A 130,457-nucleotide genomic window follows, 5' to 3' on the forward strand; every position below is an offset into this window, starting at 1 on the left:
GATGCTTTTCTTGTGGGTCAGCATCCAAGACACGACCTCAGATTTTGTTTCCTTGTAGATGCTGACTTTGTCCTCGAAGCCGATGGTGGTAATGTGGTTCAGGTCAAAGATGAGGAACTGAATGGTGTTCAGGGCAGAGAAGATGCCCACCACGAGGCAGACCGTTCTGTCTTTCATTTTATACGTGTTTTATCACGGCATAGCTGCAGGGGGGTAAAAATAATGGAGGTCCATCACAAAATGATAGAATTAACCCTCGATAAATTCCTCCAGCCACTGATGTAAATGGGAGAGCTGAGAGGAGATTGCCATGTGGACAGGCAATGGGCCCAGGGTCCAGGGACAGGGTGTCTGGCTCCCAGCTGAGACTTAACGAGCTATAGGTGATCACGTCACCGGCAAGTGAAGGCCTCATTGGCCCAGGACACTCCTTAGGTAGTTCCCAGCTCTGTTTGAAAGGCAGCTGTGCTTTTTTTTTTTTTTTTTAATATTTTATTAATTTAACAGAGAGAAATCACAACTAGGCAGAGGCAGGCAGAGAGAGAGGAGGAAGCAGGCTCCCTGCAGAGCAGAGAGCCCGATGCGGGGCTCGATCCCAGGACCCTGGGATCATGACCTGAGCCGAAGGCAGAGGCTTTAACCCACTGAGCCACCCAGGCGCCCCGAGGCAGCTGTGCTTTAAAGTGGCAAAAAGGGTGTTCCTGTCGGTGCCAGGCTGGTGGGAATTAGAAAGCTCCTACATCTGGAACGATGAGGGAGTCAGTTCTGGGCTCTTCTCTGGGATATTTGTCTCTCTGATGTCAGGAAACTAGCATGGTTCCTTAGGGGCCTGGCATCATCCCTGCATTTTTTTTTTTTTTGCAGTAGCAATTGTTTCACTGTGATAAAATATGCATAACATAAATTTTTACCATTTAGCCCTCTCAAATGTACAGTTCAGTGGCATCAAGTACCTTCACACTGTCGGGCAACCATCCTCACCATCCATCTCCAGAGTTTTTATATATATTCCCCAAGAAAAGATCCTGTACCTATCAAATGCTGACTCCCCGTGCCCCTACCCCCAGCCCTTGTTCACCATCATTCTACCTTCTGTCTCTACAAATTTCACTACTCTCTGTCCCTCATCTATATAGTCCCTCATATATATGTCCCTCATCATATAGTATTTGTCTTTTTGTGCCCCGCTTCTTTCATTTAGCATAATGTTTTTCAAGTTCATCCCAAATAATTTTTTGAAGGATATATTTATTTGAGAGAGAGAGAGAGGATGCATAAGTGGGGGGAGGGGCAAAGGGAAAGACTCTTCAAGCAGACTCCCCATTGAGCGTGGAGCCAGATCAAGGGCTCCATCCTGTGACCCCTAATATCAGGACCTGAGCCGAACCCAACAGTAGGATGCTTAACCAAATGAGCCACCCAGGTGCCCTCAATATCCTTATACCTCATTCCCCACTATCGTGGCAACTCTGGCTAAGCGGACACCCCCACCCCTCCACTAGGCTTGTTATTTGCTCCTTGTTTAGTGACTGACTGGATTATTTTGGTAAATTATATTCTTCTCCCTTGCACCTCAACATCTCAAAGGGTGAAGCTTTTTTTTTTTTAAGTAATCTCCACACCCAGCATGGGGCTCAACTTACAGCCACGAGATCAAGAGTTGCATGCTCTCCTGACTGAGCCAGCCACGAGTCCCATGGTGCCAAGCTTCTGATGATGCTCATCAGGGAGGGGCAGCTTAGAGTGTGCCCATAGCCACTCTAGGTTGACAGCGGTTTTGGAATTTTAGAAAAGCTCTCTTCCCTCTTTCCTAATTATACCTCAGTTGTTCAGATTTAATAATTGCTAGCTGATTGCTCTATTATTTTCAGTAATGCCCTAGGGCATAAATTGCTCTATAGACTAATCCAATCAAATTCAGGCTCCTTCTAAGGAACAGTTTCAGAAGTCAATGTTTGGTATTTTTTCTGACCCCAGGAGGAGAATGTCTCCCAGCTGTTTCTTCCTCCACTTCTCTCCTGAAAACTAGCTGATACAGTTTAGCCTGTATCTTCATTGGATTACACATCTCCTACCAAGTGAGTATGCAACTCTTGATTGCAGGGCTGTTGCAGGTAGGGTTTACTTTCTTTGTTTGTTTCCATTCATTTATTTAATTGACACAGAGAGAGAGAGACAGTGGAGAAGAAACACAAGCAGGGGGAGTGGGAGAGGGAGAAGCAGGCTTTCCGCCGAGCTGGGCGCTCCACGTGGGGCTGGATCCCTGGACCTGAGTGGAAGGCAGACACTTAACGACTGAGCCACCCAGGTGCCCCAACGGGTAGAGTTTACTTTTTAAAAAATTAAAAAAAAAAAAAAAAAAGGAAGACCCAACTACATACTGACTATAGTAAGCAGACTTTATATATAAAGACAGAAATTGGCTGAAAAAAGATGGGAAAAGATATACTATGTCAACACAAATCAAAAGAATACTGGAGTGGTTGCTTTAATATCAAATAAAGAAAATTTCAGGGCAAAGAATAATCTCAGCGATAAAGAAGGTCATTCCATAATGATAGAGGGGTCAATTCATCAGAAGGCTATAACAGTTCTAAACATTTATATACCCACTGATAGAGCTTCAAAACACATGAAGCAAAAACTGATAGAGTTATAAAGAGAAATAGACAAATCCATGATTATAATCAGAGATTTCAATACATGTCTCTCAGTAATTAATAGAACAAGTAGACAGAAAATTACAAAAGATATTAAAAGACTGAACAATACCATCAACCAACTTGATCTAATTGACATTTGGAGAACACTGCACCTGACAATAGCAGAAGAAATGTTCTTTCCAGGAGCACATGGAACATTTATCAAGATAGAACATACTCTGGGCCATAAAACTGTTTTCAGTAAATTTAAAATGATTCAAACCATTGAATTGAATTGAAATTAAGTTACAAATAATTAACAGAAAACTTTCTGGAAAATCCTCAAATATTGAAACAAAGTAGCACATTTGTAAATAACCCATAGATCAAAGAAAAAATCCAAAGGAAATTAGAAAGTATTTTTTTTAAATATTTTATTTATTTATTTGACAGAGAGAGAGAGGTCACAAGTAGGCAGAGAGGCAGGCAGAGAGAGAGGGAGAAACAGGCTCCCCACTGAGCAGAGAGCCCGATATGGGGCTCGATCCCATGACCCTGAGATCATGACCTGAGCCGAAGGCAGAGGCTTAAACCACTGAGCCACCCAGGCGCCCCTAGAAAGTATTTTTAACTGACTAAAAATGAAATATAACATATCAAAATTTGTGTGAAGCCATTAAGATAGCACTTGGGGAAAATTTTATAGTACTAAATGCCTATATTAGAAAATAAGTCAGGTCTTCAATTAATGACCTCAGCTTCTACTTTAAGAAAAATGTAAAAAGAAGAACAAATTAAATTCAAAGTAAGTAGAAGAAGGAATAGAATAATGATCACAGTGGAAATCAATGAGACAGAAGACATAAGAAAGAGATAAAATCAATGAAACCAAAGCTGGTGTCATTAAAAACTTAAAGCTTCTAGTCTGACTGATCAGAAAAAGAAAAAGAGAAAAAAATTTTAATATCAGGAATGAGAGCAGTGACTTCATTGCACATTTTACAGATGTTAAAAGGATAACAAGGGGGTTGCCTGGGTAACTCGGTGGGTTAAGCCTCTGCCTTCCGCTCAGGTTGTGATCTCAGGGTCCTGGGAGAGAGCCCTGCATTGAACTGTCTGCTCAGTGGGGAGTCTGCTTCCCCCTCTCTCTCTGCCTTCCTCTCTGCCTACTTGTGATCTCTCTCTCTGTCAAATAAATAAATACAATCTTTTTAAAAAGGGATAATAAGGGAGTATTATGAACAGCTTTATGGTAATATACTTGACAACTTAGATAAAACGGGCAAATTAAAAGACACAAACTAGGGGCACCTGGGTGATTCAGTCAGTTAAGTGTCTGCCTTTGGCTCAGGTCATGATCCCAGGGTCCTGGGATGGAGTCCGGTGTTATGCTCCCTGCTCAGCATGGAGTCTGCATCTCCCTCTGCCCCTCCCCTCACTGGCGCTTTCTCTCTCTCTCTCTTTCAAATAAATTTTAAAAATCTTAAAAAAAAAAAAAAAAGACACAAACTACTAAAGCTTACTCAAGAAGAAATAGGTAACCCCAGTAATCATATATCTGTTTGTTTGTTTTTTTTAAGATTTTTTTTTTTTAATGTATTTATTTGACAGAGAGATGCAGCTAGAGAGGGAACACAAGCAGGGGGAGTGGGAGAGGTTGAGAAGTAGGCTTCCCACAGAGCAGGGATCCTGATGCAGGGCTTGATCCCAGGACTCTGGGATCATGACCCGAGCGGAAGGCAGAGGCTTTAACCCACTGAGCCACCCAGGTGCCCCATATCTGTTTGTTTTTTTTTAATTGAATTTGTAGTTTAATACTTCCCACAAAGAAAATTCCAGGTCCAGATGGCTGCACTGCTGAATCCCACCAAGCATTTAAAGAGGAAATAAATACCAATTAACTGTACATAAACTCTTAAAGAAAATTGAAAAGGAAGAAATACTCCTTTCAATGAAGCAAGCATTACTCGGATACCAGAATCTGATGAAAAGATTATAAAAAACTCAGACAAATATCCCCTATGAACATAGATTCAAAACTTCTAAACAAAATTGAAAAAAATATAATTCCACAATATATAGAAAAGAGTATACACCATGACCAAGTAGAGTTTATTCAATTCCAGGAATATTCGTGTTTGGTTTATTTTTATTTTTTAAAGTTTTTTTTAAAAATAATTTATTTATTTATTTGACAGGGAGAGAGAGATCACAAGTAGGCAGAGAGAGAGGGGGAAGCAGGCTCCCTGCTGAGCAGAGAGCCCAATGTGGGGCTCCATCCCAGGACCCTGAGATCATAACCTGGGCCTAGGGCAGACGCTTAACGACTGAGCCACCCAGACACCCCCTAAATTTTTTTTTTAAGATTTTATTTATTTATTTGACAGAGAGAGAGAGAGCACAAGCAGGGGGAGCAGCAGGGAGAGGGAGAAGCAGACTCCCCGTTGAGCAAGGAGCCTGATGCAGGACTCAATTCCAGGACCCCGGGATCATGACCTGAGCCCAAGGCAGACACTTAACCAACTGAGCCATCCAGGCACCTCTTCATGTTTAGTTTAATGTTTGAAAATCTATCAAAGTAACTTACCATATTAATCATCTCAAAAATAAAGACCATATGATCATGTCACATAGAAAAAATTTTGACAATACAAAACATTTGTTCCTGATTTTTAAAATCCTTTAGCAAACTAGTAATAGTAGGGAACTTTCTCAACTTGATATGGGACAGCTATGAAAAATCTATAGCTAACACCATAATTAATGGAGAAAGACTGAGTGCTTTCCCTCTAAAATCAGGAAGAAGACAGTAATGTCCCTTCTCAGGGTGCCTGGCTGGCTAAGTCAGTGCAAATCTTGATCTTGGCGTTGTGGGTTTGAGCCCCATGTCTGGTGCAGAAATTACTTAAAAAATAAAATCCTTAGGAGTGCCTAAGTGGCTTAGTCAGTTAAGTGTCTTGATCTCAGCTCAGGTTTTTATTTCAGTTTATTATATGTTAATTATACCTCAAGAAATCTATTAAACAAATACTTAACATAATGCCTAATGGGGTGCTGGGTGGCTTGGTCCGTTGAGCCTCTGCCTTTGGTTTGGGTCATGGTCTCAGAGTCCTAGGGTTGAGCCCCATGCTCAGTGAGGAACTTGCTTCTCCCTCTTCCTCTGCCCCTCTCCCCTTGCGCTTGCTCTCTCTCTCTCTCTGGTGCTCTCTCTTGCTCTCTCTCAAATAAGTGGAGAAAACCTTCTTAAAAATGCCTCATCTTTGAAGTAGAGATTTGCTCAATTTGTCTTCCATCCTGGCTTAAACTGCTTCCGACAGTTTCTAAAACAGAATGCAACGTGACTTTTTTGATCTATGGTTAAGTGTAGTCTTGTGCTCTCCTACATGACTGACTTATTAAGTCATCAACGGTGATTTTGTTTCTTTCACTAAACCGCAAAATCCTCAAGGTTGGGTCTTGTACCTTGTCCTTTTTTGTATCCTACCACCAAGGCCTGCACTGTGACAGACACAGAACAGTTTAAACAAATACCTTTTGGTGAACCAAGTGCATATCGCACTCTTTGACAAATCTGGGGCCAGGGGGACTCAGGACAGAAAATGAAGAATGATTTTCACTATTTTTTATTCTTTTACTTATCTGGAATATAGCATAGAGGACATAGGGAGACAGACCATGGCACAAAGCTACCCCAAGGCACCACCTGTATCCCTTGTGCCCCAGCTGTCTGAGATACAGCTACAGATTGCCTGCCCCAGGGTTGAATTAGAGAGCTGTGGGTTGAAGGCGGAGGAAGACATACACTAAGGTGAAAGGATTGCCAGCCTGCAAGTCAGCTTCATTTCATTCTCTTGCTGTCTTTATTTTGACCTCTGAGGTGGTGCAGACTGGAAAAGGAAGGAGGAACTCAAGGAGCACGTGATATAAAACAATGTCCTTTATTAAACACCCTCAATGAACAGGTGGTCCCATTTCTGATTATAATGACATTTCTCTCCACGTTTCCCCCCCCCCCCAAAAGGGGGCAGTAGGGGCTCTACAGCGGAATAGATCAGCAAAAGTGAAAGAGAGGGAGCTAGAACTACCGTCAGAACCTGGGATTCCTGCCTGAGGCGGGGAAGGGTGGGGGAGAGACAAGGGCAAACATTATCCACTATAGTGGCGGGTAAAGCTGATGATCTTTGATTTCCGTCGTAGGAACTCTCCATTGCCTGAAGAAATACGTCTGTTGTAGGAGATTATATTGCCCTGGCTTTGACCTTTATAGATAATGTGGGCATAGGAGATGACATAGAATATCCAGAAACAGTGCATGAATATACGGGACAGCAAGCCAAACCAGCGCATGACCCTGACCTCTTCAATGACGGAGCCATTGTTGGTAATGATTTGAATTACAACGTTTACAGTTTCATAGAAAATGATCCAGATAATATACATCACTAAGCCCCGGTATATTTGGGCATGGACCGAGTATAGGAGGAAGCAGCTGATGATGATGGTCATGAAAGACATGAAGAAGACAACATTGAAGGTCCAGCAGATAATGAACTTCTCTACCAGGAAGGTTGCACTGTTGGTCTTTTCCTGATGTTCAATGCAATCTTCGCTCTTTATGTACTTCTGTTCGAAGATGAGGTACATGTCAGTGGCCACAATGGTAAAGACCCCCGATAACACGGTGCCCATCTTGGCAGTCATCCCAAACCAGTGCTGCTGTTTCATGTTGAGACCTCCTGTGAAGACAAACAGGATGCAGGACAGTTCCGCTTCCTGCCGATGTGGTAAGTGATCAGGGTTTCTGCCTCCTGCCCCCAAATTCACACTGGAAAACCCATAGAGAGAGATATGTAAACCAGGAAATAACAGCTTTGGGAAGACATCAGACTCTAAAATCTCTTGGGACTGTGAGTGGGGAGGAGGGAGGATGCAGTCTGGGGCTGGGGGCAAGGAGTAGATAAATGAGAGAAGTGGTTCCCAACCTGGGCTTCTCGTTAGAATCACGGCAAGTACTCCACCCCTGATCAGTGAGAACATTCTCTGAGTTTGACCTAGAAATTGGTATTTTTCAAAACTTCCCAGTGATTTTCATAGGTAGCCAGGCTTGGAAAACCCGGAGTAGAAAAGGTGATTTAAATTATGCTCTGATCTGTTTTTATGCCAGTACCATGCTGTCTTGGTGATCACAGCTTTATAGTAAAGCTTGAAATCAGGTAATGTGATGCCGCCAGTATTATTTTTGTTTTTCGACATTTCCTTAGCAATTCAGACACATAGACCAGTGGAACAGAGTAGAGAGCCCAGATATGGACCCTCAACTCTATAGTCAAATAATCTTCGATGAAACAGGAAAAAATATACAGTGGAAAAAAGACAGTTTCTTCAATAAATGGTGCTGGGAAAACTGGACAGCGATATGTATAAGAATGAAACTCGACCATTCTCTTACACCATACACAAAGATAAACTCGAAATGGATAAAAGACCTCAACGTGAGACAGGAATCCATCAGAATCCTAGAGGAGAACATAGGCAGTAACCTCTTCGATATCAGCCACAGCAACTTCTTTCAAGATATGTCTCCAAAGGCAAAGGAAACAAAAGCGAAAATGAACTTTTGGGAATTCATCAAGATCAAAAGCTTCTGCACAGCAAAGGAAAGAGTCAACAAAACAAAGAGGCAACCCACGGAATGGGAGAAGATATTTGCAAATGACAGTACAGACAAAAGGTTGATATCCAGGATCTATAAAGAACTCCTCAAACTCAACACACACAAAACAGGTAATCATATCAAAAAATGGGCAGAAGATATGAACAGACACTTCTCCAATGAAGACATACAAATGACTATCAGACACATGAAAAAATGTTCATCATCATTAGCCATCAGGGAGATTCAAATTAAAACCACATTGAGATACCACCTGACACCAGTTAGAATGGCCAAAATTAGCAAGACAGGAAACAACATGTGTTGGAGAGGATGTGGAGAAAGGGGAACCCTCTTACACTGTTGGTGGGAATGCAAGTTGGTGCAGCCACTTTGGAGAACAGTGTGGAGATTCCTCAAGAAATTAAAAATAGAGCTTCCCTATGACCCTGCAATTGCACTACTGGGTATTTACCCCAAAGATACAGATGTAGTGAAAAGAAGGGCCATATGTACCCCAATGTTCATAGCAGCAATGGCCATGGTCACCAAACTGTGGAAAGAACCAAGATGCCCTTCAATAGATGAAGGGATAAGGAAGATGTGGTCCATATACACGATGGAGTATTATGCCTCCATCAGAAAGGATGAATACCCAACTTTTGTAGCAACATGGACGGGACTGGAAGAGATTATGCTGAGTGAAAAAAGTCAAGCAGAGAGAGTCAATTATCATATGATTTCACTTATTTGTGGAGCATAACAAATAACATGGAGGACATGGGGAGATGGAGAGAAGAAGGGAGTTGAGGGAAATTGGAAGGGGAGGTGAACCATGAGAGACTATGGACTCTGAAAAACAACCTGAGGGTTTTGAAGGGGCGGGAGGGGGGGTGGGAGGTTCGGGGAACCAGGTGGTGGGTAATAGGGAGGGCATGTATTGCATGGAGCACTGGGTGTGGTGCAAAAACAATGAATACTGTTACGCTGAAAAGAAATTTAAAAAAAAAATTATGCTCTGATCTTTCCTGGCATTGCCTTAGGCAACCAGTGCTGCCCCCTGAGGGGGAAAATTGGCAGCACTTGCCAGACCTGGAGTGCAGGTGTCTCAGGAGAAAAATCAGCAGCACAATAGCCCTGCCGGTGTGAGGAGTTGATGAAAATAGGTGGGCATCAGCCGTATTTCAGCAATCACTCCTGCACTACATATCAAAACTTAAAGAATACAAAGAAAAATATTCTTGAAGGGAAATTTACCCCTTGAGGATGGAATAGCCTAATAATAGAAAAGAAAAAGCAATAATGAGCTGTGTGTTCAGCTAAAAGATTTAAGGGGAAAAAAAAACACAACATTAGGAACAACAAAAAAAATAGGAAAAAATAGAGTGGAAATCATTGAAAATAGAAAATAGAGAGATTTCTGATTGGGTTATCGGGGCCAACCTGCTGCTTAAAACAACTAAAAATGCTGCATAAAATAGTTTTAAAATATTCTTTTAAAGATTTTATTTATTTATTTGACAGAGATCACAAGTAGGCAGAGAGGCAGGCAGAGAGAGATGGGGGAGCAGGCTCCCCACTGAGCAGAGAGCCCAATGGCGGGGCTCAATCCCAGGACCCTGGGATCATGACCTGAGCCGAAGGCAGAGGCTTTAACCCACTGAGTCATTTAGGCGCCCCTAAAATATTCTTAAAAGCACAGAAGAGCTGGCGAAGAAGGAGGTAGGAAGCTCATCTTGAGGAGACGGGGAGGGGTAGGCAAGTGTGGGAGTCAAGTTTTCTCTGAAGACATGTACCAATCTGAGCAAACTTTGCAGGTGAAGGATGAATGAAATCAAAGCTCAGGGCTCACCGAGATGGGGAGTCATGAGAAAGCTTCCTTGTATTAGTCATGGCTCCCCAAAGGGCTGTGGTGAAAGGTGAATCAGAAGTAAACCTGACCCACAGCTTTCTCTCAAGGGACTCCAAAAAAGAGAACTTAGTACAACACCAAACTTAAGGGGAGAAACTCTCCTCAGGACATTGAAACCGTAGCTAGCTTTTTTGTCCCTTTGTAGCCCAAATTATATGAAGTATTCAAAAAAGGTTATAAAGGGCACCTGGGTGGCTCTGTTGGTTAAGGGTCTGACTCTTGGTTTCTGCTCAGGGTCGTGGGATCCAGCCCCACGTGGGACTCCATGCTCAGTGCTGAGTCTGCTGGTTCCTCTCCCTTCCCCTCCCCCTCTCAAACAAATAAGTAAATTAAAATCTGGAAGAAAAAAAAAAAGCCTTTAAGTTACAAATCTAGTTTAAATTAGGCCTGAACTGGCATTATCTCTAAGTTCCTGGCAGAAGCAAACTCAAATTGTCTCTGGAGATCTGCTTTTTTGTGCTGGTCCTCTCAATGGGAAGCCTGCTTCTCCCTTCCTACTCCCCAGGATTGTGTTCCCTCTCTTGCTGTGTCTCTCTCTGTCAAATAAATAAACAAAATCTTAAAAAAAAAAAAGATTTTTTAAAAGAGATTTTATTTATTTGACAGATGGAGTGAGAGCACAAGTGGGGGAGCAGTAGAGGGAGAGAGCAGTAGAGGGAGAGGGAGAAGCAGGCTCCCTGCCTAGCAGGGACCCCCAGGTGGGGCTCAGTCCCAGGACACTGGGATTATGACCCAAGCCAAAGGCAGATGTTTAACCATCTGAGCTATCCAGGCACCCCTACTTAGCATAGTTTTTTTTTTTTTTTTTAAGTTTCCTCGATGTTGTAGCTTGTATTAGAATTCCCTTTGATCACATTTATATAAATAAAAGGTAATACTGAAAATATGTGTGGAAACAGAAAACCATAGAAAATAACCTAGCAGATTTGAAAGAGAACCAGATAGAATTCTTAGACATGAAAAACTTAAGACCTGAAATTAAAATTTTGGTGGGCATATTTGATAGCAGATTAGACACAGATGAAGTGATAATTAACCAGAAGATAGGTCAGGAGACATTATCCATACTGTAGTACAGAACGACAAAAAGGTGGAAAATACGTATGAGAAGTTAAGAGATAGGAAGAATATAATAAGATGGTCTGATGAGAGAGAGAGGGAGAGAGAATGAGGGAGAGAGAGAAAGAGAAGAAGGAGGAGGAGGAAGGGGAGGAGAAGAGGAAGAAGTAGAAGCAGAAGAAGAAGGAGGGGGAGGAGTGGGAGAGGGAGAAGGAAAAGAAAAAAGAGGAAGAAGAGAAGGAAGGAGGAAGAGGAAGGGAAAAGAGAGAATAGAGTAGCATATTTGAAGAGATAATAGCTAAGTGTGATATTGTGATTTGTTATAAGAAATACATATTTGGGATGCCTGGGTTTCAGTCGGTTAAGCATCTGACTCTTGGACTCTTGGTTTTGGCTCAGGTCATGATCTCAGGGTTGTGAGATTGAGCCCCGTGTCGGGCTCCATGCTCACTGTGGGTTCTGCTTAAGATTCTCTGTGCTCCACCCTCCCACAAAAATGATGAATAAATAAATCTTTTTTCTTTTTCTTTTTAAAGATTTTATTTATTTATTTATTTGACAGACAGAGATCACAAGTAGGCAGAGAGGCAGGCAGAGAGAGAGGAAGGGAAGCAGGCTCCCTGCTGAGCAGAGAGCCTGATGTGGGGCTTGATCCCAGGATGCTGGGATCATGACCTGAGCCGAAGGCAGAGGCTTTAACCCACTGAGCCACCCACGCGCCCCCAAATAAATAAATCTTTAAAAAAAAAAGAAATATATATTTGGTTTTCATCCCCAAACCCTTCCTTGGCACTTCCTAAGTGTTGAGAATGATAAAAGTGTCTTTTGTTCTGTTAATGAGTCTGCTGCCTCTATCCCTCTCCCCTGCTCGGGCACATGCTCTCTCTCTCTCTCTCACTTTCTCAAATAAGAAAAAAAAAAGGAAAAGAAAAGTAGTTGATAATCACATAAGTCTTTTTTATTTGTGAAATGTTCTGAAAATGATACATTATTTCTTTTTTTAAGATTTTTTATTTATTATTTATTTGACAGATAGAGATCACAAATAGGCAGAGAGGCAGGCAGAGAGAGAGGAAGGGAAGCAGGCTCACTTCCGAGCAGAGAGCCCGATGTGGGGCTCGATCCCAGGACTCCGGGATCATGACCTGAGCCTCAACAAGTATACCACTATAAGTGATTCTGATTCCATCTTTGAATATTGACATTTTAAAAAACAGATTTATTTATTTATTTGAGGGGGAGAGAGAGAGAAGAGAAAGAGAGAACAAACAGGGTGGGTGGAGGGGCAGAGGGAGAATAAAAAATTTCCAGCCGACTCCCTACTGAGTGTGGTGCCTGACACAGGGCTTGAACTCATGACCCTGATATCATGACCTGAGCTGAAATCAAGAGTCACTGACTGAGCCACACACACACACACACACACACACACACACACCCCTACATTTTTTTTTTAAAGTAGTCTCCACACCCAATGGTGCTTGAATTCATGACCATGAGATCAAGGGTCATATGCTCTTCTGACTGAGCCAACTAGGCAGCTTGAATATTAACATTTTAAATGCTTTTAAATGAAAGATATCTCCACATTAATTTTTACATGAACTTATACACTAGAAAAATAAAAATATTATTAAGATGACAAAATATTGTAAAAGAGTTTACTTTTATCCTTCTACTTCATTTTAACATTATCCTTTTTTAACTTAGATTAACATTTACAATGTTTAAAAATATTCTTCATTTTTTAGGCCTTGAACTAAACTTTTTTTTTTTAAAGATTTTATTTATTTATTTAACAGAGAGAGAGAGCGTGTGAACAAGCAGGGGGAACAGCAGGCAGAACAGGCAGAGGGAGAAGCAGGCTTCTTGATAAGCAAGGAGGACTCCATCCCAGGACCCCAGGATCATGACCTGAGCTGAAGGCAGCCACTTAGCCAACTGAGCCACCCAGGCATCCCTGAACTAAACTTTTTTTTTTTTTTTTCTGAACTAAACTTTTTTTTTTTTTAAAGATTTTATTTATTTGGTATATAGAGAGAGATCACAAGTAGATAGAGAGGCAAGTAGAGAGAGAGGGGAAAGCAGGCTCCCTGCTGAGCAGAGAGCCCCATGTGGGGCTCGATCCCAGGACCCTGAGATCATGACCTGAGCCGAAGGCAGAGGCTTAACCCACTGAGCCACTCAGGCGCCCCCTGAACTAAACTTTTAAACTTTTATCTTACTTGAGAGAGTCTTATTTGACAACCTGTGGATCAGTCTAGTTTTTTCTGAGTGGTCTTTATGTAGGGTATCAGCAAGTACATTTCTGGGGAAGCACTGCCCTCCGGGGTTCACAGGATTGGGGGAGCAAGTTAATTAGTCACATTCTGAGCTATCAAGGGTATCCTGAAAATACAAGGGAAGAAACAGATTTACAATTTGTAAGGGGAGACATCAAGGTTAAGAACAGCAAATTTTCAAGTCAAATGGTCAAAGTTCAAATCTTGAGTTTTCCATTTACTGTATATTTATTATCTCCAGGCCTCAACTTCCACATTTTTTCTTTAAAAATTCATCATTATTATTATTATTATTATTTTTTAGTAATCTCAACACCCAACGTGGAGCTTGAACTCACAATGCAGAGATCAACAGTCATATGCTCTTCCAACTGAGCCAGCCAGGCATCCCCAGCTTCTTTAAATTGGTATATTTGTTACTTTTTTTTTTAAACTCATTTTACTAGTTTGCATTAAAAAACCTAACCTAACCTTTACTAGTTTGCATAAAAATCCTTTGCATAAAAAACCTTAACACTTAATAGCCCAAGACAACCACTTATTATGCACATGAATTCTGTGGATGAACTTTGGACACAATGTGAGGTTAGCTTAACACTGTGTGTGATGAGGAATTTGGACCGGGGACATCCAGGATGACTTAACACCACTAGCAAACTTGAGGGGGCCTTTTCTGAAGACTCATTCACTCACATGTCTAGTAATTGCTGTGGGCTGTCAGTTGGGGGACTGGGTTCCCCTCCATGGGGTCTCTCCATGTGGACTCATGTAGACTTGTTTTGGTTTTTTTTAAAAGATTTTATTTATTTATCAGAGAGAAAGAGAGAGAGAGACAGAGAGACCAAAAGCAGGGGGAGCAGTAGAGGGAGAGGGAGAAGCAGGCTCATCTCTGAGCAAGGAGGACTATTGAGGACTCGATCCCAGGACCCTAGGATCATGACCTGAGCCTAAGGCAGATGCTTAACCAACTGAGCCACCCAGGTGTCCCTATATCACCTGTTCTTAACTGAGCCTTTTAAATCCCACAGCATAGCTTCTACTGCACTTTATTCTTTGGAGTCACCAAGGCTGGCCTGTATTCAAAAGAAGGGGAATTAAAACCACATTGATATACCATCTTACACCAGTCAGAATGGCAAAAAATGACAAGGCAGGAAACAACAAATGTTGGTGAGGATGTGGAAAAAGGGGAACCCTCTTACAGTGTTGGTGGGAAGGCAAGTGGTGTAGCCACTCTGGAAAACAGTGTAGAGGTTCCTCAGAAAGTTAAAAATAGAGCTACCCTATGACCCAGCAATTGCACTACTGGGCATTTACTCCAAAGATACAGATGTAGTGAAAAGAAGGGCCATTTGTACCCCAATGTTCATAGCAGTAATGTCCACAATAGCCAAACTGTGGAAAGAGCTGAGATGCCCTTCAACAGATGAATGGATAAAGAGGATGGACTATCACTCAGCTGTCAGAAAGGATGAATACCCAACTTTTGCACTGACATGGATGGAACTGGAGGAGATTATACTAAGTGAAATAAGTCAAGCAGAGAAAGTCAGTTATTCTATGGTTTCACTTATGTGTGGAACATGAGGAACAGCATGGAGGACATTAGGAGAAGGATGGGAAAAATGAAGGGGGGTAACGAGAGGAGGAGATGAACCATGAGAGACTAGGGACTCCGGGAAACAAATTGAAGGTTTTATTTATTTATTTATTTATTTATTTTTAAAAACATTTTATTTATTTGACACAGAGAGAGACAGTGAGAGAGGGAACACAATCAGTGGGAGTGGGAGAGGGAGAAGCAGGCTTCCCGCTGAGCAGGGAGCCCGATATAGGGCTCGATCCCAGGACCCCAGGATCATGACCTGAGCCAAAGGCAGACGCTTAACAACTGAGCCACCCAAGTGCCCCAAATTGAAGGTTTTTAGAGGGGAGGGGATGGGGGGATGGGTTAGCCCAGTGATGGGTATTAAGGAGGGCACATATTGCATGGAGCACTGAGTTTATACACAAACAATGAATCATGAAACACACATCAAAAACTAATGATGTACTATATGGTGACTAACATAACATAATAAAAAAATAAAGATTCATGGAACTTAAAAAAAACGTGAACAATTAAAGAAAAAGAAAGAAGGGGAATTAGATTCTGCCTCTTATGGGAGGAGTGTTAAAGAATTACCCAGGTATGGGGGATTCCAGTTATCCCAGGGCTCTTAATACCAATTCTCAGATTTGCCAGGTTGCCCAGGGAAGCAAGAATGATCATAACAAGGAAATATTCACTGGTGATCTAACATCCTTCGTCTCTCCTCCATTCCCCCACCATTCCTCTTGAATGAAACTAAGAGCTCTGTGTGCTAAGCCCATCATCAAATCAAAGTCTTTATTGGTCCACTTCTCTCTGATAGCCCAATGGAAATAACTGACAACATGAGACAAATCATTTGCAAAGCATGATTGCAAGTCTTGCAGAAAGAGGCGGGATCTTATGGGGCCATTAAAAAGGATGTAGAAAAATTGCTCAAATCCCACAAAACTAGTAGCGAATGGATGTGATAGAGTTAGACCAGTTATAACAACGAAAGAAAAAAATCTATAAGCATGTAAGGGGTACTCCAATAGAGAAAGGTTTGAGGATGAAAAAAACTGCTGTGTATTCATACAATGGTGTGTTAAGTGGTCATCAACATGAATGACCATAGCAACACATAACAATATGAATGAATCTTAGCAATGTAACATTTAGGGGGAAAAAGTACCAAGAGAAGATACACAGTCAGAAACAGCTATAAAAGGGCACCTGGGTGGCTTAGTCGGTTAGGGGTCTGCCTTCTGCTCAGGTCATGATCCCGAGGTCCTGGCAGTGCTCCCACTCTCTCTATCTCATAAATAAAAATTTTAAAAAAGATTTTATTTATTTATTTGACAGACAGAGATCACAAGTAGGCAGAGAGGCAGGCAGAGAGAGAGGGGGAAGCAGACTCCCTGTGAGCAGAGAGCTGAGCAGAGAGCCCAATGCAGGGCTTGATCCCAGGACCCTGGGATCATGACCTGGGCTGAAGGCAGAGGCTTAACCCACTGAGCCACCCAGGTGTCCCAATAAATAAAATCTTAAACAACTTTAGGTATATGTTATACACACATGCACACATACATTTTATGACAATATATATAGGTGCAATAAAACTATAAAACTGTCTAAGGAAACTATACAAGGAAAGCAGAGGAATGACAGATTTAGGATTCTAGACGATGGTCATGTCAGGCCAGGGGAGGAAGCAAAATGGTTTGGACAGACCAGGCAGTCAGATCCAAATTACTGACAAGATCCTAATTTAATTTTGGTTGGAAGATTTGAGGGTAATAATATTTATTTATTTATTTATTTATTTATTTATTTATTTATTTTAAAATATTTTATTTATTTATTTGACAGAGATCACAAGTAGGCAGAGAGGCAGGCAGAGAGAGAGGAGAAAGCAGGCTCCCCAGGACCCAGGATCATGACCTGAGCCGAAGGCAGAGGCTTTAACCCACTGAGCCGCCCAGGTGCCCCGAGGGTACTAATATTTAAAAAGTAAGTAAAAGAGTCACGGTTGAACCAATGAGGAATACATCATGAACCAAGGATTATGGTAAGTCTGTAATTATATGAGGAATGATAAAAAATACATAAATCAAGGATAATAACAGCATTTACCTCAAAGTTACTGTGGGGATTAAATGAATTAATATATTTAAAATACTTAGAACAGTGTCTGGAACATAGTAAGCTTCATAGTGTAAGTATTTTTACTATCATTGTTTTTTGCTTTATGCCAAAGGATAACTCCTTTTTACTATGGATATAAAACTAGTATTTATTAAGCAGTGTTGTAGCAGACACCATTAGCTTCGTTCCCAATATCCGTTTCCTTCTTTGCTACTAGAAGTCTGTTTTTGTTCGGGATAGCAGTGAACCTAGATACAGGCAAAATATCTGCTTTTCTAGATGCTTGTTTGTATGGGACACATTTCTAGCAAACGACATACAAGCAGAAATCCACTGGGGGGTCTAAGAAAACTTGTGCTTTTCCTGATAAAAGAGGGTAATGTGGCTGATACCACTTCTACCTACATCTTCCTCTTTCCTTTTCTTTTTATATTTCTTTTTATTAAGTAATCTCTACACCCAACTTGGGGCTCAAACTCACGACCCCAAGATCAAGAGCTGTATATTCTATAAACCAAGCCAGCCAGGTGCCCCAGTTTCCCTTTTTTTTAACTTGAATATGGTGTGATGCTTTGAGTCTCTGCAGCTTTTTTGTTACTACAAGGCAACAGGCATGAAGACAAAAGCAGGTCTGCTAGGCATATCAACACTGAAAGAAAGAATATTTTTGCATTTTATTGCTTACTCATAAAGTTGAGCATTCTTCTTAGTATTGATAAGTGATTTTAAAATCTCTGTTTAAATAAGTCTAGGAAATCTTTTTTCTTTTTTTTCTTTTTTTTTTTTTTGAAGTAGGCTCCATGCTGGGCATGGAGACCAATGTGGTGCTTGAACTCATGACCCTGAAATCAAGACCTGAGCTGAAATCAAGAGTCAGAAACTTACCTGACTGAGCCACCCAGACACCGCAAAAATCATTCTGATGAGTAGAAAATGAAAATTCAAAGTGATAAGAAAGCTTTGAGGCATAATTTAATTCACAGTGTTGTTCCCTCTAGTGGTACCTGAAATAACAGTACATCTTACAGTTGATGGGATTTTAGATTTACTCAGTGATGGTAAGAATTTTCTATTTTTGGTTCCTCTCATTGTTTGACTTCTGATCCCAGCAGAAGACATTGTTACTAGCTCCTTTCAGCTGGATCTCTTGCATTATTGGGTTGGGGGGAGGAAAATAACAGTGACAAGGAGCACCTTTATTTTTTTATTTTTATTTTTTTTCCAAAGATTTTACCTATTTATTTGACAGACAGAGGTCACAAGTAGGCAGAAAGGCAGGCAGAAAGAGAGAGGAGGAAGCAGGCTCCCCGCTGAGCAGAGAGCCAGATGTGGGGCTTGATCCCAGGACCCTGGGATCATGACCTGGGCTGAAGGCAGAGGCTTTAACCCACGGAGCCACCAGGTGCCCCAACATCTTTTTTTTTTTTTTTAAGATTTTTTAATTTATTCATTTGAGAGAGAGAGAGCACAAGCAGGGGGAGGGGCAGAAGGAGAGGAAGAAGCAGACTTCCCACTGAGCAGAGAGCCCGACAGAACTGGATCCCAGAACCCTGAGATTATGACCTGAACCAAAGGCAAATGCCTAACCAACTGAGCCACCCAGGTGCCCCTGTATTAGTTAACTCTTTCTTTGTAACTAATTACCTCAAACCCTAGAAACTCATGTTATGAGATAATACATTTGTTATCTCATAATTTCTGTGAGTCAGGGATGTGCGAGTGGCCTAGCTGGGTGGTTCTGGCTCAGGGTGTCTCCTGCATTTGTAATTCAGCTGTGGGCTGATGCCCTACTCATCTAAAGGCTCGAATGCGGGACGAGATTCCTAGTCTAAGCTGACTCTCGGGATTGCCGGCAGGAAATCTCAGTTTTCTGAGGGCTATTGGTCAGAAACCTCAATTCCTCATCTGTGGGCCTTTCTATAGGCTGTGGAGTGTCCTCGAAACATGGCAACTGGCCTCACCCAGAGCAAGTGATGACAGAGAGGGAGTGAAAGAGAGAGAGCAAAATAGAAGCCTCAATACCTTTTATCACCTAATGTCAGGAGTGACATCTATCATTTCATCTGCATTCATTTTGTTGTTGTTGTTTTGTTTTGAAACTTGCCTATTTTATTTTATTTTTTCAGTGTTCCAAGATTCATTGTTTATGCACCACACCCAGTGCTCCATGCAATACATGCCCTCCTTTTTTTTTTCTTTTAAGATTTTATTTATTTATTTGACAGACAGAGATCACAAGTAGGCAGAGAGGCAGGCAGAGAGAGAGAGAGGAGGAAGCAGGCTCCCTGCTGAGCAGAAAGTCCGATGAGGGGCTCGATCCCAGGACCCTGAGACCATGACCTGAGCAGAAGGCAGAGGCTTAACCCACTGAGCCACCCAGGCTCTCCAATACATGCCCTCCTTAATACCTACCACAGGCTCACCTAGCCCTCCCCCCAAAACCCTCAGTTTGTTTCTCAGAGTCCACAGTCTCTCATGGTTCATCTCCCCCTCCGATTTCCCCCAATTCACTTATCCTTTCCTTTTCTTTCTTTCTTTCTTTCTTTTTTTTTTTTTTAAAGATTTTATTTATTTATTTGACAGAGAGAGGTCACAAGTAGGCAGAGAGGCAGGCAGAGAGAGAGGAGGAAGCAGGCTCCCTGCAGAGCAGAGAGCCCGATGTGGGGCTTGATCCCAGGACCCTGAGATTATGACCTGAGCCGAAGGCAGCGGCTTAATCCACTGAGCCACCCAGGCGCCCCTCCTTTCCTTTTCTTAATGTCCTCCATATTATTCTTTATGCTCCACAAGTAAGTGAAACCATATGATAATTGACTCTCTCTGCTTGACTTATTTTTTATAAAGATTTTATTTATTTATTTGACAGAGAGAAATCACAAGTAGGCAGAGAGGTAGGCAGAGAGAGAGAGAGGAGGAAGCAGGCTCCCTGCCAAGCAGAGAGTCCAATGTGGGACTTGATCCCAGGACCCTGAGATCATGACATAAGCCGAAGGCAGAGAGGCTTAACCCACTGAGCCACCCAGGCGCCCTTTCTCTGCTTGACTTATTTCACTCAGCATAATCTCCTCCAGTCCACCCATGTTGATACAAATTTGGGTATTCATCCTTTCTGATGGAGGCGTAATATCCCATTGTATATATGAACCACATCCTCTTTATCCATTCATCTGTTGAAGGGCATCTTGGCTCTTTCCACAGTCTGGCGATTGTGGCCATTGCTGCTATGAACATTGGGGTACATATGGCCCTTCTTTTCACTACATCTGTATCTTTGGGGTAAATACCCAGTAGAGCAATTCCAGGGTTATAAGGTAGCTCTATTTTTAATTTCTTAAGGAATCTCCACACTGTTCTCCAAAGTGGCTGCACCACCTTGCATTCCCACCAACAGTGTGAGAGGGTTCCCCTTTCTCCACATCCTCTCCAACACTTGTTTACTGTCTTGTTAATTTTTTCAGCTGCATTCAATCTATCACACACTGGAACCCCAGAGGGAATTATGGGGAAGGGGCTCTACAAGGGTATAAATAGCAGGAGGCAGGGATTATTTTTTTAAATTTAATTTAGTTTAATTTAAGTTAAATTAACATAAGGTGTATTATTAGTTTCAGAGGTAGAGTTCAGTGATTCATCAGTTGTATAGAACACCCAATGCTCATTACAGCACGTGCCCTCCTTAATGCCCATCACCCAGTTACCCCATCCCCCACCCACTTCCCCTCCAGCAACCCTCAGTTTGTTCCCTATAGTCAAGAGTCTTCTATGGTTTGTCTCTCTCTCTGATTTCCTCTTGTTTTATTTATCACTCCCTTCCCCTGCGATCCTGTTTTGTTTCCACATATGAGTGAAGTCATATAATTGTCTTTCTCTGATTGACTATATTTTGCTTAGCATAATACCCTCTAGTTCCATCCATGTTGTTGCAAATGGTAAGATTTTGATTTTTTGATGGCTGAGTAATATTTCATTAAATAAATAGATATATCAATCACATCTTTATCCATTCATCTGTTGATGGAGATCTGGGCTCTTTCCATAGTTTGGCTATTGTGGACACTGCTGCTATAAACATTGGGGTACAGGTGCCCCTTCGGATCACTATGTTTGTATCCTTTGGGTAAATACCTAGTATTGTAATTGCTGGGTTATAGGGTAGCTCTATTTTTAACTTTATGAGGACCCTCCATACTGTTTTCCAGAGCAGCTGTACCAGCTTGTACCAGCAGTATAAGAGGGTTCCCCTTTTTCTGCATCCTTGTCAACATTTGTTGTTTCCTGACTTGTTAATTTTAGCCATTCTGACTAGTGTGAGGTGGTATCTCATTGTGGTTTTAGTTTGTATTTCCCTGGTGCCAAGTGATGTTGAACATTTTCTCATGTGTTTGTTGACCATTTGTGTGTCTTCTTTGGAGAAATGTCTGTTCACGTCTTCTGCCATTTCTTGATTGGATCATTTGTTGAGTTTGGTAAGTTCTTTGTAGATTTTTGGATACTAGCCCTTTATCTGATAAGACATTTGCAAATATCTTCTCCTATTCCTTTGGTTGTCTTTTGGTTTTGTTGACTGTTTCCTTTGCTCTACAAAAGTTTTTATCCTGATGAAGTCCCAATAGTTCATTTTTGCCTTTGTTTCTCTGGCCTTTGGAGATGTGTCTAGCAAGAAGTTGCTACAGCCGAGGTCACAGACGTTGCTGCCTTGGTTCTCCTCTAGGGTTTTGATACATTCCTGTCTCACATTTAGGTCTTTCATCCATTTTGAGTCTATTTTTGGTATGACATGAGAAAATGGTCTAGTTTCATTCTTCTACATGTGGCTGTCCAATTTTCCCCATACTCTTTGTTGAAGAGACCATCTTTTCTTCCACTGGATATTCTTTCCTGCTCTGTTGAAGATTAGTTGACCATAAAGTTGAGGGTCCACTCCTGGGTTCTCCATTCTGTTCCATTGATCTATGTGTCTGCTTTTGTGCCAGTACCATAATGTCTTGATAATTACAACTTTGTAATAGAGCTTGAGGTCTAGAATTGTGATGCCACCAGCTTTGGTTTTCTTTTTCAACATTCCTCTGGCTATATGGGGTCTTTTCTGGTTCCATACTAATTTTAGGATTATTTGTTTCAGCTCTGTGAAAAATGATGATGGTATTTTCAAAGAGATTACATTGAATGTGTAGATTGCTCTGGGTAACATAGACATCTTAACAATATTTTTTCTTCCATGAGTATAGAATGTTTTCCCATTTCTTTGTGTCTTCCTCAATTTCTTTCCTAAGTGTTCTATAGTTTTTAGGGTACAGATCCTTTACCTCTTTGGTTAGGTTTATTCCTAGGTATTTTATTGTTTTTGGTACAATTGTAAATGGGATTGAGTCCTTAATTTCTTTTCTTCAGTCTCATTGTTAGTGTATAGAAATGCAACTGATTTCTGTGCGTCGATTTTATATCCTGCCATGTTGCTGAATTCCTGTATGTGTTCTAGCAATTTCTGTGTGGAATTTTTTGGGTTTTCCACAAAGAGTATCACATCATCTGTGAAAAGTAAGAGTTTGACAACTTCTTTACTGATTTGGATGAGGAAGCAGGGATTACTTAGGGTCAACTTGGAGTGCCTGCCACAACTATGTGTGTGTGTATGTTTGAAAAGCATAAAGTTAAACCAAGACAGTAAACAATTACAAAAACACTAGATATAAACAAAATACCAAATGATTATTACTAACTCACTTTTCCACCAAAAATACATATGCATACTTGTTTTAGAACATATTTGCCATCATTTGGTGTTATTATTATTTTTTATAGTTTTATTTATTTAGATAATCTCTAAACCCAACATGAGGCTTGAAATAATGACCCCGAGATCAAGAGTCACATACTCTACTGAGTGAGCCAGCCAGGTGCCCCATAATTTGATGTTATTATTATTTTTTAATTTTTATTTCTTTTGGTATTATTATTTAAATTTTTAACTTATTCTTTCCATTCAATCTATATAGTAGGTGAAAATTCCTATTTAAAATTTTTTACTCTTCAGGTTGAATATTGTAAAAGTATTCATTAAGCATTTTTATTACTTTTTACAAGTTATGTCCTTTACCTAATACTTTCATGTATTAAGATGCTATTTTTAAAAATATGTATGAATTCTTTTTTTTTTAAGATTTTATTTATTTATTTGACAGAAATCACAAGTAGGCAGAGAGGCAGGCAGAGAGAGGAGGAAGCAGGCTCCCTGCTGAGCAGAAAGCCTGATGCAGGGCTTGATCCCAGGACCTTGAGATCATGACCCAAGCCGAAGGCAGAGCCTTTAACCCACTGAGCCACCCAGGCGCCCTGTATGAATTCTTTATATGATAAAGGTATTACTCTTTGTTAGAAAAGAAAGTACAGAGGTGGCCATGTAGGTGGTGGGTGGCTGTTGAGACCCAGCAATCTCCAGTGGTAGAGCTGCGGGAGGGGAGTTGGACCTCAAGATGCGTGTCTGGGTATCATATCTGGGGAGGAATGATGCCTCAAGGACTAAGAACCCCCCGCTTTAGCAATCTGAATTAGGCTCCTGAGTCCTCTTTCTTTGCCATTGTTAAGACTTTATTTGTTTTATTATTTATTTTAGAGAGAAAGAGAGAGGACAAGCAGGAGGAGGAAAGGGGGAGAGAGGGAGAAAGAATCTCAAGAAGACTCCATGCACGCCAAGTGCAGAGCCCAACTCAAGACTCACTCATGACCCTTAGATCATGATCTGAACTGAAACCAAGAATGAGACACTCAACCAACAGAGCCACTCAGGCTCCCCTTCCTGAATCCTCTTTTTGACTAGGCCCTGACCTTGGGCTCTGTCCTTGACCTGCTAGGTCCAGTTTTAGTAAGAATGCTGCTAAGTGAGTTGAGTAAGAATTCTCCACCCTTGGTATCTGATCAGAATACCCATAGCCTTGATGTTTTACCTTGTTAATTTTCCATGCACTGACCCCCACCCTGCTACTTAGCTCTAAGTCTCCACTCGCCCTTGTACTTAGAGTGGGGCTCCATCTCTCTCCCCTACTATAAAACCTCCACTGCAAGTGGTCGCTCTTGAATGAAGTCATCCTTACAGTCTTTCACAAGTGTTGTGAAAACTTTTTTCAACACCTCAGTGAAGTAGTCTATGTCTCACGTGGGATTAGGATCAGGAGATGGGGGGCTTCAAGGCTCCATTCTGCGGGTTTGCATGAGGTGCCTGTTGGCACCTCTCACAATGGCCACCAGTAAGAGGCTGGCCCCTATTTCTGGCACCAGGTTTTACACTTGGAATCTGAGGCATCCCCGAGAGCCAGAGGAGCCCCAGTGATATAGATTGGATTTTCTTCTAGCCTGGCAGTATCAGGCCAATTTAATTAGATTTTTTTAAAAAATGAAAATGGATGCTTTGTATATATGTGAACTGGAGTTCCTAGAGACACAGCTATATATTCTTGTAAAAAAAACTATCGATTTTTTAAAAAGCTATGGAGATAATTTATGATCTCTTCTCATTCCCTTTTCCATGGCTTTATAAACACAGAATTAATTTGTACCATAATTGAACACTCCCATGTAAGAAGCAGCCTTATTATTTTATTTTATTTTTTTTTAAAGATTTTATTTATTTATTTGACAGAGAGAAATCACAAGAGAGGCAGGCAGAGAGAGAGGAAGGGAAGCAGCTCTCCGCTGAGCAGAGAGCCCGATGTGGGACTCGATCCCAGGACCCCGAGATCATGACCTGAGCCGAAGGCAGCGGCTTAACCCACTGAGCCACCCAGGCGCCCCTTATTTTATTTTTTTAAAATAATATAAAATCTGGGGCACCTGGGTGGCTCAGTGGATTAAACCTCTGCCTTCAGCTCAGGTCGTGATCCCGGGGTCCTGGATGGAGCCCCACACTGGGTTCTCTGCTTGGGGGGGGGGGGCCTGCTTCCCCCTCCCCCTCTGCCTACCTCTCTGCCTACTTGTGATCTCTTTCTCTCTTTTTGTCAAATAAATAAATGAAATCTTTTAAAAAAATAATATAAAATTGGACTCAGCCCTCTTCCTCAAGGTGTTAGGGAAAAATTCTATCTCAATCAGGTTTTCGGTTTTTTGTTGTTGTTGTTGTTTTTTCCCATTCCCTCCTCCCTGTTCCCTGCTGGACTCACATAGAACTAGCTCTCAAGTTCACCCAAACCTGGAATCTCAGGGGAGGGCTCTGGACTTCAGGCTGGTATGGTTACTGTGGGAGGTTTGATGTTCAAGCCTCAGTGGTCCCACTGCTCATAGCCCTGAAGGCTTTGGCTTAGAGCTTAGTCCCCAGCCTGTGGACCACACAGCCAATCCATCAGACATCCCAGGGTCTGGGAGGGAGTCAAACCTAGGCCCCATGGTGGGCAGAACCAGATACCTCCCCATCCTCCCGAGGGTAGGGAAATTCCACCGGCTCCCTCTTCCTCAACTTTTCAAACTGACATCCCCTACCCACCCTCATAATCTAGGTCTCTGACTTTGAGAGCCTAGAGTTTCCAAAACACAAGTCTTTCAACGCTCCAATGGAGAAAGAGATGGGCAGCCGTCTTAAACCTACAAAGAGAAAATGCCTGTGTCATACCTAAGTAGTGAAGCAGCCAGCAAGCAAGGAAACCAGCCCCAACTCTACACGAGGTAATGCTGACAAATCACACTGCCACATACAAAGTCCTCACCGTCTGACTCCCATCCAACTTTCCAGGGGCATCTCTGAGCATTTCTTCTCATATTTAATGCATTCACTTCCTCAAATATCTTTATCCACCTGGCTCATCCCCTCTCATCTCTTAAGGTCATTTGAATCCTCAAAAAGGTGTCAGGCTGTAGGTTCTCTTGGCCTTTCTTTTATGGTCATAAGCTGACTGCTGTGGTGCCTTGCACCAGTAACCCAACCAGGACGGTGCCAGTAAGCTGTCTTTTATGTTTGTCTGTTTCACAGGAAGGAAAGCATTTCCCGGAAGCTCCTAGAAGCCTGCCCTTTATGGTTCACTGGTCAGAACTGGGTCACATGACCACCCATATTTGCCAGGGAGGCTGGGGAAGCCACCTCCTGGCAAAACTGAGGAGGATTCCCATAACTGGTTTAGCCATACCAAGATTGATGCCCAGACTGAGAACACAGGTGCCCCACCCCTCCAAAACATCAGTCCCCTTAGCAAGGAGAAGGAAGGAAATGGCTAATAAATTCTCCCATAGAGATCTTGCTCCATTAATTACTTTTCTTCTCCACCGACATGGCAGGAAACACTGCTATCTATTTGCCCCTTCTTCCACAGAAGCAGAATTTTTAGGTATGCACGTGGTTAGCCAAAATAAGTTTCCTTTTCCCAGCAGCTGAGTGTGGTCACATGACCAATTCCTAAGAATGAGTTGAAAGGGGAAGAAATAAATATTTTTTAAGCTTTTTTTTTTTTTTAAGAAATCTCTATACCCGACACGAGGCTTGACTCACAACCCTGATATCAAGAGTCACATGCTCCACGGACTGAGCCAGACACGCGTCCCAAAAAGGGGAAGAAATGAGTATAAGCACCAGATAGTAAGGAGAAAGTCACGTTTTCCCTTTCCCTCTTCCCAGTGGTTGGAACGTCGATGCAGTTGGGAGTCATCTTGGACTCCCTGGGCAAGGACATAGTGGAGCACAGAGAGAAGGATCCTGGCCTCTGAATATTTCACAAAACACAGCTACCACACTAGCTCAGTCTTTTATGCGAGAGAGAAAAAAAACTGTAAATGTCTCTTATGTTTAAAGCACCGTTATTTTGAGGCATACTTATGTCCTAATAAATACAACTGCCTCCAATCCCCTGCCTGAAAACATGTTAAAATCTCTCCCACCTCAATCTCTCCCATGACCCTATCTTCTTAATTTACATTCTGTGTTAGAGAAAGCAACAGACAGACACCAACTGTCGCCTGATTTAAGCAGAAAAGTCATAGCTCACAGATTGTGGAGAGGGCTGATTATCTATTGCCACAATAATGCCACGCAAACAACCACAGAATGCCAGTGGCTTGTTAACAATGAACAGTACTTAGTTCAAAAGTCCATGGGGCTTGGCCTATCTGGGGCTGGGCTGAGCTGGGCTCTCTCAGCTGAACTCACTGAAGTGTCTGGGGTCAACTGGTGGTTGGCTGGACAGTTCTGTTGATTTTGGCCAAGCTCATTCTCATGTCTCAGGCTCAACTGGTTGTTGGCTCATGTAGGATGGCCTCAGCTGGGATAGTTCAGGGAGACTCGGCCGAGTGCCACGTGTCTCTAAGCATCCAACAGGCTGGCCTAGACCTATTCTAATGGCCATGCTGGGGACAATAGTGACAGTGCTACAGAATGAATGTTTATAGCCCCCGGAATTCACAGGTTGAAGACTTAATGCCCAAGGTGATGGTATTAAAAGGAGGGTCCTTGGGAAGTCATTAGGTCACAAGGGTGGAGCCCTCATGAAGAAAGGAAAGAGGTCCCAGAGCAATTCTCCCTTCCTTCACCACATAAGGACACAGCAAGATGTTGGCAGGCTACAACCTGGAAGAGGGCCTTTATCAGACCCAGCGATGCTGGCAGCCTGATCTTGGACTTCCAGCCTCCGAAACTGTGAGAAATAAATTTGTTGTCTATAAGCCCCCTGTGATTTACAACCACTAGCACTTATTTTTCTCACTCATGCTTTAGGCTGCATGTTGGCGGGTTTAGTTCCAGGCTTCAGTTTGGGTTTTTGTCTGCTACACATGTCTCTTATCCTCCTTGAACCAGCAGCTCTCGGGATGGTGGTGGGAGTGCAGCAGGGTGAACAGAAAGATGGGATGCCTCTTGAGGCATACTGTCAGTTTCGCTCACATCCCATTGGCCAGAAGTCTAGCAGGGAACTGCTCCATCCACTGCAAGGTCACATAACAAGAGGGAGTAAAGAACTGATAACTGTAGTCCAGTTTACCACAACTCTTCACTGGGCTCTGTTGCCCTGAGCCATCTGGGCCTGTAAGAACGCTACAAATTGCCATATCAAATAGAGTTTTCAGAGGATGGGGAGCAGGCATGGTACCTGGTCATGCAGTGTATTTTAGGGCATGGTTAGGAGTGTGGATTTCATTCTAAGTGTAGTGAAAGCCATTTAATGGTTGGATAGGTGATAACGTGGCCTTTCTACCATGCAAATCTGGTCATGCCATGCCCCTACTTGAACTTTCAGTGAATGTCACATTGTCTCAGGGAAAGGTCCTGTAGCTCTCATAGGGCATTAGAAGTCCACCGGGATAGGTAGGCTCTTGCTCCAATGTCTACTCTCACTGCAGCCCATTCTTCGCACTCTTTATAACAATAAAGCACAAGGTAGTGCTACATAGGCTTCATTTCAGTTTGGACTCTCTCAGGAGTGATCCTGAGACAAGGACTTGGGAGCAAGTAGTTGATTTGGGAGGTGATGGAAACACCAATGGAGAAGAGGTAGGAAGCAATACAGGGAAGGAAGATAGCCCATTAAGGGAGAGCTATTAAGCCAACTACAGGAGTTTAATCCTATTAAGAAACTGGGGAACACATGCCTCAGAATTATCCTATCTGAGGGATGAAGGAGCTGGGGAATTAATACACCCACTCCTGAGAGTTGGTTGAGGGCTACTCCCAGGAGGAATTAACTCCTAGGCACTAATAGTACACCATGAGAATGGGCAGTATGTTTTTTTGTTTTGTTTTGTTTTGTTTTACAGTTTTGGGGAGCTAAAAGGAGAGACTTCGGGCAAAGAGAGCATATATAGAGAGGTTGAGGGATATAGGTGAGGCATCAACAGTGTTTCCTATGTGATTTCCCAAATGCAACTTCTCTTGTAGACTCCCTTAGGTCCGTAAATGTTTCATCCTGCCTAGGATGCTTTTCCCTCCCTCTCTACCTGCTAAACTCCTACTCATCCTTCAAGACCTTTCCCATATCCCTAAACAAAGAGGACCACATTCCACCTTATTTTCTTAGGACTTTAGTGCACACCTATATTTTTATCATTTATCAGACTGCTTTACTTAGGAGCCTGACTCTCCTACTAGATAATACATTTGTTGAGGGTGGGAGCTGTATTTTACAGTGGGGTGTTTTTTTTTTGAGGTTTTATTTATTTGACAGAGAGAAAGAGACAGCGAGAGAGGGTACACAAGGAGGGGGAGTAGGAGAGGGAGAGAGCAGGCTTCCCTCTGAGCAGGGAGCCTGATGCAGGGCTCGATCCCAGGACCCTGGGATCATGACCTGAGCTGAAGGCAGATGCTTAGCAAATGAGCCACCCAGGCACCCCCACAGTTCTTAATATAGTTTGGTGCCTGGAATATAGTAGATGCCCAATAAAAGCTAGTTGGATGGAATGACTAATTTCTATCTACAGATAGAGTCTGGCAAGGATCTGGTGGAGTGCTACATTGAACCGTGACCAACCTGAGGTTAAATAATAAGAGTTTTTGTGCTCCTTTATCATCTCCATGACATTACCCTTCCTTCATTCACCTAATATCCTTCTCTTCTCTCTCCCCATCCTGACATCAAAATCTGCTCCTTAATACTTCTTTTATAATGAAGGAGGATAAAACCAAGAGATAGGAAACCTGAGTTCCTGTTCTTCTTCGGCACTGACTGATTTGAAGGTCCTTGGGCAAGTTTCTTCCTCTAAGCTTTAGACTCCTCATTTGTAAAGTGATCTTGAATGTCCTTGCCACCTATGAAAGGGCTCTGTAAGAATATCTCTAGAAGGATGACACACAAGGAACTATCAAGAGTGAATGCTGCTGGGAAGAATGAATGGGCGTCTAAGGGTCAAGGATATGAGAGAGACCAACTTTCTCTTGATATCCTATGTTGGGTTCCTAGGTCTTTTGAAATAAGGTATCACAAATTTGGGGGCATAAAACAATACAAGTTTTTCTCTTACAGTTCTGGAGGCTGGAAGAGCAAAATTAAAGGGTTGGCAGGCCCATGCCCTCTCTGAAGATTTCAGGAGGAATCCTTCCTTGCCTCTTCTGGGTTTTGGCTGACTTCAACCTCTACTACCATAGTCATGTCACTTCCCCCTCTTCTGTCCATGTCTTCTCTCTTGTCAGGGGTTTAGGACATTGGTCATTGGATTTAGGACCCAACCAAGTAGAGGAAGATGATCTCATCTCAAAATTCTTTTTTTTTTAAGATTTTATTTATTTATTTGACAGAGAGAGATCACAAGTAGATAGAGAGGCAGGCAGAGAGAGAGAGGGGGAAGCAGGCTCCCTGCTGAGCAGAGAGCCCAATGTGGGACTCGATCCCAGGACCCCAAGATCATGACCTGAGCTGAAGGCAGCGGCTTAACCCACTGAGCCACCCAGGCGCCCTCATCTCAAAATCCTTGACCTTCTTATTTCCACAAAGACCCCTTTTCAGGGATTTGGGTGTGGACGTATATTTCAGAGGCCACCATTCAATCTACAACACCCCTATCTGCACATTTTGAATTGGCAACATGTACAAATTGAAGAAAAGAAAGATGGAAAGGAAAAAGGCAGGAAGGAAACAAGGAAGGACCCCACTGACAGAATCATAGGAGATTTTTTTCTAGGGTTCCCAATAGTTCAAATGAAGGTGGGCCACTTCTGTTATTGATCACAAGCCCACTAATTCCCAAGTCCATGATTTCTTTTCAGGAACTCCCCATTATTCCAATCGGCAAAACATTTGCTTTCAATACAAATTTCAACCCAAGAGAGTGGGGAGAAAAAGGAAAGAAGAAAAGAAGAGGATTGATGTGACTGAACAGATATTATGTGACTGAACAGAAAAATGAAATAAGAAAGGAAAAGAAGAAAGATTTATGTGACTCAACAGATTGCTATTTTTCTGCTTCCTGTTCAACCCAATTTTGAAGGGTTTGGCTTTGAACTATTTTTCTCCCCCCAGTTTTTATTTACTTTTGAAACCATGTCATAGGAAATGAAAATGAAAGTTTTACCCAAACAGGTAGAAATATAAAGTAGGACAACCACTATGAAACACAATGAAAAACTATTCTGCAAAACTGAACATATGCACGTACTCCAGACTAGCACTTCCAATCCAACATTGATATCCTAGAGAAACCCTTCCACTTGTCCACTTACTCAGGAGACATGGATAAGAGTGTTCATAGTAGCAGAGTTCACAGGAGCACAAAATATGAAGCAACTGAATGCTGATCAGTAGTAGTAGAGATAAACTGTGTCATTTATAAAACAGAATATTATACAGCAGTGAAAATGAACAAATGCTTGCTACACTCCCCAACATGAACAATAGCTAAATCTCAAAACCTGGGGTGCCTGGGTGGTCCAGTTGTTAAGCGTCTGCCTTCAGCTAGTCATTAAGTGTCTGCCTTCAGCTCAGGTCATGATCCCAGGGTCCTGGAATCGAGTCCTGCATCAGGCTCCCTGCTCAGAGTGAAGCCTGCTTCTCCCTCTCCCTCTGCTCCTGCTTATGTTCCCTCTCATGCTGTCTCTCTCTCTGTCAAATAAATAAATAAAATCTTAAAATCAATCAATCAATCTCAAAACCTTATTGCTGTCTAATAGCAGCAAGCAACAGAATAGATACAATACCATTATGATAAACAATATATTAAGTTCACAAACATAAGTGGAAAACTATAAAGAAAAGAAGAGGAGGGGCGCCTGGGTGGCTCAGGAGGTTAAGCATCTGCCTTAGGCTCAGGTTATGATCTCAGGGTCCTGGGATGGAGTCCCACATCGGGCTCTCTGCTCAGCGGGGAGCCTGCTTCCCCCTCTCTCTCTGCCTGCCTCTCTGCCTACTTGTGATCTCTGCCTCTCTGTCGAATAAGAATAAATAAATAAAATTTTTTTTTAAAAAAAGGAAAACAAGAGGACAGTACAAAATACTTCTTTCTTAAAGATTTATTTATTTATTTTAGATACCATGTGAGCAGGGGCGGGGCAGATGGAGAGGGGGAAAGCAGACTCCCCGCTGGGCCTGGAGCCTGAGTAGAAGCTTGATCACAGGACCCTGAGGTCATGACCTGAGCCAAAATCAAGAGTCCAATGCTCAAATGACTGACCCACCCAGGCACCCTGAGGCCAATACAAAATTCTGCAAAGTGGTTGTATCTGGAGTGCGGGGAATGCCCCTTCTACAGGAAGGAACACCCTCCTACACACATACACAGCAAGAGGCTTTTAAGGTACTGCCGATGTCCTATTGCATAGTGTGGGGAGTGGGTCCAGGAGTGCAAATGTTATTATTCATTGAACTGTACAGTTTTACACATTCTCTTGTGTATACACTATATTTAACATCCCATGAAAAAGGCCTACCATAGGTGAGGATAAGAAGCCAGGAAAACTCTACTCAGTCCTCTAGGTTGAATATAAATTGGAAAAACCATTTGGGAGAGCATTTTGCAACATACAGTAAAGTGGACGTTGTACATATTCTGTGATCTAGCAAGTGCCTCTCCCAAGTATTTCATAGAGACCTCAAAGCAATAGTTTTCAAACTTTCTGACAATCACCTATCATTAGGAAATACATTTGAGGGGTGCCTGGGTGGCTCAGTGGGTTGAGCCTCTGCCTTTGGCTCAGGTCATGATCTCAGGGTCCTGGGATCGAGCCCTGCATCGGGCTCTCTGCTCCGCGGGGAGCCTACTTAACCCACTCTCTCTGCCTGCCTCTCTGCCTACTTGTGATCTCTTTCTCTGTGTCAAATAAATAAATAAAATTAAAGAAAAAAAATACATTTGACATTACAATCAAGCACACACACATGCACACAAACATACATCCGTGTGTGTGTATAAAGTTGAAACAAAAATTTGTCCAAACACTGTCTATCCTTAGGTCATGCAGCACACTCTGATCTTTTCTAATCCCATCTATTGTTTTAAAAATTGAGATATAACTGACATAAAACATTGTGTAAGTTTAAGGTATAACTGTTCCTGTCTATTCTATTTCATTAAAGGTCCCAACTTGCAAATTCATTTTAACTCACTAACAGTTCACAGACTAATTTGAAAAATACCTCACTAGAGAGAATTTTGCACATGGTAAAATAATGTTAACTGAGACTGTTCAAAATTTTTAAAATTGGGGACACAATTGAGGAATATTCATAGAATGGAACTCAATATTACAGCTCAGATAAATAAACTGGAGCTCCATTTATCAACAGAATACTGAACGATTAAGCTAGTGGCTGAGGCTTATGTATGGTGTGGTACTATTTATAAAATTTCAAAACATGAAAAACATGCTTATAGATAGCCACATATACAGTAAAAATTTGCAACATATATAGAAAGCTGAACACAAAACTCAGGATTGTGGTTTCTTTTTTTTTTTTTTTTAAGATTTTATTTACTCATTTGAGAGACAGAGAGGAAGAGCACAAGCAGGGTGAAGGGCAGAAGGAGAAGCAGACTTCCCACCGAACAGGGAGCCCGATGTGGACTCAATCCCAGGACTCCAGCCTCATGACCTGAGCCAAAGGCAGATGCCCAACCAACTGAGCCACTCAGGCACCCCAGAACTGTGGTTTCTACTGGAGAGAGGGAAGAGAACAGGATCAAGGAAGGACAAAAAGGGGACTTAAATTTTATTGTAGAGGTTTTTTTTTTTAACCTTGCTCTTATATGTTATTTATTCTTTAGTCTCTCTCTCTCTCTCTTTTTTTTTAAGATTTATCTGTTTCTCCAAAAGAGAGAGAGAGAGAGAGAGAGAGAGTGCAAGTGGTGGAGAGGGACAGAGGGAGAGAAACCCAAGAAGACTCCCTGCTGAGCACAGGGCCCTGCATGGGGCTTGAGTCAGGGCTCCACGGGAGAGCTCGATCCTACAACCCTGAGACCATGACCTGAGCTGAAATTATGAGGCCAATGCTCAACCAACTGAGCTACCCAAGCACCCCTATTCTTTATTCTTTGTTGCAGGAGTTGGCAAACTACCACCCATGAGCCAAATCTGGCAGGCTTTTTTTGTATGGCCTGTGAGCTAAGAATGGTTTTTACATTTTTAAATTGTTGGGAAAAAAATTGAAAGAATAATATTTCATGTTGTGAAAGTTACATAACGTTCAAATTTTTGCATCCGCAAATAAAGTTTTGTGGGAACACATCTACAACTATTTTATTCTCATATTGTCTGTGCCTGTTTTCATGCTACAGGGCAGAGTTGAGAAGTTGCAATAGAGATTGCATGGCCAGAAAAGCCAAAAATATGTACAGCCTGGCCCTTCATAGAAAAATTTTATCTACCCCTAGCTAAGTATGCAACATACTTTTCTTCTTATGATTTTATTTATTCATTCAGAGAGAGAGCATGAGTGGGGAGAGGGGTGGAGGGAGAGGGAGAGACTCTCAAGCAGCCTTTGTGGCACACAGAAGCTGACCCAAGGCTGGATCTCATGACCCCAAGATCATGACCTGAGCCGAAAATAAGGGTCAGACTTTGACTGACTGAGCCACCCAGGTGCTTCATCGACAAATATTTCAAAACAACAAAAGATGTGGTAGCATTAAAGAAAAATTCTGGAAATAAAAGGACGTATATTTCCACTACCTACCAAAATTTCCTTCCCTTCCCCATGTTTTCTTCAGTCTTTGACAAAACCCATCTTTTCTGATTGAAACTAGGCAAAGACATTCTTGTATTCTGCTTTTTCCCTGCTGTCCATCATTTCATAAACCTTTCTGATGTGCTATGAGGTGTTCAAACTTGCACGACTTAATGACATCGCATGGTTCAGGTTTGTAAACTCCACATCCTGCTTTGTATAAGTACATGTCATATTTAAACCTTTGCATTCTTTTCATTACCCCCCCCCCCTTTCATTATTGGTCACAAGGCAAAGAACATCTTTGTCCACAGAGATTTCCCCCCTCCTTTTGGCTTTCTTAGAATAAATTCCTAGGAATGAAATTCTTAATCTTCCCTCCATCCCTCAAACTGTAACCACTCTTCCTCTCTTTACTCAATAACCTCTTGTTTCTTCCGTCTTTTGCTTATCCCTTTACCTTCTCTAATTTAACGATTTCTTTCATTTTGCTCTTTCTAGAGGTTGTCTTGCCTTTAGTTCCCAGATTGACCTCACCATCCCTTTGGTCACCCAACATAACATTCCATGGTGCACTGGAGAGTTGCTTCTTTTTTTTTTCTTTTTTAAGATTTTTGTTTATTTGAGAGAGAGTACAAGTGGAGGGGAGGGGCAGAGGGAAAGGGACAAGCAGACTTTCCACTGAGCAGGGAACCCAACATGGGGCTCAATCCTGGGCCCCCCAGATCATGATCTGAGCCAAAGGCAGAATGCTTAACCAACTGAGCCACCCAGGTGCCCCATTTGAGGTCTTCTATTGCTCACTTGTCTCAACCCTGCCTGGTAACACAGTGTCCACTCCACTCCTTTGCTGAGGTTAAAGTCTGCCAGTGATCTCTTCGTAACTAAGTCCACAGGATTTTTTATCTTCCCCAATCGCGCTCCTTTCTAATGTTCTTCAAGTCTCTCTCTCTCTCTCTCTCTCTCTCTCTCTTTTTCCCTGTACGTCTCTACTCAGAGCTTATCTCCTCCAAGGAGCTTTCTCTAAGGACTGGGATACACCCACCTCTTTTGAATTCACATGCAACCCACATGTGGCTTATTCCCTTGACTCTACATTGCCCCCAATTAGTTGTTTTGCTCCCCTTTGAATGAAGATGAAGGTAAGGAGGGAGAAGTTAAAAACTTGCAGGCAGGTAACATTGAAAGTCTTCTATTTACACTTTCAAAATAATCACACCTGGGGTACCTGGCTGACTCGGTCAGTAGAGCATGAGACTCTTAATCTTTGGGTTGTGAATTCCAGCCCTGTGTTGGGTGTAGAGATTACTCTAAAAGATAAAATTTAAAAAAATCGAAACCTTGGAATAAATTCAAAGGTCGCAGGTCATACTGTGCTAGAAATAGATCTACAAGTGAGGTCCACAAAGCAGCCGCATCAGTGCCACCTGAGGGCTTATTAGAAATGCAGAATTATAGGGGCACCTGGGTGGCTCAGTGGGTTAAAGCCTCTGCCTTCAGCTCAGGTCATGATCCCAGGGTCCTGGGATCGAGCCTCACATCGGGCTCTCTGCTCCACAGGGAGCCTGCTTTCTCCTCTCTCTCTGCCTGCCTCTCTGCCTACGTGATCTCTGTCTGTCAAATAAATAAATAAAATCTTAAAAAAAAAAAAAAGAAATGCAGAATTGTAGACTCTAGTCCAGACCTGCTGAATCAGGCTTTTAACATCATCACATGTACACTAAAGTATGAGAAGACTAGTCTAGGGAGACAGCAAGTCTCTGCACTAAGGGCTTCCATCAAAAGTGCTCCACACAAGCGCCTGGGTGGCTCTGTTGGTTAAACAACAGCCTTTGGCTCAGGTCATGATCCTGGAGTCTCAGGATCGAGTCCTGCATCAAGCTCCTTGTTTGGCAGGGAGTCTGCTTCTCCCTCTGACCCTCCCTCTTCTCATGCGCTCTCTCTCTCTCTCTCTCTCAAGTAAATAAAATCTTAAAAAATATATTTTTAAAAAGTGCTCCAGGGACCACTTGGGAGCCTCAAACCAATAATTTTCACCTCCAGTCAGGCAGTTTGCTGTGAAAGTGATTTGGCTCCTACAACTATCACCCCTTTGATGGACATCTGCTGACTAGGTGGGTGGCCTCCCTCCCTCATCATTTTAGGTACAGCTTCATTTCTCTGAAGCTAAAAGTTTGAAGAGGAAATCTTTGCCAAGATCAGAAGGTTGCTCTTCAACCAAGAGCATAGGCAAGCTTACAGAATCTTTGGTAAAGTGGACACATCCTACTAGCCATTAGAAAACATGGTTTCTATTATCTTTTTCAACAAAAAAAATTTATGAACAACAGAGAACCAAAAGACAAGAACAATTTCTATTTTTCATTCTCTTAGTACATGTTAAGTGCTTGTGCACTATGTGCCAAGTTCTAGTCTAGGTGAGAAGGGCAGAAAACAAAGCATAAAATCCCTGCCTCAGTGGAGCTTACATTTTAGGTGATGGAGATAGACAACAAAAATAGAATGGAGATGAGGGAGCAAACCATCTAGATATTTAGGGGGAGAGAATTTCATGCATAGGAAGTGGCTAATACAAAGGCCTTGAGGTGGGAATATGCTTGGAGTATTAAGGAAGCAGGGAAAAGGCCGACAATTATGGTTGGAGCAGATGAAGCAAGAAAGAGAGTGGAACCAAATCATGTAGGTCTTTGAGAAGCTTGCATTTTTATGCTGTGTGATGGAGTAATGGTACTGAGCAGAGGGATGACACAATCTGACTGACATTTTAAAAGGCTCTCTCTGGATGCTGTGTGGGGAATAGACTCTAAGGGGACAAGAGTGTAAGGAGGGAGAACTGATAGGAGGCTGCTATAAAAATGTGGTTGGTTGAGATTCTGGTGATGATAACGGTAGTGGTGAGAGAGGACCCAACAACCTCAACTTCCTTAATAAAGACTATTTAAAAATTTACCATCAGATGACTGATGAATTTTTTTGTTTGTCTGGATAAGAACCTGTCTTAGATGTAGAAAACAAAGAGTAGGAATAATAGGGCTTCTCCAGATTAAACAATGCTAACAGCATCCCCTGGGAATCCGCGTTATTTAAGATTTCACAAATGATTAGGAAAAAGGAATACTTTGAGACATTTCTAGGCACACAAATTATACTCTGCTTTCCACATGCTGAAATGTCAAGTCAATGGGGAGCATCTTCTGGAACATTTCTAAAGCGATGTGAGTAGGCTGGAAAGTGGCAGGTGACTTGCCGCATGGACAACTGTGAGGCAGCTCACGTAGGGGGAGACAATTCAGATGATTCCTTAAAGATAATGAACTCTGAACTGCCTGCCAGTTGCCACCAAAGAAAGGGATCTAGAAGTTGCTGTACACTATTTCTTCGAGATGTCAGCTCTTGTAAAGCCCAAAATGCCAGCAACAGTTCTGGCTGTTCAGATTAAAGACAAAACATCAGCTTCAACGAAAACCTCAGGAAACTTCTCCTGGAGCTCAGGGAACAGTGCTGGTCACTGCATTCTAAGAAAAAGAAGAGGCAAAGAAAGGCAGATAAAATGATTAAAAGGCTAGAGGGGCTTTTGTTTGGTGGATTAAATGCCCATAAAAGTGACTATCTGAGAGGATGAAAGTCTCTGGAAGCTTGCAACATTAATAGAAAGTGAAAACAGTCCCTTCCATACCATATCATGGTTGTAAAATTAGGGCGCAAATGAAGTTTGAAATGGGGGTAATGTCTATATAGAAAAAGGCCATTGGAGGGCATGTGTTCTCTTTTAGAAAGGGGGTCATTAGATGTTCTTCAGTAAGTGGAAGGGTCTATTGCAGCAGTAAACGAAAGCAGGGTTTGGAGGACAGCAGCCCACCTCAGCAGTTCCTTCTCATATGATCACTGTGGTATACAACCACAGAAACTCAAAAAGAGCAAAAAAAACCCAACAAAACATTCAAAGGATTCAAAATGATATATTAAATCTCATTCTGAGTCAAAGCTAGATTGAAAATAAATTCAAGGATCAGATATTTAAAAGGGACATTGAAGATGTTTGAGGATGTATCTTCAATCTCTGTGACTGGAGCCTTGGAGATACACCATGTCCTCTCAAGAAAGGTTAACTTGGTAGTCTGAATTGGATGGACAAAATAAGAACATGCCTTAACACTGTCAGTAGTATCTGGTTCTCAGAGTCAGAAAGTGGCAGTTAATGGTGAAACAGGGATTACATCATTTGAATTTTGCCCACGGCACACAAATCCTTTAATGTGATCAGTTACCAGAGGTGTGGGAGACCCTTACAAACCAACCGTTACTCACGTGTTGAACAGTTAGCAACCCCGGTCTACTGGATCAGTACTGATCTTCCTTCATAGATTTAAAAAAAAAAAAAAAAATCGGACCCTAAACGGAACGGGGAAGTGTGGGGAGGATAATAATCAGATTGTCGTTGACTGAGATCTTAAAGATGGCCTGCAACCAACACATGGGCCCTTATTTTTAGGTGAAAGATTGATGTACATAAATACATATACTGTCTCTTCCCAAAAAGTATTAGGCTCAGGAACCTCATCTCCCCCGCCCCCAACACACACGCACGCAAACCAAACAGTACCCTTTCTTCCTTCCCATAGGTCCCTTTCTTTACCTGCTTCTTCCACTCCTGGGGTTAGGGAACTTTCAGCCCCGCCTCCCTGCTTGCCCAAGCTCCGCCTTGCCGGTCCACCTGTGTGCCCAGTCCCTGACGTCACCGTTAGGCTTCAGCGGCCTGCAGGATTCCGGCTTTCTATTCGTCCGTCTGACCACGGCCGGCGCAACTCACCAATGGCAGCGGCGCTGGGTGGGAGGGTGCCCACATCCAAGATGGCGCCCCCAGGAGCTGGGAGCGGGTGACCGGCGGCGGGGAAGCGGCCTGGGTTGGCCCTCCGATTGCGGGGTCCTGGGGGCATCTTGCCGGGTACCCCCCTGGCCCGCCTACAAGGCCTTCCCCGGCCAGAGCAATGGCCGCCGAGAACAGCAAGCAGTTTTGGAAGAGGAGCGCCAAGCTGCCGGGGAGGTAAGCCCAGGACGCCGAAAGGAAGAGGAGATTGGACCAAATCCTTCCAGATCCTAAGCCTTAAATCCGGCGGCCCTGGGGCGTCAGCAACCCCGAAAGGCTGGTTTGGGGAACCTGGACTGGGGTAGCTGGGACTGCCTGGTGGCGGCGGGTCAGCTGTCGGGCAGAGGAGCGGGCAGCGAGCTTTGGGAATGACTGGCTGTGGGAGCAGACCAGGGTCTGGGGGCGGAGGGCGCTGGAGCGGCTGCCCTTAGCTGGGAGGTGGCCAGAGTCTGGGCGTAAGGGACACTGGAGTTGGGTGAGTAGCCAGTGTCGGTCCTGGATTTGGAGGGTCATCCCCAAAGCTGCCTCTCACTTTAAATAGAACTCCTTCTTGGGGGTCTCCACCATGCACAGGTGGTTGTTTGCATAAGGATGGCCCCTTCCATTGCTCCCCCAGATCAGTACGTGCAAATCTTTATCTTGGATTCCCAAAAGGTTCTGGTGGGAGCTTGGAATCGTATCCAGGGTGACGGGAAGAGTGAGGAAAATTCTCAAGCTCGACCTTACTTTATCTTGAGTTGGCCACTTCCCATTAGGAATTACTACAGAGTGACTCAAGAATGGAGGTTCTTTCTTTAGCATTTTTCGGTGGATTCGCTCAACTCCAAGTGACCTCCTACCCCCCTGCGTTGTCAAGCTCTTCTTGTGCAAATGCACGAAATTCTTTCATTCTTCAGTTGTTTAGTTGGAGAGCAGACCTTCTAAGCTGCTCACCACACTTTACCTTTTTGATGTATGTTGAGAGCTTAGCATTTGTACATCCATCAGTCCGCTGTTGGTTTATAGTTTCAGTTTATCTTGGCCAGAGCCCTGAGAAGTATAAGGAATGTGTATTTTAGTCATGAATTTAAGATTTCTGCTAGCGATAGGCTACTTGGTGATGAAATTCATGTTTGCTTGTGCCCCACATGCTACCTTTCCTAATTGATTTAGGTCTTTTCCCTCAGGGATAATCCTTTGAACGTATGTCGTTTGTGTGTGTGTGTGGTTTTGTTTTGTTTTTAGTAGCAAGACAGAAATTAAGGTCAGTGGTGGCTATATAACAGTCTTATTTTACTTAGGATTCTATTAGACATATGGAGAATGGGAATCAGCTTTTAGTAATACAGTATTAAAATAATGCAAGGGAATGCAGAAATAGCTTCAGATTAAAGTGCTGTGGAATGACAGTGTTAATATTAATGCTGAAGACTTCTATGTTTTTAGATAGGCACCACTTCCTGCCAACTGATTCCTTTTCCTTCCTGGTCTAGTGAGCTCTCTCTCCAGTCTCACAACTGCTGTTCTCTGGGGCTTTCCATGGTGAGATCATTAAATTTTGACATCCTAAGGTTGTAATCAGAATAAGAGGGAAAACTGTTAAATCAGGAAGCAGCATTTGAAATGCGGGACATGGCATGGTTGTTTGTGCCTGCTGACTGCTGGTTGTTATTAACAATATTTTGTTTTCTATATTTCCTGTTTTGGACTATAGGAAGAGCCCGCTTTTTTCGGAGTATCATTTTTGTGAGATAGGAAGAGGAGTCTTCAGTTTCTTGAAATTTCTGGCTTCCTTTTTCATTTTGAAGAGGAATATTGAGGAATAGAGGAGAAAACATTTGAGTTCAGAAAGACTTAAGTTATTACTTGGACTTTCATACCTATGTGATCAATGACAAACGACTTACTCAATTTCTCTGGGCCTCAGTTTCCTTTTCTATAAAATGAGACTAAAAATACCTTCCTCAGGGTTACTGTGAGGACCAAATTAAACATCTTATTTGTAAAGAACACCCAGGACAGTGTTTATTTAGCACATTATAGTTGCTTGATAAATACTAGTTATGAGAATTCCCGTTGTTATTAGAGCAAGTAAACATTTAAAAGAATGTTTCTCCGATCCTTACTGGGGCACTAGGTATTTATGTTCCTTGTTTATCTTGAAGCACTAAAATGTTGCCACAATTCATAACAGTTTTTAGTACCTTGCTGGTTGAAGAGAACTATTGTTTAGCTCTGTGCTTTTAGTGGGGAGCCTTAGTATCTCCTGGTTATGGGAGAAAATTAAAGTTTCTTTAGATAGAAAGTGCTTTGATTTAAGGAAAAGATTAGGGCATTTTCTCAAGGATAGAACTTGGCATTTACATTCTTTCAGTGTTGGTGAAGAAAAACTTTCTCCTGGGTGGGGAAATGACATACATGGCTGTTTCTGGGTCCATGGCAACCTAGAAGTGAAACTAGTTTTCTCTACAGATTGAAAGGTAAAAATTCAAAGTGATGGCAGTTACTTTCAGTTTCTTTGGTTGTGATCTAGCAACCTTAATGACAACAAGTAGGCATTCTATTTAGTAAGTTAGCCTAAACTTAAAAGGAATTAAACATCCTTTTAAAAAATAACAGCTTTATTGAGATATAATTCACATAACTATAAAAATGCACCCTTTCAAAGTGTACAATTCAGGGGTATTTTGTATTTTCATTTAAAGTATAGATAGTTCCAGGCAACCATCACCACCAATTTCAGTTCATTTCCATCACCCCAGAAAGAAAATCTTGTGTCCATATCCTCACCTCAGCCCCTGGCAACTAATCTTTCTGTATGTATAGACTTACCTATTCTGGACATTTGATATAAAGGGAATAATGTGAAAAGAGGCCTTTCATGATTGGCTTCTTTTATGAAGCATAATGTTTTCAAGGCTCATCTGTATTGTAGCATGCATCAGTATTTTATTCCTTTTTATGTCTAAATAATATTCCACTGTGCAACCATACCTCACTTTGTTTATCCACTCATCAGTTGATGACATTTGGGTTGTTTCCACTTTTTGGCTATTGTGAACAATGTTATGAGACTCATGTGCAGATTTTTGTTGGATGTGTGTTTTCCATTCTTTTGAGTTAACGTAGGAGTGGAATTGCTGGGTTATATGGTAACCTGATGGAATTAAACATCTTTTAAAGTTCTCTCAGTTATTCATGGGAACCTCATGTGCTTATTTATTACAGTAAGTGGTTCTTGGGTAGATGCCTAGAAAGATAGGGGACACTATATACCGTGTGGTTAAGCATGCTGGCTCTGGAAACTCACAACTAATAGATAAAAAAAGTTCTGGGGATCTCATGCACGACATAGTGATTATACTTAACAGCACTGTATTATAAACTTCAAAGTTGCTAAGAGACTGGGTCTTAATTGTTCTTACCACAAAAAAGGAATGATAATTATGTGACTTGATAGAGGTGTTAGCTAATGCTAAGATGGTAAACTTTAAAGTTACACAATATTATTTGTCAGTTATATCTCCAAAAAAAAAAAAAAAGCAAACTCTGGAACCTGACTGCCTGGGTTCAAATCCCAGTTCTGCTACTTTCTAGCTGTGTGACCCAGGGCAAGTTATGTAACCTCTCGGTGCCTTGCTCCATCTCCTTATCTGTGAAATGGGAGCAGAGTACCTACCCCATAAGGCTGTTAGGAGAGTTAATGGGATAATGCATAGAAAGTGCATACAAGGTGCTCAATAATAGTAGCTCTCATGAAAGCGATAGTTGTGATTGTTGTAGTTCCCGTTTCGTTTCTCCCCCTTGCTTTAGTTTCTGAAACTGGAATTCAAACACTTTGATCAGTGGTGTGTCTGGGGTTTCCAGTGAGTCTTGGGTTAAAAAACAAAACAAAACAAAACAAAAAACCCCCCAGAAAAACAAAGCACCACCTAATTGTTCATGAGGCAGAGGGTTCACAGAGACACAGAGAAGCCTCATGCAGGGCAGCTGTGGCTATCAGATGTTTATTATGGACAAGGAGTATGACTGCGAGCTGTGGTCCTCAAACTTCAGTGAGTTACCTGGAGGGCTTGTGGAAATGCAGATTGCCAGCCCCATATCCAGAGTTTCTGACTCAGTAGGTCTGGGGTGGGACCTGAGGCGTTGGGCTTCTAAGGAGTTCCCAGGTGATAGTGCTGCGGCTAACCTGGGGGCAGCACTTTGAGAACTACTGGGATACGAGCCCTGAATTAAATGGAAAGAAAGCTGAGTTCCCGTGTTGGAAGCTCTTGCCGTACGGATCTTGAATAATGAATGCATCTCTGCTTGACTGTCTGATAGGCATTTCACACTTAACATATCCACACAGAACTCTTGATTTCCACATCTGCACTCTCCTGCAAAGCCGTTCATTTGGTCTCACTTAATGGTGCCATGGATCACCAGGTTCCTCGGGCCAAAAATCCTAACGTTTGGCTCTTTTCTTTCCCTTCCTGCTACACCGAGTTCGAAAGCAAATCCTGTTGGCTGCTCATAATAGGCCCTGGATCTGAGTCGTTCTCACCACTTGTACCTCGGCTACATGGATCAGACTGAGTCCTCTCTTGCCTGGACTACTGCTGAAGCCTCCTGCTTCTCTTCTTGGCCCTCTGCAGACCTCTCTTTCATTTGTAATCAGAATGAACTCCAGACTCTCTAAGTCTTCTAGGCCCTTCGTGTTGGAAAGAGAGGCCAAGTTAAGGACTTTGATATTTATCCCAAGAGCAGTAGATTGCCATTAGAAGGTTGGTGGGGGCTGTGACACGATCACATTCCCCTTTATAAAAATATTCTGGCTGCCCTGGGGCGCCCGGGTGGCTCAGTCAGTTAAGCGGCTGCCTTCAACTCAGGGCATGATCCCAGAGTCTCTGGGATTGAGCCCCACGTGGGGCTCTCTGCTCAGTGGGGAACGGGCTTCTGCCTCTGCCTTACCTTCCCCACCTCCCCCCTCTTTCTCTCTCGCTTACTCTCTCAAATAAATAAAATCTACAAAAAATATAAAGTTACTAGTTTCAACTCACATCAGTGGATATTTCTCTTCGCTTTGTCACTCACAGCAGGCATGAGTAGTAGGTAGCAGTAGATGGTATGGGGGCCCTGAAGGTGGGCTTTTCTATCTTGTGCTTTGGGAAGTAGGGAGTTGCTGGCCCCATGAACATCTCAGTGTCATGAAATTATGGAATGTTAGAATTTGACTCTAAGGTCACTACAAGTAAGGAAACTGAAGCCAGAGAGGGAAAGTGACTGGCCCCAAATCACACAGTAGAACTGCAGATTTCTTGACTCTGGGTCCAGTGCTCTTTCTACTACTTCTTCTGCTTTCCCTCAGTCTCTGCTAAGATTAGGACACCTGTTGAAGCACCTCCTCTAGTCCGGGGGTGTGGGCGTTTCTAGCGAAAAGATGTAGATAAGACCTGAAATGGGAGAGACAGATGTGAGCCAAAGCCAGGCTCATTTCCCACATTCTGATTTCCAGTCCTTCTGGAAAGGGCTTCTGCATTTTCTTTTTCTTTCTTTCTTTCTTTTTTTTTTTTTTTTAAGATTTTATTTATTTGAGTGAGAGAGAGTGCACGTGCATGCGAGTCTGTGTGCATAAGCAGGAAGGAGGGGCAAAGGGAGAGGGACAAGCAGACTCCCCACCAAGCACAGAGCCCAGCATGGGGCATCCCAGGACACCGAGATCATGACCTGACCCGAAGGCAGATGCTTAACCGACTGACCAGCCAGGTGCCCCTGTTTAGGCTTCTCCTTCTTTTTAAGCAAAATGTTTATTATTTTTAAAAATTTTATTTAATCTCTACACCCTACGTGGGGCTTGAACTCATGACCCCAAGATCAAGTCACACACTCCTCTGAGCAAGCAGGGTGCCCCGAAAGTGTTTATTGTTAAAGTTAAGGAGCTCTCTTTAGCATTAAATGAAGTTGAGAAAAGTGTCTCATCACTTAAAATTAGGAGCTTGTAGATTTTCAACTAAAACCTCTGTCATTTGGTTATTTTCCATAACATGCACTCAGTGTTATTCTGCCAGCCTGTCTGGGCAAGCATGTTATATTACAACCTATTCTTAGCTTGGAAATGTTTTACTGATAAAGTAAGTGACTGGAAGGTACTAAATTATCACCGAAAGAGGGTAGAAGCCCAGCTCTGGAAGACTTCCACCAAGTGAGTGTGTGAACCCAAATCAGTTGCCAGCATGTTTGGCTTTAAATCGGATAGGTCTGTTCCTGTGTTTGCTTTCGCTCCTTTGTCAGCGCTAAACAAACACCTGTTGATTTTTCCAACCGAGGGTTTTTGCACTATTGCAACTGTGCAAACCTGCTTTGCCAATACACCCTGTGGTGTTGGTTTTATTAAGGAGAATGTCGGAGGCTGACCGGGACTTTTGCTGTTTTGTCTCTGCCGTGGCATCTGCTGTGGCATTCGTTTCTCCGCATGTGCCGTGCGCTTTCTCCAAGATGCGGGCTTTGATTCTAGTGTTGAGCTCTCGCGAGCCACTAGCCCACCAGAGCAGAGGCCTGGGGTTTGTAGAGCCCCAGTCTTCACTCACTAACTGTTGTTAATAAGTGCCTGCTGGGGTGTGTTGCCCTCTGCCAGGTGGTGAGGGGACTGCAGAAAAAGACATGGTGTCACCACTGCTCTCTAGAAGCTGAAAACCTCCTTGGCACCGTGGCTTCCCCTGGTGAGGATGCTGGGTATCATTGACTCTCTGGTTTCTCCACTACACATATGTTACTTTGTAATCAGAAAAAAACTGAAAAGTGCTGCTGGGTGAAAACACACTGTTGAGTGAGAAAAGGAAGATGTGGAAAGATAAGTAGTGCACAATCTCTTGTGTACAGTTTTAAAATGAAGCAGTATTATATGGTGTTTATGTGTATGTGAATGTGTATAAAAGCATAAAAACAGATGGGAAGGAGTTCAAACACACTTCAGGATTGTGGTTATCTCCCGGGGAGAAAGAGGAACAGGACTGGGGACTGCAATTAGGACTTCAGTGGTCTCCCCAATGCTCTATTTTCTTAAAGAAATGTGACACATGTTAACATTTGTTAAATCTGTTAAAATCTGTTAAATTTGTTAATAAAGTGCTTTCTACACTTGTGTGGAGTAAATGTTTTGTTTTGTTTAGAGGGGGCAGGGAAGGGCAGAGGGAGAGGGGGAGAGAGAATCTTAAGCAGGCTTCATGTCCAGGACAGAGCCCAAGGCAGGGCTTGATCTCACAACCTTGAGATCATGACATGAGCCAAAATCAAGAGTCAGATGATTAGGGGTGTGTGGGTGGTTCACTCTTTTGAGCATCTGCCTTTGGCTCAGGTCTTGATTCCAGGGTCCTGGGGTCGAGCCCCCCACCCTCACCCCCGGGTTGGGCTCCCTGCTCAGCAGGGAGTCTGCTTCTCCCTCTCCCCCTCTGCCTGCTTGTGCACTTTCTCAAATAAATTTTAGTGTATGTGCTGCCAAAGCAAGCACTATCTCTCAAATAAATAAAATCTTAAAACGACAACAAAAAGAGTTGGATGCTTAGCTGACTGAACCACCCAGGCACCCCTGGAGCAAATGTTTTTTAAATTTGTGTTGGAGAGACCAGTTAGCCAGTCATGAAATTAAGTAATATTTAAAGGAGTATTTAGGGATACCTGGGTGGCTCAGTCAGATGAGTGATTCTTGATCTCAGCTCAGGTCTTGATCTCAGGGTCGTGAGTTCAAGCCCAGCATTGGGCTCCATGCTGGGTGTGGCGTCTACTTTAAAAAAGAAATCACAGTTATGATTACTAGTCAAAATAAGTCATGTGTATAGTGTGGTACCATTTCTATAAAGTTTTTTTTTAAATATTTTATTAGATAGAGATAGATAACAAGAGCATAGGCTGGGGTGGGGTGGGGGGTAGGGAGAGGGAGAAGCAGACTCCCTACTGAGCAGGGAACCCAACTTGGGGCTCATTCCAGGACCCTGGGATCATGGGCTGAGCTGGACGCACACGCTTAATCGACTGAGCCACCTAGGCGCCCCTATATAAAGTTCTAAAAACCTGAAAAACAATACTGTATATTGTTTAGGGATACAAACATAGAAAATAATGTAAAAACAAAGATGAGGGTGAGAAATGGCAGATGCAATAAAGTGGTTTCCGAGGGCAGGCAGGAGGGGTGTGTAGCATTTGAACTCCATAATGTCTCTTTTTTTTTTTTTTTAAGATTTAAGACTGAATCAATTAGTAATTTTCTTTTTTTTAATTATTTATTTTATTTGACAGATAGAGATCACAAGTAGGCAGAGAGGCAGGCAGAGAGACAGAGAGGAGGAAGCAGGCTCCCTGCCGAGCAGAGAGCCCGATGTAGGGCTCCCTCCCAGGATCCTGGGATCACAACCTGAGCCGAAGGCAAAGGCTTTAACCCACTGAGCTACCTAGGCGCCCCTCATTTCTTATTTGAGTTCAACTCAGATAAGTTGAACACTAACCTGGGTGTGTCTTTTATTATGATCTAAATTGAGTTTATTTTTTAAAAAATTATTTACTTATTAAAAGCAGTATAAGCCTGGGGCACCTGGGTGGCTCAGTGGGTTAAAGCCTCTGCCTTTAGCTTTGGTCATGGTCGCAGGGTCCTGGGATAGAGCCCCACATTGGGCTCTCCGCTCAGTGGGGAGCCTGCTTCCTCCTCTCTCTCTGCCTGCCTCTCTGTCTGCTTGTGATCTCTGTCAAATAAATAAATCTTAAAAAAAAAAAGGCAGTATAAGCCCTGATTTATGTATTTTAGGGAATCAGAGAAGGCATGGGTGAGTTGAGTGCTAGGGGCTAGTGTCAGGGAAGAACTCATGGTTGGGGGATGTAGATCTGGAAGGGGCTGTTTCAGATTGGATATGATACTGAAATGGGAGAAGAGCCTGATTTAGTAGCTAAGATAAGTTTGGAAGGCAGAGTGGAGACCAGCCTGCTCTTGAGTGTGGTTTGGGAGGAGTAGCAACAGTTCAGACTGACAGGTGAATTATAAATTCCAGGAAATTGACCACCTTCATCACCAGGCTTTCAGTCTGTCTGCATTTCATCTCTGTGATCATCTTGGTTTCTCTTCTAATGTCTTGCCTCTCTTTTTTGAGATTCAATAAACTGATTAATTAAAGTGTTCCAGGTATAGATACATCATGGTTTAGTTTGAGAGTAGGTTAACAAATTCAGCTTAGGCTCTGATACCTTTGCTGAGAAAGTCTATCACTTATCTTGGCATTTCTGGCTGTGCAGCATGTTGGGGTTGACATATCTAAGAAACAGTCTACTGTGATTTTAAGATCCCCTTCCTGGGTAGTAATTAATGGCCTTTGGCCTGTAAGCCTGCACAATTAGGACTGCCTTTTTTCTGCATGGATTACTCGCAGGTGGTAATACCCTTTTAAAAGAGAATCTAAGGACCCTCTCTTTTTTTCCTGCCCATTTACCTAACCAGCCTGTTGAAACCTTCCTGTGGAGTTTATCCTCTGATCTTTATATTTTGCTACAAAGAGGCTTGTAGACTTGGCAAGCTCAAGTGTTGTCATCTTAAGAGTATTTGCAAACAGAAAATACAAATCAGTGACCCTTGTAAAAAAGTTTTTACTTTCATTCATTAGTTAACAGTTATATTAGTTTCAGGTGTACAATACAGTCATTCAACGCTTCCACACATCACCTGGCATGGGTCACATCAATGCATGCCTTAATCCCCATCATCTATTTAACTCATCCCCCGCCCCCCCACGGTAACCATCAGTTCTCTATAATTAAGAATCTTTTTTTGGTTTGTCTCTTTCTCTTTACCCCTCTTTTTTCATTTGTTTCTTAAATTCCACATATGAGTGAAGTCATACGGTGTTTTCCTCTCTCAGACTAACTTAATTTGCTCAGCATTATACTCTCTGGCTCCATCCATGTTGTTGCCAATGGCAAGATTTCATTATTTTTTATGGCTAAGTAATAATCCATGCTATATATGTACCACATCATCTTTATCCATTCATCAACTGATGGTACTTGGGTCGCTTCCATGTCTTGGCTATTATTAATAATGCTGCTGTAAACATAGAGGTGCATGTATCCTTTCGAATCAGTGTTTTTGTATTCTTTGGGTAAATACCCAGTGGTACCATTGCTGAATCATAGGGTAGTTCTATTTTTAACTTTTTTTATAAAAGTTTTTATTTATTGTTTTTAGTAATCTCTACGCCCAATGTGGAGCTTGAACTCACGACCCCAAAATCAAGAGTCTCATGCTGTTCCTACTGAGCCAGCCAGGTGCCCCTGTTAACTTTTTGAGGAAACTCCAAACCGTTTTCCAGTGGTTGCGCCAGTTTGCACCCCCAACAACAACAACCGGTGTTCCTTTTTCTATACATCCTCATCAACATCTGTTGTTTCTTGTGTTGTTGACTTTATTTCATTTTATTATTTTTATGTTTTTAAAGATTTATTTACTTATTTGAGGGGGGAAGCAGAGGGAGAGGGAGAGAGAATCTGAAACGGACTTCACACTGAGCATGGAGCCTGATGCGGGGCTCAGTCCCAGGACCCTGAGATCACAACCTGAGCTGAAACCAAGAGTCAGACGCTCAATTGACTGAGCCACCCAGGTGCCCCTTGTGTTGTTGATTGTAGTCATTTAGATTGGTAAGAGGTGATATCTCGATATCTCGTTGTAGTTTTGATTTGCATTCCCCTGATGATAAGTGATGTTGGGCATCTTTTCACGTGTCTGTTGGCCATCTGTGTGTCTTCTTTGGAGAAATGTCTGTGCCTGTCTTCTGACGATTTTTAAGTTAGATTATTTGGTTTTGGGGGTTAAGTTTTAGAACTTTTTTATATAGGGGCGCCTGGGTGGCTCAGTGGGTTAAAGCCTCTGCTTTCGGCTCAGGTCATGATCTCAGGGTCCTGGGATCAAGCCCCGCATTTGGGCTCTCTGCTCAGCAGGGAACCTGCTTCCTCCTCTCTCCCTGCCTGCTTCTCTGTGATCTCCGTCTGTCAAATAAATAAATAAAATCTTAAAAAGTTTTTTATATATCTTAGATACCAACCCATTATCAGATATGTCACTTGCAAATATCTTCTTTCATCCATATGTTGCCTTTAGTTTTCTTGATTGTTTCCTTCCCTGTGCAGAAGCTTTTTATTGTGATGAAGTCCCAATAGTGTATTTTTGCTTTTGTTTCCCTTGACTCAGGGGACATATCTAGGAAGAAGTTGCTATAGCCAATGTCAGTTCTGTGTTTTGTTCTAGGATTTTTATGGTTTCAGATCTCACATTTAGGTCTTTAATCCATCTGGAATTTATTTCTGTGTATGGTATAAGAAAGTGGTCTAGTTTCTTTCTTTTGCACATTGCCATCCGGTTTTCCCAACACTATCTGTTTGAGGAGACTGTCCTTTTCCCATTGGGTGTTCTTTCCTGCTTTGTCAAAGATTAAGTGACCATGGAATTGTTGTGGCTTTATTTCTGGGTTTTCTGTTCCACCCATCTATGCCTTTTGGGTTTCTTTGTGTTTTCATTTTTGTTTTGTTTCAGCTTTCTTTCTATAAGTCAGACTCTCCCATTATTCTTTCATCTCTCTTATTTTCTTTCTCCTTTTCCTCTGCCTACACAACTCTGTAAACTCCTTAAACATGTTTAAGTTGTATGTATTTATTTATTTTTTTTTATCTCTGTAGTAGTGTATGTAATGGTTTGTTTACAAATTACTAAACCTTTTGGAAAAGTTTGGGAAGTTAGAGATTCTTTTTTTTTTTTTTTTTTTAAAATTTTTATTTATTTCACAGAGCGAGATCACAAACAGGCAGAGAGAGAGGAGGAAGCAGGCTCCCTGCTAAGCAGAGAGCCCCATGCGGGGCTCGATCCCAGGACCCTGGGATCATGACCTGAGCCAAAGGCAGAGGCTTTAACCCACTGAGCCATCCAGGTGCCCCGGGAAGTTAGAGATTCTTAATTGCTAAAAAGGTCAGGGTTATATCCATAAAGATTGTACATAAGAACATTCTCACTGGAATCTTAGTAGAAATCCAAATGAAAATGATTGAATTGACTGCATTTTTACTTAACAGCAACTTTAGGATCACATCTGTTACGTCAAACAAAGTACTTGGTAACCTTGTTCTACTTTCTAAGTGTTGGGTAAAGAGTAAATTACCAAAGGGGAGGGAGGAGGAAAGCCAACATTTCTTGGACCCTGAGAGTGTACCAGGCAGCATTCTGATGTTTGCAAATCTACCTCATTACCTGCTACTGTTACTACCTGCCTGGAATTGGCTAAAGGGCTTTTTACCCATTGTCTCATTTAAACCTCCCAGTCCTCTTAAGATCACTTAAAAAAAATTTTTTTTTAATTTTTATTTATTTGACAGACAGAGATCACAACTAGGCAGAGAGGGTGGGGGGAAGCAGACTCCCTGCCGAACAGAGAGCACCATGTGGGTCTGGATCCCAGGACCCTGAGATCATGACCTGAGCCAAAGGCAGAGGCTTAAACCACTGAGCCACCCAGGTGTCTCCTTAAGATCGCTTTATTTATTCCTTTAAAAGGTGGTTACCTGTACATGATACTAATTCGGAAAGGCACAAAAAAGTGCTTAGTAAAAACTCATCTCTCTGCTGCCACGTCCTGTAGTCCTCCAGTTCCTCTTCCAAACCCTTGCCACTGGTGTCTTGTGTATTTGCTCAGAGATACTCTAAGCGTATGTAAGTATGCGGATATGTTTTATTGTAACGGTTTTCCATAAAAATTGTGACATGCTATGCATAGAGCTCTGCATCTTTTATTAATGTTTTAGAGTTTGTTTCATGTCAGTGGTTATAGAACAGGCCTCATCCTTTAACAGATAACACCGTAATTAACCAGTCCCCTCTTAGTAACAATCCTTTTTCTTTTAATAGGCAAGTTCGGCCCTTTTCGATTTACTGGATTAATTGATACATTTGATTGTAGTTCTGTTTTTAATATTTTCTTTAAAAGATTAATCTTGGGGCACCTGGATGGCTCAGTCGGTTAAGCGTCTGCCTTTGGCTTAGGTCATGATCCCAATCTAGCCCCACATCGGGCTCTCTGCTCAGCGGGGAGCCTGCTTCTCCCTCCCCTCTGCCTGCTGTTCTGCCTACTTGTGCTCTCTCTATCTGTCTGTCAAATAAATAAATCTTTAAAAAAAATAAATGAATGAATGAATGAATGAAAAATTTTTACCGTGGGGACTGTACTTGCTTTGGGAGGTGGGTGTGTATGTGTCTATGCTGATAATTGGGGAAATTTGTGTTTTTATTCTAGTGATTGCATCAGTAAGTATAATTTTATACCATATTTCTTGAGACATCTATTGACAGCTTACCATGATCAATGATGAAATTAGTATATTTCCTGCCCTTTCCTTCCCCTGCTTTTAGTTGATTATATTATTTCTCTTAGTTTTGTCTTATACCCTAAAACACACTTATGCCTCTATTACTTGAGCATTCAGCTTTTTAAAAATTTTTTTAATTTAAATTCAATTTAATTAACATATAGTGTATTATTAGCTTAAGAGGTGAAATTCGGTGATTCATCATTTGCATATGACATCCAGTGCTCATTACCTCACGTGCCCTCCCTCATGCCCATCACCCAGTCGCCCTATCCCCCAACCCACCTCCCTTGAGCTATCAGCTTTAAGTAGCTTTTGAGCTTTGTCAGTGAAAGCTGAGGAAATCAACATACTTATTCATCCTGTCCTATGTCTCATTTTCACCTTTGCCAATTATGTTGTTTTTACATTCTCTTTTCTAACCGTAAAGCCTCAAATTTAAGAGTTAGTCGTCAGACTAAATCTGCTCAATGCTCTGCACCAGTCCTTTTATTGTAGTTTCTCCATTTAGCTCATTGTTCATTGAAGTTTTCCTTCTAGCAGTTTCTTCAGTAAGGAGTCAAGGAAATCCTTCTTCCTGAGTTCTTACGTGTTCCAACATGTTTTTCTGTCACCTTTGTATTTGAGCAACAGTTTGGCTGGATACGGATATTGTATTCTCTAGTCACTCTTTTTTTTATTATTATTACTGTGACCTATTACATGGAACAACCATGCAGTATGTAACTTGATGAATAATCACAGAGGGGGCACCCCAGAAGCACACTTGTGTCTGTTCTCAATCACATGTCTCTCCTTCCCTCCAAAATAACCACATCCTTTTATGTCAATTGTTTCTTGCTTTATGATGTTACTACTATGGGTGCATCCCTAGAGGACAGAAATCCTTTTGTTGGTTTTTGAGGTGTATATAAGTAGAATCGTACAGTATTTACTCTTGTACTATTTGCTTGTTTTGCTCAACATGACATTTGGGAGATTCATGCACATTACGACTTGCAGCCCGACTTCGTATGTTTATGCTGCTGTATAATATTTGATGATACGAACATATTACAGTTTATTTTCTCTTGGACACTTGGCTATTTCTCGCTTTATGACAAAAGGAACTCTGATGCTATAAATAGTTTTATATATGCCTCCTGACACACACATGCATGTGTTTCTCTTAAGATACAAATTTGAGGGTAGCCCTCTCAACCTCTCTCCCTCTTTGGGAGCATTGCACTATCACTTTACCATTGTTCAATAAACCTTGTTTTGCTGCCCACCAAAAAAAAGGTATAGATTTGAGAATGAAAATACTGGGCCTCAGGGCATGCATATTTCATTCTTCCTGGATATGGCCAAAATGTTTTTGGAAGTGAGTCATATCACCTAATACCCCCACCAGCCGTGAGTGAGAGTCACTTGGGTCACCCTTCCCTTGGTATCTGGTGTTGCTTCACTGTCTTTGCTTCACTGTCCAAGTGAGCCTTTGGGGTAAGTGATGCTCCCATGTCAGATGAGAAAACAGGGTCAAAATAGTCATGTAATTTGTGCCAGTTTACAGAGGTGGTGGATGCCGGAGCTGGCATTCAAACTGTGCTCTCCCTAGCTCCAGAGCCTGTTACCTTTCCATGCTGCCTTCTTTACAGGTAGAACTTCCAGTGGTCAGGTGTGTAAGGCTCTGAGGCCCCAGTGGAAGATGAACGTTCTCCAGAGAGTTGATTGATTGATAGATTTTTTTTTTTTAAGTTTATTTAGGTAAGCAATCTGTGCATCCAATGTGGGGGTTGAATTCATGACCCTGAGATCAAGGGTCGCATGCTTTAGTGATGAGCCAGCCAGGTGCACCCTGAGACTTTTTTTTTTTTTTTTTAAGGTTACTATCCTTTGGCATGGATATGGTTGTTCTTGGAGGTAACCTGTTTTCTCAAAGTCCCTTCCGAATTTGTGACGCAGATGGTATTTACCCAACATGTTTTGCTTCCTGACAACTTGCTGCTTTCTTTTTTCTTGCTTTCAGCATCCAGCCCGTGTATGGAGCACAGCACCCACCTCTGGATCCTCGGCTCACCAAAAAGTAAGTCAAGATATTTTTCCATTCAGGCATATGCTTCTTTTAAAACTCCTGAACCTTCCCCTGCTTTTTTGCAATGACAGTTTCTGCTTTGATCTTTTCTAGCTTCTCCCCTGCTCTGTTTTGGATCAGAAGATAAGCAATCTTCTTACCTCTAAACAGTCTATTACTAAGTGGGAAACTAATTCACATCAGAGATTTTGTTTTCCTACATCGGAAGTGGGTATATGGAGGGTTTGGTGTTGGACTCTGTCATGGTGGAAGGATCTTTATTGATTAAATATGGTCCCCAAATTGGACGATTGATGACCTTCTTCTGTTTTCTGTGGTTCATTGCTTCTGAATATGTGTAGGTCTGCCACCTTTTCCTTACATTTTATGAGAACGAGGGCAAACAGAATGTAACTGGAAGGCTGGCATTCTTCAGGTCCTCTTTTTCTCTGACACCCTCAAAGAAACCCAACCATACAGTAGAGTTAAAAGCTCCCTGGAGGTTATTTCTCTAGTAAAATTCTAATGAATTATTTTCAAACACAGTAGAAATGCTGGTTAAATCCAAGATGTGTGGGTGTGTATTCCTACCCCCAATTATCACTTTATCACTCCGTTCTCTCATGGGCCATCATTCAGCCACAGTGAATTTAAATGAGGAGATGGGTCGTCTTCTCAGATTTTCTAAGAATTTTGGGTTCTATCTCTGAGTATGCTAATCTTAGAGATTTATTTCTAGGAAAGCTTAGTTTGTAGCAAAAGCTGGGTGATTTGAGAGGTATAGGAGACCTAGGTTTTCATCCTTTTGGGGTCTGTGTGTCTGTGTAATAATATCTACCTTTTCTCCCTTCACAGTCAAGGAAGGAGTAAAGATTATATTAAAATACTTTGGGGGCGCCTGAGTGGCTCAGTGGGTTAAGCCTCTGCCTTTGGCTCAGGTCATGATCTCAGGGTCCTGGGATTGAGCCCCGCAACAGGCTCTCTGCTCAGCGGGGAGCCTGCTTCCTCCTCTCTCTCTCTGCCTGCCTCTCTGTCTACTTGTGATCTCTCTCTCTGTCAAATGAATAAAAATAAATAAAATAAAATACTTTGAATACCCACAAAAATACTGTGTCAGATGTACATTATCAGTATTTTAATATTTAAAAAAGTAATTTAGCGGAATATGTGGTGAACTTTCTATAAGTGTATCAACTCTTTTTTAAAATTTTTTAATTTTTAAAAATTTTTATTTTTATTTATTTATTTGACAGAGAGAGAGATCACAAGTAGGCATAGAGGCAAGGCAGAGAGAGAGGGGGAAGCAGGCTCCCTGCTGAACAGAGAGCCTGATGCGGGGCTCGATCCCAGGACCCTGAGATCATGACCTGAGCTGAAGGCAGAGGCTTAACCCACTGAGCCACCCAGGCGCCTAACTCTTTTTTTTTTTTTTAAGATTTTATTTACTTTAGAGAGAAAGAACACGAGTGATTGGGAGGAGGGGCAGTGGGAGAGGCTGAGCAGGGAGCCCAGCGTGGGGCTCAACCCCAGGACCCTGGGATCATGACCCTAGCTGAAGGCAGACACTTACCCAACTGAGCCACCCAGGTGCCTCCCAAACTCATTCTTTTTGCAATTTAGCCAGTGTGTGGAAGGTACAGTCCTTTGAATTGCTGTGGAAGCGTGACTGCTGTTATTTTCTGTAATGCACAGTTTTTAATACCAGAAACCACTAGATGATAACCCCTTTGAGGGCAGGGACTTTGTTTTATTCACCACTCTGCCGTTAGTACCTAGAACAGCATGTGGCACCTAGTAGGCACTGAGTAAACATTTCTGGAATGAAGTAGTGAAATCACTGCATTTACTTAGTTCATGGGCTTTACTTCAGTGCCTCTAGTTCATACCTTGCTATTCTTGGGGGCGGGGTAGGGGAGCATGTTTTCTGTGACATTCCCATTAAGTGGAATGGATCCTGTTTCTTGGTTTTACCAGTAATAGACTATCTAGTCTGTTGGCCAAAGAAGCAGGCATGACTCAACAGTCTCCCTGCCCCTGCTGCTTCTTGCTCAAGAACCATAATTTTATTCAGCTATTGAGAAACATACGTAAAGTATCCATATTAGTTGAAGCCTTCTATAATAATTTCTTGGTAATCCCAGTGACTGTCCTACTGTGGGCTCATCTCATTGGTTCTAGCCAGTGAGGTATAAAAGAAAGTCTCCTGAAGGAAGGTACTGGGAAGGATTTTCTTGTTCGACCAGAGAGATCATTTTGTGAAGAGAGCCTCTTCTTGTCTCCACTCACGTTTCCTGCTTTCCAGTGTGGTAGTGGGAAAATGAGATGCTGAAAGCTTCAGCAGCTACCTTGTAATCTGAGGGACTGCCAAGAAACCCACAGAGACACCTGCCCAAGTGTCCTGACATCACGGTCTTGACAATTTCAGCATCGTAGTTGAGTGTTCCGTTCCTTGTAGCCAGTTCTGTTCATGTCCAGGATTTGTTGATCGGTAGTAGATCCATTCCAGCGTATTTTATAATGGGCTTTGATAAATACATAGCTAACCTAGAAATCAGTCTGTCCTCTCACTCATAAGACAGCAGAGTGTACTGTCCTGTTTTATGTTCTTGTCAGAGTCACCACACCGCGTGTGCATGTGTTACTGAGTTTTCCCTGGTTCTCTGTTGAGGCCAGGTCTTGAGGAATATTGCCATATCCCAGACTACCAAGACACATTTTCTCCACTTTTGTTTTCCCATCTATTAGTTATATAAAACCACCAATGTTCTCCCTGATCATTTAACGGAGTTGCAGTCAGACTTTCATTAGAAGTAATCACTTAGCTCTGTGATATGGGAGGAATGTAATTGTCACTGAATAAATTGCTTCCCCTTTTCATGCACACGGAGGTCTGTTATTAGTGGTCTGCAACATGGGACAGCATCTAGGTCTGCACGGACCATTTTACAATTCCAGATTGTTACTATAAAACATTTATCGCCCTTATTTTAGTACCTTTGTTGGGACATTTTTATTACTTTCTCCGCTACATCATTATCGTTCCACTCCAGACTGCCATTAATTACTGTGTGGTTAATCCTCATCACAGCGGAAGCCTTTACTCTGGCTCTTCAATCACCTAAACTACACAAGCCGAGTACACCATTCCTTGTCTGGATATAGTGACTTCAATTTGCCAAATTATTACCATTAGTGATCAGATTGCCTGCAGTAATTTTTTTTTTTTAAGATTTATTTATTTATTTATTTGACAGAGAGAAAGATCACAAGTAGGCAGATAGGCAGGCAGAGAGAGAGGAGGAAGCAGGCTCCCCGCGGAGCAGAGAGCCCGACGCGGGGCTCGATCCCAGGACCCTGAGATCGTGACCCGAGCCGAAGGCAGCGGCTTAATCCACTGAGCCACCCAGGCGCCCCTGCCTGCAGTAATTTTTACAGCTCAAATAAAACTAGTCTTACTGCAGAGTGGCCCCATTGGCCACTCGATGGTATGACAAGCTTCTAAATTTACTGTTTTCTGAATTGATGCTAGAATATGATAGGTCCTAGTTCCGAGTTACAAAACTAGTTCACAGGAAGCCATGCTAGTTATTTCGATGACTGGGTTGATTTGTATGTTACTGATTACCCCCCACTTGCTTCACTCCCCTTACCAGTGTCAGACATTATTTTCCTAAATAAACTCGTATCCTGTTTCTATTAAGCAAGCAACCCTATCAGCAAAACAGTGTAGTATCCATCAAATTACAGTGATTGATCCTTTGTTTCCTAACCAGTAGGACCTGCAGCCACTCTTGCTCAAAGTATCCTTTGGGGTTTGTGTTCCCAATTAACAAGTTACCATTCACCAAACAACTTAAGTTTCTCTCAGATGTGCTATTTGTTATGTTTTTCTGAGTTTCAGGGTCATGTGCCCTTTTTTTTTTTTTTAAGATTTTTATTTATTTACTTGACAGATGGAGATCACAAGCAGGCAGAGAGAGAGAGGAGGAAGCAGGCTCCCTGCTGAGCAGAGAGCCCCATGCGGGGCTTGATCCCAGGACCCTGGGATCATGACCTGAGCCGAAGGCAGAGGCTTTAACCCCCTGAGCCACCCAATTGGCCCTCATGTGCCCTTCTAGTTCCATGGTCTTGGGCAATTACTTGACCTCTCTGATCTTTAGTTTCCTCATCTATGAAATAGAAATAATAAGACTCATGTCAGAGTTGTTGTGAGGATTAAATGAGGTCTTTGCGAAAGTACCTTTAATTTTTTTTTTTTTTTTTTTTAGATTTTACCTTTATATAATGTCTACACCCAACATGGGACTTAAGCTTATGTCCCTGAGATCAAGACTTGCACACTCCACTGACTGAGCCAGGCAGGTGCCCTCAAAAGTGCTTTTATTTATTTATTTATTTTTTTAAGATTTTATTTATTTATTTCACAGACAGAGATCACAAGTAGGCAGAGAGGCAGACGGGGGTGGGGGCGGTAAGCAGGCTCTATGCTGAGCAGAGAGCTTGATCCTAGGACCCTGGGATCATGACCGGAGCCAAAGGCAGAGGCTTAACCCCCTGAGCCACCCAGGTGCCCCTATTTTTTTTTTAATTTTATTTTTTAAAATATTTTATTTATTTATTTATTTGACAGAGAGATAGGGAGAGAGCACAATAAGCAGAGCAGCAGGCAGAGGGAGAGAGAGAATCAGGCTCTTTGCTGATCAGGGAACCCAGTGCAGGGCTTGATTCCAGGACCCTGGAATCATGACCTGAGCCAAAGGCAGCCGCTTAACCAACTGAGCCACCCAGGCACCCCTCAAAAGTGCTTTTTAAATGATAATTTGGCATTCAGTTGTAAGGAGGTGTGATGAAGGTCTCTGTGAGAGGCCAACTGGGTTGTAAGTTTAATATAGATCTGTTTAAACAATCTTGGGTAAACTTTGAGCCACCCTAATGGTGCCTTGGGTTGGTTATAAATTTGGGGGAACCTTGTTAAAATGAGGCAACCTCTTATCCAGAGTTACCCTCAGCCAGCATTACCTGGATTGGTTTTCTGGTTGTGACTTACTGATGTCAAAAGGGAAGAGAGCGACTTCTCCAAGGACCGTATTCTTGGATGTGGCTTCTTCCCTTTCTGACCACCAACATACTCAGCCTGTTCTGTGTACACAGGAGGTGATTGCTACAAGACGAGAACATTGGGACTTTCAGCTGTGCACACTTGGGAAATTAAAGCTGTGGTGTTATGTACTCAGTTCCCTTGACAACTCCTCTACCCAGGCCACAGAGCTTACTAGACCTCTTTTTCTAGGTGGATTAGTTAAAAAGAGTGTATGCAGGCTCCCAGGTCAGGTGGACCTAGATTTGCTTATAACCTCAGTAAGCCACAGTTTCCTTATCTGCAAATGGAAATAGTAATGATAATAATAGTACTTCATAGCCTTACGAATGAGCTTTCATCAGAAAATGGGTGTATATAGTAGCACAGAACCTGGCACCCAGTAAATGGCCAATACATGTTAACTTTTGGGTATGTGTAAATTTATATTATCTCCTCCAGAGAGAAGAGAATGAATAAACATGAAAACACTTCAGCCCCATTGTTGCTGGTCTGTAGACTTTTTTGCTTTCTCTCAGTGGCAACCTAGGTACCTTTTCACTCTGACATGCCTCTTTGGTTCTGTGAGTTGGTTGTCACCAACCTTCTGTCCTCAGACTCCTACCCCTTTAGGAACCCCTTCACCCATGAAGGACTCTTCCTGAGGACAGAGCTGACTTTTTTAACTGGTTGGTTGAGTTTTGGGTTTTGTGGAATAGGTATCCCTAAAATGATTTCTCAAAATGGTCTGTTTGGAATTTCCGTTCTTCTGTCACAGGGAATGACATTCTTTCCTCCCTTCTTTGCTCTGTAGTGTGTTGCAGTATGTCCTTCCAATTTCTATTTGCAAAAGTCTTCATCTGAGAAAATTCCAATTCCTAATAGTTGACTTATACTGAATCTTCATCTGCTTCAAAAAATATAATGAAATACTTGAAATGCATAAAAAGGTGTAAAGAAAAATATAACACACCCTTATGTACACACCACTCAGATGATTTACATTCTTCATTCATATAGAAAGCCCAACGCTCCACACGGCCGTCTCTTGGTGTGGAGTTTTAACCCTGGCCAGAGTGTGCGAGTGCTTCAGCCGGTGTTCATTCAGCATCCAGCCAGTTTTTTTGCCAGAGTTAAAATTCAGCTTCTTGATTTAATGGCTTATTTTAAAAATCCTCAAAGTATCAGAAGAGTATTTAGGATGGGTGCCTGGCTGGCTCAGTCATTAGAGCATGCAACTCTTGATCTCGGGGTGGTGAGTTCAAGCCCCATGTTGGGCTTGGAGCCTACTTAAAAGGGGAGGGGGCATCCAAGTGGCTCAATCAGTTAGACATCTGACTCTTGATTTCTGCTCAGGTCATGATCTCGGGTTTTGAGATCAAGCCCTGTGGCGGGCTCCACGTTCAGCAAGGAGTCTGCTTGGGTTCTCTCTACCCCTCTCCCAACCTGTGCCCTGCAACAGGCACATGTGCATGCTTTTGCTCTCTCAAAAAAAATAATAGTTATAAGTATACAAATAAAAATAAAATAAAAAAGCAAGACACAGTATTTAGGAAACAGCCAGGAAAAAACAGTAGTGAACCTTGGTATCCAAACCACTCCATATCACTCTGTTGGGTTCATGATGTGCAATCTTGAGGTAAACATTGCCTCCAAAGAGGAAAACAACAATAACCATAGACTCCTATGCAGTTTTTTATCGATGCACTTCTGCCTGTTTGTTGTTCTCCTTTTAAAAAAAATTTTACTTATTTTTCGGACAGAGAGAGCGCATAAGCAGGGGAAGTGGAAGGCAGAGGGAGAGGGAGAAGCAGGTTCCCTGCTGAGCAGGAAGCCTGTCCCGATGGGGACTCCGTCCCAGGACCCTGGGATCATGAGCTGAGCCAAAGGCAGATGCTTAACCAACTGAGCCAGCCAGGCGACCCTTGCCTATTTGTTCTTGACAGGGGACCCTCTGAGGTGTGTACTGCACAGTGGGTCCTGCATCCCCCTCGACAAAGGAGAAGCGGGCATGGTGACAGGTCCTTAACATATAGCCTCACCAGGTCCGCAGAGGAGTAGTTTGCCTTTTCTGGCTCACGGATGGGTTTTTGACAGCATATATTCACAATGTGTTACTCCAGTTTTATTTTCTTTGATTTGAGCTCTTGTTCATTTCTGATTGTTCATTCAGTAAGTTTATAAGTACCCTTACTTTAGGGATTGCTGAAGGCCAACAATCTTATCCACTGATAAATAAAAATATTATGCTCACTGTAGGAAACATGAATAATTCAGAGGCCTATAAAAATGAAATCAAATATCACCTATAATTCCACAGCCTAGTGATAAGCACTGTTAACATTTTGATCTATTTTCTTACTGGTCTTTTCTGTGCATGTACTTTTCTCTTAATACAGAGATTACAAAAATATTTTTCGGTTCCAATTTTCACTTTATTGAGATCATTTTCTAGTGTTATTAAATAGCCTGTAAGATGTGCTTTTCAGGGGCATTATAACATTTCGTCTGGTGGCTGAACTGTGATTTATTTCATCATTTCCAATTTCTAGATGTTTATGTTGTTTTCAGTCTTTAGGCAGAAAAAGTAACACCATGATAAACTGCCTTAAAGCCTCTTTGACCCTCTGGTTATTTGTTAGTACCAGAGATTACAAACCATTTTAGGGCTTATGGTATGTATGTTGCCACGTTGTTTTCCAGAAGGCTGTACAGTATACCCCCCCACCCAATCCGGCAGTATCAGATGGTCAACACTGAGGAGAACTGCTCTTTAGAGCTTTGATACTGAGCAGGTGGAAATGGTATTTTGTTTCCGGGGTGCCTGGGTGGCTCAGTGGGTTAAGCCTCTGCCTTCGGCTCAGGTCATAATCTCAGGGTTCTGGGATTGAGCCCCACATCGGGCTCTCTGCTCAGCAGGGAGTCTGCTCCACTCCCCCGACTCCTGGCCTGCCTCTCTGCCTACTTGTGATCTCTGCCTGTCAAATAAATAAAATAAAAATCTTTAAAAATAAATAAATAAATAAATATTTTTTAAAAAAGAAGAAATATCCCAGCCATTTAGTCCCCTGGATCCAGAATAAGAGCCCGCAGATGTTAATGGGGAGACATAATGAGGAAAAGGTCAGGAAAGTAGTAATGGTCTGCATAACTCTTAGAACTAGGCTCTCTTTCATCAGTGAGCTAATGTGGTATTTCCCAAACTTTAGTTATGCACCATATTTATTATAGTTTTTCTGCCACAGTCTGTACTGTTATTTACCAAATGGATTTAAAGGAATGAAGTCTTTAAAAAACTCAATTAGATTTATATTTTATTATTTTTTTAAGGATTTTATCTTTTAAGTAATCACTACACCCAGTGCGGGGCTTGAACTCACAACCCAGAGATGAAGAGTCACATGATTCACTAAATGTGCCAGCCAGGTGTCCCAGATTTGTATTTTAAAGTAAACCCTATCACTTCTATAAATTAGAAGTAGAGAGCCAGTTATGTATCACTTGCCAAAAATGGAAAGTAACTTTAGAAAAATAAACACAGTAAAAAAACACAGTAAAAAACAAAACAGTCCTTTTTTTTTTTTTTTTTTTGTCAGAACACAAGCAGAGCAGCAGGCAGAGGGGGAAGCAGGCTTCCTACTGAGCAAGGAGCCTGATGCGGGACTTGATCCCAGGACCCTGGGATTGCGACCGGAGCTGAAGGCAGACCCTTAACTGACCGAGCCACCCAGCCATCCCCAAAAAATCTTATTAATAAAATTCTAAGCTATCTGAGGTTGCTTACAAATATGTGGACCCTGAGGCTGCCCTCTCTTTGTTAAAAAATAGTCTTCAAGACTGAGTAGCACCAAATGAGACCATCTCCTCTAGGCTAGCAGAAGGGCTTTAACAGAATAAAAAAAGAACAGCTTGTTCATTTGGAGCTCAGTGTTTAGTGCTGCATATGTACCTACCTAAAATTATCACTGGTTCTGCCAGTGGTTTCTTTTCTACTCTAAGCAATAGTTCAGGTTATGTTGCCATAAGAGATTAACTCTGGAATCTCAGTGGATTGACACAACAAAGGTTTCTTCCTTGCTCATGCTATGTGTCCCAAGTGGAGCTGAGTGGGGGGGGGGGGCAGGCCCTGTTTCTCGCAGCCACTCTGTTTCCCAGGTGAGGGAGGCACTGCCCTCTGCCCCCCCCCCAGCTCCAGCCGGTCACCACGGTAGAGGAAAGCTTACAGAGAGAACTCACACTTTTCTTGTCTGCTTCGGCTTGGCAGGGATTACCTCACTTCTCACCTCAGCACTTTGGCTGGAACTAGTCATCTGGCCTCCCCTCAGTGCGAGGGGGCTGGGAATCGTAGGGGAGCACGTGGGATATTTGGTGAGCATAGCGTCTTTGCTGCATCTGCCTTTGTAGCATCCTGCTGGTCCAGACGCATCTAGGTGAGGAGTGGGTGTGAGTGCTTTTTTGTTTGAGAAAGGAAAAGACCAGGTAGTTTGTCATACTGTTACTATTAAGCAAGTGGAGGTGGTCACATGTGTCCTGTGTCCGATCATTCCTTGGTGACGATGTCTCCTTTCTTAAAGCTTCATCAAAGAACGCTCCAAAGTCAACACAGTTCCGTTGAAGAATAAGAAGGCCTCCAGCTTCCATGAGTTTGCCCGGAACACCAGTGATGCTTGGGACATTGGTGATGACGAGGAAGAGGACTTTTCCTCCCCTTCTTTCCAAACTCTGAACTCAAAAGTTGCTCTGGCAACTGCAGCCCAAGTCCTGGAAAACCACAGCAAGCTGAGGGTGAAGCCAGAACGCTCCCAGTCAACAACATCCGATGTTCCCGCCAGCTACAAGGTCATCAAGTCCAGCAGTGACGCTCAGCTGTCCAGAAATTCCAGTAAGTCCATCCTTCCCCCCCTCCAGAGCTTCAGCCTTTTCAGCAGAATGCCTTTTAAATAAACAGATTTTCTGTAGGGCATCACTGAGATCTTTCATTGGCTGATAATCGTGAGAGCTTGAGCCCCTCAGACATCAGTGACCTAAGGGGTCATAGGCTGTACTTGCTTCTCCCACCTTGATGGCTCCCCGGGCCTTCAGTTCCCGACTCTCGGTGTTGCCTGCCATTCTCTTCTTCCTTTCCCAAACTTCTGCAGTTTGGTTGCTTCACATTGCTGTAGACGGGGTCAGGCTTAAGAATAAATGAACATATGTACAACTGCTCGTGGCCACAGACGTTTGGCACTGTTGGTTGGCCTCCTCAGCCCTGGGAGCAGTCACTAGCATAGGGCTGACATTTCCCTGTTCTCGGGGGACGGAGCAAGGTGGGCCTGAAGGCTCTGGGTCACAGCTCCCTGCCCATCGGGTTGGGTGGGGTGGGAGGAGACACCCTTCCTGTTTATTTTTTTCAGCAACTGGTCAAGGTGATGGTGGCTTTATCCGATGTTTGGGGACTGTCACTGTACTCCTTTAAGCATCCATGGCTGTATGTAATGTTGCCCTAAGGGGTTTTGTGGAAGCCAGTCATTCGCTTGGAGAGGGAAGTGTCATTGTTCCAGTGAAAGTTAGAACAGCTGGCGGAGAAGGGTGAAAGGAAGCAGAGGAATGGCAGAGCCCTGGAGTCTGCCTGACTTGTGTTCTGAGGGAACAACTTCTGCAGTTTCAGAATAAGCACGTGGTCATGAAATTAAGCTGTAATGCCTTTAAAATTATTCCACAGCCACTTTCCATCACTGACCCGGGCCCCAGGTTGAACCTTCAGGGCCATGCCCACATGGGTGTTTGCAGTTAGCTGATGGAGGCCCACAGCTGTAGGCTCTTGGAAGTGTCTTTGTGCTGTGACTGAGGGTCTCCAAGGGTCCCAGTGTGAGGAAGGCCCTGCCATAGCCTCCAGTGAAGGTGCTGTGCATGTGCAGCCGGAACCGTCCAGAGCATTCCTTTTATGGTCCCTCTTGTGAGCCTCATCCATTAGTCTGATACCAGAGGGACACCTAGGTGGCTCAATCGACTAAACAGTTTCCTTCAGCTCAGATCTCGATCCCAGGGGCCTGATAAGTCCCTCATCAGGCTCCCTGCTCAGTGGGGATCCTGCTGCTTTCTCTCCCTCTGCCTGCTGCTCCCTCTGCTTGTCTTCTCTCTGTCAAATAAATACATAGAAATCTTAAAAAAAAATCTGTGCTCTCAGAAGTGCACATTGCTCTCAGCTCTGCAGTGTGCGGTGTGTGTTTTCTAGGCCCCATGTGACACGAGGCACCCCAGCCGAATACCCTGTAGCAGGCGTTTCCGTCAACCGTCTAGTTGTGTGTGTTAGTCATTTAATTCTTGTTGTGGCTACTGCTTTTTAAGGCCCAGACAGTTAAAGAATATGGAACAGCCATGGAAGGACAGTCAGAATTTAAAACGAAAACACTGAGTTTTCTTTGGGGTAGTAAAATAAATAAGGGTTTTTGGAGGCACACAGACCTAAAGTGGCATCTCAGGTCTTCTCACTAGCAAATCACCATTCACCCCTCTGAGTTGTAGTTTCTTCCTCCATAAAGGAGTGCCAGATCTCTACCGTGTGTTGTGAGAATCCAACGAGAAAGCCCAGGTAAATGTGACCTGCCCGATGTCTTATACATAGTGAGGACCCAGTCAGTGTCAGTCCTGCACCACTAGGTTAGAAATGTCTAGAACCAGACATATGGTTCTGCTCAAGTCTGTGCTCCTGTTCCTTCAGTCATGTCCCAGCAGGCTTAAAACCTGGTTCCTCTGGGAGGGAAATGTGGGAGCACAGAGGAACTTTAGCCTCCCCAGACTAAATTGCCTTGGGACAGAGCTTTTCACCTGGTGTTCAGGGCACATGGATGGGCCGAGAACAGGTTAGAGTTATGCCACTTCTCCTGTTCTTCTCAGCCCTTGGGGCTCCCGCGTGGGGGCTAGGTTTCAGGCCACCAGCCACCTGTTTTTATCACACACACTTTCCCGTGTCATCATTTCTCATGTGCTCTGTGATGTGGAAAGGGAAGGCAAACCTGGCCTCAGGCTGTGCTCCCCCCAAACGCAACATTAGGCATGAAGGAACATTCTAAATTGAGGTAGAAAGAAAATATTTGCTTGCCCTCTAGAGTGGCTACAAAAGTGCTCAGAGTTGCTCTGGCATCCAGAGTCTCTGACAGCATGGAAGGCACCTCGGTAGGGGGTGATTACAACCCAGCCCATCCTCCCGCCTTTGGGTCCCCAGCCGCCCCTCAGCGGGCACCTTTGGGCGGCGCAGATGCGGTTTCGGCAGAGGGCCTGGTGCCAAGCCGCCAGCGTAAGACTCGTTCGTGTCCATGCTCCACATGCCACCCGGTCTCTCTTTCACTATCGCAGGTGATACATGCCTGAGGAACCCACTGCACAAACAGCAGTCCCTCCCTCTCCGACCCATCATTCCCCTGGTTGCCCGCATCTCAGACCAGAACGCGTCTGGGGCACCCCCGATGACTGTCCGGGAGAAAACCCGCCTAGAAAAATTCCGGCAGCTTCTCTCCAGCCACAACACTGACTTAGGTGAGTCCCTGGGGACCCCCTGGGCGAGGTAGGAGTTCCTGGTGACTGGAACTCTCCCAGAGAGACCTGGAAGCTATTGCTCTTTATTCTTCCTTCTTTTACTTTTCCAGCATCTCCTGATCTGGTGCCCATTGCAGTGACATGCAGGTATTAAGTCAGAAATATGTTCCTAGGAATTAGGGACCATATTAGGTGGGACTGGATTCTGTGGCCCGTAGACCATAGTGCAGCTCTCCTGGCTTTGGTCTCCCCTTCCTCAAGGCGATTTGGACTGAAATCCACACTCACTGGGCTTCCTTTTCCCCTCTAAGTCTGACCTCTGAGCTGACCGCTTCACCACTGCGGAGCCATGTCTTGGCCACTGTGCTGCTCAGGGCTGCTGTTGGGGGCTTTTTCCCTGTGCTTGTCAGTAGCCGCTGGTGCTGGTGGCGGCAGTCTTTCTGGAATGGTGGGTGGAGTCAGGCAGTGCTGGCTGAGGTTCGTTTTAGGGCCCTGTGGGAAGAGCACATCCAACACAGCTGTTCTCTGTTTACAGATGAACTGAGGAAGTGTAGCTGGCCAGGGGTTCCCAGGGAGGTTCGACCTGTAACCTGGAGACTCCTGTCGGTGAGTTCTACCCACTGTGTAGAGAAGCGTGAGCCTCACACAGCCCTTCTTACCTGCTGAGGTTAGTCTGGACACATTCATCTTACTGCGTAGACTTCCGGTCCCACTGGGTACGGCAGATCTGTGGGACTGTCGTCTTTTTTTTGTGCGTGGAGAAACGCACTCTCGCAAGTTTATTCACGCACGTATAGAAGAGCACAGCTTTTCCCTGTAGTCACAATCTCACGTTCTCAACACCAGGGAGAAAGAGTGTAGTGAGCTGGGGATCCCAGCACATGTTTGGGCCAGCTCCCACGTTCCCTGGAGTTCCTTGCTCTTCCAGCAGGGATAACCGGAGCAGTGGAGAGCCACTCTGCAGTCGTGGGGCTGAAAAGTGGGCCTCCCGCAGAAGCCTGCACTAGTCCCACTTTCACTAAGGACAGAGCACTGGGCCAGCCCCTGGGGTAGGGACGCTAGGATTTCCTGAGCTGTTCACATTCGCTCATTCATCAGTCAGGAATGGTTAAGGGCCTGCTGTTTGCCAGGCGTGGTGCCAGCTGCTATGTGGATACGAGGACATGAATAAAACACTGTCCCTGCTCTCCAGGCACTGGCTGTGGGATGTAGGACCTAAATGTCCGCAAGAGGAAGGGCAACTCTCCTGAGCCCTGCCCCCTCCCGCAGCCGTGTTACCACTGCCTGGGCCACCTCCAGGAGGGGCAGATGCTGTGAAGAGGTTTGGTGAGAACAGAAGGGGAGCAGGAGATTCAGGAATGGAGAGTGGGGTCTAGACCGGGGTGAGGAGGGAAGTTGGCCCGGAGCTTTGGCAAGGCAGGAGGCCGCTGCTGGGAGCTCTGTGTCTGTGGGTTGTCACTGCTGTGTCACAGATTCCGCTCAGCTTCCTTAGCTGGGAATTCTGACTGTTACCGTGAAAAAGGTTATGTGACCGGCACAGACGTCCACGGCATGCTACCAAGGTGTGTCACAGAGGGGGCCGTATTGCTGGGATTCTCGGACCTGTTACCTTGCACACACGCAGCCCTCCGAGGCCCCAAATTGGGTCCAGTTCCCTCCCATTGACCTACATCCATTGCTCAGCCACGCCAACTCCGGGGGCTCTCGAGTGCTCGCCAGCCGAGTGCGCTACACACATGGTGCAGGGCCATGGGGGTAACTAACCCTGGGAAAGCTGGCCTTGCTTCATCTGCCCACATGTGGGGCTCGTTGAAGGAGGAGAGGGCAAGCACTGGGTGGCCAGACCCAAGAAGGGAGGACTCTTGTCCCCTTGGCAGTTGTCCTTCCATTCCTTCGACAGTTTCCAAGCCACTCCTCAGGCTAAGATAAAAAATTAAAGATTCATGCAACCAGCGTGTGTCCCCATCTGACCAGCAGTCCTGTCTGTAGGGCTATCTCCCCGCAAACACCGAGAGGAGGAAGTTGACCCTGCAGCGGAAGCGAGAGGAATATTTTGGCTTCATTGAGCAGTATTATGACTCTCGAAATGAGGAACATCACCAGGATACCTACCGACAGGTACAGTCATCACCTTTTTTGTTACTAGTCATAATTTTCAGGTGTGTCTCCTAGGAGTACTGTTGGAGTGCAGGATTTCCAAGTCTGCAGGCTCTGGTGTGCTCATTAGGAATTACGTTTATTCCCAGAACTGCTTCCCCTTTTTCTAATGAGTAGCTCTGATTTTAGCCATTTTGAATAGATTTTTTTTTTTTTTTTGGCACTAATCACTGGCAGTGCTTCTCAAACTTTATTGTGCATATAAATCACCTAGGAACATGATAAAAACACACCCAAGGATCATGATAAAACACAGATTCTGATTCACTGGGTCTAGGGTGAGACCTTCACTTTGAACAAACTCTCAGATGCTGCCAAGGCTGTTGGTCCCCAGCTTGCAAATAGTAAGGGTCTTGGGGCACAGAGTGAAAGATGAGCTCGCTCAGAAGTAGTCCAGACCCTCTGGACTGTGTGACATCAGTATGTTCTTCTGGCAGCGGCAGCGCCTTCTTAGTCCCCTGTCTGTCCATCTGTCTGCAGGACCAGCTCAGCAGGGAGTGCGCCATCACCCTCATAGTGGTCCCCACAGCCTGCCAAAAGAGGAGGGAAGCGGGGGTGGGGGGGAAGGCTGGGTGCTGGCAACTGTCCTCAGCAAGCCTCAGGAACTGAAGCAGCCTCTGTTGCCACGGACACAGTCCTTGGGGTCGGTAGACTGGGCACAGAGAAATCCTGAAGCAGAAATCAACTATAGTGACCTCTTTGGTGATAGAAGTGAAGACGGTCAGTCCCAGTTACTGAAGGCCAGCTCCCTCGGGTTCCCCGTCCTGGCTTATAAGCACAGCCATAAGAGCCCTTCCACTCCTTGGCGACCGTTGATGAGTAAGATTCTGAAGGAGGGGGTCCCTGTTTCGATCACACCTGTTGAGTATGTGCCAGCCCAGAGGGAAACAGACTCCAGAGCACCAGGAATAAGCGGCTGATCCTCTTAGGTTGTGAAGCCTATTGCTAGGAGATGTGAGTGGTTTATTAGGGGAGGTTTCCTCACTTTCCATAAGCTATTGCTGTCATGGGAATGTATTCCAGATGGACAGGTGGGCTTCACTAGACTTTTTTGTTGTGTCTGTCAGTGCTTTCTCAATATAAAGTTTGCTCTCGCTCTTACTCCCTCGATTCCCTGTTCCTAAGAAAATAACTTCTCAAAAGTACAAACCAGCATTTGTGTTTTTAGACCCAACTTCTCTTTTTCAGATTCACATTGACATTCCAAGGACGAATCCGCTCATTCCGTTGTTCCAGCAGCCACTTGTACAGGAGGTGAGGGAAGCACTTAATGTTCTGGCCCTTCTCCCCCAGTAGCTCCCGCGGCCCCTGTTCTGCGCGGCTCTGTCCTAGCCCTTCCCCTAGCTGGCAGGTTTATAGCCGATCACGGTAGTGCCTTGTGTCCAGATACCGAGCTGTGGTCCTTGCAGGGCACGTTCTTGGGCTGTCTCGTTGGCTTTTCTTAACAAACCCAGGGGCCAGGTGGAGCTTTGGGAAGTGGAGGGACTTACCCAGAGTCTTACAGCTCCCTGGTAATAGAATGAGACTTGAACTCGCACATTAGAATTCCTAGCCCTGTGTTTGCTCTACTTTATCAGGTGGGGGCGGTGTGGGTCTTTATTGTGGTAAGTATACATAACATGAAAGGTGCCATTTGAATCATTTTCAAGGGCACAGTTTCAATGCCATTAAGTACATTCACACTTGGACAACCATCACCACCACCCATCATGAGGACTTCTTTCCATCTTCCCAGCCTGAAACTCTACACCTATTAAACAGTAATTCTTCATTCCCCAGCGACCACCATCCTACGTTCTGCCTCTGTGAATTTGAATATTTCGGGGACTTCAAATAAGTAGGATCATATAACGTTTGTCCTTGTGTTACTGGCTTATTTCACTTGGCTTAATATCTTCAGGGTTCACCTGTGCTGTAGCATGTGTCAGAATTTCCTTCCTTTTAAAAGTGAATAAAATTCCTTGTGTGTGTACAACACATGTTGTTAATCCATTCGTCCATCCATAGACAGTTGGATTGCTTCCCCCTTTTGAGTATTGTGAATAATGCTGCTGTGAACATGCGTGTCCACACCCCTGTGTGAGTGCCTGGTTTAAATCCTTTCAGGTATTTGAAATCCGTTCGGGAAGTTGAATTAGTAGTGCTATTGGAAGACCTAACTGGTTAGTGAAGCACATGGAAGGTTTCAGTGGGACTATTATTTTTTGACCCGAGCGGTAATTATAACTTCCTTGAGATCAGGGATTTCCTTACCAGCTTCGCAGTAGCTAGGACACTGGGTGTAAGTGCTCTCTGAAATGAACTCTGTTTTCTCTTACCCTCATGTAGAGAGGGATGGTGATAATATGGCTCAAGATAATAGTCTCTTTGACTTTAGGTTATATTCATAATTTTACTGGTGGGACCCCTCATGACTTACCAATAGCAGAAAGAAGATTTTGAAGGTGACACCATTATTTTACCTCCAGATTGAGCTCAGGGGAAGCTAAAAAGCTACTAAGGATCCTTCCATGTCTTCCATTGTTCCCCACAGCTGAGCCCGGCTCATTCCACACTTTTAATTTGGAGATGTTCAGCTACTTCTCTTTTACCTGTGTGTACTTTCTGTAACTTGGAGACAGGGAAAGTAGTTAATTTAAAATACTCTTCCTAGTAGTGGAATATGAATACAAAGACAGAAACTCAAAGTATATTCTTTCCATTTTTTCTTGAATCATCTTTCCATCTAGCAGGCTATAGTCATAGAGTATGACTTAATTCTTGAAATGCCAGTCAAGGAGCAGAGAGGTAACACTGAATATTGAAAGACTTGCTTTGCATATCTGAAAGATACTTGAGAATTGACTATAACAAGTCAGAATTACCCACACAAGTACAAGAGGTACATGAAAAACCTTTAGGTATTATCCTCTTCCCTCCTCTCTGCAAGGCAAGATTATCCCAGGCTGTCTGTCTGTAATGAAGATTCCCTGGTCTCCCTGGTAACCAGGCCTGGTGCTCTTCAGTTCCCTTGTCTTTGGCATTTTCACTTGTACGTGTCTACACTGTCCCATCCTTACTGGAGAGGGATTCTCACACGTCTCTTGACTGTGAATCGCTAGCTTCCATGCACTTGGCCACTGTTAAAACCAGTCACTTGGGATTTGTGTATTCACAAGGAACTGAGTAGAAGCCCTGGTGAGTCCTTCAGACCTACCAGAGACGCCCGGACAGACAAAGGCCACAGGGCAGGGCCTCCTTTAGATCTTCCTGAACGTGGTGGGTCCAGTTTGAACTTCTGTTTCAAGGAAGGGAGAAAAGAATTTAAAAGGGCCTCCATTGGCGTGCTGGGCCTCACACAGATGAGGATGCCACACCCTTCCCTGGGCCCCAGAGAGCCAGTGGGCAAGTCTAGTGGAGGCAGAGAGTCCAGCTCGGTTCCAGGCAGGGCTTCGTTCTCACTGCCTGTAAGGGCAGGAGTGTTGACAGTGGGTGTGTTTCTCAGCTCCCTCTGCCAGCTGGAAGGAGGATGCAACATGGGGGCTGGGAAACAGCCTTTACTGTGTCTCTAGATTCTCCAATTCCCTCCTACCCTGGCTCACCAACTCTAAAACCATACAAGCATTTCCTTGCTGTTGTTCTCCCTGGGAGAGAGGGGGGTTCTCCCTTGCACCTGAACTCAGAAGGCCCTCTGCAGTCTGCCCCAGAGCCCATATGCTGTGGAGGCCCACTTATCTCTCCTGCCCCCTGCTTGCGGTCACCATCAGCTTTGCCATCCCTCTGCTGTGGCTCCCAGAGACATGAGGCAGCCCAGTCAAAGCCAGTGTAAAGAATGTATTGAACTGGGGAGTTGTAGTCACCAGGATGAAGCCAGGAGACAAGTAGCATCAGAGAAGAAGGGGTGGGGGGCACTGAGAGGGCCTAATGAAGTCAGAGGGAGTGTAGCTGAATGGGGCAGGGCCAGACTCTGAAAAGAGACTTGAAAGATCTTTTTTTTCTCCCCACTGTAGGTTCTGGTGTCCTGTGGCTAATATACTTAACCCCAGCAGCTTTCCCATGGAGGCCCAGGCTCATTTCTCTGTTTGCAAGTTCCCAGCTGTAGGATTAGGTTATTTGACTTCCTATCCCCAGTGAATGTCTGGGTTGCATCCTGATACACGAAGTGACTTCCAGCATTGACGGTCTTTCAGTGGCTCCCAGTCAGGCTGGGCTAGAAGTACATCTAGGCCTACGTTTCTTTCCATCTCAGTGGGGAGAAAGGAGAGTGTGGTGGAGAGGAACCTGTGATAATAAAAAAAGAAGATTTGGAAAAGGTATCAGAACTTAGATGTTCTACCATCTTGCTTCTGGAGATGGAGAACCAGTTATCTACAAATGACAAATGGGAGTATGGTGGCCTGGTTAGTGCCATCCATGGCAGACCTTCTCCTCAGCCCTTTGTGTCACTGTCCTGCCTTCTCTCACTTCTAGACCACAGTGACTGCCTACTGCAAAGAGAAACAAAGGGCAAGAGCGTTCCACCCCTGCTTAAAAACAGCCAGCTTCTTAGAAACTTTCTGCATTTTTGTATACTTGATTTGTCCCACAGTAGTTCTAGAATTTAATAAAAATTTGGCCTCATTCCTGAGGTACATTGTGAGGTAGGTAAGTGCAGGGAGAGAGTGTATTCTTATGATTTAACAGTCATTCTTCTTTCTCATTTTCCTAGATCTTCGAAAGAATTCTGTTTATTTGGGCCATCCGACACCCTGCCAGTGGGTATGTCCAGGGAATTAATGACCTGGTCACTCCGTTCTTTGTCGTCTTCCTCTCAGAATACGTGGGTAAGAAGCATGAGTACCAAGTTGAACAAACTATTGCTCTTTCTGATCTGCAGGGTGTTTGTTTTTCCCAAGAGTGCAGCCAGGAGGCATGTCTTGCCAAAAAGAGATCATGGCCCTCAAGTACACCGCTAAACCTATTTTGACAGCAGTAAGCAGCCTGGAATTCATTTCTCTCTTGAGATGGCCACAGATCTCACCCAAAGGACCTGCTTTGTCACAGAAGGGCCAAATGGATACCTTTATGTTCTGCCATACACAGATGTTTCGGTGCTTTATTTGAGGTCATTTTGGGATTGTTTTGAACTTGTCTCAAACACAGGCCCTCCTTCACGAAAGCTGAATTTTTAGAGTGTACGTGAGGTCTTCACACTTGAGTTTACATACTGTATCTTAGCAGTGGGATGTGGCCATGTAGGGGAGGAAAGCTGGGGGCACCAGAATCCAGCTCACATTGGAGGTAGCAGAAGGGGCCTAGGAGAGCTCCAGGACCTCAATTTCTCTCCTCCTCCTTCTCCTCTTGCCCCATTAGGTGTTTGTCACTTTGGATAAAATGAGTAGATATTATGCGGGCGATTAGGTTTTCTTATAGCTCCAGCCAGGCCTGAATTAGGCAGAGTCTTAAAAGGGGTGAAGGATCCTCCCCTTCTCCTTTTGGTTTCCTCTACTGCTTGTGCTTAGAGATTCACTGGAAAACCCATCTGTCATGTTGGTTCTCTCAGCAAGTTAAGGGGGAGCTCTTGGGGGAATCAGAACATTGGAAGCAGCCTCAGAACACCATTGTGTCATCCCCTCATTTCACCGATGGGTCATGAGATGCCCTGCCTCCTTATTGGTGGCAGAGCGAGGACTAGAACCCTATTCTTTAGGCTCTGGAGGCGGTGGGTTATTGTGGGTTTTGGAGGAAGCCAGTGCTAGAGGGCAGGGGGCTAATGAGAAGTAGACCAGAGTAGAGCCCCTTGGAAGGTGAAGATGTAAAAATGTCTCACTTGATCCAACTTGCTCCTTGTTTTCTGATGAGCCTCAGCGGATGGTGTTTTGGTCTTTTATGAATGAGGCAGTCTCTGAAAAGTAAGGCAGCTGAATGACACCGTCCCTTGTCCCCTTCAGTGGCAGCAACCAGGGCAGACCTGGGAGTTAGGTCACCCTTGCTCACTCAACCAGGGGATCCTAAGCAAAAGAAAGACGAGTTAAAATGTAGCTACCAAAAGCATATAAATAAAGCTTTTGCGAGAGGCCTTTTCATTTTCCCTTCACATTAATAGGTCAGCTTTCAGAGAGGCAGCTTATTTCTGTGTGTTTAACTTTATTAAGAGCGGTGCAGCTGATCGGTCGGGATTTGGGGGTTGCTTCTTGCAATAAGACTTCTGAAATAGTATTAAAGGATGAGCCTAGGAAGGTATTAAGTCATTCGCTAACGGACGTTTGACGTGTAGATGCTGGCATGAAATCCTGGTAACAGTGTCAAGCCTGTTCCAAATAATCCGCAGCAGCTGCAGCTCTAATTGGATATTTAATTATCCCGTTAGCTGCCACTTACGCTTTGTACCAAATTTTCCTCTTCTTCCTGTAGGCACAATGCTGTCGGTCCCTCGGAGCACCCTGCTTTTCTTTGATAGATGGTGACTGCATTCTGATCTTAGTACTTGTCAGCCCGTCTGCTGACATACCGTCTTTGTGCAGTAAAGCGTGGGCTTCTCCGCCCTTCCTTGGGGCCAGTCTTGACAAGGCTCCACCCAGTTTCACTTCTGCAACAGACTTCAGAAGGGTCTTAGCACCTCCTCCTCGACTGAGGAAGGTGGGGGCCATTCTTTTTTTTTTTTTAATAAAAACTTTAAATAGGTTAAGTTTCAGACATTTGTAAAGGTAGAAAAATATCATACCACTAACCTCCATATCTCACCCAGCTTCACCAGCCAGTCTTGTTCCATCCCTACCTCTTTCCATTTCCACCCTTTCCTCTTTGTGAATTATTTGGAAGCAATACCAGATAACATATCATTTCATCCATAAATATTTCCATATGTACTTCTAGAAGACAGTGATTAAAGAAACCCACAGCCATAATGCCCTATTACAGCTAAAAAGTTATAATAGCTTATTAGTATAATCTAATAAACAGTCAGCATTCACATTTTTCTGATTCTCATAAATATGTTTAATAATTTGTTTGAATTGGGTCCACACGTTCTAATTGGTTGGTGTGTCTCTTAAATCTCTCTCTTATTCCATCAGTTCCCATCCCTCTCTTCTTCCCTTAGGAGTCTGTAGCTTTCACCCTTGTTTTTCCGGTTTTCAGCCTGGTGCTTTGCCATGCCAACCAGTAACACCCTGGTTCTTAAGCACTTTACTGTTTTGCAAAGCACTTTGACACACTGTATTTCATTCAGTAGGCCCCAATATCTCTTTAAGGTGGGTGTATCAACTCACTTTACAAGTGAGAAATCCAAGGTTCAGAGATTTAACGAGCTTTCCAGATTCATACCCAGGTCTTTTGACCTTAATACGTGTCCTCTTTATATGATTTATTGGTATTTTGACTTAATTCCCATTCTTCTAATGGCTCCCTCTGCTCCATTCTGTGCCCTAAAGAGGGCAGTACATTTCTTACTGCCCTTTGCCTTTAAAAAAAAAAAAAAATGTGGTAGAAGTACATGCTCATTAAAAAAAATCAGAACGGGGCCCTGGGTGGCTCAGTCAGCAAAGTGTCTGTCTTTGGCTCCCGTCATGGTCCCAGGGTCCTGGGATTGAGTCCTGCATTGGGCTCCATGCTCAGTGAGGATCCTGCTTCTCCCTCTGCCTGAGGCTCCCCCTGCTTGTGTTCTTTCTCTCTCTCAGACAAATAAAATGTTAAAAAAAAAAAAAAAGAAAATACATGTTTCTCTGAAAGAGAGTCCCAGAAGTGAAACTGGTAGTCCTTAAAGCATGCCAAACAGTACTACTAAATCACAGTCCAGAGAAGTTTGTACTCCGACCACTAATGTGTGGGTGCACTGTTCTTCACATCCTTAGCAAAACTAGATACCTAAATCTAATTCTGTTTCACCAGTCTGGCAAATTACCCATGGTCTGTGTTTTAGTTTTTGTTCCACTTGCTCTCCAGTGAGGGGTACATAGTAGCATTTGTTTCTTTGCAATCTGTTCAAATTCTTTACCATTTTTCCCTGTTGGATTGCTGGTCTGGTTGTTTTGTAAGAACCTTTTGTGAATTAGATATAGTCATCCTTTATCAGGTGTGTGTGAAAAATACTAGGTCCCCCCCACATGATATTGCTAAAATTCAGCCATTTTTACCCCTACCCCCCCAAAATGGGAATTTTATATGGCTCAAACTAATATTATTTTTCTCCAGGACCATCACTTATCTTTTAACTTTGTTTATTGTGTCTCCTTATGTAGAATTTCCTAATTTTTATGTAATCAAATCTGCCCATTCGGCAGGTGTTAATGAGCTCCTCTTATGGGCCCCGGGAGAGAGACCAAGCCAACAAGCTCGGGCCCTGCCCTTTAGTGGAGGGGCTGGCAAATGACTCGTAAACCAGTGCTCGAAAACTGTCGGTTTTGAGATTCAGTATCTTGCTTAGAAAGTCTTTCCTTGAGGTGCGTGGGTGGCTCAGTGGGTTAAAGCCTCTGCCTTCGGCTCAGGTCACGATCGCAGGGTCCTGGGTTCAAGCCCTGAGTCGTGCTCTCTGCTCAGCAGGGAGCCTGCTTCCCTTCCTCTCTCTTTACCTGCCTCTCTTCCTAATTGTGGTCTCTGTCTGTCAAATAAATAAAATCTTAAAAAAAAAAGCCTCTCCTTCCCCACCCCAGTATTACGAAAATGTGCTCCCGTGTTTTCTTCTCTTCTCTTGTGGGCTTGCTTTTACATTTAGCTTTTAAAATTTCATTATTAATTTGCTTTCCCGTGTGGTGGGGGTTGAGATTAAAGTTCCTGTGCAACCCAGTGGTTCATTATTTCAACACAGTTTATAAATAACCATCCTTTCTTTGCTGCTATGACAGGCCTCTTCATAATATAATACTAATTCCTTTATTTACACAGCTCTACTTCTTTATTCTGTTCCATTTATCTCCATTTCAATGCAAGCAGCACACAGCTTGGGGTTTTGAGATTTATAGTGTGTTTTTGTCATTATTCCAGGGCCCTTTCATCATCCTTTTTAAAAACTTGTCATGGCTCTTCTTCCATATGAACTTTATGTATCTACCTTTTTCTTTTTTTAATTTATATTTAAATTTATATAAATGTATTAATTTATAATTAAATTTATATTTAATATTAGTTTCAGGTGCACAATATAATGATTCAACACTTCCACATGTCACCTGGTGCTCATCACAGGTGCCCTGCTCAATCTCCATCACCTGTTTCATCCATCCCCCACAACCCTGTCCTCTCTGATCACCATCAGTTTGTTCTCTACAGTTAAGAGTCCGTTTCTTGGTTTGCCCCCTTCCTCTCTTTGCTTGTTTGTTTCATTTGTTCTTAAATTCCACATGAACAAAATCATATGGTATCAGTCTTTCTCTGACTGACTGATTTTGCTTAGCATAATACCCTCTAGCTCCATCCTTGTCATTGTAAATGACAAAGTTTCATTCCTTCTTATGGCTGAGTAATATTCCATTGTGTATATATATACACAACATCTGTATCCATTCGTCTATTGGTGGACACTTGGGTTGCTTTCATATCTTGGCTATTGTAAGTAATGCTGCTATAAACATAGGGTTGCATGGATGCTTTTTAATTTCTGCTTTTGTATTCTTTGGGTAAATATCCAGTAGTGTTATTCCTGGATCACTGGGGAGTTCTGTTTTTAATTTTTCAAGGAACCTCCATACTGTTTTCCATAGTGGCTGCACCAGTTTGCATTCCCACCAGCAGTGCAAGAGGGTTCCTTTCTCTCCACATCCTCACCAACACCTGTTGTTTCTTGTGTTGTTGGTTTTAGCCATTCTGACAGGTGTGAGGTGATATCTCATTGTGGTTTTGATTTGCATTTCCCTGGTGGTGCGTGATGTTGAGTGCCTTTTTCATGTGTCTGTTGGCCACCTGTATGTCTTCTTTGGAGAAATGTCTGTTTATGTCTTCTGCCCACCACATGAACTTTGGAATCAATTTGCCAAATTCAGGAAGTAGGAACCTTTTAGAATTTTTATTGGAATTACAATAAACTTATAAGTTATGTTTTGTGGGCTTTTTTTAATTGTAGCATCTTTATTGAGATGTAATTCATATACCGTATAATTCACACACTAAAATGTATAGTTGAGTAGTTTTTAGTATATAGAGTTGTGTAAGCATCACCACAATAAATTTAGAACATTTTCATCACCCCCCCCAAAGAAACCCTGAATCCTTTAGTCATCACCCCCAAGCTTCCCATTCCCTTGCTAATCTACTTTGTCTCTATGGGTTTGCCTTTTTTGGACATTTCATATAAATGGAATCTTACAGTATGTGGTCTTTTGTGCCTGGCTTCTTTCACTTTCCACATTTTTGAGATTCATTCATGTTGTAGTCTCTGTTAGTACTTCCTTCCTTTTGATGGTCATCTTCCATTGCATGGGTATACCACATTTTATGTACATATTCATTAGTTAAGGTATATAAATTAAGTTTAAAGGCATTCAGACTTCTCTTCAGCCTCAAGATCTTTCTTGAACAGAGATGCAACATTGTTTGTTGCCTTCAAGAAAAATTCTTGGGGCACCTAGCTGGCTCAGTCAGTAGAGTGTGTGACTCTTGATCTCAGGGTCATGAGTTCAACCGTCATGTTGGCCATAGAGCTTATGTTAAAAAAATAAAAGGAGACTAATTCTCCTATCTGGGTAATAATGCTGCTTTTCTTCCCTTCTCTAATGATGTCATGTCCTAATAAGGAGCTGCTGTAAAGGCTCTTGCTATGACACTCTCTAAGCAGGGGACCTCAGGTATCTTTTGCCGTGGGATAAGCCAGACTGTTGCCCTGTCATCCTGGGCAGGTCCCACCAGGTCGCCTTCCCCCACTGCCCCATCTCCCTGAACTGTAGCGTGGAGGATCTGCTCTATCAGAGCTTCTCCTGTATCTCCTCCCCAATCTGCTGATCTGCTCAGTCCCACCTCTGTCACTTCTGTAAATCAGCACCTGACCTTACTTTGTGGTGTGTCATGTTTGTTGTGAAAGTGACTCCCTCTGAGTTGACAGAGAAGTTGTCTCTTGCTAGCCTGGCCCCCAAGCAGCTTCTTTATCTGCTGAAGCCAGCTGCCCATGGGGAGGTGGGTCTCCCACGGATAAGGGATAAGGCAGCGGTGTGGTCACCCTGGGCCCAGGGTGATGGTGCTAAAGGAGATATGGTCTTGGGCCTGTGACCCCAGGCCTGCAGAGGACCTCCAGATGACTCTCATCTATGAGCTCTTTTGGGCTCAGATGATATTACTGATCTAGCTATGAACATAGTGGTCCAGTATAACCGTAGTGTGGCCATCATCAAAATAAATGGCTAAATGACAACTCTTCAAGGGATACATATGAAGCAATGCTGCAGAAGAGCAGAGTTCGTGATCTTGTTTTCAAAAACAGAGTGGTGTCTGCTGGTTTCTGTCAGTACAAAATGAAACAGTATTAAATCACTTTCCCTTGTCTCTTCTGTAGGAAGCGGTATAGTGGGATTTCCATTTCAAGTTTTACTTGAAGCATATGTTTTCAGAAGCATCATAGCCATGGAGCCCCCAGAAGGGAAGTCTTTCCCAGACCTCTGACTTTTGAGTCCAGTTCCCTGTGTGACATTTCCACTTGGATATGTTGTAAATGATCAGTTAGGGCTAGCGTGGCTACGTGTGACCAGGAACCCCAAATAATAGTATCTTAAGAAGATAGAAAAGCTTATTTCTCTCACATGGAAAGTTGAGAGGTCAGTAGTCCAGGGCTTGTATGCTGCCCTAAGATATCAGGGACTCAGGCTCTTCTGTCTTGTTTTTCTACCATTTTTATTCAGCCTCTGGTTTCCTTCTTGCGATCCAGTATAGCTGCTTGTGCTCCAGCCATCACGTCTGTATTCCATCTAGTATGGAGGAAGAAAGGAAGAAAGGCATACTCCTTCCATTTAAGGACACTTCCCAAGGTTGTATGTGGTGCTTGGGTTTGAATCTCTTCTGTCTGCACTGAGTCATATGGCCATAGCTAGCTGCAAATGAGGCTGGACACCGGGGTGGCCAGTACCCTTCACCAAGAAGTAGAGGGGAATAATTATTTGTGGACAGCCTGCAATTTCTGCTACCCTGAGGCTCCTCAGCCTCCGTGTTTCACCAACTCCTTTTCTCCCCACACCCGGCCATGCTTTTCTCTTAGTAGGCAACATTTCCTGAATCCTGAGTCAGAAATGGTAAGAACTGGGCATGAGTTTCCATCTTCTATATCCAACGAGTCACAAAGCTATGATGATTTTAAGTTCTCAGTGTTTCCTGAGTCTGCTTCCCTCTCCTTTCTCCTGTGACTGCCCTGGGTCAGGCCTGGATGCTGAAATGACCAAGCGTGTTTTCCCTGCTCCAGTTTTCTGCCTTATACACCGTTCAAACACAAACTTGTCCATGCAGCTCCTCTGCGTAAGCCCTTTGGTAACACTCTGTCATGTACAGATTCAAGCAGCCAGGTTAGCTAGCTCACGCAGGGCCCTGTGGGATCTGCTCCCTTCCCACCCCTTAAACTCAGCCATCCCAAATTGACACGTATAATCTAAAGCCTGTCCTGCACCCTTTCCTTCTTCTCCCCTGGGCGAATCCTCATGCATCCTTTACAAAAGGAAGCCTGCTCTCTCCCTCCCCTTGCCTGCATCACCCCAGTAGTGCTCCTTCCATAACCCTGTACGTTTCTTTTGTAGCCCTTTACCCCGCTGATTATCGTTTGTGTGGTCTTCCTGCTCTCTACCAGATTGTAGGAGTCTCTGAGACCAGAGACTATTTTAAATATCTTATATTCCCAGTGCTTGTAGTCTGATGTCCAAAATAGGCGTTCCATATGTGTCTAGATGAATGACAGAATGAAAATGTCACTGTAACTTTGTAAGACTTTTGGGGATTAGTATGGCTTTGCTGGGGCTGGCCACCAGAGGGCAGTGAATTACAATATTTCGATGCTTTGCTGAGTTAGCCAGAAGTTTTCTCTCTTTTAAGAGACGGATAGCAAGTATTCATTGAGCATCTATACGGGCACTGGGGATATGACCATAAGTTAATCATGTAGACAAAAATCAGTGGCTTTACTTCTAGGTGTTTATTCAATGAAAGCTTACAGTTTCCAAAAGACTACAGTTTTCTAAAGACTGCAACTTTTTTCGTATAGACAAAAATTGGAACCAACCCAAATAATCTGGAACAGGAAAATTTCAATAGATTCGTACTCAGCAATAAAAAGAATGAACTATCAATAAACACAGTGTGGAAGAAACTATCCCAAAATCACTATGTTGAACAAAAGAAGTCAGATACCAAAAAAGTATACATTGTGTGATTCCATCTTTTTTTAAGTTTTTATTTTATTTACTTATTTGTCAGAGAGAGAGAGAGAGAGAACAAGCACAAAGCAGGGGAGCATCAGGCAGAAGGAGAAGCAGACTCCCCACTGAGCAAGGAGCCTGATGCGGGACTTGATCCCAACACCCTGGAATCATGACCGGAGTCAAAGTCAGACGTCCAACCAACTGAGCCACTCAGGCATCCCTGTGTGATTCCATTTTTTTATTTTTTTTTTATTTTTTTTTTAAAGATTTTATTTATTAATTTTGACAGAGAGAGATCACAAGTAGGCAGAGAGCAGGCAGAGAGTGAGAGGGAAGCAGGCTCCCTTCAGTGCAGAGAGCCCGACGTGGGACTCGATCCCAGGACCCTGAGATCATGACCTGAGCTGAAGGCAGCGGCTTAAACCACTGAGCCACCCAGGCGCCCCTGATTCCATTTTTTTAAAATGGAGTTCAAAAATAATCCATGGCAATAGAAATCAAAGCAATGGTTGACTGGCTGGAGACTGGGAAGGGGCATGAGGAAATTTCTGGGGTGCTGGAAATGTTCTCTATTTGGACTGAGGTGTCTCTTACGCAGATGTATATATGGGTCAGAACAGACTGGGGGGGCACCTGATTGGTCTGACTCTTGGTTTCCTCTCAGGTCATGATCTCAGGGTCACATGGGGCTCTGTGTTGAGCACGGAGTCTCCTTGAGATTCTCTCTTTCCCTCTGCCCCTTTCCCACACCCTGCTTACACACGTGATCCCTCTCTCTTCCAAAAAGCAAAAGGAGACTGTGCACTTATGTGTAGTCTACTGTATGTAAATTATACATAAAAAGAAATCCCTTCATAGAACCTGACTTCTGATGAGCAGAAACAGACAATTAATAAAATCACAGGTAGTTTTTGCCAGATTGTGACGAGTGCTAAGGAGAAAAATGAAGCAGGGGTGATGCCCTGTTGGCAAGAGTGGCGACAGGAGCAGGTTTCAAACAGGGCAGTGAGCCAGGGTCACACTGAGGAGAGGACCTTGGCGCTAAGTCCTGAAGGAGGTGAGGTGTGAGACATGCAGTTACTTTTTGATAGTACTCAGATTTTCAGAGAAAAAGAGTTGTTGGTAAGAACTCCCCCACACCCCCCATACTCAGGGATCATGGACTCTGCTGCCATGTCTTGGTCCCTGGCTCTTGGGGTTATACTCCAGCCCGTGCTCTCCATTCCCAGGAGGCTTCCTTCTCTTCCTCATCTCCTACTCTGTGTGTGAGACCCATCCTGCCCATCCTGTTCCTCCCTGTCTCGTGAGGTATGGAGGCCAAGGATGAAACTGGACAAACCTCTGTAGTAATGATGGGTTTTCATTATGGGCTTAAAGGACATTCTTTGTTTGCTTTTTAAAATATAAACTTTATATTGAAGAATAATATACTTTTTAAAAAGCACATATCTCAGGGCACCTGGATGGCTCAGTTGGTTAAGCATCTGCCTCCAGTGCAGGTCATGATCTCAGGGTCCTGGGATCAAGTCCCACACTGGGCTCCTTGCCCAGTGGGGAGCCTGCCTTTCCCTCTCCTTGCCTGCTGCTCTCTCTGCTTGTGCTCTCTCTATCTCTCTGTGTGACAAATAAATAAATAAAATCTTAAAAAAAAAAAAAGCAGGGGCGCCTGGGTGGCTCAGTGGGTTAAGCCGCTGCCTTCGGCTCGGGTCATGATCTCAGGGTCCTGGGATCGAGCCCCACATCGGGCTTTCTGCTCAGCGGCAAGCCTGCTTCTCTCTCTCTCTCTCTGCCTGCCTCTCTGTCTACTTGTGATCTCTCTCTCTGTCAAATAAATGAATAAAAAATCTTAAAAAAAAAAAAGATTTAAAAAAAAAAAAAAAGCACATATCTCGTACATGCACAGCTCGGTATGTTTCCTGTAAATAGCCAGCACCTGTATCAAGACATGGAACATTTCCAGCACTGCCGAAGTCCTCCCCCCTGCCCCCCGCCGCTGTGTTCCCTTCTGGTCCCTACTCCCTCAGAGGTGACTACTTCACTGACATCTAACACCCCGCTTAGTTTTGCCTGTTTCTAAACTTTCTATAAATTAAATAATATAGTAACGATATTCCATTTTCTATCGTAATGCTGTTGGTTTGGAGGGAATTGGGGAGTGTGGCTGTTGCGGAAGTTGTTAGCACTCCCCTTATTTAGATGTTTTCCTCAAGATGCTTCCTGGCCTCATCTTCATAGATAAAGTAAGTAATCTTGTAAGTGCCAGTGGGAGGCTCTTCCCAGCGACACACATCTCTTGGGGACAGCCCCACCAGAGGGTTGAGCTGAACCACTTTCAGCTGACACTTGAGAGTGCTGTGTGCATTTTCTGGGACGTCCAGGGCTGGATGTCCTGTCTCGTAGGAGGGAAGTTCTCCAAGGGCTAGTTGTGGCTTATCATCTGTGGGACTTTCAGACCTCGCCTGTTCTCTCCCTGGCAGTGAGCTGAGTGGCAGGTGCGTGCCTGCCTGCTGGCTCTGTCTCTCTGGCATCTGACCCAGAATAAGGGAGAAACTGTAACTGAGGACAAGTTGTGAGAGCTAACATATGCAAGATGTTTAAGCCTCGATGAAAAGCCTCTGAGCAGCTGAAAGTGGGGCCCTGAACTCCCTAGAGCCTGTTCACATCTACGGTGTCTTGGTGCCATGCCGCCTATCTCTGTGGGTGGTCTCTGGGCAGGTCCTAGAAGGGGAAGTGTGTGCTGGACTTGGCCCTTCTTTTGCCCCTTTAACCTGAATACTCCTGTGGTCTGGTTTTATACAATATGGCATCCAACAGCCTGTGCCGAGGGGCTGAGTTAACCAGTAGTCACGAATGTTTGCTAAATAAAAGTAAGAGTAATACAGGAACCTGAGGAAAATGGAGAAAATGTGGCAGTATGTTGGTTTTTAAGAATAATTTTAACCAGGGTATCATGACACACATATACTGAGGCTGCTCCCCAGCCAGGGGTCATGTATCGTTGAGTCAATCCTTATCTTGTAGTGGCCTCACTGACTGATAGGCACAGTGTCAGGAAGGGCTCCCTGGTCAGCACTGAGATAGCATGCTTCCTCTCTCATGGTCTGTAACGTGGTCCTCATGAAACAGAACTGCCTCCTTGTGTATCTCTGCTCTGTAGGAGCCTCAGAAGAAGTTTTTCCCCTGACCTTCTCTTTGGAGGAGACCAACTCTCTTCACTCTTCCTTCTCTGTCAGGTCGTTTGACCTTCCAGGGATTAGCTGGGAACCCTTACACCCTCTCCGTACTAGGGTTTGCAGTGACGTCCTCATCCCACTGCTGACATCATATACTTACCCAAAAATGCTAGATGAACAGTGCCCAATAGTACGTTTTTAAAAAATTTATCTATTAGGGAGAGAAATCACAAGCCATGGGGAGGAGCAGAAGCAGAGGAGAAGCAGACTCCCCCCTGAGCAGGGAACCCAACGTGGGGCTCCATCCCAGGACCCCGGGACCACAGCCCTAGCCAAAGGCAGACTGATGCTTAACTGACTGAGCCACCCAGGTGTCCCCAATAATAGGTTTATATACCACTTAAAAATGATTACATACAGGTGATCAGATGAATTCCTTGACACTTTCCTTAAAGCGGCGTTTTCCTGGATGAGATATTTAAGCCCTTATTTTATGAGGCTCTTTAGATGTATGGCCCTGATTTTATTTTTTTCCTTTCATCAGTTTACTTTTGTGTCCCGAAAACATTACATAAGGTATTCTTATGTGTCTAGTCTTAAAAAAATAAAAAGACAGGAATCAGGTAAACCAGAGGCTTCGGGAAGCAGGCTGCAGTCTGATGCCTCAAACTTTCTCCTGTCTGTCCGTCGGGCTGAATCATTCTGACCCAGCAGATCACAAAATCTGGGAATTGCCCTGCAATCACAGATGGTTCCTGGGAAGTGCCTAGAGCAGTGAAGAGACAAGTTACTCTTGTCAGTTTAAGCACAACCAGTTCTTCCCAGAGCTGTCGGGGAGTATTTGAGGCATATACAAGGCTGATTTCAGGCCCAGGACATGGAGTTCTCAGAAAAATAAACACTCGACTGAAGTCACCACTCAAGTACATTATATCCGCTAATAAATGGGCATGTTCTCGTCAAGCCCAGAGTGGGCAATTTGATTCTTTATAAAGGGCTTTTGGGCTTCCGCTTTTTGGATGATTTGCCTTTTAAAATAGCCATAAAATATCCTTAAAATCTCATTGCCTCCAGTCTGGGTCCTGGCTGTTGCTTGCTCTGTAATGACAACCAAAGATGCTGCCCTCATTCGAGACTGCCTTGCTGGCATGGTTTCCCATTCCAACTTCAATTATATGTTGAATTTTCTCAAGTGGAATGTTTAATGATCCTTCTGAACAGACTGTTTATGCTGAATGGAGCTCTTCAGAGAGCATTTGGGCCTCCCTTTCTCGGCTGCTTTTTGCCGGTGCACTCAGCTCACAGTTTTTGACTGAATGTGTGAATTTTATCCTCCCAGCAGGCAGAGCACTAGAACTAAACTGTCCTCCCACTCCCTGAAAGGCTGCTGAACTCACTGTGAAAGCCAAGGGCTGATGGGCAAGCCAGGCATCAGGGCAGAACACGGGGAGACAGGAGCCCCCCAAATCAAAAACTTGTCTCTTGGTTCCTTTGCTCCCTGGACAGCTCAAGGTTTGGAATTGGTAGAGTTACTGAGAGTGGCATCTTACCGACTTAAGACTTCACGTTGTTAGATTTTCCTACTTTACGCCAATTGGTGGAGATGGAAAGCTTTGAAAATTTACTTATTTTTTTAAGGTATGTGTTGGGATTAGATTAGGTTTGGCTGCAAATAACAGAGATCCAAAATAACAGGGACTTAAAAAGAGAAGATTATTTGTTCCTTGTTTAATGACAATGACACTAGCTAACGTTTAGATGACGCTGCTTTTGTGCCACGTTCGCTGTCAGCACCTTTGTGTATTAACTTACCAGTAGGATGTTACCCCCTTAGCAGAGGAGGCTTGAGCACCAAAGTAAAGTCCTTTGCCCGAAACCGCATACCGAGTGAGTGACAGCCAGGGTCTGAGTCTGGCCCCAGAGTCTATACTCAGCCCCATCCTGTTCTCCCTGACAAAAAACCCACAGGCTGCCAGGGCTGGTCCTCGTTCTCAGGGACCCACGCTCTTTCTCCCTTGTTACCCTTCCCAGTTTTTTTGTTTTTTTTTTTTTTCCACTGTAGTGTTCCGGAATTCTAGAGTACCCAAGTTGGAAAAGATTCCTCAAATTCTTACAGAGTGCTGGATGTTCATTTGGGAAATGTGTGTGGGAGTAGCAGGAGGGGTTTTTGTCTGGAGCCTTTCTTGTGGATTTCACAGTTTTCTTATAACGTCTTCTCTCATAAAGAGGGGGCTGCTGCCTAGGACAGTGGGTTGGAGCAGCCGCAGTCACTCAAGGAAACGGCACTGTCTTCACACACTGCTGACCGGGCCCTGGAGAGTGGGCTGACGGAACATGTGGGTCAGGCTTGTCTGTGGTAGTGGGAGTTGGAGGTGCCCAGGAGTCCGTCCCTGGAGTGGGAGTGGGGTGGATACGTAAAGTGGTGGAGGCATGTGTGGAACGAGGAACCTTGGGTATGCACAGCACCACGGGAACATCTCAGAAATGTAATACAGAAGCAAAGAGAAAAAGGAAGATTCTGAACTGGGACTTAGAGCTCAGCGGTATTTATCTAAATTCATAGTATGTATATGGCACACAGTAAGTGTTGAAGTTAGTGGGGGAAAGATATTTCTTGGAAGGTTTTTGTTTTTAATGTGGTTTCTCTAGTGGACCTTTAATCTGAAGTCTTAGTTTCTGCAAGCTTAGTGTTAGCTTACAAAATCCTTATTGGTGATAAAAGGCAGGTGTAGTCAATTGTAGTGAACCCCTTTTTCCTAAAATAATGTGCATTTTTTTCTGACTGTAAAAATCATGCTTATTGTAGAAATTTTGAAAAGTCTAGTAAAGCTTAAAGAAAATAAAAATCTTTTATCCCTACGACCTAGGGAATAAACACTGTAAGCCTTGTGATGTATTTTGTCTTTCCTCTGTGCTTATATAAGCACGCATAAATATTGTATGTACAGTAGTTGAGAGTATACCATAAATAATTTTGTATCTTGCTCTTTTCCATTAAAACTGTGACTTTCCTGTGTCATTACAAATTCTAAATAAACTTCACCTAAAAGAAATTGTATTGTACCTACTATGTGCTAGGCACCTCCGTTAGCACTTGGCATGGAATAACTGTGTCCGCTCTTTGAGTCAGACTTTTAGGTTGTTTCTGGCATTATAGCTTTTCTGACAAAGCACCCCATCCTCCCCAGAAGGGTTTTTCTAGCCCCTGATGTCCATTAAAAAATGCTGTTTATACAGGGTGAAAATCCGAGAATTGTTACACTTTGTCCCAAGGGGGTTCAGTCGTAGGTCTTAGTAATAATTCTCGTAAATGAAAAGGGCTAGATTCTGAATACATTTTGTAAGATGCCTGTGTCTCTGCAGTGCCAGGGACTGCAGTGAATGTCCTGTTTTCAAAATAGGGCTCTGGGTCTAAGGAGAAAAGCTGCTCTTGTCACAGAACTCAAATTTGAACATTTTCACATGTGACCTTGGCCGGGCACACAGGGTCTGTGGGTTGAGGTGGCCCATCATGTCAGGCAAGAGAGCCTTTCTTAGTACTTCCACTTCTGTGGCAGGAAGGGAACCTCCCACGGCCTTTTCCTTCTTCCGGGTTCTAGAAGACTCTTGATGTCCCCACTTAGATCTCTGACCAGAGAGACTACCTCTCACTAGCATTAGTGTGGGGTTTCCATGAGAAGCTAATAGATGCTCTTCTTTACAAGAGGTCCCATGGCTAAAGAAGCCTGGAAAGTGTTGGATAAATAGGTTTAAACCGATTTACTTAATGTAGAACTTGTTATAACTCCTCACGTCCTTCTGTATGCTATGATCTTTGGGAATCTCCACAATGAAGATATGTGAAACACCATTTCTCAACCATATTCGTCTGTGGAACCCCCATGTTTTGGAGTATCCTATCGTTTTGATATTTTATGGAATCCCACTTAAGAACTACCAACTTGGTGAAATTAAATCCCAGAAGCCCCCACAGGTTTGGGCCATCTGTCATCATGCACTCATCTTCACTTCTGAGTGGTGAGACCGTAGGTCTGCCTTGTCAGAATATGGAGATTCGGTCTTTAAAATGAACCACGGGGGCCATCTGGTTCCCAGCTTTCTCACTATATATACAAGTGTGAGTATGCCAGACAGCTTACTGAATTTCTGAAATCAAAGAATTTTTCCAGACCATCTCCAAGGGTCTGGGTATAGCTCATTGAACATGAGGCCTGAAATGCCTTTTTCTAAAACTGAATGAACAAATGCAGAAGAGAAAAGTATGTTGGACCCAGTGGGACTGGTGTGAGAGGTGGCCTGTTCCATGTTGTAATGAGGTTCTCAAGAACTTTGCTGGAACATGCTTGCCCACCTGACCAGGGGAGGAGGAGGGCAGGCCCTTGTTCCTGGGCATCACGTTAGCCTAGCTCTCCCTTGGCCTTAAGGACCCCGTTGAAGATACTAGACTCTGTCTTTCCCCATTGTTTATAGAAGACCTCTGGACTTTCTTCACCTTTTGTTTTACAGAAGAAGATGTGGAGAACTTTGATGTGACCAATTTGTCTCAGGACATGCTTCGAAGCATTGAAGCTGACAGCTTTTGGTGCATGAGCAAGCTGCTAGATGGGATCCAGGTGAGCCGGATCTGCCCTTGTGGGTGACCTGGGTCCAGGGGCTCCCACCAGCCTTTGAGTACCTTCTTTTTTCTGTAGCAGGCAGGGTCCCCCATCTAAGATGGTTCTTCCTCATTTTGGTCCATCCATCTTCACCTCTTTTTTAGCTTTACAGCTTTCAAAAGGCAGTGGCCTAGCATCCCCTGGAGTCTGAGGAAGTCTCTGTGTTCCCCTGGCTTTGTCCTCAGAGTGTGCTGCTCCTTTCCACTCTACACCCTGAGCCAGGTGGTGTGCCCATATTGGGAGGCTCCGTCAGGCTCTCCCCACACCCTGCTGTTCTGTCAATTCCTTTGTTCCTCAAAACACTGGTAGCAGCTTTGGAAAAACCACCTGTGCTTTTCAAACGTGTTTCAATGAACTTGAGAATAGTAGCACGCTTTGGAGTCTCTGTTCATCCTGGCCTCTCTGTCATTTGCAGGATAACTACACCTTTGCACAACCAGGGATCCAGAAGAAGGTCAAGGCGCTGGAAGAGCTTGTCAGCCGGATTGATGGTAGGTTGGGGGAGGGGGAACTCTCTGGCAGTAGCACAGTATGATTCTGACACAAGCCAGTGGTGCTGGGGGCCTCTCCTCAGCACCCTGCCTTGCCACGAGCCTCCCCAGCTCTGCCGTTGGCAGCACTGTATTCTTCTGCATCTCGGTGGGAAGGGGAGGGAAAAGCTTGCTGGCACCTCAAGTTCTTTCTCCTTTGTTTTCTGTCACCAGGTACTGTCAATTCTCTTTCAGCATCTTCCTTCACATTCACCTCCCCCACCTTTTTTCCACCCTTAACCAACCCCCTCTTTTTTCTTTCCAAATTCACCCTTACTTCTCCATTTCCCCAGCCACAGCTCTGGTCCAGCATGCCTGGATTTCTGCAGCTTCCTTCTAGAAGAACCTCCCTCCACATTCTTTCCTCTTCCAAACCTTCTGCCACACAACTGCATCGTTCAAAAACACTGTCCTGGTCATGTCTCTCCCTTGCTCAGAAGCCTCCTGTGGCTCCCCATTGCTTTCATTTAGCAGCAAGCCTGTAGTCCAACCTTGTTCTTGACATAGTAACATCACTTAGGGCTCCTAGGCCTGCTGCATGATCTTTAAGTGTGGCTGATATCTTGGCAGGCCTTTTTCACAGCTCCCCATGACCTGTTTGAGCTGAGTAGGGAACAGCGAGGGAGATATAGCTTTTCCTAAAGCAGGGTGTCTTTGAGGAGCAGGAGCCTCACAGTAATTCCTTGGCTCTGGCTTGGGATCACGCTCTCTAGAGCTAAAAGGCAACTTAGGAAGTCCTGATGAAATTGAGACCCAGCAAGAGACCTCAGAATTAAGTTCATAAAGATAGCCTAGAACCTCACAGTGAGATCTTCTGCTAAGTGGGCTCTGTAGCACCAGCCAAGTTGTAAAGCTTTTTTAGGATTCCACCAGATACTACACAACTAAGAAATGTCATTCCTGGCTTTTTATCATGGATTTTGTGCTTCACCAGAGCAATGTCCCCCACCCCCAACCCCATCAAAAACTGCGTATCTTTCTGTCTTCCCCAGCTTCTCTTTTCCCGAAAACCTTCTCTGATGTGTTCCACTCATTCCAGTTTCCTTTTATGACTTAGGATCTCAGTCTTCCTGTCTTGTTTGCTGATTTGCAGTTATTTCCAACACATTGTCTATAGGATGTTTTTTCCTCTTTGTCTCATTGCCCTGACCCAGCCATTAGCCCCAGTGCAGGGCCCACATCCAGCTCTCCAGCATCCCTCCTCCCAGGTTGCAGAGGGCGGAGGTTGCAGTTTCTGCCACCGTCTGCCCTCTCCTTGTTTTTTCTGCCCTCTCAAATACCTGATCAGCAAAGGCATAGTACTTGAGGATAGAGGATTTATAAATGCATGTGTCTTTATTGTTTCACTGAGTTATGGAAGTAATATGCATTAGAAAAATTTAAACAATTTGGAAAAACACAAAATAAAAAATAAATATCCTCCCCCTTCCTTAAATTCTATTCCCCAGAAATAACCACTGTTATTAGTTATTCCTTCAAAAAATTATATTATGTATTTACGACATGCCAGGTGCTGTTGTAAGCACTTTGGTTTTCTCATTTTGTCCTCCCCCAAACCTTCAGAGGTATGAATGATTATCTCCATTTTATAGATTAGGAAACCGAGAAGGATAATAATTTTTTTTTTTTAAATGCTGTTGAGCACTGTTGAAAGGGCTGTCACGAGAACAGGGATCAGTTGCTTTGGGGTTGTTCTAGCGTGCCGCACCGACACCGAGGGTGGGAGTCAGGAGGAGCTAGTTTCTACTGAACACAGCGAAGCACCTGCTGGTGAATCACTTAATACATCAATGGGAAAGTCTGCCCTTGAGGGAGTCAGTGAACGTCTTTCTCTGGCAGTGTTTAAGTCCCCGCTGGCTGCCGTCTGTAGGGCTGCTAAGGAGGAAGTCCTCTCTGGCGGGAGGAGGAGGATGGCCAAGGTGACCCCCACGGTTCTTTTCCATTCTGGCTTCTCCTCTCAGGAGTTATGAGGGTCAGGCAGCCCAGTGGACCTCACAGCTGCTGCTTTCTGGTGAGAGCAGACCTCTGAGGGAAGAGAGGTACCTAGAACATGGGTGTTGAAATGGTCTCGCTGTGTGTGGGGCTGTACTAACCAGGCAGCATGGCTGCGAGATGGTGGGAGCAAACATAAGGGATGGTCCGATGTCATTCTGGCCCCTCCGTGCCTGGTGCCTCCAGGAGGAGCGGGGAGAGAGAGATTAAAACTGCCTTTGTGTTGTGACCCTCTCATGGTCCAGTCCCCTAGGCTGAGCCCCTGGGGCCAATGACGCTTGCTGTTTCAGAGCAGGTACATAATCACTTCAGGAGATACGAGGTCGAATACCTACAGTTTGCCTTCCGCTGGATGAACAACCTGCTCATGCGGGAGCTTCCCCTTCGCTGCACCATCCGGCTGTGGGACACCTACCAGGTATGAAGGGGCCCCAGCCTGCTCTGCGACAGGCTGTGCCTGGGGCGCCCTACTCCCCACCCTGCTGGCGTGTCCTGCTCAGGAATTCTTCACCGCCTCCTGCTTCTGTGTCTGCCTCAGTCTCATGGGCAGGGCCACTGCAGGATCTGCTCAGGCCTCTGTATGTGTCCAGCTATGAAAGGAGTGCTGAGCCGCAGCAGGATCGGAACTGAGAGGCCCAGAGCTGGCCCCTTGTCAGGGCTTAGAGACCTAACTCTTCTTTCCCTTCCTAGTCTGAACCAGAAGGGTTCTCCCACTTCCATCTCTACGTGTGTGCAGCCTTCTTGATCAAGTGGAGAAAAGAGATCTTGGATGAGGAGGACTTCCAGGTGAGTGGCCAGGAACCCAACCTGGGCCGGGATGAGCATCAGAGTGGGAGTTACCCCATCCATGGGGCTGCACAGATAGATGGGGCCACGGCAGGTCCGTGGCCGGGAAGAGGGAAGCAGACAGGCTGCTCAGAAGAGTCTGCCGCTCCTGGTGGGCAGAATGGCCAAGTCAGTGGGCCCCGGAGTTCTTCAGTGTGGAAAGGGTCTTAGGGCCAGAAACGCTGCAGAGCATGTAGACAGGATGTTTTATTCATTCATTGACAAGCATTTGCTGAATGCCTGCTGTGTGCTAGGCACTACTGAAGGCATAGGATGTATTGGGAAGTAAGTCAGAGATCTCTATTCCCACAGAGCTTATATGCTAGCTGGGAAGAGACTTAATAAACAAGAACATCATAAATTAAACAAATTCTTAAGTGATTTTTGTTTTGTTTTGTTTTGTTTGAAGTAGAGCAGGATAAAGAGATTATTAGGTGGTAGGGAATGGACAGTTTACAGTTTCAAAACAAGTAGGGTAGGCTCACTGAGAAGGTGATGTTTGAGCCAAGGCTCGGGGATGGTGAAAGAGTGAGTCATGGACATCTGGGGCAAGAGTGTCCAGGCAGAGGGAACAGCCAGCGCAAAGGCCTGAAGGCAGCAGTGTGCCTGGCTACTTATGGAATCACGGGGGTGGCCAGTGTGGCCTGGAGCACAGGGGTCCAGACAAAGAAAAGGAAAAGGTGAAGGCTGAGAAGTCACAAGGGACCCAGATCACAGAAGACTTCAGAGCCACTGTTGGGCTTTTACTCTGAGTGGACGCAGAGTCCTAAGAAGGCCTTAAGCAGGGAGGGACATGATCTGACTTAAATTTTCGAAGGATCACTCTGGCTTCTACGGAGACAGTAGGTATGGACACAGGTGGGAGCAGGGAGACCACCCAGGAGGCTGCTAGAATCCTCCAGGGGAGACATGAGGGTGGCTTGGGCCCGCATGGTGGCAGTGAGATGTGACGAGAGGGCAGACAAGTGGGCATATATTTTGCAAATAGGGCCAGTGGGATTTCCTGATGAACTGGGTATAGTGTAGGACAGAAAGGAATGAGTCAGGATGACTGAGTTCATGAGAAGGCTATAGGAGGAGCAGGTTTAGGGAGGACTTCCAGGAGTTCAGTTTTGGGTATGTCAGATTTGCAATGCCATGAGACACCCAAATGGAGAGCTAGGTAGGCAAATCTTAATGAGTCTGAAGCTCAAAAGAGAGAGAGAGGTCTGGGCAGGACATATATGTTGAGGGGCCTTTGGCTAGATGGTCCTTTTTTTTTTTTTTTTTTTAAAGATTTTATTTATCCATTTGACAGAGATCACAAGTAGGCAGAGAGGCAGGCAGAGAGAGAGAGAGGGAAGTAGGCTTCCTGGTGAGCAGAGAGCCCGATGTGGGGCTCGATCCCAGGACCCTGGGCAGAGGCACTCTGAAGGCAGAGGCTTTAACCCACTGAGCCACCCAGGTGCCCTGGCTAGATGGTCCTTAAAGCCGGGACAGTAGATGAACCCCATAAAGACAGAGTGGGTGTGGACAGAGGAGAGGAGAGGTCGGGCCTGAGCCCTGGCACACCTTCTTGAGGAGGCCAAGGGGGCGACCAGGGAGAGTGGGGCAGCGTCCTGGAAGCCTGGGCTGGGGATGTGAAGAAGACTGAGGGCTCGTGTCAGGCAGTAGAAAGCTAGTCCGCTGCTCCAGGAGGCCCAGGGAAGGGGGAATGGGGACTCGGGGATCGAGTCTGCGAGGCTCTGCCGTCTGCAGGGACAGGCCTGGAGCTGCTCACGATCATTCTCGCTGGGGGCAGCTGAGGGCTTTTCTTTCTCTGCTTTGCACATTTCTGAATGGAGGCGTTTCCTTTTTCTTTCTTTTTTTAATGGGCATACGTGCCTTTAAAAGCAGAGGGGAAGAGCCAAGGAAGGTCGAATGTTCTCCCGAGTTCTAGCTAATAATGTAGGTGTTCTCAAGAGCAGCAGCGGCTCCCCGTGACCCTGAGCTGTGCGTCTCCGTAATTGGCATGATGTGGTTGAAGAACAGAAGTCTGTTCAGCGGGTGGATGGAAAGACAGGCCCCCGACTTGCCCAAGTTAGGACTTTGGAAGGAAAAGGGGAGGGTAGGCTCCTAGGAGTGGACATCAGCTGAGGTGAGGGGGCCACAGGCCGTTGTCGAAAAGCTGCGGCTTCTGCCACCCAGCAACATAGGTGACGTCCTAGGATAAATGAGCACCAGGGGCTGGAATGGCCTTGTGCTGGGGTAAGCGATCAATTTTGATAATGTGCTTGAGGTGGAGCAGCATATCGAGAGCATGAAGTCTAATTTAGTTATCAGGAGCCAGGCGCAGAGGGCCTTGTCATGGGTGATAGACGTGCTTCCCAGATTAGCTCAGAGAGGTGGAGGTGATTCCTGGAATGGCTTTTAGCAATTCCCAGTATTGGCAGAGCGCCAGGACCATAATAGTCAATGCCTTTAAAACTACGTTAGACATAGAGATATTCTTCTTTACTGGGTCACATATTTGATTATCTGCCAGATTTGAGGTGCTTTCGCAATACCCCACAGAATGACCCTGAGGATTTGTGCCTGCTGCTGTGTCAAGACCTCAGTTGGTCTACTCGATACTGTCGCCTCTTTCCTTATAGAAGGGGCAGTTAAGCTGGATAATCTGAAAGATTCCTCCTAACCCCACCGTTCCACAATTTTATGGCTCAGAAAAGAAAACACGTGCCTGGCTGTGTTAAGATAGGCAGGCAGTGTCCTTTAGGAGACAGAAGCGTGGTATAGTCGGGGGAGCAGGGCACAGGAGCTTCATGGGAGATCGTGAGAGGCTGCCTGTGAGCTCTGCAGAGGAGGAGGGCAGGTAGAGCCTGACTGCTAACCGGCCCCCCGGAATGAAGTCAATGCAGTGGGAGCTCTGGAAAGGAATGCCGGGATCCCAGGAAGCCAGACTGGCCCAGCCTGGATGAAAGAAGTTTTAAGGCTAAAAGCTGCGGTGACTTGGTGCACCTGGGTGGCTCAGTCAGTTGGGTGTCTGACTTGTGGATCTGGCCCAGGTCATGATCCCAGGGTCCTGGGATGGAGCCCCATCCGGGCTTTGTGCTCAGCGGGGACTCTGCTTGAGATTCTCTCTTTCCCACTGCCCCTCCCCTTGCTCACTTGCTCTCTCTCAAATAAATAAATCTTTTTTTTTTTAAGATATTATTTATTTATATGACAGAGCACAAGCAAGGCGAGCAGGAGAGGGAGAAGCAGGCTTCTTGCTGAGCAAGGAGCCCAGATCTGGACTCGATCCCAGGATGTGGGGATCATGACTTGAACTGAAGATGCTTAACCAACTGAACCACCCACGTGCCCCAATAAATATTTAAAAAAACAAAAAACAAAAAAACTGCAGCAGCCTAAAATAAAACCAGGTGAAGTCACTACAGATACGAAAGTTAGAGTTGCGACAGTTTCAGCCGACTAGCCATTTGTCTCCCTTAAAGAGCAGGGAGGACAGGGCCCCTGTAAGGGGCGGCCAGTGGGGGAGTGTCAGGGAGAGGCAGAGACCCTCCTTCTAAAGGTGAGGACTCTGTAGAATAGTACAGTGGGTAAGCCAAAGTCTGTGGAGCCAGAATGCCTGGGGTCAAATTGCAGCTCTGCCACCTCTCTAGGTGTGCAAACTTAAGCAAATAACTTGACTCTCTATGCCTCAGTTTTCTTACCTCTGAAATGGGGATAAGAGTACCTACCTCCTAGAGTTATTACGAGGCTTGAACAATTAATACATGTGATGTGGTTAGAATGGTGTGCCTGGCCCTTAGCCTCAGAACAGGGCACTTATTATCACTACCGTTATTGCTCCCTGAAATGTACTCAGTGAAGTGAAGACCAAGCCTTAGGAACCCACATCTGAGTGGTGTGTAACATACCTGAGTAAACCATGCTAGGCTAATCCTGGGTGAAACCGCCAAGCTGGATGAAAAAAAAAGCCTGGAGAGGGGATGTCCGAGGGCACAGGGGCAAAGAACAGTGTCACAGCTGTGGCAGAAGCCCCCAGAAGGAAGGGCACCTGCTGCTCCTCGACTGAGCATATCTGGGCTAACACTGCCTAGGAGAGGGGACCAAGAACTGGTGACAGGAGGATCAGTTGCAGATGGATCCTTCCTGAGACCTCAAGGAACCTGAGACCTCTGTGTGTGTGCACAGGTACGGGAGGGGCAGAATGGCCTGACTTCTGAGCCAGGGCCTCCCTTTCTTTCTTCTTTCCTTCCTTCCTTTCTTTCTTTCTTTTTGTTTTTTTGAAAGATTTTATTTATTTATTTGTCAGACAGGCAGAGAGAGCACAAGCAGGGGCAAGGGCTATGGAGCAGGGAGCCCGATGTAGGACTCCATCCCAGGACCCTGGGATCATGACCTGAGCCAAAGGGAGATGTTTAACTACCCAGGTGCTCAAGAGCTATGGGCTTCTTGTAATGAGACCTTCTAACAGAGCTGGGAGTATGGGGGTGGTGGTACTCAGCAGTTCTGGCCCTCAGCCTGGGCTGGTATAATGGAATAATGATGAAATATTGGGGTGAAGTTTTATGACATTGTTTTTATGGGTCAAAATGGTCAGATACTGGCAATGTCATAAGGTTCAATCTAATAATAACTAAATCGTAGCACTTTTAGTGTTCCAAGCACTAATCTAAATGCTTATTTCTGTTAATTTAATCCTTGCAGTAGTCCCAGAAGGTAGGTCATAACTACCCACCCCCATTTTACAAATGAGCAAACTGAGTCCCAGTGAGATTAAGTAACTAGCCCAAGTTCACCTAGGGGGTCAGTGGTAGACACCCAGAATCCATGCCACACACATGCATTGTGCTCTCCGGTCTTGGGGCCTGGCCAGGCACCTCCTGGGGCTCTTGAGCAGAGTTCTTACAGTAGCTACTCAAGGATCCCAGGCAAGGATCTGCCACTCCCTCTCCCCCTCCCCAAGCTTCTTCCCCCTCCCCACACTCACCCTCTTCTTCCTCCTCTCAGGGTTTCCTCTACCCTGCACCACTCCTCACCTTTCATTTTCGATCCCTCTCAGGCTTTCTTCTCACAAAGTAAATGTTTAACAAAAAATTGGTTGTTTTAAGACTGAGAAACAAGTGCTCTAAGGTCCTCCTTTTGATCTACTGTTCTGGCTCCTGGGTTTCTGTCCTTCTACTGCCAGAAGGATCTGGGACCTCCTCACTCCTTTTCAAGCCTTCCCTCCCAGGGCTCAGAACCACCCACACTCCTCTCTGTGGTAAGGTAGGGCCCGAATGACCACCAGGCCTGAAGGCGACGGAGTTCTGGGCACAGGCCCAAGTTGCTGGAGTAGAGGGTGTGGGCTTTTGTCTGTGAAGTCCTGAAGACCAGCCCAGGCCCGGAGAGAGCTGTCAGACTACAGAGTCACCAGCGCTGGAGGGGCTGAATGTCATCCTCAGGAGGGGCTGGCGAGGGGGGACTCCCCTGAAACCAGGTTTTAAAAAAGTGGTCTCTTTCACTTTGAAATAATTTTATGCTTAATGTTGCGGAAATAGTCGAGTTCCCAAATAGCCCACCCGTATCCTCCTAGGGCTTATAGGCCGTACTATAATTACCCAACCAGGAACTTCAGGTTGATAAAATATTAGTAATCTGTAGACCAATTTTCCCATTAATGTCCTTTCTCTGGACCAGGATCCAATTCAGGATCCTCATCTGGGACAGTTCCTCAGTCCTTGTCTTCCTTTACAAAGAAGATTTTCAAAACTTCTGAAGAGTACTGATTAGTTATTTTATAGAATGTCCTTTACTTTGGGATTGTTAGATGTTTTCTTCTGATGAAATTGAGGGTCATGCCTTTTGGGGAAGAAACTGCAGAGGTGACATGTCCTCAGGCTATGCCATCGGGAGGTACATGGTGCTGGCATGCCTGCTTCCGCTGCCCCCCCCCCCTTTTTTTTAGAGGTTTTATTTATTTGACAGAGAGAGACACACACACACAGCAAGAGAAGGAAAACAAAGCTGGGGGAATGGGAGAGTGAGAAGCAGGCTTCCTGCTGAGCCCGATGCAGGGCTTGATCCCAGGACCCCAGAACCATGACCTGAGCCGAGCCAAAGGCAGACGCTTAACGACTGAGCCACCCAGGCGCCCCCTTCTGTTGCCCTTGATCACTGGCCTGAGGTGGGTCTACCAGGCTTCTCCACTGTAAAGTTACTATTTTCCCTTTAGTAATTAATAGGTTTCTTCTGGGGAAACACTTTGATACTATATAATTCTGCTGTTTCTCATCTTTCATCCACTAATCTTAATATCCATTAATGGTTCTTGCCCGTCACAGTCATTACTGTGATGTTTGCCTAATGGAGATTTTCTATTTTTACCACTTCTTCTGTATTTATTAATTACCATTCTACTCTAAGGGAGAGCTATCCCTGCTCTCCCCTTTATTCATGCAAGTATTTGTTTATATCAGTATAGATTCATGGGTGTTTATTTCATGGGTTATCCTACACTGTCATTTTGATATTCAGATTGTCCCAGCTTTGGCCCTTGGGTGTTTCTTCAGGTTGTCTTTTTAACCCCATCATTTTTCTAATAATTTTATTTATTTTAGGGGCATCTGGGTGGCTCAGTCCATTAAACATCTGTATTCGGCTTGGGTCATGATCCCAGGGTCCTGGGATCAAGCCCCATGTCAGGCTCTCTGCTCAGCTGGGAGTCTGCTCCCCCCTCTCCCTCTGCTTCTCCCCCTGTTTGTGCTGTCTGTCTCTCTCTCTCTGTGTCAAATAAATAAATAGAATCTTTTCTTAAAGATTTTCTTTATTTTAGAGTGCGCGCACGCGCATCAGCAGGGGGAGGGGCAGAGGGAAGGGAGAGAAAGAATCTCAAACAGGCTTCACGCTGACTCAGGGTTTGATCTCAGAATCCCCAGACCACAGCTTGAGCTGAAATCAAGAGTGAGATGTTCAGCTGATTGAGTCATCCAGGTGCCCCATGATCCCATCATTCTTAAAGTACTTCCTTACTTTCTGGTGCCATGAGATGTTCCCAGCTTATTTTTGCTTTGCTCCACCTTGGAATCAGCCATTCTCCAAGAGGCCCCCCCTTAAACCAGTATTTTGCCACTAAAAAATATTCAGAGGTACCATGATCACTTTGGAAATAAGGTCGTAGGAAAGCATGTATGTGAAGTTTAAGAACAGGCAAGACTTTTCATGGTTTATGTCAGGTCACTAGTTGTGGAGGCCGTACTGACCGTGGAGGAACATGAATCTTCTGGGGGCCAGGAAGTGTTCTCTAGCTTGATCGGGGTGATGGCTACATATGTAAAAATCGTCCAGCTGTACACTCGAGATTTGTGTAGTTACATAAGCAAGTTAACCCTCACTGAAAAAGTTAAAAAAAAAAAAAAGACAGCAGAGTGCATGTCTGATAGGAGAAGGGCACATGATTCAGTTTGTGGTGAGGCCACCATTGAAAGGTTGGGAGGAAAGTAAATGATGGCGAAAACACACTAACACTAAAATCCTTCTACTAAATAGACAGTTGACTATGTAGAAATTACCGAAAATAAAATGGATGCATGCTTCCTTTCTCACTTCGGAATCTTGGTATGAAGTGAGGATCTTGATGTTCTTTGCCTCCTGGGTGCTTGAAGGGAAAAGAGTAATCATAGGATTTAGGGCTGCTGGCTGCAAGGGCAGTGCCTCCAAGAGGCCCTGTGACACTGGGGGTGAGGGGCGTGGGCAGTGACGGTGGCACACCCTTCACTGGTGGCCAGAGAGAGTGAAGTCTGCTGTGGACGTGAGCACCCTAATCGTAGCTGGCAGTTCTCCCACACTCAGCCGTGCCCTGCTGAGGGGGCACTGGGTGCTTCTCTCCCCCAGCTGCAAGCCTCGAGAGAGCTCTGTCTGCCCACAGAGGCCTGTGGAGGTCTCTTGTTGCCACCACAGGCCTTCCAAGGAGGAAGTGAGCAACGGGGACCGTCTGGGGACGGTGGGAGGCCCACTCAGCCCTTCTCAGCGCTTGCTCCTGGCCTGTGCTTTGCTGGGGGCCGTCTCCCTGGCGGTGAGGCAGGGAGAGGACTTTGCAGCTGCGGCCAGCCACGCAGAGGTCTGCCGTGGAAGAGCTTTCCTGGCAGGCGAGCAGCCAGAGCAAAGGCCCCGCAGAGGTCGGAGGCTGAGGTATTGGAGGAGGGAAGAGGCAGAGAGAAGGCAGTGGGGCTGGAGTGGCACAGGGGGAGAGGACAGGGCTGCCAGAGAGGGCTGATTCTGGAGAAGCCTGTGAGGAGACTGCTTGACCTGAAATCGGGGGAAACTTGGACTCCCTTTCCTCATCGTATCCATAGCCTCAGCCCGAAAGCCTGGCCTGGGAACGTTCACTTGCACTGCCAGCTCCTTGTGGAGATGGGATGAAGACGGATGCTTCGGCCCCACCCGAGATGGGCAGCAGAGTGAACTAGGGAGTCGCTGGGGTGTATGCTGCACTGATGAACGACAGAGCATAGCAGCAAGAGGAGACTTTCCTGCCCTGTGGCCAAGGCTGAAGCTGAAGTGTTAAATGAGCCTGGAGAGCCACAGAAGTTGGTCACTGCAACACATGGTTTTATTCCGACACCCAGTGGCAGAGTACACTGTCACGGGCAGGTTGTGAGCATCCGACTTTAGGGGAGGCTTCTCAGAGCAGGTTAACCCGTGAAACCCAGCAGGACGTGAGATGGTCGAGTGAGTTCTGTGAGTGAGGGAACATGTGGCAGGCCCTCTGTGGGTCAGCACACCCCCAGTTCGTGACACCAAAACAAAAGGGGCTGCTAGGATGGAGAAGGGCAACACATCCGAGAATCAAAAATTCAGTGTGCATTCGGAAGAACGTGAGTTATGCTGAATTGTGGGTACTTGGGGAAAAAAGTGTATGCGGGACACTTGTGTGGGCCAGCAGCACGGTGGCCAGTCCCTTCCTTGCCTGTGAGCACTCTGGGGGACACTTGGTGACTGTGGGTGAAGAGGACAGGCAGGTTTCCAGCAGCAGTGGCGTGCACGGGGTCTTTGATCCCACCTGCTCCATCTGCATCCCAGAGCTACAGCAGCCCCTAGGAGAATGAAACGTAGTAGAACGAGCCCAGGTTCAGGTGAGCCACACTGAGAACACAGCAGCGTGGCCTTCACGCCCACCCTCCCGTACCGCAGCACGGCCGCCTGTGTTGGTCTGCCGGTCAAGGTCCGGCTTCTGCAATTCCTACCCCACCATTTCAAGAGGGGCATGCACATGACACAGGGGGTCCATGCCTTGGAGCACGCAGTGTACAGACAGTAAGGTAAGAGCAGGGCAGCAACTCTGGAGAGTGCCCTTCTGCTGGGGGTTATACACCAGGGCCTTCCGACCTGCTCCTGAGCCCAGCTTCCAGCCCCTAGCCCCACCCAGGGTGGGCTCATGGCCTCAGTTTCTTGAATCCCTGATAATGATAAACCAGCATTTTGTATTTTGTAATAAACCCTTTATTTATATTAGAAAGAAAGAAAAGGAAAGGAAGGAAGGAAGAAAGAAAAAAAATTTGTGCTGAGTAAAGTAACCCACAGGAAGCCTGAAAACTATTGCACCATAAGAAATACATCTGGGAAAAGTGGTGTGCCCGAGTCAGAGAGAGCAGGCCTGAGTGAGGAAATGCCTGCTCACTCATCCCACAGCCGAAAAAGTCCTCTCAGAAGAAGCAGCATCTCTGAGAGACCAGAAGAGCCTGGGACCCCACAAGATGTCAGGCAGGTGCCAACCGCCTCAGGTGGCTCCAGACTGATTTTGGGAAGCACCGTGCAGGGGATTCCAAGGACTAATAATCAGAATTCGTCTACATAAAAAGGAAACCGGCGAGGGAGTCAGCTGATGACTCTAAAGCAAAGTGGCGGCTGATCTGAGAATCCTCTGCTTTCCTCCTGTGGAAAAAAGCCTTGGAGATGATCTGGTTCTGAAAGTGTCTTGTGTGAGGCAGGATGAACTTGTTCAGTGCAACAGTGCTAAGCCTACGAGGTGTCCCAGGCCTAAATAACCACCTAACTGTAAGTAAATCCCTTTAACCCGAAGGCACCCACCCACCACTTCTTCAGGAACTCAAGGGTAGAGTTTCGGAACATTATCCAATGCAGGCCCGATCTTTAACTGACATCCCATGAATTGTCAGTTTGAATCCTGCCCAGAAGAGTTCACAGGGAACCCTGGGAACCTAAAGATCTTTCACCCGAAGCAAGCTGGTAGAAGAAAGGGCACAGTCGCTAGACATAAAACAAGCCATTGAGGGGGACTCAGCATGGCTTTTCTGATGGGAAACTGGCTAAATACACTTTGGGAGAAAACCAGTGAATAAGTTCGACTCTCAAAAAGTTCACATTCAAGGATGTGCTTTGTAAAGCTTATATTGTAGCCAGAGGAATTGTTTTGCTATCTCACTGATTCTCAAAATGGGGGATTTGTTTTAAAGTACTACTTATTTGACTAAGAAAATATTTTTACATCCCTGAACACACTTTACATTCACAAAGGATGTTCCAATATTGCTAAGTGATTCTACACACAGTCTCTTATTTAGTGTATATTTTACGTGGTCTTTAAGTTCTTCTGCTGTTAATCATTACATGTCCTATCTTTGGTTGTGCTGGGTTCTCATCACTGAATAAAATCAAGCAGCTCTTCCACATTTCCCTCAAACAGCCTCTGCCATGACTTCCTTTCCTTTTGATCCTGCTACGTTATGCCCCACTTGTCTTCTCACTCCAGGGCAAGCCGTATATATTATAGTGGTTATGAGCGCAAGCTCTAAAGCCAGAGTGCCTGGGTTCAAATTCCAGCCCAGAGCTACTCTGTGGCCCTGGGGCAAATTCCTTAATCTCTGGGCCTCGATTTCCTCATCTGTAAAATGGAGGTAATATTACACATTTCGTAGAGCTGATGTGAAGATTAATGGAGTTAATAGAGAGCACATGTAAAGTACTTGGAACCCCATCTGCTATGTAATGAGTGCTCGGTATATGGTAGCTGTCACTGTAATGATTATTATCCTTGACGTTCTCCCTCTTCAGTTCTTCCATCTATTGGACATACCTTTTCCTTACAGGATTTCTTTGGTTATAAACTCTATCCCTTCTCCTTTGGCCCCCTTACCTAATTATTGTCTCCCCCATCCCCCATGCCTTCAGCTCCTTTTCTGCCATATTTTCCTTTAGGATCTACGGATTCTCAGCCCAGTTCTAGGTCAGGCAGTTTTCTGCTATTTTAGCCATTTCCAGCTTTTCTTTGGTCCTTTCTCATTAATTTGGAGCTGCTCTCTGCTGCTTGCCCCATAAGCTATTTTGTCATCGCTATAGTGTTTCGTTTGGCTGCATGTCATGCCTGGTGCTCCCATGAGCAGGCTTTGTAACAAATCTTCAGTTATTCCCTGCCCCAACGGTATCTTTTTTCTGTCCCTATAGAAAAGCACCTGATTTGTGATTAATGCTTTCTTCCCACAGCCATTTGGTTTCTGCTTCTTTTCTATGATCCCAAATTTATCAATGCATTGGGCAAGGTTTCCCATTGTTCCAGCACTGATACAGGATCCAGTTCCTAGAAGTAGCCACTAGGTGGCAGAGTGCGTCCTCACTGTACACCTCACTGCCTTGAGGCATACAGGGATGTTACCTTGGCCAGGGTTAGAATTATTTCAAGGCTTCTGGGAGGTTTCTAGCAAGGTTAGAGGAATTGGCAATTACAGGTAGATGCTCTCTTCTGCTAGAGAGATCACTCCTTTGTTATCAATTGTCCAAGCATATGCATTCATTACAGAAAATTTAGAAATATCAATAAGCAAAGAGAAAAAGAAAATCAAGTACCTGAATACTTATCACACAAAGGTGATATATTTCCTTCCAGGCATTTCACCATGCAAATCTATACAAATAAATACGTGCTCTGTGTATATAACCATTAATGCAAACATTTTATGTACTCTTCACTTTACAAAATACAGTGGATGTTCTATCATGTCAAAAACTGTAAATCTACGCTTCCCCCACTTTTATACTTTTTGCATTTTGCATGAGTACCTGCTTATACAGAAATTGCAAAAACATTAAAATAATTAGTTGGCTACAGGATATTTTATTTTATAGGGGCACCTGAGTGGCTAAGTTAGTTGGACGTCTGACTCTTAATTTCAGCTCAGGTCATGATCTCAGGGTAATTGGTTGGAGCCCCACACCAGGCTCACGCTCAGCATGGAGTCTGCTTGAGATTCTCTCTCTCTTCTGCCCCTCCCCACCATGTTTTCTCTCCCGCTCTCTAAAATAAATAAATCTTGGGGCACTTGGGTGGCTCAGTTGGTTGAGCATCTGCCTTTGGCTCGGGTCACGTTCTCAGGGTCCTGGGATGGAGCCCCATGTTGGGGCATGCTCAGCGGGGAGCCTGCTTCTCCTTCTTCCTCTGCCTGTCACTTCCTCTGCTTGTCCTCTCTCTCTATCAAATAAATAGGTAACATTTTTTAAAATAAATAATTCTTTTTTTAAAAGGATATTTTATTTTATAGATTCACCTTAATTTATTTAATGAAAGGTCACTGTCCGTATAGCATCTAGGTGTTTCTTACCTTGGGATCTCACTATTAGGCTGCATCCCAAATATGCTTTTATTCCTTTAAGAGCTTTTTAATCCCCCTAGTTGTAACCCCACACCTGGTTGGCTACTGGAAACCTTGAAGAAGTGTGGTCGACAGATCCCACCCAGGTTCTAGAATCCAAAACTCCAGGGATAAGGCTTGGGCCCAAGTATTTCTAAGAGTTCCTGTAGTTGATTCAGCTTTTGCAGCCTGGTTGGACAGGTAGGACCAACACTTCAAACCCCAAGAGTTTCGTCGAGACTCCCAAGTTCCCAGGATTTTCTTGCTTATGTTCTGGATGAAGCTACGCATGTACCATTCCTTCAGCTCCCTTCCATGGAAGGCAGGGGTTGATTCTGAGTCAATGAAGTATGTTCTCAGGAAATAGGATAGCAATTTGACCTCACCCAGCAAGTTGAATGAAAATGGGACTGAGGAGCGCTTGGGTGGCTGGCTCAGTGGATTAAGCCGCTGCCTTTGGCTCAGGTCAGGATCTCAGTGTCCTGGGATTGAGCCCAGCATCAGGCTCTCTGCTCAGCAGGGAGCCTGCTTCCCCCTGACTCTCTGCCTACTTGTGATCTCTCTGTCAAATAAATAAATAAAATCTTTAAAAAAGAAAATGGGACTGAAACTCTAATTACAAAAGCAATTTGTACCAAAAAAGAAGAGAGAAAGAAACAGAAAAATGTTTTCCAGTGAATAAAGTGAGTTAAAAATAGAGTATTTGTGTTAATATGGATACTTGGGTGTTAAACTGATCTCCAAAGGGAAGTATAAGAATTTTTAAAAATTTATTTGACAGAGAAGGTAAGCACAAGCGGGGAGCAGGAGTGGGGGAAGCAGGCTCCCCACTGAGCAAAGAGCACATGTGGAGCTTGATCCCAGGCCCTGGGATCATGACCTGAACCGAAGGCAGACACTCAACCAATTGAGTCACCCAGCTGCCCCAGAAGTATAAGAACTGTTGTTGGCTGTGGTGTGAATCAAAAGAAGGACAAGCTACAGGAGCAAGGGACTTTAACTTAGGGTCTGCATTTAGATTTCAGGGGATCCCTAGAAATTAATGGAAACATAATTTCAGCTTTATTTTCAATAATCCCAAGGTCAAAGTTAGCATTTCCTGCAATAGTGAATGTAGCCAAGAAAGCACAGTAATATTTGCAGTAGCTTTCTTTGTCACTTACTACTGGAATTTTCCTGTCCTATGAAGTGGTTAGAGGTATCTCAAAACATTGTTTGTGTTCACTCTTACTTTGAAATAATGGTAGTTATTTAATCTGCCATTAGAACTTATTATAGAATATATTAATAAAGCACATCTATGTTGATATCATAAATTTGTTTTAAAATATTTTGATGACTGTTTCAATTTAACCGGTCTCCTTTGTGATGCTATGTATTTTATGTATTTAAAACCATCATTCTGAGAAGGGATCCATAGGCTTCTCCCCATAGCTACAGTCTGGGGTACAGAAAGGGTGAGGACCTCTGTAGTAGAGGGTCTGCCAGAATTAGAATAAAAGTTGGCTCCCTGGGGAGGATGCTGGCAAAAAGATGCAGTACCTTTTCCAGTTCTAGTGGGGATGAGGACACTTGGGGGAAGGGATAGGAAGCAGGAGGGAAGAGTCAGAGGGGCCAGAGGCCAGGAGTTCATGGGGGAGGGTATTGTGCTCCAAGGGCAACTTTTTTTTTTAAGGTGAGATTGAAAACAAAAACAAAAAAACAAGGTAGACCTAGAACAGAGGCCAAGAGAAAGGGTTGTTAACCATGAGAAAAGCACGCTGCAGAGATGTTTAGATCTGCTAATAGCGCTTTTAAAAAAGCATCTGAGTGTGTTGAGTGACTATCAGTAATCATTGAGTGATGGGTCTAGTCGAATGAATTTCAGTAGCAACAATGGGGTGGTGAGGGGTGGTTACCTGCAGGGTTTGGGAAAGAGAAGGCAGATGCCAGCCACCAAGGTGGGCGTGGGCGAGGAGGATGAACATACAGAGAAGAGGGCAGCGTGATTCCTTTCTCATTGTGTTCGTCCCCGGAGTCCACCACCATTTGGACTTAAGGCTTTTGAGTTCTGTTCTCAGGTCTGGAGATCTCAGGGAGAAGGTTTACAAAGAACAGTGTTTGTTCGATACGAGTATTCAGTGCTGGTAGAGATCTAGGGAAATGAGCATTTTTCTGGAATGCATTTTCTGAATGAGCATTAAGTACCTTTAAAATGTTCACGTTCTTTGACACAGTAATTTCATTCCTAGGAATTCAGCCCAAGGAAATCATCGAAAGTGTGGCTCTCTGCACAAGGCTGTTCATTATAATTTCATTATGATGAAAAAACAGAAATAATTAAGTACTCAAAACAGGAAGATGTAGAGTAAATTATGGTACATCTGCGTCATGAGAAATTCTTTGGCCGTGAAAGTATCTACAAGGAGTTTTTAATATTAGAGGAAATGCTTATAATAAATGCTAAATAGATTCAAAATTATGTAGAGAAAACATCTCAACTATGGAAAATGTGCAGAAAGGGAGTGGAAGGAAATATGCCAAAATGTTTAAAAGTGACTTCCTCTTGACTATGAAGTTATAGGGAATTTATTTTCTGCATTTTTACTTTTTACTAAAAACTACCACAGAGTGTGTATTTCTCTAGAGAAAAAGTTCCACCACACAAGTAATATATAAAATCTTAACTGTTGGGGCACCTGGGTGACTCAGTTGGTTGAACGTCCAGCTCTCGGTCTTGGCTCATGATCTCAGGGCCCTAAGATAGAGTCTCTTCCCCATGTCTCTGCTCTCAGCAGGGAGTTTGCTTGGGATTCTTTACCTCTGCCCCCCACCTCCCATGCTCACATTCTCTTTCCGTGGAGTGAACAAATAAGTCTTTAAAAAAAAATTACTGTAAGAATTGAAAACACAGAGCTCAAATGATACAGAAGTATAATGGGAAAAAATAAAAGTCCCCTGAAGTGTTAACAGTTTACCTCCTCAACTTCTAAATTTTTTATATACACATGTGCATACACTTAGACCAATATATTGTGTTTTCTCATTTACCTAAGTGGGATCATACTATATTTTTCTACAGCGCTTTTCTTTTTCACTCCTAAAAATGTCTTTGTTATCTTTCCACATCGGTGTGTGTAGTCTGACTTCATTTGTTCTCTGCTGCCGTGTATTTAATGATGTGGATAACCACAGGGTGCCTAACAAGTCCCCACTATTTGAAGCCACTGTGCATGTGGCGAAAACCTTCGCGCGGAACTGTGACTACCCTTAGGATGGGGACACGGAGGCAGAGTCGCTGGATCAAAGACCATGCACGTTTATCGTTTTGGTAGAGACAGCCTGTGTGTGTCGAGATGATACAAACTTGTCTCCTGGAAACAAGACCCTAGAACAGCAGTGGCTTGAAACTAGGTAGTTGTTCACTTGTTCAGTTCCTGACCTAGGTGTAGGCGGTCCATGGCTAACATTCCACCTCCAGAGTGGCAGGGATGCGGATCCCTCGTCTTTTTTTTTTTTTTTTTTAAGATTTTATTTATTTATTTGACAGAGATCTCAAGTAGGCAGAGAGGCAGGCAGAGAGAGAGGGAGAAGCAGAACCCCTGCTGAGGAGAGAGCCCAATGTAGGACTCCATCCCAGGACCCTGGGATCATGACCTGAGCCGAAGGCAGAGGCTTTAACCCACTGAGCCACCCAGGTGCCCCTCCGTCTTATTGCTCTGCTGTCTCGGGCACTTGGCTTTCATCTTACGGTCTGAGATGACCGCATCTGCTCCTCCATTCATATCCACTTTCTGGGAAGTGGGGAAGGAGAGGTCTAGGGCAGAACCCAGAACTTACACTGTCCCAGAATTGGGATCTTCATCCTGTTGGCCGTCCATAGCAGTGAGGTGCCCCAGGCAGCAGTGTGCACAGCTAAATGTCTGTTTCCAGAGGAAGAAATCTCGTAAAGCATTGGGGAGGGTATGTGCTATGGTGAGTGCTGTGAAGTGTGTAAGTCTGACGATTCACAGACCTGTACCCCTAGAGCTAATAATACATTATATGTTAATAATAAAAAATATGTGACTCATTAAAAAAAAGAAATCTCATAACAGATATGTAAGACCTGTCCACTAAAAACTGCAAAACATTGCTAGAGTGCCCAGATCAGCTCAGAACAGGCTTTTTTTTTTTTAATTTTTAATTTTTAAATTTTTTTATAGACATATAATGTATTTTTATCCCCAGGGGTACAGGTCTGTGAATTGCCAGGTTTACACACTTCACAGCACTCACCATAGCACATACCCTCCCCAATGTCCATAACCCAACCACCCTCTCCATACCCACCTCCCCCCAGCAGCCCTCAGTTTGTTGTGTGAGATTAAGAGTCACTTACGGTTTGTCTCTCTCCCGATCCCATTTTGTTTCATTTATTCTTTTCCTGCTCCCCAAACCCCCCCATGTTGCATCTCCACTTCCTCATATCAGGGAGATCATATGATAGTTGTCTTTCAGAACAGGCTTTTTTTTTTTTTTTTAAAGATTTTATTTATCTATTTCACAGAGAGAGAGAGATCACAAGTAGGCAGAGAGGCAGGCAGAGAGAGAGGGAGAAGCAGGCTCCCTGCCGAGCAGAGACCCTGATGCGAGGCTCAATCCCAGGACCCTGAGATCATGACCTGAGCCGAAGGCAGAGGCTTAACCCACTGAGCCACCCAGGCGCCCCCAGAGCAGGCTTCTTAAAAGTCTTCCCAGCATGGGAATGGGCCATGGGCTCTCTGCACATTACCCGTTTGTATTACTCACCTGTTCATCTCTCTGGTGGCTTTCTTTCTCTCTCACTGATTAGTAGGTGCTCCTTTTTTTAAAATATGGATAGTATTGGAGTACGGATAGTATTTTGATAATGGATTTGGTTTTTTAAGTGTTACAAAATATTTTCTTAATAGTCAGTATCCTTTAACCGGGTTTTTGATACTTTTTGACATATTGAAGTTATGTGTAACCAAGTCTGCCTATCTCCTTATGACCCTGGGTTTTGTCTTGCTATTATAACTTTTATAATCAGAAAAATAAGAATATCCAATTCAGAAAGAGAGACGGGGCACCTGGCTGGCTCGGTTGGTAGAGCATGCAACTCTTGATCTCAGGATTGTGGGTTCAAGCCCCATGTTGAGTGTAGAGATTACATTTTTTTAAAATTAAAGATTATTTATTTATTTGAGAAAGGGCACTAGAGAGAGAGCGAGCAAGCACAAGTCGGGGACAGAAGGAGAAGAAGAAGCAGGCTCCCCACTGAGCAGGGAGCCTAGTTCAGGCTTGATCCCAGGGGATCACAACCTGAGCCAAAGGCAGACACTTAACCAACTGAACCACCTAGGCACCCCCAGGTGTAGAGATTACTTAAATATAAGTAGATAGACTTAAAAAAAAGAGGGGGAAAAAGAGCTAAAGAACATGAAGCAGCAGCATGGGGAACTCACAGAGACAACCTCTCATTTTCTTTTTATTCTAATATCCTCTTTAATAGGCTGTCTCTCTGGAGCTGTTTGAGGGATCTGGGTTTTAGAACTGAATAGGACTGAGATAGGTAGAGGACAAAAGAGAAGGTATCCTAAGTTAAAGGAACAGCATAAATTAAACCTCAGAGGCACAAATAAATCTGGCTGAAATGGACTTAACTAGAAAGGCATGTGCATTGGCAACACAGGAAATAAGCTGGACAGGTCGAGAATGGTCTTTGGAGAACAGGGCAGCGGCTGAATACAGTGATTTGAAGTCAACACTGGCATTAGGAGAAATATAGCAAATGAAAAAGGATATGCACTTATGAATATGCATAAAGGGATTCTTTTTAATAAAGGTAGTTTTTTTGGATAAAGGTTTTTTTAAGGAAGCAAATTAAGTGTCTAACAAAAGGCAAATGGTTGAGTAAACTAGGGTATAGCCACTTGATGGAGTACTAACACTGAGAATAGTCATTTTTGAAGGCTGCATGGAAAAACACTAAAATTATAGTAAAAGAATGTGATTAAAAAGCATATAAAAATCATAATGATGATTACAGCTATTTAAAGAAATATGCTTGTGAAAAAAAGACTGAAAAGGAAAACTTGGAAATAAAAGAGGTATATTTGGATAATGAGTATTTTTCTTTTTCAATATCTTAATTTGTTGGTGTCGTTCTCTGTTTATAATATTTTTAAAAGAGGCAGGTGTTAGTGGATATGAGAGAATCAACAGAGGCTTTTCAGGGCTTCCTGAAGGTGAACTGGGAGCTGGGGGCCGAGTGCTGCTTGGGAAGAAGGAGCCTGACCCTATGGGATGTGTGATCCAGGACCAAGGGACCTGCCGGTCCCTTGGTCTATAGTCCCGGGATGACCAAACTTCTTTTCTTGCGTTCCAGGGTCTCCTAATGCTGCTACAAAACTTACCTACGATACACTGGGGTAACGAAGAGATCGGGCTGCTTCTCGCCGAGGCATACAGACTGAAGTACATGTTTGCCGATGCCCCTAACCACTACCGCCGATAGGTGCTGTCTCCCCAGGGGGACCCAGACTGTCCCCATCTCTGATGGCAATCTGATCACTGTGGCCACCGTGCGAGCCGTGGACTCCGGCCAGGAACCACTCCTGCTGTAAAAAGCTCCCATCCGCCGCCCAGGTCTTAACTTTTCGGCGTGCCTGTCCACCACTCCATGTCTCTGGATGTGTTTCTCGGACCATTGTCAGTATTCCGTGATGCGTGGATGGGCCCAGCTCTGGGAGACGACTGGAAAGGAGGTACAGGGTTGTCTGCCCCTTTAAAAGAAACTGGACTAAAGAAGGGGAAGGCTCAGGGTCTCAACTCACATTGTCCCTACATGGACTGACTGTCTCTCACCTTCCGGCCCCAACTGATGCCGTTGCTTTTTGTGACATAGTTCGATTTGATCACAGGTCAAAAAAAAAACGCCTTATGTTTTCAGAAGACTCCTGGTCCCTCCCGCTCTCCCTTTCCCCACCCCACCAGTTCCTAGCCCACTGGTCTGAGCCAGTGAGGGGCAGCTTGAGACTGTTGTTCTCACATAGAGGAGGCCCTGATGCCTGTAACTCTGGGAAGAGGCCTGCACCCAAGGGCTAGGGATGTCATTTTTCCTTTTCTCCCCAAATGTGCGTATGTGCCCTTGCGTTTGTGTGTGTATGTGGGTATACACACCCACCGGCATTTAGTTACGTGTCTGAATTTCTGTGTCCAGACAGACTAGCCCAGTCGCCACCAGCTGGGAAGGGCCCTGGTGACCAAGTATACAGGCGTCCCTTGAGAAGGATCAGGGCAGGGGAGGGAGAAGGGGTTTTACACCTCTCCAAACCCTTTTCCCATGATGACCCACTCCAAGATATTATGTGTAAATTGTGTTATTATGTATATGGGTAAAGATGTACAAATATATGTCCTCTTTGTAGCAGATATGATTTTATATTTATAATGTGCATCAACATGTGAAAGCAATCTCGGTCACTAGCACAGACGAAGTTGCCAGGCAGATGGCTCTGGCATCTCCAGGTCGGGTTCTGGGTGCCCTCCTGTGCAGGGGAGGACAGGTGTCCACCAGAGTGAGCACCGCTGAGCAGACAGACCTGCTTTGACAACAAGTGGCAGCCTTCCCAGCATCAGTGTCTCAGAGTTTTTCTCTCTTCCCTCCCCACTCCCCCCCACCTCCCCAGGTCCTTGTGGAGCATCTGCCCCACTCCTTCCCCGTGTTGGGCAGACAGAACCCCCCACCTGTCCCCCAGAGAGCCTCCCAGAGAGGCACCCACAGAGGCGGGAGCCCTCCTGCATGTTTTCGGTCCCTCCCTTTCCCCCAGGAGGCTGGGGGAGATCTTTTGTTTTTCCATTTTTTCCTCCGGGCAGCATCCTATTCAAGACAGATGCTGTGACTGATTCATCAGTGCCAAGGAAAGGGGTTTTCTGCGTCTCCCTGGGGTTTGGGGCTCTTCTCAGAGAGACAGGCATCCAGTGTCCCCCGCTGTCACCATCACACCCCCCACAGCTCATGAGAGGGGGCGCATGTTTGATTTTGGGTGTTCCATAGCGGAGAGGTGGCAGGGGCGGGGGCGGGAGGAATGGTGGTGAGCATCTGTCCTTCTGGGAAGCCGGTCAGTGTCCCTGGTGGGTGACACCCTTGAGTCTGCCAGTGACGCCCCACCATGCTGGCACGTTCCATTTCTCATCTGGAGCTGTTTCTCAGGCATTCTTCCTAACCCTCCCCGTCCCCCTTCAGTGTGCCTCAATAGTTTCCTTCACAGAGCGAGAGGGCTGTGACCCTCCCCTCACCTGGACTAATTAAAGAAAGACATTTGTGTTCCCAAATGGTGGTTTTATTTTTTTAGTTTTTATGTTTGTATGGAAATTGTGGATAAAGTGAAAGGATTGTAAATAAATAGTGTATTTCCTCCTCCACTGCTGATTTTTCTCCTGTGGATTTGTGTAATCTGGAACCTAGGGCATCCCCTTTTCTCAGCTTTTTCTTGCTGAGATTAGTAAGTATGGGGGACGCATTTGCTGTAGGGCAAGCGGGGCACCAACAGAAAATCAGAAGGCAGTCTCAGAGGACTGAGCCCCCACTCTGGAGTGGGGGGCTGTGGGAGATACAAAAATAAGGCATGTGGTGCCCAACCACTAACGTTTACACAGCACATCACCATGTGCCCGGCAAGCTCTGCGATGACTGCTGGAGTGGTTTCTTCACCCAGAACTTCTTCCTAGGACACATCTGAGAGTGTCTCTTGGTTTCAGTAATTAGGAGCTATATTAGGATTAAATTCAGCAACATGCAGCAGAAACCAAAAAGTAACTGTGGCTTACACAGCAGGGGAATTTACCAGACACCTCAGGGCTCAGCGGGGAGTCTGCTTTGCCCTCTCCCTCTGCCCTTCCCCCCCGCTCAATCTCTCTCTCACCCAAATAAAATCCTAAAAGAGAGAAGAAAAGGGGGGTGGTGTGCCTGCATGGCTCAGTTGGTTAAAGCGTCTGCCTTTGGCTCAGGTCATGATCCTGGAGTCCTGGGATGAGCCCTGTGTTGAGCTCCCTGCTCAACAGGAAGTCTGTTTCTCCCTCTTCCTCTCCTCTGCCCCTCCTCCTCCTCCTTCTCTCTCTATTAAAAAAAAAAAAGAAAGAAAACCAGGGGAATTATTTTTCCCTCCCATGAAAGTCCAAAAGGACTAGCCTGGGGCTAGTATGGTGGATCTGAGTCACAAAATCTTTAGGAACCTGGATTCCTTCTCTGGGTCTTCATGGGGAAGATGGCAGCTGGCGCTCCAGCCACTGCATTCACTTGCCAAAGCAACAGAATGGATAAAGAAGAGACCAGGAAAAAGGAATGAAAGAAATATGTCACCAGTGTTTTAAGGAATGTTCCAGAAACCTGCCCCATAAAATCTCCTTTTATAACTCATAGACAGAACTTGGTCCCATGGTAGGTCACACCTAGTTGGAAGGGAGGTTGGAGGATTAGTCTGGTCCAGGCAGCCATAGGCCTCACTCAAAATCAACAAGTGTTGCTCTCGACAGTTCTACGTATTTTAAAGAACTTCAGAGGAGACATTTACCATGCATGTTCCTCCTTCATTCCTGAAGCTCCAGCTTCCCCTCTGAAACAGATTTCCCTTCTGCCTGAAAACTCTTGAGCAATTCTCTTAGTGTTCCTTCATCTGAGAATTGTCTTTGTTTCGCCTTCAGTCCCAAATATGTATTCTCTAGATACAGTTATTTCCTTTCTGCACTTTAAAACTGTTGTTCCACTGTCTCTTCCGGTTTCTGATGAGCACTCCACAGCCTTTGAAATCATTGTTCTATACATTTTTTATTTTTTAAAGACTTTATTTAATAGAGAGCGCGAGAGCGAGATGAGAGGCAGAGGGAGTGCGGAGCCCAACACGGGACTCGATCCCAGGACCCTGGGATCATGACCTGAGCTGAAGGCAAATGCTAAACTGACTGAGCCAACCAGATGCCACATTATTCTATATTTAACTCATTATTTTTCTCAGACTCCTTTTTAAAAAAAAACTGTGACAAGATGTATATAACAAAGTGTGTCAAAGTGTGTCATTAAGTTCACTTTGAGGTGTACAATTCAGTGTCAAGTGCATTCCTGTGTTGTACCACCATCACCACCGTCCATCTCCAGAACTCATCTCATCTTGCAAAACTGGAACCGTACCCATGAAACAACAGCTCCCCCTTTCTTTTTCTATATGGCCTTGGCAATCACCGTTCTACTTTCTGTCTCTAGGAAATTGACTACTCTAGGTAACCTACGTAAGTGGAACAATACAGTACTTGCTTTTGGGAATGGCTTATTTCACTTAGCATAATGTCTTCGAGGTTCGTCCATGTTGTAGCATATATCAGAATTTCCTTCCATTTTTTAAGGCTGAATTATACTCCAGCAGACGCATGTACGTGCGTGCGCGCGCGCGCACACACACACACACACACACACACACCCCATATTTTGTTTCCATCCATCTGTTGATGGTCAAATGAGTTCCTTTTCTTGGCTTTTAAGAATATTGCTGTTATGAACATGGGTATATAAACATCACTTAACGGGGAGCCTGGGTGGCTCAGTCAGTTGAGCATCTGACTCTTGATTTCAGGTGAGGTCATGATCTCAGGGTCCTGGGATTGAACCCTGCATCAGGCTCTGTGCTCAGCAGGAGTCTGCCTCTCCCCCCACTTGCCTGTGCTTGCTCGCTCTCTCTCTAAAATAGATAAATTAAATAAATAAATAAATAAATAAATATCACTTAGAGATCTTGCTTTCAATTCTTTTGGGTATATACCCATAAGCAGAATTGCTGGACTACTTGGTAATTCTATTTTTGATATTCCGAGAAGTTGCCATGGTTCTTCTCAGATTGCTTTTTAGAAGTTGGATTGTATGTGTATCTGAGTGGGGGGGGTGTTTGTATTTGGAGTTGTATTTGGAGTTTGTTGTGTATTTGGAGTTTGTTGCATTTGTCCTGTTTGGGGTTTGAGATTCTTTTTTCTTTTTCCTAAGATTTTATTTATTTATTTGACAGAGAGAGGGCGAGTGCACAAGCAGGGGGAGTGGCGGGCAGAGGGAGAAGCAGACCCCTCAATGAGCAAGGAGTCCCATGTGGGACTTGATCCCAGGACTCTGAGATCATGACCTGAGTCGAAGGCAGATGCTTAACCCACTGAGCCGCCCAAGCACCCCTTGGAGTTTGAGTTTCTTGAATCAGTAATTTTATGTCCTTCCCCAAATTTGAGCTCTCAGCTATTATTTTTTTTTTTAATTTATTTATTTGTCAGAGAGAGAGCATACAGGCAGGCAGAGTGGCGGGCAGAGGCAGAGGGAGAAGCAGGCTTCCCATCGAGCAAGGAGCCCGATGCGGGACTCGATCCCAGGACGATGGGATCCTGACCTGAGCTGAAGGCAGCTGCTTAACCAACTGAGCCACCCAGGCATCCCTCAGCTATTATTTCTTCAACTATATACATATTTCTCTGCTCCAATCTCACTCCTCCCTTGGGATTTCAATGATATGAATGTTGGACCCATAGTTCCTCAAATTCTGTTCTATTAATTCACTATTTTTCCTTTCTGTTCTTCAAATCAGGGACTCTCCATCTCTCATTAAGTTCATTGACTCCTTTTCTGTCATCTCCATTCTACTATTAAGCCCACATAGTGAATTTATATTTCAGATATTGTGGTTTCAGGTTCTAACATTTCCATTTGATTCTTTTTTATAGTTTCTGTTTCTCTACTGAAATTTTTTATTTTTTCCCCTTCATTTCAAGTGAGTTTACTTTTGCTGCATGGAGCATAATTGTAATACCTGTTTTACATTTTTGTCTGGCAGTTCCAACATCTGGGTCATCTTGGGGTTGACATCTTTCAATTGTCTTTCCTCTACAAATAGACCACCTTTTTCTAGGTCTTTGGGTGTTGAGTCATTTTGGATTGTATCCTGACATTTTGAATATTACATGTGAGAACTCAGTCTTCTCCAAATCCTCTAGAGCAAGGGTCAGCAAACTATGGCTTATGGCCCAAATCCAACCCTCTTCCTCTTTTTATGAATAAAATTTCATTGAAACACAGCAGTATTTGTTCCTTTACATCTTGTCATTGGCTGCTTTGACTCTACAACAGCAGAGTTGAGTAGTCCTGATAGGCTGGATGGCCCTCAAAGCCGAAAACATTTACTATCTGGCCCTTTATGGAAAAAGTTTGCTGATCTTGGGGTGCCTGGGTGGCTCAGTGGTTTAAGCCGCTGCCTTCGGCTCAGGTCATGATCTCAGGGTTCTGGGATCGAGTCCCGCATAGGGCTCTCTGCTCAGCAGGGAGCCTGCTTTCCTCTCGCTCTCTCTGCCTGCCTCTCTGCCTACTTGTAATCTCTCTCTGTCAAATGAATAAATAAAATCTTAAAAAAAAAAAAAAGTTTGCTGATCTCTGCTCTAGAAAACACTGACTTCCTTTTGTTTTGTTTTGTTTTAATAGGCAATCTACCCAGTTAGGTTCCAGCTTCAAGTTCTCTCACATCTGTGGGCCATTGTTCCAAGGTCATTTTGGTTTTTCAGAGGCTTTGCTATGCTGGGTCTGTTTTGACCATGCAAAACGTGTGCCAGTTCATACACAGAATAGCCTCCCCTTCTCCAGCTGGCTTCTTTTAGGATTTCCTCTAAACGCTCTGGCTGGCTCTCTGGTGCTCTGTTTCCTAGTCAGCCAGAATGACAGTGCTTCTCCAGAAATTTCTACTGCCCAGACTAGTGCTGACACTGCCGCATAATTGAGTCCTGCCCTTGGGGCAGGTCTGGGAGAGACAGAAAAAGAACTAATTGTAACCCCCCCCCCCCCCCACACACACACTCTGGCTCCCAGGGCCACTTTTCCCAAGTCCTTTGGTCAGAGAGATGTGGTTTGTGACATAAGAAATATATATTTGGTTTCTGGGACGCCTGGGTGGCTCAGTGGTTAAGCCTCTGCCTTCGGCTCAGGTCGTGATCCCAGCATCCTGGGATCGAGCCCCATATCGGGCTCCCTGCTCTGCACAAAGCCTGCTTCTCCCTCTCCCACTCCCCCTGCTTGTATTCCCTCTCTCGCCGTGTCTCTCTCTGTCAAATAAATAAATAAAATCTTAAAAAAAAAAAAAAATATATATATATATATATTTGGTTTCTGCCTCCGGTCCCTGATACAGAGCTCCTAAAACCCTTGGAATTTTCTGAGTGGTAGGAGCATCTTTTGTTCACCTCCTCTTTTGAGGTGACTCATGGTGAGCTCCGGAATAGCTTCAGGGTGGGGGGCTGGTCACCAGAAAGACCAAGCCATCGTCATAAGCTTGGATCTTTCAGCCCTATCCTTTGGGAAGGGGAGAGGGACTAGACATTGAGCTAATAATCAATTATGGCTATGTGATGAAACCTCCCTTAAAAGCCCTTATCACTCTTAATCTCACAAAACAAACTGAGGGTTGCCTGGGGGAGGGGGGTTGGGAAAAGGTGGTGGGGTTATGGACATTGGGGAGGTATGTGCTATGGTGAGTGCTGTGAAGTGTGTAAACCTGGTGATTCACAGACCTGTAACCCTGGGGCCAATAATATATTACATGTTTTAAAAAAATGAAAAAAAAAAAAAAGATTTAGTTTAAAAAAAAAAAAGCCCTTACCAAAGAGGGGCGCCTGGGTGACTCAGTTGGTCTAAACATCTGCCTTCGGTCAGGTCATGATCCCAGGGTCCTGAGATCGAGTCCCAGTTGGGTTCCCTCATCAATGGGAATCTGTAAGTCTTTCTCTGAGTTCTGTGAGCCATTGTGGCAAATTATCAAACCTAAGGAAGGGGTTAAGGGAACGCCCCAATTTAGAGCCAATTGGTCAGTATACCAGTGACAACCTGGGGCATATGACTGGCATCTGAAGTAGGGGCAGTCTTTAGGGACTGAGCCCTTGTGGGTTCTGTGCTAGTTCCAGGTGGTGTCAGAATTGGTCCAACTGGATGCCCACTGGACTGGTTGGTGTCCAGAGAGCTGGAGAATTCGTTGATGTGGGAACCGTCCCCCCTACATTGGGTGTTAGGAGTGTTGTGAGTAGAGCAGAAGAGACAAGAATTGTTTTCTTTTAGGTTTCTCTCAGTTTTTGCTGCTTCTGCTGCTGTGAGGTCCCCTTACCTGGGACCACCTCTCAAGTCAAAGCTGTAAGATTAGACGGAAATATTTTGAGAAACTCATCCCCTACGGATAGCTTCTTCAAGCTTTGCCTCTCTTCCTAATTTGCCTGCTTGTTTACTTTTCAGAGTTCTCAGGTAGTTCTATTTTGTCCAGCATTTTTAGTCATCATTAGTGGCAGAGAGAGATTTCAGTGGGCTTACCCCACCGTGTCTAGCACCAGAAATCCTCCGAAGGTTTTCGTCCACAACCTACAGTAGAAAACATGTTTTACGTTGAGCCCAGCACAGAACAAACAGAGACACACAAATAATGAATGTTTCACAATCAGTATGTCCCCTTCATCTGTGTGCTGGCCTAGGACCTTTTCTGTTGTATTCCATTTTTCAAAAATGCTGATCAAGACTCATTACTGAGTGTTAACTTGAATTTTGAAAAACACAGCTCTGCATGTGACTACTGAAATGGGAGAGAGAAGCCTGCTGCTAGCTGAAATAAACTTGAGCACGTTTCGACAAGTCCTGAATAATAAATATCACAGCTGATAATGCAATAAATTTGTAAGTCAAAAAAATGTGATGAGAATTGCATTATAACCTTGGATTATAGAACTCAAGTTTCTCTGTGTGAGAAACATTCCCACTCCCTCCCTGCCGTTCCCCAACCCTACACAAAGGTGAATTGAATTAGGGATTTCTATGTTTTTTTGTAGTCCAAAATAGCCAACGCAGGGTGATAGGATTCAGTTGTAAGTCACCCCAAGCCTATTTTATATTAGGCACCTGATACCAAGTATTAGTTGCAAGATAAACAGCCTGAAGCGAGCTCTATAAGGAGAAGAAAACAAGGCAGTAATTATTGATACCTGATTCCCACAACCTTCTTTCCCTCCGTCTTGCCTATTTTCTCCTTTCCTCCCTCCCTCTCCCCCTCAATAAAATCAGACGGGTAATAAATATTTGAAGTGGTACTGATCCTTGGCAAGTTAAAGGATGCAGGCGCTTAAAGTAACAGCCCGAGCCCCAGCCAAAAAGGAATGTGGTAGTTTCCTCCGGTACTACTTTCATGGACCTCTGAAACATCCACCATTTATTTATTTATTTATTTGAGAGCGAGTGAAAGAGAGCATGAGAGGGAAGAAGGTTAGAGGGAGAAGCAGACTCCCCATGGAGCTGGGAGCCTGATGCGGGGCTCAATCCCATGACTCCAGGATCATGACCTGAGCCGAAGGCTATCGCCCAACCAACTGAGCCACCCAGGCACCCTGAAACATCCACCTTAATTACTGATTAAGCTACCTCCAGAATAGAATGAACTTGATGACTCATTATACGCACTTCCAAAATATAATAAACCTGATTAAAGGTATCAGAAATATCTTACAACTGTATACGGAAAGCGCTTTGTTTACACAAAATAGCACTTAATACACAAGCTGCCCAAAGCAGATAGTCCCCTTTTCCCTCCTCACTTACTTCTGGTTTTCTGAAACATTTCCCTTTCAAAAATAAAAGGCGTCTTTCCCTGATTCCTTCAGCGCAGAGTCTTACAGTTGGGGATGGGCAGATAAGAGATGATGGAATAAATGAGTAAGAAACAAGAGGGGCTCCTGAGTGGCTCAGTTGGTTAAGCATCTGCCTTGCATCTACCTTTGGCTCAGGTCATGCTCCCAGGGTCCTGGGACTGAGCCCCGCACTGGGCTCCCAACTCAGTGGGAAGTCTGCTTCTCCCTCTCCCTCTGCTGCTCGCCCTACTTGTGCGCTCCTGCTCTCTCTCTCTTTGTCAAATAAATAAATAAAATCTTTTTTAAAAAATGAGTAAGAAAAAAGGAAGAGTAAGTGAGAATATGGAGCCATGAACCCTACCCCCCCAACACACACACCCCAAGGCTGGATCACTCCATCCCGGATCTTACCTGCCCCCAGACACGCTGAAATCCTCCAAGTCTAGAGAACCCATCTGTGTTCACTGCCCACCCCACCCCCAAGAGGACTAAATGCAACAGTCTATTGAAAAGTCGGCCTGTGATCTCAGGATTAGAGAGTACCGAAGAAGAAACATAGGACTTCACTAGAGATGCTACATCAAGAGTCCTTTCTTTGCTCTATTTTTTGAAAACATAGTAAGAAAAAGTTCTGCCTCACCTCTATTGAACCTCACCGAGGGGAACCACGCTTCAAATCAATGGGCAGAGCCATGCCACCAAAATGGATCAACCCTTCCTCACAGAGGAAACTATTTGCTTTAGACGTTTTTAAAAAACCCATCTTGCGGGTGCCTGGGTGGCTCAGTGGGTTAAGCCGCTGCCTTCGGCTCAGGTCATGATCCCAGGGTGCTGGGATCGAGTCCCGCATCGGGCTCTCTGCTCAGCAGGGAGCCTGCTTCCCTCTCTCTCTCTCTCTGTCTGCCTCTCTGCCTACTTGTGATCTCTCTCTCTGTCAAATAAATAAATAAAATTTAAAAAAAAAACAACAAAAAAAAACCCATCTTGCTTGCAGATGGGTAACAGAAGTCTAAAATTGATTGAAGGGATTTCTAACTCTATAATAAACCAATTTAAGGAGAAGACATCTTGTTTTCTGTCTTTTAGACCAGAGAACATAGAGAAAACCCAGGGAGAGAGACTTTACACCTGCTGGACATGGCCTCTACAGCCGCTGGTGCTCCATCCCTCTACAATTATAGCTCACAGTGATTGGGCACTTACTACGTACCAAGCAAAACTACCTTATAGGAATTCCCCAGATCAGTCCTCCTAACAATCCTACAAGTTGAGCGTTACCCTTATCATCGCCCTTCTCTTACAAATGCGGAAGCTGAGGTTTGAAGTAGTCAAGTAACGTGCCAAAGATCTCCTGTCTAGTAAGTAGCTGAGCTAGGATTTGAACTCAGGCAACCGGGCTCCAAACGCCACACACCTCCACTGCCAGGAGCCTCTAAGTTTCCCACTCAACTAAGGGCTGACCTTACACAAAAGCCACAGAGTGAGCAAAATGTGATCGCTTGTACTCCATTCTTCCCCCCAACCTCTATTCCGGGGAGATTAAAAAGAAAGGAAGTGGGAGAGAGGAATAGGAAGAGAAGGCTTTGTCATGATCATCATTTCTGTTCATTAGCTCGTGTTCTAAAGTCTGCCAGAGAGACCTAGCTGTCCACCAAAATTCATGCTCCCCTTTCTAAGGAATAGAGTAGTTCCTGGGAACTGGCTGATCAGCCAGGGATTACGTTCCCCAACCTTTCTTGGAGCTAGGTGGGGTCATGTGACCAGTTCTTTCTAAGAAAATGTGAGCCCGGGGAAATGTATGTCACACTGGGGACAAGACAGTTCAGAAGCTGGTGTGCCTTCCCCATTCTGTCTTCCCCTGGTTTGCTTTGTAGACGCAGAGGACTCTAAGCCCTGGGGAAGAGAGGACTCCAAGCCCTCCAGGATAAAAGAAGTCTGAGTTCCTGAATGACTCAATGAAAGGCTGTCCACCAACCAGGAACACTGTGGTGGACAATTGTATGAGTAAGAAATAAACTTTTATTGTGCTCAACCACTGAAACTTGGGGTTTGTATGTTACAGCAGCTAGTGTTACCCTAACTAATATAGAAACAGATAAACCAATGACTGTCCAACCACCCTCCCCCATACCTTTCCTGTTCCAGTTCTGTATTGCTGTAGAACAAACGATGCCAAAACTAAGTGGTTTAGCACAACCATTGTATTATGCTCACAGACCCTGGGGCAGGAGCTCAGGTGAGGCACAACAGGGGTGACAATTAAGGGATCGCTATTCCACAAGATCTGGGGCCTTGGCTGGAAAGAATCAAAGGCTGGGGGTGACTCACTACTGGGGGCTGCTATCCTCTAAGGACACCTTCATTCCCATGTCTGCCAGTCGATGCTGGATATCAGTTGGGACCTCAACTGGAGCTGTTGGCCAGAACATCTACTTGTGGCCCGTTTGTGTGTTTGTTCTCTCCACTTCCTTGTGGGGACTGCGTTCCAAGAACATCCCAAAAAGGCTGGGTGGAAGCCGTATTATCTATTATGGCATGACATCATTTCTGCTGGTGTCGCATGCCCACCCACATTTCCAGGGGAGGAAATGTAGATGCCATCTCCCAATGGGAGGAGTGTCAGTGTCCCGTTGTAAAAGTGTGTGGGATGGGAGATCTTATAATCATCTTGGAAAACAGTCTGCCTTTCCACCATTCTCTCCTCCCCTTCCCTCCCTTCTTCCTACCCTGTGCTTCCTCCTCCTCTTCTTGTTTTCCTTTCCGCTGTCAACCCTTTCTAACATTCTGTTCAATTCACATTGAGCATATGTAGTGAGACAGGTGTCAGATCCACAGAAACAGAAAACACCCTACTTCCTTCCCTGCATCTGCTCTTCTCTTTCCCCTCCATTGTTCCCTCCTGAGATGGGTATAACTCACGGTTTCTCAGCCTTACCACTACTGGCATTTTGGACTGGATGATGCTTGTTGCGGGGCTGTCCTGTGATTTGTAGGATGTTTGCAGCTTCCCTGGCTTCTCATCACTAGAGGGCAGTAGCAGCACCCCTGCCCCTGTCAGAACAATTAAAAAAATGCTCCCAGATATTGCTACATGTCCTTGGGGGGGGGGGAGGGGAGACAGCCCCCAGTTGAGATTCACTGTTATAAGGGAATAAACAGGGGCACTTGGGTGGCTCAGAGGGTTAAAGCCTCTGCCTTCGGTTCAGGTCATGATCCCAGGGTGCTGGGATCGAGCCCCGCATCGGGCTCTCTCCTTGGTGGGGAGCCTGCTTCCTCCTCTCTCACTCTCTCTCTGCCTACCTCTCTGCCTACTTGTGATCTCTCTCTGTCGAATAAATAGATAAAATCTTTTAAAAAAACAAACAAACAAACAAAAAAGTAAGGGAATAAACAGGGGTGCCTGGGTGGCTCAGTCGTTAAGTGTCAGCCTTTGGCTCAGGTCATGATCCCAGGGTCCTAGGATAAGCCCTGCATCCAGCTCCCTGCTCAGCAGGTAGCCTGCTTCTCCCTCTCCCACCCCCCTGCTTGTGTTCCCTCTCTCACTGTCTCTATCTCTCTCCCTGTCAATTAAGTGAATAAATAAAATCTTTTTTTTAAATGGGGAATAAACAGGGGAGATGGAGTTAATAAAACCCCCAAATCTTGGAAGGCAGTATCTCCAAACTATTTTGACCATGCACTCTTAGCAATAAAAGAAGGGCAGAGGATACAGCCCAACATATGCATATTTATTTATTTGTATAAGGTCTATGTATCCTCTGTGTTGTCCTTTTATGTAAGTATAAAATATCCACAAAAGTGGAGTTTTTTAAAAGGATGGGATAAAAACGTAAGTAGGTACCTGAATATATCCTTCCCACAAGCAAATGGCTCATCTTGTATACTCTCTGGCAATGGCCAGTCCACCTTAAAGACCACTGCTGGGCCATATTGAGTACAGCCTTTGGGGCTAGAGAGGTACAAGCTCACAACTCTGGCTTCAGTTCCCAGGACTGCCATTAATGAATTGAGTTACATTTATTCAGTCAATAAAAATATCAGGAGTACAACTGAAAATAAGACATCACTCTCAAGAAGCTCATGGTGGGGAGACCCTGGGCAACCCAATAATCTCAGGTTCCTCATAGGTAAGTGGGGCTATCTGGCAGCATGGTAGTGAGGATCAAGTAAGGTAATATATGAGAAGCATATAATAGGTATTCATAAATAGTACCCACTAATTCACTGCAGGGCCATGCATGGTAACGAAAGACTGGAAAGAGCCAAACTGTATATCATTCAAGGACTGGTTGAAGAAACAAAGTACTTCTGCACAACGGAGTACTACACAGGCACGAAGAGGATAGAGGAATATGGATCTATCCTGCGATGGAGTGATTCATAGGATATGTTGTACAATAAAACAAACAGGGTATAGGGGAGGGTCAAGAAGATGAAGCATAGGAGACTTTTTAGGGCGATGAAACTATTCTCTATGATACTATCATGCTTGACAGTACACATGTGCCAAAACTCATGGGACTTTATGAAGTGAACATTAATGTCTATGAATTTTATTTTTTTTATTTTTTTTAAAGATTTTATTTATTTATTTGACAGAGAGAGATCACAAGTAGGCAGAGAGGCAGGCAGAGAGAGTGAGAGGGAAGCAGGCTCCCTGCAGAGCAGAGAGCCCGATGCGGGACTCGATCCCAGGACCCTGAGATCATGACCTGAGCTGAAGGCAGAGGCTTAAACCACTGAGCCACCCAGGCACCCAATGTCTATGAATTTTAAAAGATCATTGTAGGAGGTCAGGGGATCCTAGAGAGAATACAGAGCATGACAAAAGAATCTATGAAATAACCTCTTTGAAGTAGGTGGGGGAAAAGGGTGGCACCTAAGTAACTTTGGAAATGAGTGAAGTCTGTAAGACTAAAAGTCAAAGACTTGGGCATAAGTAGTACATTCTAGTTGATAAAGTGTTTCCCACGGGTGTAGGGGTTAACAATTCTGAAAACACTGTATGTATACTGGCAATGACGATTAGATAAATGGATGGCATATGGTGGGAGCCAGGCTTTTCAGTTTTAAAGCCGAAGGTTACAGATAAGCAAGGGCGGGGGGGCGGTGATTGGAACAATCCAGGGGCGAGGTGCTAATGCATTCAAGTTGTAAGCCATCTGTATGCATGTGTTGAGCTTACCAATGGAGATATATGTTACTACATACATACATACATACAACATAAGTGCATACATACATTTTAAACATTCATAGATACAGGGATATGGAGGAGTTAGTATTCATAGAAATATTTACTTCCCTGTCAGCTGAGAGAACCTAGGAGCAGTAACAATGGCAACAAGCACACTTAGGGTCCAGGTCTTGGTTTCTAATTCCATTTCCCGATAAAAGGAAACAGGGCTCCTTGAGAAATCGTTGACTCTAGACCTAGAACATCTTGTGCCAGAAAGTAAGGGTATGCTCTATAAAGCACAATGATGCAAGTATGTCGAAGAGACAATGTAGCCAAAGTAGGAACAATTTGAGCAATAAAATAAAGAATTGGATTATAAAGCAAAGTATAAAATAAGTATCCATGAGTCCATACCAATATGAATAACTGATTCAATAAATAAATGGGGGAGAAGAGATAAATCTCCCATGCAGAAGAATTATTTTTTTTTTTAAAGATTTGCTTTAGAGAGAGAGAAAGAGAGAAAATGGGCAAGTGGGAGGAAATGAGCAACAGAGGCAAAAGGAGAGGGGAAGCAGACTCCCTTCAGAGCATGGAACCTGATGCTGGGCTTGATACAGGGCTCGATCTTGACCCTAAGGTCATGGCCTGAGTTGAAACCAAGAGTGAGACACACACTTTAACCCACTGAGCCACCCAGGTGCCCCTCCCATGCAAAAGAATTGTAAGCAATTTATGTAGATACCCTGCTCTTAAGGAAGTGGAGCAGAACTCCTCACTCCTTTGTTTGTTTGTTTTTTGTTTGTTTGTTTGACAGAAACAGCAAGAGAGGAAACACAACTAAGGGGAGTGGGAGAGGGAGAAGTAGGCCTTCTGCTGAGCGGGGAGCACCATGCAGGGCTCAATCCCGGGATCCTGGGATCATGACCTGAGCTGAAGGCAGACACTTAACAACTGAGGCACCCAGGCGCCCCAACTCCCCACTCCTTAAGTGTAGGCTGTGCGTGGTGACTAATTCCAAAAAGCAAAGTCTGCAAAAAGGGGAGAGGAACTTTACAGAAGAGAAAGCTGACAAACACTACCTCAGCAAGATGATCAAGGTTAACATCAATAGTAATAATTCATGTTGATAGTATGTACCCTCAGTATGATATATGAGATATATGAGAATGACATTTTACCTCTATGGTCTTCCTCTCTAAAACCTATAGACCCAGTCTAAGCATGAGAAAAACATCAGACAAATCCCTGTTTAGGGACATTCTACAAAATACCCGGCCAGTACTCCTCGAAACTGTCAAGGTCTTCAAAAACAATATAAATCTGAGAAACTGTCACAGCCAAGAGGAGCCTAAGTGGACATGTCAATGAAATGTCAGGATAGCCTCTGGATGCACTTGCTGTTCCTGGATGGAATGCTAAGGAGGGGATGGAGGCACCAAAAGACATGTAATCCAAGGGATTACATGTAAGCCTAGGGAAGCATTTGCATGAGTATAGTTGCGGCTCCCACCCATTTTCCTGACCCTCTTTGACATCATAGTCTGAAATTCTTTTTCTTTTTTAAGATTTTATTTATTTATTTATTTGAGGGGGAGTTGGGGAAGAGTAGAGGGAGAGAGGGAGAGAGGGAGGGACTCTGTGCTGAGCTTGGAGACAGTGCGGAGACCCTGAGATCCTGACCTGAGCCAAAACCAAGAGTCACGTGCTTGACCAGCTGAGTGCCCCTTAGGCCAAAATTCTTGATCTGACCACGTCACACAGATAAAACTCCAGGCTGGGGTTGCAACTATGGTTAGGAAATTAGAACTGAATTGGTATTCTACTCTACCATTTAACTTGTTCCTTGGAGAAGACTACTAAACCTCTCTGTGCTTCTTTTCTCATCAACCTTAAAATAAGAACTATTGTTGTAACCACTTTCATCATAGTGTTTGTGGGGAGCACATAAGTATGTAGGGTGCTTGGCCTAGTGCTTGGCACTTAGTTCTCAATGTTAGCCCTTTGCTGTTGTGCTTTGTATCATTCATTTAGTATATATATTTCCCCTGATAGAATTGAAGAAAATTGTTAACCAGGTATTGGAAAATGAAAAAGACAAGAGGGGGTATTGAGTTATGACGGAGGTACTCTCTACAGGGAACAGCTACCACACTATGCTGGAGGACCCCCCCCCAATAATAATAATTTCAGGTGGTGGTGGTGTTTTTAATAGCTTTATTGAGGATAGTTTACATACTATAAAATTTGTTCAATGGAAGTGTATGTAATGCTTCAATGACTTTTCAGTAAATGTATACAATTGTGCAATCATCACCACAATCCAATTTCAGAACATTTCTATCACCTCCCGAAATTCTTTAATGTTTGTTCTGCCTTTAGTCCTGGCTCCCACGGCTAGCCCCAGGTAACTGATTTCTGCCTCCATAGATTTATCTACTATAAGTTTTGAAGAATTCAGTAGTAAAAGGATGTCATGCAAAACAGATGCCATTTAGGAAGTCTCAACACATTTTGTGCTCGCTCCCTCTCTCTTTTTTTAAGCAAGCTCTGCACCCAAGGTGGGGCTTGAACTCACAGCGGGAGATCAAGAGTCTCTTCTACTGACTGAGCCCGCCAGACTCAACATATTTTTAAATTACCACAAGTTTAAAGTTGCTTAAAAGTTGGTTATAGTTTTAGGTAACATGGAACTCATCATAAAGCAAAAAAAATTTTTTTTAAGATTTTTATTTATTTGACAGAGAC

The 130,457-nt window shown here is 44.3% G+C and overlaps 3 protein-coding genes across 5 annotated transcripts in view; 1 reads left to right on the top strand and 2 right to left on the bottom strand.

The window, feature by feature from the left end:
* LOC123942169 overlaps positions 1–177 on the bottom strand; it is a 555-nt gene extending 378 nt beyond the window's left edge. Inside the window, exon 1 of the mRNA XM_046006068.1 lies at positions 1–177. This exon is cut by the window's left edge and continues 378 nt beyond it. Coding sequence (XP_045862024.1) covers positions 1–177 — 177 coding nt within the window.
* A 6,384-nt stretch (positions 178–6,561) lies between these two features.
* Positions 6,562–7,367, bottom strand: TMEM217 (transmembrane protein 217). The gene has a single exon (XM_046006819.1). It carries the CDS (start codon positions 7,365–7,367, stop codon positions 6,789–6,791), a length of 579 nt encoding a protein of 192 aa, XP_045862775.1. The 3' UTR covers positions 6,562–6,788.
* A 32,286-nt stretch (positions 7,368–39,653) lies between these two features.
* On the top strand, positions 39,654–114,295 carry TBC1D22B (TBC1 domain family member 22B). Of its 3 annotated transcripts, XR_006818372.1 has the most exons (14): positions 39,654–39,862; positions 55,041–55,097; positions 64,737–65,044; positions 67,498–67,677; positions 68,213–68,283; positions 69,667–69,795; positions 71,023–71,088; positions 74,522–74,636; positions 90,794–90,900; positions 91,358–91,433; positions 93,755–93,882; positions 94,155–94,250; positions 102,590–104,291; positions 113,250–113,382. XR_006818372.1 is itself a non-coding variant. In XM_046005832.1 (13 exons), exons 1-13 carry the CDS (start codon positions 39,807–39,809, stop codon positions 113,376–113,378), a joined length of 1,518 nt encoding a protein of 505 aa, XP_045861788.1. In that variant the 5' UTR covers positions 39,654–39,806; the 3' UTR covers positions 113,379–114,295. The 3 variants fall into 3 exon arrangements, 2 of the variants coding, with proteins under 2 accessions (XP_045861788.1, XP_045861790.1); XM_046005832.1 differs by lacking the exon at positions 102,590–104,291 and having other exon boundaries at positions 113,250–114,295; XM_046005834.1 differs by lacking the exons at positions 55,041–55,097; positions 102,590–104,291 and having other exon boundaries at positions 113,250–114,295.
* The last annotated feature ends 16,162 nt before the right edge of the window (positions 114,296–130,457 follow it).

The sequence above is a fragment of the Meles meles genome, chromosome 5, assembly GCF_922984935.1.
Source record: "Meles meles chromosome 5, mMelMel3.1 paternal haplotype, whole genome shotgun sequence".
NCBI lineage: Eukaryota > Metazoa > Chordata > Mammalia > Carnivora > Mustelidae > Meles > Meles meles.

What these genes read in the sequence shown, in the direction of transcription:
- TMEM217 (XM_046006819.1), bottom strand. Translation starts at nt 7,367, where the DNA reads ATGAAACAGCAGCACTGGTTTGGGATGACTGCCAAGATGGGCACCGTG.
- TBC1D22B (XM_046005832.1), top strand. Translation starts at nt 39,807, where the DNA reads ATGGCCGCCGAGAACAGCAAGCAGTTTTGGAAGAGGAGCGCCAAGCTG. An exon ending in CAGCCACAACACTGACTTAG is followed by an intron (nt 67,678 to 68,212) that starts GTGAGTCCCTGG and finishes CTCTGTTTACAG; the next exon opens with ATGAACTGAGGAAGTGTAGC. An exon ending in AGCTGCTAGATGGGATCCAG is followed by an intron (nt 90,901 to 91,357) that starts GTGAGCCGGATC and finishes TGTCATTTGCAG; the next exon opens with GATAACTACACCTTTGCACA.